The 135456-nt window shown below is 40.3% G+C and overlaps 4 protein-coding genes across 5 annotated transcripts; 2 read left to right on the top strand and 2 right to left on the bottom strand.

Moving 5' to 3' along the window:
- Window positions 1-991: 991 nt before the first annotated feature.
- Window positions 992-12471, bottom strand: cdt1 (chromatin licensing and DNA replication factor 1). Its single transcript, XM_088350703.1, has 9 exons — window positions 11997-12471; window positions 10522-10748; window positions 8564-8758; window positions 7047-7192; window positions 5357-5457; window positions 5080-5268; window positions 4832-4987; window positions 1793-1994; window positions 992-1669 (listed from the first exon to the last, which is right to left on the bottom strand). Exons 1-9 carry the CDS (start codon window positions 12387-12389, stop codon window positions 1506-1508), a joined length of 1773 nt encoding a protein of 590 aa, XP_088206829.1. The 5' UTR covers window positions 12390-12471; the 3' UTR covers window positions 992-1505.
- A 5766-nt stretch (window positions 12472-18237) lies between these two features.
- piezo1 (piezo type mechanosensitive ion channel component 1 (Er blood group)) lies at window positions 18238-95666 on the top strand. Its single transcript, XM_088352022.1, has 54 exons — window positions 18238-18418; window positions 20391-20442; window positions 23386-23481; window positions 27500-27641; window positions 28918-29131; window positions 39113-39326; window positions 40542-40713; window positions 43169-43282; window positions 44184-44256; window positions 44856-44959; window positions 46139-46218; window positions 46715-46895; window positions 48104-48209; window positions 48403-48584; window positions 48706-48854; window positions 50767-50925; window positions 52689-52786; window positions 55077-55243; window positions 56472-56648; window positions 58450-58575; window positions 58724-58924; window positions 59004-59208; window positions 59499-59603; window positions 60736-60892; window positions 61315-61558; window positions 61749-61845; window positions 63114-63279; window positions 63537-63626; window positions 63932-64014; window positions 64605-64664; window positions 64729-64829; window positions 66391-66535; window positions 66983-67039; window positions 67155-67327; window positions 68450-68559; window positions 68763-68939; window positions 71787-72045; window positions 72216-72404; window positions 73680-73832; window positions 73892-74081; window positions 76421-76538; window positions 76637-76784; window positions 79631-79783; window positions 82176-82237; window positions 82333-82491; window positions 82572-82719; window positions 85170-85358; window positions 85533-85625; window positions 89162-89334; window positions 90744-90866; window positions 90956-91035; window positions 92417-92606; window positions 94044-94185; window positions 94262-95666. The coding sequence occupies exons 1-54, from the start codon at window positions 18355-18357 to the stop codon at window positions 94382-94384; spliced, it is 7533 nt and encodes a 2510-aa protein (XP_088208148.1). The 5' UTR covers window positions 18238-18354; the 3' UTR covers window positions 94385-95666.
- Window positions 95667-98405: 2739 nt separating this feature from the next.
- Window positions 98406-103061, bottom strand: LOC148354298 (uncharacterized). Its single transcript, XM_088351260.1, has 2 exons — window positions 102337-103061; window positions 98406-99425 (listed from the first exon to the last, which is right to left on the bottom strand). The coding sequence occupies exons 1-2, from the start codon at window positions 102854-102856 to the stop codon at window positions 98827-98829; spliced, it is 1119 nt and encodes a 372-aa protein (XP_088207386.1). The 5' UTR covers window positions 102857-103061; the 3' UTR covers window positions 98406-98826.
- A 2251-nt stretch (window positions 103062-105312) lies between these two features.
- On the top strand, window positions 105313-135253 carry zswim8 (zinc finger, SWIM-type containing 8). 2 transcript variants are annotated; one of them, XM_088351357.1, is made up of 26 exons: window positions 105313-106035; window positions 107978-108131; window positions 108541-108635; window positions 108736-108908; window positions 108993-109100; window positions 111817-111898; window positions 112006-112126; window positions 112296-112497; window positions 113785-113960; window positions 114512-115724; window positions 117955-118086; window positions 118154-118333; window positions 119348-119531; window positions 121104-121202; window positions 121619-121743; window positions 122554-122803; window positions 123513-123662; window positions 125448-125670; window positions 127041-127330; window positions 127409-127632; window positions 129364-129855; window positions 131112-131280; window positions 131369-131533; window positions 131603-131722; window positions 132753-132931; window positions 134871-135253. In XM_088351357.1, the coding sequence occupies exons 1-26, from the start codon at window positions 105861-105863 to the stop codon at window positions 135099-135101; spliced, it is 5712 nt and encodes a 1903-aa protein (XP_088207483.1). In that variant the 5' UTR covers window positions 105313-105860; the 3' UTR covers window positions 135102-135253. The 2 variants fall into 2 exon arrangements, with proteins under 2 accessions (XP_088207483.1, XP_088207482.1); XM_088351356.1 differs by having other exon boundaries at window positions 123513-123677.
- The last annotated feature ends 203 nt before the right edge of the window (window positions 135254-135456 follow it).

Raw genomic sequence — 135456 nt, 5'->3', positions numbered from 1 at the left:
AGAAATTTGGAAGAATCTAGAAAATATTTAATTACACTGATCATGACATACGGCGAGGTGGTTGGGGCATGGTTTAATGAACACCAGGAAGCCATGAAGGAGTGCCAAAGAGCTACATGCAGCTCCAGAACCGCTTGTACACGAAATAAAATGTTTGTCAATTTTCTTAGTATTTATTGGGGGTGTCTTGACACCAAACACAACTTAAAACCCTCCCAGAAGCCAAAAGTACAAATGTCTGAATGTTCTCGAAAATCAGTTCAGCCGTTTCGGAGCCTATAAGCCACATACGAACACAAATCGTGGTTTGTATAAAATTTAGAAGATTTGATTGGATCGATGGATAGATTTAGATTAGGGTCCTTCTTTCAAACATCTAAAAGTGCTTGAGTACGGTTAAAAAGGGCTCAGTCAACCAATAAAACATATGTCTTTCATAAGGGCACAGAGGGATTTGCATAAATAATTTATAGACTATTTCCCCCCCCCAAATTTGGAAGAATATAGAAAATATTTAATAACACTGATCATGACGAACGGCGAGGTGGTTGGGGCATGGTTTGTTGAAAACCAAGAAGCCACAAAGGAGTGCCAAAGAGCCACATGCAGCTCCAGAGACGCTTGTACGCGAAAGAAGATTTTTGTCAATTTCCTTGGTATTTATTGGGGGTGTCTTGACACCAAACACAACTTAAAACCCTCCCAGAAGCTAAAAGTAAAAATGTCTAAATTTTCACAGAAATCACTTCAGCCAATTCGGAGCCTATAAGCCACATACGAACACAAATCGTGGTTTGTATAAAATTTACAAGACATGATTGGATCGATGGATTAAATTTAGATTAAGGTCCTATTTCCAAACATCTAAAAGTACTTGAATTCTGTCCTTCGCATGTTCTCACTTTCCGGCAGACATTTTCAATTGTTGGAACAGGATTCAAAAATGATTCATAGGATCATTTTCTTAAAATTTAAGGACAGAAAAAATATATCCATTTGTATTCAGATTTATTTTGGTACAAAACAGAGGCAAACATGTTTCCAACTGGATCATGATAGGAAAGTAACACAAACTTCACTTATGTGTTCTCAAGTTACAAGCAAACCGAGCAGTTCAGCGTTTAACCGAAGCAGCATTAACAAAAAAATAAAAAGGTCCCGTGTAATATTGAGAGATAATCCCAGGGACCATTTTAAAAAATGTAAAAAAAATGAACTTCTATGAAGGTGGCTCATAATTCAACATCAAGAAAACCACAGAAACCAGCGTGGTGAATGCTGCACATAAAGACATTTTCCCGGTTTCTTTAACCAGTGTTTGTTAATGCTTGCACCTCAAACAATAAATATGTCCAAGTTTCATAAAAATGCACACCGTACTAGAAAATTTAAGGGGGGGGAACTTGGCTTTTGGGTTGTACATCGTCCTATTACACATGCCCAACATTTTAGCACAAAGGCCAACAAGTTAACGTTGCAGGGCCTAAGTCAACTCTACAAACTACTTAAAGTTTCTCCTCGTCTTTAATCCTGCAGTTCAATTTGTCAACAATTACACCGAGGTCAGTCGTCTTGTTTAATTTGATGTAAAAGTCCTTTCTGATTGCATGGATGGAAAGCCAGTCGGGGACGAGCTCCGCCAACAGTCGGACATGTTTCTCCATTTCACCTAAATAAACACATCAAACATGGTTCAAATGTTAGACTCACGTGATATAGCAGGGGGACAATATCATTTTTTCACAACTAAAAATGAATTTGATTAGCATTTGTCGCCTTGCTATCGACAAACCTGAAGTGAGCGCCGATCTGTAGCTGCCGATCATCCGGTTACAAATGACTTCCATATTTAAAGCATGCTTTTTTTCAGACACAAAAACATTCCGAAGAATCCTCGCCAGCTCCCCGAGCCGAGACATCATTAGGAGGCGCTCTTCTTGAGAAGAATTGCGGGTCATAACCGCTTGCAGTTTCTGGGCTTCTTTTGCTCGAATCTAGAATGGAAACAATCAGAAGCACTTAAAGGATTAGCAAATACTGTATATAAATAGATCCCTTTCAATTTTGGATTCAGAGTTTTAAGAAACAAAACATTTTCAACTAAAAAAATGGACAAAAAGTGCATTTTCAATTTCGGCCGTAAAATAAAAAAGGAAAAAAAATCTGCCATGAAAAGGATGCGATCATGCAAAAATCACTGACACCCTAAAAAAAATGTAATAACAATGATAATAAAGTTCTATTCTATTCTTTTCACGTCCAAGGGACAACTCGGATGAGCCGATTAACCAGATAGGCATGTAATAAGCCAGAGCGTTTTAATTGTATGTTGAGGGCTACAAATGTGCTCAGCGATATCCTAAGTTTCTCTTGCTAACCCAGGGATCTTGCAAACCCCTTCTCAATTTAATAACCTAGAGCAGTGTTTTTCAACTCTTTTTGAACCAAGGTACACTTTTATTTATGGAAAAGTTCCGAGGCACACCGTCCGTCGAAAATGTTTGAAAATGAAGTTATGTCAAATATTTCACTGTACTACCTCATAAGCAGATGTTTAGTACATAAAAAGAAGAAAATACTTAAAATAAGAATGATGTTCTTTACTTATGTTTTTATTTTTTAGAGTGCAATCTTAAACCGCTTTGTTAAACAAATTAAGTTATTAAATGTACTGTGCTACCTCAAGAGCATACAATTAGTATATAAAAAGTATATAAAAATCTACTGCCACCTTCTGATATGGATGACTATTACAGTTCCTCGTCTGAAGATAGCAAAAAATACTGAATAATGGCCTGATTTTTTTTAAAGATAAAATTGGGCAAATTTCAGCGGCACACTAGACAAGGTGTCACGACACACTAGTGTACCCCGGCACACTGGTTGAAAAACACTGACCTAGAGCATATGATTCAAACTCACAGCCTGCGGGCCAAATAGCACCCAGCGTACAACTTAATCCGTCTCACGGAATCATTTTATGTACGTCTACTACAATGGCCCGGCTCTATGAAACACGAATAACTTAACTACAAATCCCACAATGCAGTGCTTCTGCTGTTGCCTCAAGACTTTCGGAAAAGGTTCCCGCATCAATCGAGTTCGTTTTAAAAGTGGCTGCACTTGTTAAGCTACAGCTATCTACTGACACGTCGGACAGTTGAAAAACAAGACCGACAAGGGAAATTGATAGTAAGTCTTTAGTGTCAGGAAGTGGAGATGAGACAAACATCTATCTATCTATACAGATGTAACGGAAGGCTAAACGGAAAAAAGCAGGGTGACGTTTCTTTTGATTATGCGGATGGTGAACCTTCACAAAGGGCAAGAGAAAAGTTGATTCTGAAAACAGAGCCTTTCAAAACCGATGGGAGGCCAAATATACAGGGATCAGAATGGAGATTTTCATTTTCAGCTGAAATAGCCAGGGTCCAGGGGCCGCAGGCCCCGGCCAGGTCCAGGGCGGAGCCTGGTGGGGGGCTCAGGGGGGCAAACCCACCCGAAGCCAACGGCATTTATCTTATTTGCTATGTGAAAATTGCACTAGAATGAATTAAATCCAACAAAACAGAAACCATGTATTTTTTTCAGTTTTAAGATGTTTAAAACAATTGGGGGATTACAATGTTACAACCATCACCATTGTTGTTGTGTTTTGATGATGAAGATGGACCTTGTATTTAGCTACTAATCAACAATATATATGAAAATATATACATTAATAACCATTCATCATTAATTTGAAAATAGAATGCACAAACTGAACATGCTTAAAGAAAATACATGTCAGTCGGTGACAGTCTTCTCCAGCCATGACCACTTAAATTTATTCTTGATTCCTTTATCAATCTCGGAGACAAAAGCCTCGTCTTCTTTTCTTAGTATTTTCATATTTACTTTTTCAAACACTCATTTCACCGTTTGAAAAGACCGGAAGGAGCGCCATGTTTGAGAAAGCCAATGCTCTGAACAAAAGCTCCGCTGATTGGTTATCAGCGAACCTATCGACCAATGGTAGGAGTCGATCTATTTGTTGTGTGTTATAGATCTAATGCGCTGCGCTTATTTTTGCCGATTTTTCTCGCGATCTCTAACTGCTAACTTGGGGTGATGAAACAGTCACGTATCATACCTCACCCCCCAAAATATTTTCTCATCGAATTTAGACGATTTACGGGAATGACCTTTGGGGTTCAAAAACAGCGGAAATCCGCGGATCCGCGGAAAATTCTGATCCCTAAATATATGTTAACTGACATTGCCGGTAAACCCGTGTCTTCTTTGTGGGGATAATGTGGCTAATGAGCTAATAAAGGAACGCCACTACGAGACAAAACATCAGATAAAGCTGAAAAACTTGAATGCGGAGCAAAAGATACAGAAAGAGTTAAAGACAAATATAAGGATCCAGAATATGGTCTTCACCAAAGTAAAATCCCAAAGTGAAAAGCACAAGTTTTATTTATATTTCCATTTTTTTCATATTTTGAAATTGTATACTTTTGACAAGAGACATTTCTAAGGACAGCAAAGTTTTTCAAGTCATTTAATGTTTAAGTTTGTTCTGGAATATTATTTTTTATATATTTAGTTTTAGTGTATTCAATAGATTTTATCATATTCGGCCCGCGAGCTAAATTTTGGTTTTAAGTTTTGGCGCTCTGTGCAATTGAGTTTGTCACCCCTGACCGAGAGGTAGGCTTCAAAATCCTACCAATAGATGGGAGTGTTGTAAACAGTATTTTTAGTAATGAACTGAATGAAAACACGATGAAAGAAACTGGAAACAGTAGGCCAAGTGTGCAAACAAGAACAAGTCAGGAAAACGTACCCTGTCCAACAAAGACTTTGAAACTCCATTGAGGGTATTTGGAACGCGACTTGGAATTGATGTTTGAGAGGATATTTGATTTTCTGAGGAGATCTCTTGACTGGATGTATTTTTATTATCGACCTTCTGAGCCAGAGAAATCAGAGCCTTCTCCATCTGCAAAAAAAAAAAAAAAGGCACAACTAATTTACTTCGAAACTTGTATCAGTCTTGATGGAATGCAAATAAGAAAACTCATTTTCCAGGACCTTAGGTGTGATGAGAGAGGTGGCCTTTTCCATGACCTCCTGAGCAGTAGTCAGTTTGTCTATTTGAGGAGGTTGTGGTAGTAAGCTTGCTTTAACGGGTGGTACGGAGTCCACATTAAAGTTGGGGTGCCAACGGGTCAATTTGTCCTCCGGTACGCACACATTAGGCATTAGCGAGGAGAGGAATACCTGCAAACCGGGAGAATTGAGTGAAGAAACAACACATAAAAGGGGAGAATTTTCATTATTTTGGCACCACATAAAATTCTAAACTGACCTTGTGGTGCTGTTTAACAATAGAAACAAGGTTGCGATGAAAGATTTGTCGCCTCTCCAAAAGATTTGAGGCTGAGAAGACCACTCGATCTTCTTTTTGACCTATAAATGATAAACATTCCGTAAACTTATTATCAACGTTGTAAAGCAGTGTTGTGAATAATGTCTGCCCGGACGCCAAAACGTGCATCTTTTACGTCTGGCGTACAATTTACACAGTCTCTCCCCGGGTGGCCGACAACTTTTTTAAGAAAAAAAAAAAAATTATTTTTTTTTATATCAAATCAAACGTACTTTATTCCGATTTCGAAATCTTTGTTCGGTTTGGAAATTTCAGTTTGTTTGGCAATTTGCATACTCGGCAGGCAATCAGAAGCCTGCATCAAATAACTTCGTGCTCCCGAGCGTTATAAGATCGTGCATTTGCATATCATTTTCCAAAGTAGACGCACAGAGAACACAAGAAAAATCGATAAGTGGTTAGGAATCAAGCCAAAACCTCAGCCCCAGAAGAAATATTCAAAAGAAGCTGACAAAATGTATGACGATACAAAACGTAAAAGTACATTAAAAGCATCATGGAAAGAGGAGTTTACGTGGCTTGTAGCAGACGACGCAACGCAACTATTGCATGAATGAAGATGAGTCAATACAGGTACATACTGATGGCAGATGGAAAACAGCGATGTCATATAAATGCAATCAATGTTATAAGTAGATGTGTAATAAACTTAATTTTAAAGTGTTGTTCTGTTATATATTCTAATTATCAATCCTTAATACTTTGCAACAATGTTTTTTTTTTGCGATGAGTTGTCTTGTGTTTCAAGTTGTGAAAAATGGGACAGGCAACTTTTCAGAGTTGTCTACCCTGGTGTCCGCTAACGTTTTGTCATGAGTTTCAGACACTGCGTATGGTGAGGATTATTAAAACAATATTACGAGCATTTGTAGTCTACCAGAGGGGTTACGAACATGATTTTCAAGACCAGAGTCAGTTCCAAACTACTGTTGCTCACAGCAATTCTATTAGTCGGATAATTGAAATGTGTCCTGTAACATTTTGTCATGAGTTTTAGACAATGTCATGACACAATATATGGTCACTGTTGAGACAATTTATGATGAAAACCCACAGAACAAACTGTGAAGACCAACACCCATAAAAGAACCCAGAGCAATTCGAGAGGATGAAAGGTATAGATGGGCGCAGCTATGGACACATAGCACAAGCACTAGCTTTTCTCGGTAATCTCATCGTTTGCAGTATTGTGACGTTTCAAAAACAAAAAGTTTGCTCGCTGCTTGTTTTAAAACCATCATTAAGGACAAAAATAACGGTCAAAATGAGATTCAACACTCTGCCTGGGAAGGCAAATTTTAGGCGGTATATTATATTGATGTGGGACAAAGGCTTTGGTCACATTATTTTAGAAATTTTATCAAATCATTAAACTTCTCACAGTGAAATGAAATGTGCTTAAGAATTAGCTTTTATCTGGAGACCAGGTTTGGCATTTTTGTTGAATTTTGTCTTAAAATCGATGGTGTCCCTCTCATTTTTTTTGTTTGCTTTTATGTCTAAAAAAGGTTCCCAACCACTGCTCTAGTATTATAACAATTTAGCAAGTGAACCTATTCCTATTCTTTAAACATACCATATGGAAAAGTATATGAAAGGAGTTACGAACCACCACGGAGGACAGGTTCAACAGTGAGCTGATAGCTGCCCTTTTTAATGGAGTTGTTGTATGTGGGGATGTTCCTTTCCTGTCTGAAAATGTAAGCCTCGGGATATACCGTCTTCATCTGGCCAATGTGATTTTCTTCAAATCGTCTGCAACAGAAAAAAAAAGAGGACTGTGTGAAAACTCTCAATACAATTTTCAGAGTACCAAGAAAAGTCTGCAAGATTCAGTTAACACCTGAACACATTTTACATATTCCAAACAATGAGTTCACAGTTAACCCACTTTGATTCTATAGTTTGGATAGAATGATACAGTTGTATGTTTCAAAAATGATACCGGAGCTGTATATCATCGCAAAGTGAAAACATTTGTAGAATAATATTAACTGTACTTTGTGTTTTTTAAACCAAAAACCAGCATGTCCTGAAAAATATCTTATTGACATCTGCATTGAAAGGCAGATGTTATTTGTAGAAAAAACACTGTTATTGTGCATTCCTGTATATATGTCAAGTACCGTAAATTCCGGACTATAAGAAGAACCTGATTATAAGCCGCACCCACCGCATTTCGGGAGGAAAACCGACTTAGTACATACACAAGCCGTACCGGTATATTAGCCGCATGCGCCCACATTAAATAACGGATATCTTTTGACTGACCTATTCTGTTGACTGACCTATTCTGTTGACTGGGAGATCTTGTATAAGTTTATTAATATATATTTATTATCAATCATCCATTATTTATTATTGGTCAATTCATGATACATTTCAAAGCCAATAGGCCGAGACACTTGCTCCAAGTCAAGGAACTGAGTCAAGATCCTAGCCAAAGGGCCAAGAAACTATCAGTGCTATTGCATCATTGCCGGGTTACTGCAATACCGGGCTGATACGCGGAGTGAACAGAGCAAGCTACTTATCATTTGATGCAGACCTGCAGAGTCGGGGTACCCGTTGAAAGTAATCCAAGGAAAAAAAGTGTATTTCCAAAGGTAAGGGTGGGAAAAATATATATCCACTATTGTCTCCTGCGTTCACAAACACTCACCTTTACCCGTCCCCAGTTCCCATCAGCCCGCATTTGCTCCGCCCCTTCTTATTCGCCCGTGAAAATCAGCATAAGTGTCTCAAATAAATACCAGGTACCAACACGCTACTATCAACACGCACGCAACGTATCAGACGTATCTGTTCAAGAAGCATACCGTAATTGTTAAATTCACGGTACACTGTCCTCATCTTCCACTCTTAAACTGTCGCTACAAAAGGTGTCTCCTCGCCATCTGAAAGAACCTTTGTGAAACAGACAGTTTTTGCATAATCTAAGGAGTTGAAGTCTCCCTCGTCATGAGCGGCAGTTAGAAAAATTACATATATTGGCCGCTTCACCGGATAAGCCGCAGGGCTGAACATTTGGGAAAAAAGTAGCGGCTTATAGTCCGGAATTTACGGTATAACATTTGAATGATAAATTGTAATCAAGGTAGATGTGGAAAACTCGTAGTCACCTACCTGCGCATCATATCCTGGACTCCCCTTTTAATCTTTGAGAACGTAGCCGTCTCCAAACGGTTAAAAAGTATTGCGACCACCGTTTCCATGCTCCTGAACATCTCAGCCAGGATCTTGTACTGGTAAGGCAGGGAGAGCCCTGGTGGGGTGTCCTGAGCTAGGTTGTGATACTTCTGGTATGCTGGTTGTGGAATACTGAGTGGAGAAGGAAAAACATTGTAGCTTTTGTTGGATAGTGAAATGCGTCACTGGCCATGTTAGGTATAGTCATATTGTGTGATTCGTTATTTATTACCTCTTCACGATTTCAGTCATTTAAATGAAAATGAAATGATCTGCATTAATATAGCGCTTTTCAAGTCAAGACTTCCCAAAGCGCTTTACAGTGTGTTTCACATTTCCCAATAGCGGCCGTGCAGCCATGTAAGGCGCTAACCTGCTTATTGGGGGCATTAGGGGTTCAGTGTCTTACCCAAGGACACTTCGACATGTAACACGGAGGAGCCGGGATTCGAACTGCGATCTCTTGATCCCAAGACGAGCGCTCTACCTCCTGAGCTACTATCTATCTATATCTATCTATCTACCCTGGTGATATCCCTCAAGAGAGGTGACCGACAGCAAGACAAACACACACAAAAATAAAGAATTAAAAAGGAAAAAAGTAGCAAAAAAACACACACAATTTTTTTTGGACCATGGCCAACCCAAATGCCCAAACAAGTTAAGCACCTCAGCACCCAAGTCGGTCATGCTTTCGTCCCTCCAGATGAAACGGGACACAAGAAAGTGGCCATGTCACTCGGGTCAGGGCGACACAACACACTCTTCTGTTCAACAGCAGGGCCCGACAGCTTTCACTGGTTTACACCTGCCGTATCATAGAACGCATCCAAACATCCCACTATCCTTTCACAACACCTCTCAACTCATTCCTATCACCAACAAGAGCTCAAGCTTCCATTGTATTTATACCTTTTTCCTGCAGTGCGCTCATAACACTATCCATCCACGTTAATTGCGGCCTTCCTCTTGGTCTCCTTCAATTTACTTCTGCTCTGGAGATCCTCTTCAACTTTCGCTTCTCATCCATCCTCTCCGTGTGTCCAAACCAACAGAGTATTCTCTTATCCACACGCTTGCTCAGTTCCACTACTACTGCAGTTCAGTCTCTCACAATTTCATTTCTCTATCCAATCTTGTCACTCCTAACATACTCCTCAAACACTTCATCTCAAAAACATTTCATTTCCTTCTCAAATCTGCATTCAGGCTCAAAGTCTCTGCACCATACAACACAGTCAGCACAATCACACTCTCATACAGCCCCCTTTTAACACCCATACTCTTGTTGCTCATCACTCTCCTCAGAGCACCCAAAAGTTTTTCATTCATGCAGACATTATTCCTCAACGTTTCCATCATTTCAGTCGGGTTTATTGTGTAGATAGAGCCTTGCATGATATATCAAACTTGTTATAACCGATCAAAACAAGAGGGTTGTTGTGCACCGGAAATTTCCACCACCACTGTACTTTGAGTTTCGTTTTTCTCAAAGTTTATTTAAACTTATGGTCCGCCCTGGAGGTATAACTTGTGAACCTCTACAGCCATTTTAATGTAGCGCATTTGGAATATTCTTTAATAGAAACTTTGAAGGCACTGCTCATCCCGCCAACTTTTATCACTTACAACCTGGATATAAAAAATGTGCTGAGGAAGAAAAGGAATTTATTTTATACTCTGCATCTTGGGCTTAAAACTGATGGAGCTCTGAACTTTGTAGAGATCCAAGAACTAGCTTCCTTAACCATTGGCACCTCTTAGATTGACCATGGGAATCAAGGTGCATCATGATAAGGATTAGGAGTGGTGAGAAAAATCTAGCTGTGCATCATTGAGCTGATTGGAACAGAGGCACAGATTCCTAATACAAAAGAGTAAACGTGCAATCCCACCTTTCTGGAGCTTGAACTGGTAACCTTTCATCCTCTGGGGCGGTTAGCTTTGCCCTTTTAACTTTAGCTGCAAGCTCTTTCGCCTTCGTCACAGCCGACTTCGACACAGCAATCGAGGATGAAACCGGTAATGGAGAAACTAAGGCAGCATTTCCTAAGTCATTGGCTTGCTTCTTGATCCTCTGAAGAAGAGACTTGTGGTCTGTAATATTTACTTTGCGTTGAGCCTGAAAGACGGAATACGTGTTAAAAAGCGTGTTGTAGCTGTAAATAAGAATGGTTACAGAAAGCCTTCGATTCAAAGATTGTTTAGTGGGTATTTATGAGGGTTTTTTGTTGTATTGCAGCCTGTACAGAATATTCTGGCATCTGAAACACTCGGTGCACAAAAAATTAGAATATTGTGATCAAGTTCTTTATTTTCTGCAATATGTTTAAAAAATGTCATATACTCTGGATTCATTATCAACAAACTAAGATATTGCATTTTAATATAGCTGATTGCAGCTTGCAGACCAATACTCTATTTTTTCTCACAGCGTTCTAAGATTTTAAGATAAAATCTTGGAGTTTTCGCTATAATCTGGAATATTAAATCACAATGGCTTTAGCTTGATCATAGCATTTGTGAGGACATCACACTTTTGAAGTGATCATATATGATGATTGGGGACATAACGATGATTGCCCGATATTGGTGGGGACCCGCCTCCTTCATCCATGCCTAAACTACGCCCTTGATTAGATCAATAAAAGGATGCACTACCTAAGTTGATTTCCATGAATACAAAATGTATTACGGAAATGATAGGATTATAAAGGAATAATCTTATTTTCTGAGACAGTCCTGTATGTTTTCCAATCTCACAGATGTTTTACAGTATTTAATCCCGGTTTAAAATCCAGGCAAACCTCAGAAATACCATCTCATGTGATTAAATTAACACATCAAGACATGTTTTACATTTGGAGCCAGTAAAATCACCTCGAATTATCACTGATATGGGTTTCTTTATAGCCGAGTGATAATTTTTTGAGAGATTAAAATGATGATGAATGGAAACGATACTACATTTTAAAATAATAAACAATCCTCACAGCCTTATGATTATAAAAGTCACAAGGAAAGGTAACAGGTATAATATTTTCTGGTATTTTGTTGTGGTTGATCACAAACATTTTGCTTTCCCTTATTTTAAGAGGGGAATTAAAGTCAGCTTTTTTGACAAGTCTGCAGCAAAACAGAGAAATGAAATTGGGTTTCTCTCAGCCCTCGGTGTCTAGAAAATTAAAAAAAAGGACAAAAACACTATGCTAGGACACATACGACAAGGCATTTCGAACCTTGTAAACAAAAAGTTCTGAGTTGTACATTCAATGGATTTCAAACGATCTCTCTGGACTAGCTCAATGCAATTTAAAAAAATGATGTGTTATTTTATTTGTTAAATCCTGCATTTCACAAAACCACATACCTTGTCATTTTTAGTCCCCTTTGTCGTTCTTGCTTGAACCTCGATTTTATCGAGAGAGCAATCTTCCACTTGACGCCTTTTCTTTGCAGTGCGATGTTCAATGGAAGCCAACACATTATGCGCCTTAAATTCTGCAGAGGTCCGATTTGAGATCGCAGGAGTTGAGTCATTTGAGCAAGTTGCAGAGCCTCCCTCAGATAAATTCGCAGCAGCGTCGACAATTCGCACAAACTCATCGTGGACCGGGTTTGATATCGTGAAAACATCTTTGTCTGAAGAGACTTGTCCCGATCGTACCGCGCTGCTTCTAGATAAAGAGCCTTTGCGTTTTTCCGATTCAGAAGTTGCATTTTTTCTCTGAGAGTAGTAATCTGTTACCAAACCCTGAGACATTGTTCGGAGACTTGTGTTGCTTTCAGACGCACGCTAAATGCTTCTGGTGCGTACACAGGAAGAGGTCTTTCCCGCGGAATAAAATAAACCACGCCTATATTTGGTGACGTCAGACGAAAAACCGGAAGTATCCGTATTATTATTTTCAAACAATTGATTTGAAGTTTCTGAATGGACCATCATTTTGACGTATTGATGCGGGAGAACAATTTTATTCTATTGTTTTACAATTTTGAGGTTGCAATATTGTGTTTGTTCGTCAATTTTAACATTCTTATTTTGGGGTGAAAGTGACGTGAAATGTGAAATGATACGCTGCCTTCTTGCACAAGTCGGGGGGGAATCGTTTTTTTTTTTTTTTTTTTTTTGACGTTATATATATTTTTTTCATTCCATTTTTCTCTACAATTGTTTCAAGAATGTATGAATTGACGATACAAATTAAAAAAAAACAAGAAGAAAGAAGTCCTGATCGGAAAAGCCAGAATTTATCTACAGTGGGACCTCGCTACTTCGCGGTTCCACGTTTGCGGGTTCAGAGCTTTGCGGGTCTAAAAAATAATAATAATAAAATAAAATAATAATTATGATTATTTTTTTTAAGCATTTTTGAAGGGGCGTTGCTGCTTTGTGGTTCCACATTCGCGGGTTCAGAGCTTCGCAGGTCTAAAAAAAAAAAATAATAAAATAAAATAATGAAAAAAGCAAAAATTTAAGCATTTTTGAAGGGGCGTCGCTACTTCGCGGATTTTCACTTTTTGCGGGTGGGTTTGGTCCCCATTAACCGCGATAACCGAGGGATTACTGTATATCCAGGGTGTACAAAAATGTATACTGCACACCTTTAAGTAGCTGATAACTCAATTAAATACCCTCCTACTGTGTTTTAATACTTCCAGTAACGTTTTAGAATGATTTTCATTTGTTCAATTTCAAGTCTGGTTGCTATCATTTGGTTTATTGGGTAAAGAATTACGTTATCATCTACTAAAATGTACATGCATCATTTTGGGAAAACCCGTATATAATATACATGTGAATTTCCCTGCGGGGATGAATAAAGTATCTATCTATCTATCTATCTATCTATCTATCTATTGAAGGATTTTATACACTTGACTATAAAGGTTTGAATACAAATTACATTTAATGCAAAAGATATTCACTGACTGGGCTGTAGTACAAGGTTAAGGCAGGCTGGTGGAAGATGTTGTTTACAGGAATGGCAGGAACGGGACGTACTACTGATAAGATAATCAGCACACCCAGATGCTGTTGACGCAGAAAGGCCCTGATGAAGCAGAAAGGCTCGGTGTTGTTCTGAGGACCCCAGACATCGGGACGCTAGTCTATGAGATGGTGAAGCCCAGGGGGCTTCCTTGGCACGCCCATGGGAGGAGCCAGCACACCATTATGCGGGGAGAAGATGGCCAATAGGGGAAAGCTAAAGGACTTCATAAGAGGCTTCCCACAGACGCCAACGTCGCTAATTCGGCCGTTTTCGATTGAGTACCCTTAGTTAAATTGTTAGGGAAAATTAAACCTGCCCCCGTGTGGAAATGTCGTATTCCTGTTCATTTTTCCCTCAAGAAACGAGCGCGCATAAATTGTTGGGTAAATGTAGGTTGTGTTTGGTTAATGGAGTCAGATAACTAATTCGAACAATTTGGTAAACGGTACATTGTGATATTTAATTCCAACAATTTACTGGACTGAAGGATTATTTGTTTGTTTGTTTGTTTATTTGTTTGTTTGTCAAGGAGGAGCTTAGTCTGTTTGTTGCTATCGATGCATGACGTTGTAAGCCTGAGGACTGCACTTGTCAAGTTCTTGTTCATAGGATATTTTTATTCTTTTATTAACAAACAGGAACTTGCTAATGAAACATGACAAAAAGCCAAATGGTATAGTCATATTTTGAGAATAAATAAACCAAGAGATGTTCAAAACATCAAAATGAGACCATGATTATAAAGTTGTGACCGCCTTCATATTTTTAATATATTTCCAACTCTGGAAATAGGTTGAAACCACAAACATTTTTTTAAAGGAATTTCATAAAACAAGCAGATAATTGTTTTTTTGTGTGTGTGTGTTTTACAAAAAAACATAATATTCATAATAACATATGAAATGCACCAATAATGTATTTGTTAAGAGTATGGGAAAGGGTATGAGTTAACTATTTTGAAAGAAAAAGCAGAATAAAATCAGATTTTATGGTTTATATTGCCAAGGTAGCAATACAAATGTGTTATATTATTAAAGCATCCATTACCCATCCATTATCTGCACCGTTTATCCTCAATAGGGTCGCGGGGGTGCTGGAGCCCATCCCAGCTATCTTCGAGCAGTGGGCAGGGGACACCCTGAACTGGTTGCCAGCCAGTCGCAGGGCAAACAGAGACAGACAACTCACTTGCTCATTCACACCTAAGGACAATTTAGACCGGCCAATTAACCTGACATGCATGTTTTTGGGATGTGCGAGGAAACCGGAGTGCCCGGAGAAAACTAACGCAAGCACGTGGAGAACATGCAAACTCCGCACAGGATGATTCGATCCCATGACCTCAGAACTGTGCCACAGACGCGCTAACCTTTCAGCAGTGCCGCCATCATTAAAGCATGTATATTACTGTCAGAGCTAGAACAGAGGGTAGACCCAAACGCGCAACGTTTCACAACAAGCTTTAATGCGGAAGCGGAGAAGTCTGGCGCAGGTAAACAAATGCCAGCGATTCGGCAATCACTGGGCAGGAAAAGCAGGAAGCCCACGAGATCGGAGCATGGTCAGAATGCGGAAACGAGTGGAGTAGCCGGGACGGGCGATCGGAGCATGGTCGATATGCCAAAATGGGCCAAGTAGCCAGAGCGGGCGATCGGAGCGTGGTCGAAGGACAGAACGGGTCAAGCAGCCGGAGACAATCGGGAAGTCAGGGACAGACGAGCAGGATACAGGTGAGGACGGGACAGACGGGTTCGATACCGGATACAGGATACGGGATAACGGGGCTTGGATCAGGGATTGATACAAGATACAGTATACCGGACAGACGGGATCGATAACGAGCAGTATACCGGACAGCATACAGGATACAAGGCTTAGATCAGGGATCAATACAGGATACGGAACTCACGGGAGTCAAAATGCTTGCCTTGCAAGTGCGGAGGTTCGTTGACGGACCGACGAGGAGTGAATGAGAGTACTGAGCTTATATAGGAGGGGAACTAATCAGGAAACGAGCAGCAGCTGGAGCCAAACGAGTGGGCACAGGTGAGGACAATGGGCAAATCATGACAATTACATTTAACTAACAACCAACAAAAATATTATGTTTTCAGAGGAACTTTGAAAAATTATAAATACAAATTGCAAAAACAATGGAATAGAATAGAATAGAATAGAATAGAATAGAATAGCCTTTATTCTCATTGATTACAACATAGTCTACATTGTTTACGAGATTAGACGTGGATAAATATGTAAAAGACTTAGAGAATCTAAAAAATATATTGATTGATATGTTTATTTTTCTTCTGTTCATTCAATTACAAGGTTAAATTACTCCAAAATCAACCACCTTATATACAATCCAAACAAAAACACAGCGAAAAAGCAAGAACTTTTTTTAGTTCTACCTCTTTGACAGTCCAAACACTTTTCACCATAACATATTTAGGAAACCAAATAATCATAATAGTGTATTAAATCAATACAGAATTAAAATCTTATCATTATTGTTAAAAGAAATAGTTTCATTGTCACTCGATGCAATTGATGAGAAAAGATGAATAGAGTCAACGGATAGCGTAATATGAATTCAGATTTAAAACAATGTAGAGCTATGTTTCACCATAATTACATTTTTATTTTATTTTTTTGCTCATTTTAGGACAAATTTATCTTTACAAGGTAGTGCTTGTAGAAGTGTATCAGAAAAATAGAAGGAAGTGCAATGATATGAGCAGAACGATTGTGCAAAAAAAAAAGAATAAAGAAACAAAACATGATTATCCATTTCCCTTTTTCTTAAAAACAGACAATCCGTTGAAAACAATAACACTAATTCATTGTTATTTAAATATGACTATTTATGGTTTATTTTTATATTATGAGTACTGATGTGGTTGTCAAGGCCAGTGTTCTTCAACCAGTGTGCCGGGCACTCTATTGTGCCGTGAGACCTTGTCTAGTGTACCGCTGGAATTTGCCAAATTTTATCTTTCAAAAAAATCAGGCCATTATTCTGTATTTTTGCTATCTTCAGACGAGGAACTGTAATAGTCATCCATATCAGTAGGTGGCAGTAGATTTTGATATACTTTTACATATAAATTATCTGCTCATCAGGTAATTTGTTTAACAAAGCAGTTTAAGATTGCAATATAAAAAATAAAAACATGAATAAAGCACATCATTCTTTTTTATTTTAAGTCTTATTTTGTTCTTTTTATATACTAGTTATCTGCTTATGAGGTAGTACAGTGAAATATTTGACATAACTTCATTTTCAAACATTTTAACTTAAAAAAAAAAAATGTATCTAAATAGTGGCAGCACGGCGGCGCAGTGGTTAGCTCGTGTGCGGCACAGTTCTACGGTCTTGGGAACCTCCTGTGTGGGTTCAAATCCAGCTACCAGACTTCCTGTGCGGAGTTTGTTTGTTCTCCCCGTGCTTGCGTGGGTTTCCTCCGGGCACTCCGGTTTCCTCCCACATTCCAAAGACATGCTTTTCAGGTGGATTGGCCGGTCCAAATTGTCCCTAGGTGTGAATGAGAGAGTTGTCTTTCCCTGTGTGCCCTGCGATTGGCTGGCAACCAGTTCAGGATGTCCTGATATAAGGATATAACTGCCTGATGATTGCTGGGATGGGCTCCAGCACCCCCGCGACCCTACTGAGTATAGGCGGTGCAGCTGATGAGATGAGATGAGATATATATATAAATAGGGGCAGCACGGCGGCGCAGTGGTTAGCGCGTGTGCGGCACAGTTCTACGGTCTTGGGAACCTCCTGTGTGGGTTCAAATCCAGCTACCGGACTTTCTGTGCAGAGTTTGTAAGTTCTCCCCGTGCTTGCGTGGGTTTCCTCCGGGCACTCCGGTTTCCTCCCACATTCCAAAGACATGCTTTTCAGGTGGATTGGCCTGTCCAAATTGTCCCTAGGTGTGAATGAGCGAGAGAGTTGTCTGTCCCTGTGTGCCCTGCGATTGGCTGGCAACCAGTTCAGGATGTCCCCTGCCCACTGCCTGATGATTGCTGGGATGGGCTCCAGCACCCCAGCGACCCTACTGAGGATAAGCGGTGCAGCTAATGAGATGAGATAATGAGATATATATAAATCAAAGAGTACCTTGGTTCAAAAAGGGTTGAAAAACACTGGTCAAAATGATTTTTCTTTTTGTAGGCATCACAGATTTACAACAGGCGGCGCTATGGAGCGCTACTGACCGGGAAAAAATGAAAACTATTTGCAACAACAGGTGGGGCATTCATTCATTCATCGTTTGTTGTGACAGCAGTCGTGTTAAGGATTATCTTTGTAATTGGAGGCATTTCGAAATGAAAGTCCAAAGGGGGAAAAAGGTTACCACCAAACCTAGCATGCAAAATCCTCTTCAGAGGGAAGGTGACCAGCAGGCAGGCTGCAACTATGAATTATTCCTCTATGCATGTCCTTCAGACACTCGCTTGCACATGAATCATTTTTTCCATCCACATTACTCGAAGTGGGCTTCCCTCCAACGGAAGACACGCAATTCAACTTTTTTCCTTGCAGAAGCTGCGGAATGAGTCGCCTTCCTTTTGCTTCCACGAGGGGTGGAAGACTAACAAACCCGTTTTAACTTCAACAATGCGTTAAAGCGACTTTCGAAACCACACGATTTCGGAGTACTTTTGCCTTCATCAAGATTGAGAGGAAAAAAAATGCCTTGAAACATCGTTTTTCGTTAGAGTTCGGATATGGAGCTCCAATTGATTGTTTGGCTGATTTACTGCTTCTTTTTGCCGGTCGTTTTATTAACAGGTAAGGTTTGATATTTTAACTCACGAAAGGAAAAAAACAATCGAACTATTGTTCTACTTTCGGGAACTTTACAGGATCGGGAAACGAAACTGACGTCATGTCGAATAACATATTTTGTTTTCTACGCGTTTCCGAAAGTTCTAACAGCGTTACCTCGTGTTTCCAGTTCCTGTTGTTTTCAACAAATTTATCGAAGTTTATTTTATGCTTCTGCAGAAACTCAAGCAGGAGAAAAAGCTATATAGTATACTGTACATAATACATGTGGGATTTCGCCCCCGCATACGTCTTTTTCCGTATTATTTTCCACACAATTTGACAGGAGGTGCACTGGAATGAAATGGCAACAATATCTCCTCTTTTTTACTTATTTTATTAAAGCACATGACAGAAAAGTATTAGAAAACAAAGGGCGTGTGCTATTCTTGCTGTTTGCAGTAATTGTGCTCCTAGAATAAATAAACTAGGTTATCTCCGGGTAATCTTGCAAAAGAGGTGGGGCTCCAGTGGGTGCGCAGATAATAACAAATACTGAATACTGGGGGTCACCAAATTTTTAAGCTAAGATCTACTTTTTTTTGCTAAAGATGAGCGTGAAAAGCTACTATTTTGCATTTCTAAAAGACAATGTATCGTGTACTGTATGCTGTTACTACAGTATGTTATTACCAGGTTATAATCAGTAGAAGTTAGATGGTAAATGGTCTGCATATATATAGCGCTTTTCAAGTCAATGACGACCTCCGAAAGCGCTTTACAATGTGCTTCACACTATCCCCCCCCCCCACACACACACTCACACACCAATAGGGAGTCAGCCATGCAAGGCACCTACCTCCTTATTGGGGGAATTAGGGATTCAGTGTCTTGCCCATGGACACTTCGACATATAACACAGAGGAGCTGGGAATCGAACCTCCGACCTCTTGATCCTAAGAAGAGCACTCTACCGGTTACAATACGTTCACTCAACCACTATAACATCTGCCTGGTATAAGGACATTGAGTAATTAGAATATAAAAATTATGGGGTACCTATGAAAATAACTTTGGAAGAATTGGTCATGTATTTGAATAAGCTGTTTTAGGGGTGGACCCAAATGAAGGGAATTAGAGACAGAGGCAGAGGTGTTCAAAACAAGGATGGTATTTTAAAACAAAAACAGGCACAAATTAATAAACAAGAGGTCATAAAATAAATAGCATGTCCATACAAAATCTAACCTGACAACATTCAAACCGGAAACAAAGACCAAATCGGAATGCAAATGCAAAGAACAAAAGTAACAAACAAGCAAAAGGTCACAAAACAAATAACATGTCCAAACAAAATCAAACAGACAATATCCGCACCTGAAATGAAGACCAAACCGGAAACGCAATTGCAAGGAACAAGGTAACAAACAAGCAAAGGGTCACAAAACAAATTCAAACAAAGTGAAACAGACAACATCCGAACCAGAAATGAAGACCAAACTGGAAATGCAAATGCAAAGAACAAGGTAACAAACAAGCAAAAGGTCACAAGACAAATAAGCTTTCTAAACAAAGTCAAACCGACAATATCCAAACCAGAAATGAAGACCAAACTGGAAATGCAAATGCAAAAAACAAGGTAACAAACAAGCAAAAGGTCTCAAAACAAATAAGCTTTCTAAACAAAGTCAAACAGACAATATCCAAACCAGAAATGAAGACCAAACCGGAAACGCAATTGCAAGGAACAAAGTAACAAACAAGCGAAGGGTCACAAAACAAATAACATGTCCAAACAAAATCAAACCTGACAATATTGGAAATAGAAACAAAGACCAAACCAAAAAATGACAAATCTAGGAGCAAAGTATCAAACAAACAATTAGTCACAAAACAAATAACGTGTCCAAACAAAATAAAACCTGACAATATCCAAACCAGAAACAAAGACAGAAATTAAAATGCGATGACCCGACCCTGTGTGCTCTCCTAACAGTCATTATAAAGGGTCCGGTAATTAAGGACAAGTGTGTGGAGACCGGGCTTAGGTGTGTGTTGTTCCACATCCGGTTAGCGCCCTCTGGCGGAAGGTGGTTTGCCAGATCCTTACACTGATCCTGTCCATTATTGCTCCAGTCAATAAACAATCAAATTTCTAAGAAAATGTATTTGTTTTGTGACCCTTTGCTTGTTTGTTACTTTGTTCCTTGCATTTGCATTCCGATTCGGACTTTGTTTCCAGTTTAAATGTTGTCAGGTTAGATTTTCCATGGACATGCTATTCATTTTGTGACCCTTTGTTTATTAATTTGTGCCTGTTTTTTATATTTCTCTTCCGATTTCTTTCTTTCTCTTTCTTTCCCCCTCCCTCAGAATTTGTCTTTTTATCTCTCATTCTCTCTCTCTCTCTCTCTCTCGCCCTTTCTCTTTCCTTGTTCCACACTCTCTCTTTTTCTCATTTGCAGTGAGCGATTTGAATATTTGACACGTACCTGACAGGAAGACTCCTGATAAGAATAAACTTCAGTTTTGAAGCCGGACACCACATAGAAGTCTTATTTCGTGATAAGACTGTGTTCAAAGAGCCTATTCCTTGCAAATCAGATGAAAGTTGTTCATAAAGATTCTTTTTTCCCAACATTTTGCCGAAAGTGTGAGAAATATCTGGAGTGTTCGTGAACAAGGGGGTTGCTGGTGAGACCTAACTATGCAAACATATACATACTGTATCTGGCTAGTTTTGGCAGGATTAAATTCAATTTTCAACATAACGCTGAATCCTATTTTATGCAAGAGTATGTTAAACGAACCATGTAATGGTTATTTTAGTATTTATTTTAGATAAACTTATATTTCTATTTTCGGAGTTTTACTCTGTGATTGAGCGAGGTGGGCTGGCTTTTGCTTAGGTTGTAGAAAACTGGATATTTCTCACAGGTAATTTTAGGATTGTTCAGTCAGGGAAAGCTCTTTATTTAAAAGAAGAAGAAAAAAACCTCAGAAAATGATTCTACTGGAAGATTTAAAGGGCAACAAGCTTTCCATTAGGAATGGATCCTGAAATGAGAACTTTGCTGTGGAGTCTTCCTGCTTAACCACTGTCAGGACCAGAACGGAAACAGGACCCAGTTGCGTTACGTTTTTCACAGTTTTATTGGAAGAAAGGAAAGGGTTGCACCCACGATCTGGTGATCGTTGGGCGCAAGAAGCAGGCCGCTCTGAATGCGGAAGTGGGACTTCCGTGGCGAGCGATGGTGGTGCCGGGGACAGAAAAACAGGTCGATAGCCGGGACTGGAGAGCAAAAATGTGGTCAAGATCAAAAAACGAGTCGAAGCCAGGAAACAGACGGGAGCAAAAACAGGTGGGAGTCAGAGTCGAAAAAGCTGGCTTAGAGTACACTGAGTTTCACAGACGGACTGACAACAGGTGACAGAAAGGAGTGGGTTTAAATGGGGACAGGGAGCCAATCAGAGTTTGTCCCCTTAGTGGGAGGTGGCTATACATATATATATATATATATATATATATATATATATATGTATATATGTAGTTAGAGTCTCTCTAATATCGGTTTCCAGTTTCGTTCCCGTCTATTTTTGTCCTGTTTATTATTCTCTCCAGTTTTCGTTCCCGTCTAGTTAATCCTGTTTTATTTCGATTTCCTGTTTCATTATCAATCCTGTCTGTCCCGTCCTGTCCGATATTGACCCCCATCTGTCCAATATAAACTCGGGCAATTGCTATTGATCTCGTCGGCCTCTGGCTTTCACGCCAGACTGCTGCCTAACGTGCATGTCTCCCCATTTCCCGTAAAATAAAAGGCTTGTGTGAGAAACGTCACGCGTTTGGGTCCTGATCCTGGTCTGGTTCATGATAGTTTTAACGAACTGTGCTATCAAGAATTAGCTACGGTTCTTTCCGATACTTTTAAAACGTTATACTGTTCATAAGTGTGAGTATACTTTTTCCATTCACTGCCAGCCCATTTAACACATTGCCAGCCTACTTAAATTAAAAAACAAAAGAACAGTCGTTGATAGCCGCTAATGGCCTTGAATTGAAATTAGACCTTTGACATCTGTAGCCGTCTGATAAGTTTTTTTTTTTTTAATACTGTACCACTTTAAGGAGGTTGCATAGGTTGCTAGTTTGTTATTTAGACTAATATACCTCACTGTTGTTTATATTCTGTCATGATTACTGATGTGACTCAGCTGTGCCAGCTCATTTGGCGCCACCCGCCACGGGTTCTGATTGGCTCCCTGTCACTATTCGAACTCAGTCCTGGTAATCCCCTGTTGTCAGTCCGTCTGCGAACTTCAGTGTATACTTGGCAAGCCTTTTTCGACCCTGACTCCCACCTGTCCCGTTTTTTGCTCCCATCTGTCTCCGGCTACGACCCGTTTCTGACCCCGACCACGTTTTTGCTATCCTATCCCGGCTATCGACCTGGTTTTCCGTCCCTGACACCGCCATTGCTCGCTACGGAAGACCCACTCCTGTGTTCGGATCACAAACTGAGTACGAGAGCGACTTGCTTCCCGCGCCTAGCGAACGCCGGATCGTGGGTGCAGCCCTTCCTCTTTCCTTTAATTAAACTTGTTAGAAACATAACGCAATTGGGTCCTGTTTCCATTCTGGTCCTGACATAATCAACATTATGCGCTGTATACATCATTATTACTATCGGCCAATTATGTTGCTGTTCTTTGATATCCACACTCTTTCAGGCAGATATGCTTTTTACAGACTAAGAGATTTGATAAGAAGAAAAGGGTCCAGAGAGGGCTTTAAGAACAGATTAAGAATTTGGCATTGGGAGGGATTTTCAAAATCCATTGATCTTTTCTTTCTTTTGAGTGTCTATTAACTTATCACCGCCATTGGCAGTGAACGACTTGATTATATCTTGTAGGCTGTCCCGTTTCCTATTCGCCGCTATGGTATTTTCATCGGAGTGATGTTATCAACTGGTTTGTGTTTTTTGCAGCATGTCTTCTTCGCTTCAACATACTGTCCCTGATTTACTTGGTGTACCTCTTGTTGCTGCCGTGGTTTCTGTCTCCAAACAAGCACACTATCAGAGGTAGGATCAAGTTCATGACTAAATTGTTATACCAAAATATCAAGTAACATTTTAAATGTCAAGCGTACCACCAGCGCCATGTCCTTAGCTATGACTAAGTCTGTGAATAGCTCCCCCCAGTACCCCCTTGAGCAGGGGTGTCAAACTCATTTCAACTCGGGGGCCACACGATAGAACAAACATTCTATCGGGGGCCGGACTAGTAGATTAAAGAGAAAGAAAAGAGGGATAAAGAAATAAGAGAAAGAGGGAGGGAAAAGGAGAGAGGGTGTAACAAAGAAAGAGAGAGAGGGAGAGAGCGTGAGAAACAAAAGATAAAAAGTCGTGAAAGAGGGGGAAAAGAAAGGGAGAGGAAGAAAGAAATTTAAAGAGACAGAAGGAGAGAAAAGAGAAAAGGAAGCGCAAAGGGTAAGAAGAGAGAAAAGGAAAAAAGTAAGTTAGGGCAAGAGAGGTTAAGAAAGAGAAAGAGACAAAGAGCAACAAAGGAAGAGAAAAAGAGAGACACAGAGAGTGAAAAAACAGAGACAGAGTGGGAGAAAAGGGGTGGAAAAGAGAGGGAGAGAGAGAGAGAGAGAGAGAGAAATAAATAAATACAAGTATAGTGTCTTTGTTCGTAACACCTGGCTTTGGCAACATCAAGTTGACATATTTTAACCTGCAGCTTGTTTTTCTCTTGCGCTTCTCTGAGTGTTGTCTCGCGGGCCAGATTCAATCCCTTTGCGGGCCTGATCTGGCCCGCGGGCCGCCTGTTTGACACCTGTGCTTTTGAGGATAAGCGAATGGACCAGGGGTGCTCATTACATGTATCGCGATCTACCAGTGGATTACTGAGATAGTACTGGTAGATCGCAGTAAAGAAATGAGTGCATTAAATTTGTTGTGACAAGCTGCAATCTAGCAGTCAAATGCAGCATTTCAGCATAGACATCAATGTTGATTAGCAGCAGTAGCAAATTGGAGAACTCCAAATTTTGTCAATGTAAGGTATAGTTTATTACAATTGTTTGTTTGATTTATTTTTTTTGCTTAGGAATATGTATTGATTTAGAGTCTGAATGAAATGTAATGTTTTCAAATAAACTAAGACAAAATACTTTAGTTTACTATTTAGGATGTTAGGAATTAAATATTAAAAATGTACCGTTTACCAAATTGTTTAAATTCGTTATCTGACTCCATTAACCAAACACAACCTGCATTCTCCTAACAATGCACGCTCGTTTCTTGATGGGGAAAATATGGACGAGAGGCCGGCATTTCCACACGGGGGCGGATTTAATTTTTTAACAATTTAGCTAAGTGAACTCCACTGAATTAGCCGAATTAGTGTCGCTTGAGTCTGTATCAAGCCTCCTCTCTCGATCTTCTTTTTTTTCTCTGCCCACGTTTCTTTCCGCATGCTGGTCTGCCGGCTCCTCCCATGGGCGTGCCAATGAAAGCCCCCATGTGGGGTCCACCCCCTCGCCTCGATGTCTGGAGAAACTCAAAACAACACCAACATTTATCAAAACAATGCCTGACTTCCTTCGTCAGAGCCCTGTTATCAAAATTCCCCAGCCAAAACATTATGAATTTGGATCATCGTGACCTGTCATTGAACTTCAGCCTAACCGGTGAAAATTTTCATTGAACTCAATAAATATAACTTGTATTTAATCGTATAAAATCCTTTATAGTAAAATGTATGAAGAATTAAGAAGGATAAGAATTTTGAATATTCACCAGAAAATTAAGTATACGTCTGGATCAAGTACAGGGTATTTTTTTCCCGATTTATCAAACTGCACTATTGCAGTACAGTGAAACTTATTTCTTGCAAGAATATCTCATCTCATTAGCCGTACCGCTTATCCTCATTAGGGTCGCGGGGGGCCTGGAGCCCATCCCAGCCATCTCCGGGCAGTGGGCAGGGGACACTCTGAACTGGTTGCCAGCCAATCGCAGGGCACACAGGGACAGACAACTCGCTCGCTCATTCACACCTAGGGACAATTTGGACCGGCCAATTCACCTGAAATGCATGTTTTTGGAATGTGGGAGGAAACCGGAGTGCCCGGAGGAAACCCACGCAAGCACGGGGAGAACATACAAACTCCGCACAGGAAGTCTGGAGCTGGATTTGAACCCACGACAGGTTCCCATGACATGAACTGTACCGCACAAGCGCTAACCACTGTGCTGCCGTGCTGCCCGCAAGGTGTTTACTATTGTATTATAGATTTTAATTTTGACTATATGTATTTGATTAATTTTGGCGTGCATGTGAAATATTAGGAGAGTTCAATTCTACTAATCCAGACATTAAAAAAAATGCTACACTGCTCTTGAATCTCCGTTTTCTTTGTGGTGGGTAGATCATTTTGACAGGGTCATTTTGTAAGTAGCATGCTGAAAAATTGTGAGCACCCCTGAGTCGGACAATAAATGGAAAGGGCCCCACCCAAAACCAGCTCAAAGTAGGAACCCGAAAACTTCCTTGAGTCTTTTGTCTCACTCTCTTTTTGTTCTCCTTATTTTCCAGGTCACACGGGCCATTTCATCAGAGCAATATTCTGTACCAGTCTACTTTTTATATTTGCTCACGTCTGCTTCCAAACAGTACTGTACACATATCCTCCCCTTGATATATCTATTGATGACAACTGTTCACACGTTGAAATCCTTACAAGATACGTTGGACTTTCCAGGTATGTCAGCTTTATCTATACGCAGGGTTGGGTAGGGTTACATTAACTTGATTACTTTCAATTACTTTTGGATTACTCCAATACCAAATATGCTAATAAAAGACAAAAGAAACTAAATATGAATAAAATGATGACTCACAACACGTGGTAAGCTATCTCCCCTGGCTTTGATCTCTTTGATCTCCGGCAAAACTAACATAAAATGCGACAAAAACAAAATGAAAATAAATCCAAACAGCTTGCCAACATCATTTTTGCCGTTCCATGTATTCCGTTACTCCCCAAGCCTGTGCAAAATTCAGTTCAGTCCTTGTATGAAGTAATCCAAAAGTAATCAATTTAAAGTAACCCTACCCAACCCTGTCTATACGGTGTTGTCCCAACAGCTTTTTCTAAAAACCGTTCCCACGTGTGAGTTCTAATTTGATGAATTAGTGACCAATATAGTGTTTCAATTGTCTAATTTTAAAATAATTGAGCAAATATACTATTTTTAGGGTCCTAAGAGTGAGAATGTTGGATATACTTCATTATTTATTACCTAGTATTTCAATTGCCTTTGAGTAAAGACTGGCTACTATACAGTATTTGAAGTGATCTTGGAAGAAGAAAAACACTCAAATGACCAAAATAAAGAAACATAGACCTAGCCAGCTTTTTAATTATTTGTACATGCAATTATCTATTTGATATGCTTGTCATGATTACTGATGTGACTCAGCTGTCCCCTTTTGTTAGTCCGTCTGCGAATCTCTGTGAACACTAGGCAAGCCTTTTGACTCCCACCTGTTTTTTGCTCCCGTCTGTCCCCCGGCTTCCACCCGTTTTTGATCTTGACCACGTCTACTCTCCCGTCCCGGCTTTCGACCTCTTTTTGTCCCTGACCACGTCTTCTCTCCTATTCTGGCTTACTACTCGCTTACAACCCCGACCACGTTTTTGCTCTCCTGTCCCGGCTACTGACACGTTTTTTTCAGTCCCCACTTCCGCTTTCGGATCACAATCCGAGTATCCAAGCGACCTGCTTCCGCGTCCAGCAATCACCGGATCGTGGGCGCAACCCTTTCTCTTTCTTCCAATAACACTTGTGAAAAATGCAACGCAAGTGGGTCCTGTTAACGTTCTGGTCTTGACAATGCTATCATTTTGGAGACTCAAATTGGACCACATTAATACTTTTTTGGGACAATTTGGTATTTTATTTCTCCCAAAATGTAAAACACTCAATATATTATTTGTTTTGCTTACTGTAGTCTTGGAATTGTCTTCAGGTCCTAGTAAGAATACCAATAGATATGAATAGATAATTGTGCTTTTTTTCCCCCCCCCAGGCTTCCACTGGACGATCCCTGGACAGTATTGCGCCTTCTGTGTCCCGACGTGGTATTGTGTGGGATTTCTTTGCTAACCATCATTCTTTGCAGAAGATTGGTCACAAACCGAGAAACAGTGGCAGCAGCAAATATTACAACGGTAAGTTGTCTGTAATTATGTTTCACATCCATATTTTTTTACGTTTTTATTTGCTTAGAATGCAGGGAACCATACAGGTATCCTGACAGTATGGACAACGCATTTGTTGTGGATCGTTTTAGGTGTTTTGGAGTACAGTCAGATAGTATTTGTCTGTTTGGAGCACTTCAGACCAATGTTCCCTCTAATCTTCCACGGGTCTGAGCGTTCACACAAAGTCGGTGAGCAACGCTTGAAACAACAGTGAGCCACCATAATCCCAAGTGTGGCAAAATAATTAATTATCAAACATGTCCAAAAATTGACATCAAGTTACATTTTGCTGAGTTTCCGGCAATGCAAAATAATTTTTCTCCTTTGAATGAATTGACTCATATACTATTGCAAAGGTCGTATGGCCTACAAACGTCGTTTGTTCTTACAATCCTTTCACAAGATATCTATTTCTTTTTATTTCCTGATATATTTTGTCGCATAATATTGACATTTTTGGGGGCTTATTTAGTCGGTTGTAAGATACAGAACTGTACTTAATCACATTTTTTAGTGGAAGTACAATCTTGGCAACAAGATTCACTTGATATAATTGGAAATTATTTAAATGCAACACAAACTTTTTATTCTTTTTTCTGTGTTTTTTTTATTCTTTTTTAAAAATTCCTTTAAAAAAATCTCATTGTGTTTATTTTTTCCGAGCTGTTACTTTTTGTTCTCTATCTACTTTTTTCTTTACTTTTTCCTGGCTTTTTTCTAAATTTTTCCTTCTTTTTTTCTCTTCCTTTTGTTTCTTTTTTTCTCAGCTTTTCACTACTTTTTCATTTTGGTATTTTTTTCTTTTTTGTTCTATTCCCCCCTTCCTTTAAGTCATTTTGTGCATCATTTTACTTAATATTTGGTCATGTTGGGATTAAAGAAGCAACAACAACCTGAAGAGCCGTTTAGGACCCGAAAGAGCCGGTTCCTTTTAGTGAGCCGAGCCGAAGAAGCCGGTTCTCGACATACTCTACTAACTTTACTCAGCCCTCATTTTTGTGCGCTGGCTAGATTTTCTTGTGCGCTGAGAATGTGCGAGAAGTGCGCAATTGCGCACGCGCGCAGCTTAGAGAGAACACTGCTTCAGACTTACTCTCCAAATTGAGAGCTGATAGCTAGATGCGCTGTCCAAAGATGTACCCAGTTGAAATCTACATAGGTTGAAATATGAGGCCGGAGGTCTGAAAGGAGCCCATGACTTACTAAACCTACTGATTTGCTTATATACATTTTTTTAACACAGATGGAAGAAGAAGAAACTGATGATGATGATGATGACGTAAAAGAGCAAGAATCAGAGAATGAGGATGTGGAAGAATCCTTTCCTGGTGACACCATACAAGTGTTTTCAACTGCAACCTTAGCCAAGCAGTTGGCTGAACGTCTAAAGGCTATTTTCCACAAAGTTCTACTGGATCTTGGAAGGATTTTTGCCGTTACCCTGCTTGCTTTGGCTGGTAGGACCTGCACAAGCTTACACACCCACACAACATGTAAAATGGGTTTAAATCAGTTGATGCTTATCCAATCATAGACCTACAGTTTGCCTAATTCACACTGATTGCTTACTGTCAAGAACCGGAACAGGATAAGGACCCAGATGCGTGACGTTTCTCGCACAAGCTTTTATTTTACGGGAAATGGGGGCAGTCATGCACGTTAAGAAGCAGTCTTGCGTGGAATGACAGGAAGCCTGAGGCCGACCAGATCAATACCAATTGCTTGCGCAGGTATCGGACGGATGGGGTCGATACCGGACAGGACTGGACAGACAGGATTTATATCAAAATTAAACAGGACAAACTAAACGGGAACGAAACTGGAAACCGATATTAAACAGGACAAAATAAACGGAACCAATACCGGACAGGAAATACCAACAGGAAACAGGACCGAGTCAAAATCCACGTCTTGCGGGGCAGAGGTTCGTTGACGGACTGACAAAGGAAGAATGAGAGCACTGAGTTTAAATAGACGGAAAGCCAATCTGTCAATGAGGCGCAGCTTGCGCCACACGGGCGGGGCCAATTGGGCGCCATGGCAACCATGACAGCTTACATGAACCTCCGTTTAGAATCTTGAATTATTAGAATTTCATTTTTGTTATTGATAATAACGCAGTGAAGATTGTTTACAACGATATTAGATATGGCACTTCGAGATAAACATGTGATAAAAGTCAGATGAGAAAATGAAGATGAAACCAGATTTTAGGATTCATAGGCAACCTTTAGAGACCGACCTAAATTGTAAGCGCATCAGAATAATAGTCCAATGAAAAATAGCGCAATGATGATAGCAGTAACATATTTTCTAAATAATTAGAGAAATAAAATGTGAATAAAGATTTTCCGTCCAAGAACTGTCACGGTTGCCATGGCAGCTAATTGGCCCCCGCCGTGTGGCGCCAGCTTCTGTCACGGTTGCCAGGGCACCCAATTGGCCCCGCCCTTGGACACCAGCTGAAGCTCGATGACAGATTGCTCCCTGTGACTACTTAAACGCTGTCCTGTGAGTCGCCTTTTGTTGGAGCGTCTGCGAAACTCTGTTTTGACATGTCAAGCCCTGAGAATCTCCTTTTAGCCTGTGTTTTTGCTCTTGTTTTGCCAAGCCCTGTGAATCTCCGTTTTTTCCTGTGTTTTTGCTCCTGTTTTGCTCTCGCCACGATCTGTTTGATTTTGACCACTTCCGCGTTTCGAGCAATCTACTCCCCGCGACCATCGATCTCCGGATCGAGTGTGCGCTCCTTTCTCTTCTCCCCAATAAACTGTGAGTAACGTTACACAAGTGGGTTCTGTTTCCTGTTTCCTGTCCTGGTTCTGGCAAGGACAAGATATGTATGTATTTTCACAGTGTTTAGGGTGGTGATGGCCCTGGAGAAAACTGTCTCTGAGTCTGTTAGTCTTGTTTTAAGGAATCTGTAGCCTCTGCCAGAGGGCATCCGGTCAAAGAGGTGGCGGCTTGGAGTGAGAGAAGTCCTTGATAATGTTGTTGACTCTACTGCTGTATCGCAAGCCAATAATGTTTTCCAGACTGGGGAGAAAGCAGCAGCTGATTTTCAGGGCTGTGTTGATGACTTTGTAACGTTTCTCCCAGCATACTGCACTGTGATGTCGTATGCCCAATAGCTCTCCACTGTGGCTCTTGAAGGATTTTATACATTTTACTATAAAGGATTTTATACGATTCAGATTCAGATTCAGATCTACTTTATTGTCATTCTAGTACACGTGTATACAGAACGAAATGTCGATACATCTGACCCCCACAGTTTCCTTGAATGTACAGATATAAATAAAAGTTGTATTGTATTATGGCTACGTATAGTATTTTACCATAGTGCTGATAGTGCAAGAGGAGTAGCTAACCAGATGTGCAAAATGGGCAGTCAGGTTAACAAGTCAGGTAAACAGTAACATTAACACTGTAACAATAACGCTGTAAGTACAATAGTGCAGAGAGCAAATGTGCAAGGAGTGCAAGGAGTGGCAAGCTATAAAGAACTGCCAGTAGTGCAAAAAGTCAGATTAGCAGCCGTTTAGATTTAGGGTAACTATATGTTAGATTGACCATTTAACAGTCTAATGGCCAGGGGGACTAGACTACTGCGGAACCTGGTGGTCCTGCACCGCACACTGCAGTATGTAGATGTAATGTAGATTTTCACCGGGTAGGCTGAAGTTCAATGACAGGTCACGCTGATCCGAATGCGGAATGTTTTGGCTGGGGAATTTTGATAACAGGACTCTGACGGGGGGACGGCAGGCGATGTTTGGAGAACAAGGCCCCGATGACGTAGAAACGCTCTGCTGTTTTGAGTTTCTCATGACATCGAGGCGAGAGGGCTTTCCTGGCACGCCCATGGGAGGAGCCGGCACACCAGCTTGCGGGAAAAAACATGGGCAGAGGGAGAGAAAAGAAAGAAGATCGAGAGAGAGGAGGCTTGATGGAGACTCAAGCGACACTAATTCGGCTAATTCGGCCATATATTCGATGGAGTTCACTTAGCTAAATTGTTTAAGAAATTAGATCTGCCCCCGAGTGGAAATGCCGGTCTCTTGTTCATTTTTCCATCAAGAAACGAGCGCGCATTGATAGGAGAATGCAGTTTGTGTTTGGTTAATGGAGTCAGATAACTAAATCGAACAATTTGGTAAACGGTACATTTTAATATTTAGTTCCTAACACTCTGTAGAAGGACAGAAGACAAAGGAGAACCTTGAAATAAAGTAAAAAAAAAACAGCATCAGTCATTGGTTTATGATGGTTGCCAGAATTTTGCCTAAGTACTTTTATAGGGAGTACCGTTTTTCTTCATATTGATCGAAATACAAACTATGTTGTGTTTGTTAGAATCTATGGTAGTCAGCTAGCTTCTCAAGGCTTATCCTCATTTGATCAATCGCCATTCAAAATATTTTCAGCCGAATTAAATATGTTTAAATACAGCCAGGGTTGGGTAGGGTTACTTTAACTTGATTACTTTCAATTACTTTTGGATTACTCCAATACCAAATATGCTAATAAAAGACAAAAGAAACTAAATATGAATAAAATGACTCAATTTTGTGCAGGCTTGGGGAGTTGGGGAGTAACGGAATACATGGATTTATTTTCATTTTGTTTCTGTCGCATTTTATGTTAGTTTTGCCGGAGATCAAAGAGATCAGAGCCAGAAGAGAAAGCTTACCACGTGTTGTGAGTCATAATTTTATTCATATTTACATATTTATAGAGCGCACCTGATTATAAGCCGCACCCACCACATTTTAAGAGGATAACCGCTTTTGTTCTTACACAAGCCGCACCTGTACATAAGCCGCATGCGCCCAAATATGTAACACAATCACAAATTTGACCCTAACCCGACTTTGAGTCCCGCGATTGTAACTGAAAATAAATTATACAGTCCAAAACCACAGCCGGCAAACTGAACGGAAAATGATACCGGTAGTTAAGGTTTGATGCAGACTTGCAGAGTCCGGGTCCCGTTGAAAATAATCCAAGGAAAAAAAAAGTACATTTCCAAAGGTAAGGGTGGGAAAAATATATATCCACTATTGTCCGCTGCGTCCACAAACACATCTCACCTCTACTCCACTTCCCATCAGCCCCCGTGGTTTTCGCCCCTTCTTTTTGATTCGTCCGTGGAAAACATATCAGAATAAGTCTCTAAAATAAATACATTACAAAAATATACAGTTGCAAATAGATATTATACATGGTTACACATATTTACAAAGAAGACAGTACACGGAGAGAGATTTCAAAGCTTGAATAATAATATTATAACTTTCATCCTAAACCGTGCCTGTGAAGGGTAGCAAAACGCTACTAGGAACACGCTCGCAACATAGGTAATAGGTCTTTTATAAAAATATACGGTACTTGTAGAAACCAAAAAATAAACCAGCCTCATCTTCCTCCTTGTAACTGACGTTGTCAAAGTTGTCTTCCCCAGTGTGGGAAAGAGACTTATTCATGCAGACGTCGTCTCACGCACCCTTATTCAAAAACACGCTAGCAACACGCTCGCAAAGTAAAGTTTACGTGCAATAGCTCTGTTTCCTTCTTAATCGGACTGCTCGATTGCTTTTAGCTTGAAAGCTGCGCCATATACCTTTCTTAATGCAATTTACATAGTGAGGATTTGTCTACCCTAATTCATATTGTGCACAAGCTAAGAAGTTGCAGTCTTCCTCGGCGCATATATTCCACCGGTCTAAATCTTACCTTTTTTACTCGAGCACCGCTGGCGGCCGTTAGAAAAATTACATAAATTGGCCGCATCACCGAATAAGCCGCAGGGTTGAACGTTTGGGAAAAAAAGTAGCGGCTTATAGTCCGGAATTTACGGTAGTTTCTTTTGTCTTTTATTAGCATATTTGGTATTGGAGTAATCCAAAAGTAATTGAAAGTAATCAAGTTAAAGTAATCCAACCCTGAATACAGCACAGAATATTTACCAAAATTGCCTATCAGGGTCATGTGAGCTTTTCAGTTTTCAGGAAACAGACATGCAGTGTCATGCAAAAATACCAACTTTTTGAGGAATCTTTGCAAATGTGAATCCAGGAACCCACTGCATAGCAGTGAGTGAGATGTTTCTCTGTCATCTGGGAAATGAGAGAGGTGTTGTTGCTAGGTAAATCCACGTGTATGTGTTATGGTCCAATCATTGAATGAGGCTGTTGACCTTGGGCTGGGCTGTGAAAGTATAGTCAGACATAAAACTGGACTGTGATACAGAAAATGGTGGGGACCAATGCTTTATGACATACAAGGACTGAAATAAAATGTTCAAAATCTTCAGGACTGCCTGGGAAATGCACACCCTTGTACTAGTATTATCAAAAGTTTCAGTTTTAAATCTGCTTTAATTCAATAGTTCGACTCAGATAGAAAACTCTAAATTTTGAAATCAATGATTATCAAATGTTCCAGAAAAATAGTTGTTGTAAGTCAGGTGGTGGTGTTGCCCTTTTCGTAAGAAAGAAATTGAATGATCAATTGATATGGGACAAAAACAAAGGATCATGTGTTTGATTGTACGGTGTACTGTACTGTGTTCTAACTGAAATTGTGGAAAAAACATTCAATTCACTTGTATCGTGCGTCTATAGACTGAGACTCCGGTAAAAACAGGGGTTGGGGACTATGCGCTACAATAACAGCCGAATCATTGACACACACTGCTCACTCGATATAGAGTTTCTAGCAGTATCGTGTAGACCCTTCTATCTACCGAGAGAGCTAACTGTGGTCATTGTGCTTGCTGTTTACGTTCCACCGGATGCTAACGTTCCACCGGATGCTAACGTTAGCATAGCGCTAAATCTCCTGCCCGCTGCTATCAATAAATAGCAGCTTGCTCACCCCGACGGAGCTTTTATCGTCGCCGGCGACTTTAATCGGGCATGTTTGAGGACTGTACTTCCCAAATCCATTCAACACGTGGACTGAGCAATTAGGGGAAAAACATCTAGTTGGATCCGCCCGTCTCTGTCTGTCCCTCACCCCCTCATACACCCCCCTCCGGAGGAAAACAAAGCCTATACAACAAAGACAGTTAAAACATCTTCTTTGTTCCTTTATCTCTTTGTTTTCTTTATCCTCACTGTAAAATGTGGAACTGGAGTGCCACGTCCAATTTCGTTGTCACAATATATCCCATGTTGTAACAATAACAATAAAAGTATATTCTATTCTTCTATTCTATTCTATAATAATAATAATAATTTCCTTGTATTGTCATTCTGTGTAACAATGTACACAGAACGAAATGTCGATTGCACCTGACCCGTTGTAGCGAGCCGATGCAGCCGCAGCCAACAGAGGGCGCCGCCGACCACTTTTTAAGTCACCGAGTGTTGAAATAGAAGTGCTTCTTGATAATATTGAGATTATGTATCCAAACAACACTCCTAAGGATATTTGTACGTTAAGGGATTTCAATATAGAAGTATACAGATTTTTGGGAGGGATACTATGTACAGTGTGTGATTATAAGCAGTGATTACTACAAGAATCACAAAGTTGGGGATTACCACTTGTGAGGCCCCTTCTCAAGGTTTCCTACTATTTCCCAAAAACTGAGGTTTTTGAGTTTTTCCTTGCCCGCATGTTGGTTGAAGATCAGGGGATTGTGTAATTGTAACCTGTGCTGTCCTTTGACGTCACGTCCAGAACAAAGGGTAGACCCAATCACGTAACGTTTCTCACAAGTTTATTGAGATCAAGAGGAAAAGGCAGCGCCCGCGATCTGGTGCTCGATGGACGCGGGAAGCAAGCCGCTCACAGAATCGGAACGTGTGGATCTTCCAGAGCGGGAGATCGTAGTGTCATAGAGGGAAAAACAGGTTGATAGCCGCGACAGGAGGGGAAAACGTGGTCGGGATCAAAAACGGGTCGTGATCCGGGACGGGAAAGCAAAATGTGGTCAAAAAACAGGTCGTAGCCGGAGACAAATGGGGAAATCAGGAACGGATGGGTGGAAAAACTGATGCAAAAAGTGGGACCGACGGGAGTCAGCGTCAAAGTTCTTGCCTTGTAGAAACAGAGGTTTGCTGACGACCTTACCACCGGGGAGTGACAGGACTGGGCTTAAAAAAGGACAGGGAACCAATCAGGTAGCCCGCAGCGGCTGGTGCTAAATGAGCGGGCACAGGTGATACTAATCAGTAATCATGACATTTGAGGCATTTTGTGATTAAGGGCTATACAAATAAACCTGACTTGACTTAATTTCCCTTTTGTGGGGTAAGGCTCTTGTCTTTATTTTGAATTTATATTTTCCCTGCGAGGAAAAATGGAATGCGGGAGGGACTTCAAAGCCTTAGCTTCAGGCTACTACCTTTGGGCCATGGGTCGACAGCCAGCGGATCAGCGCTACCTAGTGGCACCCTGGTGCTTTTTCAAAATTGGAAAGTTATATAGTTTCTAGGACAGACATGATTCAAACATTCTTAACACTTTCCTATGAATATTGTATGTGTTGCCTTTCTTATAGAAAGCTTATAAAAAGGTTTTTAATATTTTGAAGCTTCCAACATGTTGTTCTTTTTTTATCAAATATGGCTCTTTCACCATATTAGGTTGCCAATCCCTGCTTTAGGCACAATTATCTATTATATTAGTGTATTGTAAAACTATTTTTTTTTTCATTTTCTTTTGGTAATTAGTGGTTGATGTCGGGGGGGTTTTGTGCTGTGCCTAAAAAACAGAAAAAAACATAAGAGTTATAAATAATGTTAAGTTGGAAGTCTTTAAATCAACATTTACAATTTTAATTTAAAAAAAGTACAATATAGAGGACTAAAACTTCCAAAATTAAAAACGGGTTAAATAAATAAATGATTACAAATGGAATAATATATAAAATTGTCATGATTACCGTTGTGAATCACCTGTACCCGCTCAGTTGGCGCCAACCGCCACTATTTGAACCCAGTCCTGTCAATCCCTGGTTGTCAGTCCGTTTGCGAACCTCTGTTTATACAAGGCAAGCCTTTTTCGACCCTGACTCCCGCCTGTCCCGTTTTTGCTCCCGTTTGTCTCCGGCTACTACCTGTTTTGATCCCGACCACGTCTGCTCTCCTGTCCCGGCTTACGACCCATTTTTTATCCCGGCAACGTCTACTCTCCCGTCCTGGCTTACGACTCGTTTCCGACCCTGACTTGCTCTCCCAGTCCCGGCTACCGACCAGTTTTTCTTTCCCTGACACCGCCATCGCTCGCTACGGAAGATCCACTTCCGTGTTTGGATCACAGTCCGAGTGCGAGAACAACTTGCGTCCTGCAGCCCTTCCTCTTTCCTTCAATAAAACTTGTGGTAAACGTTTCACAATTGGGTCCTGTTTCCGTTCTGGTCCTGACATGAAATAATTATTCCGATATTAAATAATTCAATTCAAAATAAAAACAACACAGGATTGTCTCAAACAAGTTAGAATATTGTGATAAAGTTATTTATTTTATGTCACGCAATTAAAAAAACAAACATCTCTTAAATTTTGGAATGATCACATTTCAACTGAAATATTGCAAGTCTTTTATTGTTTTAATCTTGCTGTTTATGTCATGAACCAAAATAGGATTCTCACACAAGCTTTTATTTTACGGGAAATGGGGAGTCATGCACGTTAGGCAGCCGGTCTGGCGTGGAAAGACTGGAAGCCAGAGACCGACGAGATCGATAACAATGGTCCGACCCAATATCGGACAGATGGGGTCGATACAGGACGGGACGGACAGGATTGATATTGAAACAGGATATCGAAATCAAACAGGGCAAAATAGACTGGAACGAAACTGGAAATAAAATAAACGGGAACATACCGGCCAGGAAATACCAACAGGAAACAGGACAGAGTCAGAACCCACGTCTTGCGCGGCAGAGGTTCGTTGACGGACTGACAAACGGAGAGTGAGAATACTGAACTTAAATAGAAGGAAAGCCAATCTGTCAACGAGCCGCAGCTGGCGCCACACGGGCGGGCCAATTGGGCGCCATGGCAACCGTGTCAGTTTATGGTGAAAACTCAAAGACATATCTCACCTCAAAATATTAGAACATTGATAAAAAAGTATACTAGTAGGCTTGAAGCCCAAATCAGCAGTATTAAAATAAATGGCTTGCAATAGTTCAGTTGATATGTAATGAAACCAGAATGGACGACATCTTTTATTTTTAATTGCATTAGAGAAAAGGAAAAACATTATTACCATATTCTGATTTTCTGAGACAGTCTTATATATACTGTGTTTTCTGAACTATAAGGTGTCAGGACCAGAACGGAAACAGGACCCACTCACGTAATGTTTCTCACAAGTACTATTAGAAGAAAGGGAGGGGGTTGCACCCAAGATCCGGGGATTGCTGGACGCGGGAAGCAGGTCACTCTGAACGCGAAAGTGGGACATCCGTGGCGAGCGATGGCGGTGTCGAGAACAGAAAAAAACGGGTCAGTAGCTGGGACAGAAGAGCAAAACGTGGTCGGGATCGGAAACAAGTCGAAAACCAGGAGAGAAGAGTAGACGCGGTCGAGATAAAAAACGGATCGTTATACGGGGCGGGAGAACGGACGTGGTCGAGATCAAAACAGGTCGTAATTCGGGACAGGAGAGCAGACATGGTCGAGATCAAAACAGATCGTAGTGGGAGACAAACAGGAGCAAAAAAAACGGAACAGGCGAAAAAGGGCTTGCCGTGTAAACACAGATTCGCAGACGGACCGACAAAAGGGGACTGACAGGACAGAGTTTAACTAGTGACAGGGAGCCAATCTGTCAACAAGCTGCAGCTGGCGCCACACAGGCGGGGCCCAGTTGGGCGCCATGGCAACCGTGACATAAGGTGCATCTAAAACCCCCAGACATTTTAAACAGCGCCTTAAAATCTAGTGTGCTTATACCGGAAAATACTGTGGATACAATTTGAAATTCATAGTTACCATTAAACGATACTGCATCAGTGTTCTCGTTTGCCCGCGTCCCTGCGTCCTAGACGCATTATTTTTGCTGAGGACGCATCGTGTCAAATCAACATGCGTCCCCGGGACGCAACTCTTTTGACACGAAATTGTCATTATCATTTTTTAACAAAGATTTACCGCACTCCAAACTTTTCGGCAGGCAGATCCGCCATTGTTGTTTTGGTCTCGCGGTTCAAGTTTTCGTCTGCACGCTGATCTCCAGTTCGAGTTGTGTAGTGAAAGTCCGTTTCTTTTTAGAGAACCGGCTATTTCGGCTCAACTCATTAAAGAGAGCCGGCTCTCAAACGGCTCACTTGCTTTGATGCATTATATTACGAATGATTATGTACCCACCACTTTTCAGAGGTAAAATAAACACTGCTGCATATGGTATCTTTTCTGCCTTTGAGAAATTTAGAGTGGTCTTGGAGTCATTACTAATGGTATATATTTTCTTCTTTCTAGGAATCACATTACCATCTGCTTTCTCAGCCGTCTACTTCCTGCTTTTCATTGGTGTGAGCACATGGTGGGCCTGTCACATTCCAATAAGTCATCTGGGTTTCAACACTCTATATGTAATGGTGGGCTTCTTCACTGCCGGCCATATCGTTTGTCTCTACATATACCAATCTCTCCCGGCTCAGATTCTTTTTCCACCTCACGGTCAATGGGCGAGGTAAGATTACTCGCTGACAGTCATAACATTTAACACAGAGATGCCTTCATTATCTGTTATGACAATTTCTCACCCGACTACTGAACTTCACATCTGTGTATCATTATGGATCCTCTCCAGACATATTCTTTTTCAGTTAATACAAAATGGTACAGTAATTGACTGTTCAGTTCCCCCACCTGATACCGAATTTCGATTGAGGCAGAATTTAAAAAGAAATCCAGCATTCAAAACAGTTCAATCCCAAACTGATTGATTTATTTATTTAAGTACAGTACAGTGGAACCTCGGTTCTCGACCATAATCCGTTCCAGAACCCTGTTAGAAAACCGATTTGGTCGATCACGGAAAATCGTTTTTCCCATTTAAAGTAATGTACTGTAAACTCGTTTTAATGCCTTCCAACACCCTAAATGTTTACCAAGAATGTAAACATGAAGCTAACCCAGGCTAATCGTACGTTCGCGTTAGCGTAATCTTCCGTACGAAAGATTACGCTAACAGGAACGTGTAAAAATAAAAAAAAGGATTATGAATAGGATTTCTTACCTTTGTGGTGGACGGTGGGGAAAAAAAAATCATCAAAAGTTTTTCAACCTCTTCCAAAACTTGCGGCAGTTGCTTGCTTATAGCGCTAACTTCCTTTGCCGCATCACTCGATTTCACAGCCTCCTCATTCTTTACTATCGTACTGATAGTAGATTTAGCCATGCTGTATTCACTAGCAAGATCGGAAATTCGTACACCTCTTTCATATTTAGCTATTATGTCTTTCTTAAAGGCAATAGTTGGACGAACAACTTGTTTTTTTTTTCACCTGTCCTGCTAGCACTGACCTTTTTCAAAGGCATAATTAGGGGCTAAAACACCCGTACGCCGCTCCGCATCGCACCCTAGCGTACCGGCGTTCGAACTCCGATTTTTTGACCCAACAGCGAAGCAAGAATTTCTCGAAATTTTTGGTCAAACACCGATTCGTCTGAACTGAGAGGCGTTCGAAAACCGAGGTTCCACTGTATTTGAAACCAGTTGAAAACATAAACGGGTCCATGTTTGGGGGTACTTTGCAGATTTATGCATATTGCGTAGGGTACTGGTCACCATTAACTGCGATAAACGGGGGTTTACAGAGATACATCTCTCGGAGGACGAATTAATGCAAACATATGAAGTTGGACTCAAAATTCGAAATGTCTGCTTATTTTTCCTATCAAGGCTCTTTGGTCTGAAAGACATTATCAAATCTGGAAACTGTTCAGCACCGTACGACTTCAACCTAAATACAGAATACGACTGGCAAGTTTATGTCAACCCGGGAATACTCTTCCTTCTCTACATCATGTCAGCGATGGTACTGAAAACAGGAGGTCATGGAGCACTTGATAAGGTATATATTTTTCAGTTTTATTTTGAAAAGCTCTTGAAATGCAGGTTAAAACAATACACAAGTTTTTCATGTTGTGAATCACCTGTTCCCGCTCCTTTGGCGCCGACTGCCTCGGACTCTGATTGGCTCCCTATCCCAATCTAAACCCACTCCTATCTGTCCCCTTTTGTTAGTCCGTCTGCAAACCTCAGTTAACACTAGGCAAGCCTTTTTCGACCCTGATCCCCCCTTTTTTTGGTCCTGTCTGTCCCCCGGCTTCGACCCGTTTTTGATCCTGACCACGTCTACTCTCCCGTCCTGGCTTTCAATCTCTTTTTGTCCTCGACCACGTCTACTTTCATTTCCTGGCTTCCGACTCGTTTCCGACCACGTTTTTTGCTCTCCTGTCCCGGCTACTGACCTGTTTTCCGTTCCCGACACCGCCATCGCTCACCACGGAAGATCCATTTCCGCGTTCAGAGCGACCTGCTTCCCGCGTCCAGCAATCACCGGATCGTGGGCGCAACCCTTTCTCTTTCTTCCAATAAAACTTGTGAAAAACGCAACGCAAGTGGGTCCTGTCTCCGTTCTCGTCCTGACAAAGTTAAAAGCTTGACGATACTAGAAATGTCATTTTAAATTGGCACTTTAATTTGTGGCTATGCACACACTATGATTTATTTTGAAAAATACTGGACTGTCTCAGAAAATTAGAATATTGTGATAAAGTTCTTTATTTTCTGTAATGCAATTAAAAAAACAAAAATGTCATACATTCTGGATTCATTACACATCAACTGAACTATTTCAAGCCTTTTATTATTTTAACATTGCTGAATTTGGCTTACAGCTTAAGAAAACTCAAAAATCCTATTTCAAAATATTAGAATATCATGAAAAAGTATACAAGTAGGCTATTCAACTAATCACCTGAATCATCTAATTAACTCGAAACACCTTGCGAGGGTTTCCTGAGCCTTAAAAACACTCAGCTTGGTTCAGTAAACTAAATCACTGCTGATCTGACTGCTGTCCAGAGGACCATCATTGATACCCTCCATCAGGAGGGTAAGACACAAAAATAAATTTCTCAAAGAGCAGGCTGTTCACAGAGTGCAGTTTCAAAGCATATCCACAAAAAGTCTGTTGGAAGGGAAAAATGTGGCCGGAAACGCTGCACAACCAAGAGAGATGATCGCAGCCTTAACAAAATTGTGAAGAAGAGCCGCTTCCAGAATTTGAGGGAGCTTCAAAAACAGTGGGCTGAAGCTGGAGTCCAGGTATCAAAAGCCACAGTACACAGACGTGTCCGGGAAATGGGCTACAATAGCCGTATTCCCATGGTCAAGCCACTTCTGAACTCAAGACAACGGAAGAAGCGTCTGACTTGGGCTATGGAGAAGAAGCACTGGACAGTTGCAGAGTGGTCCAAAGTCCTCTTTTCAGACGAAAGCAAGTTTTGCATTTCATTTGGAAGTCAAGGCGCCAGAGTCTGGAGAAAGGCTGGAGAAGAGCAAAATCCAAGTTGCTTGAAATCCAGTGTGAAGTTCCCACAGTCAGCAATGGTTTGTGGAGCCATGTCAGCTGCTGGTGTTGGTCCACTGTGTTTCATCAAGTCCAGAGTAAATGCAACTGTGTACCAAGAGATTTTAGAGCACGACATGCTTCCATCTGCTGAAAAGCTCTATGGAGATGAGGATTTCATTTTCCAGCATGATCTGGCACCTGCCCACAGTGCCAAAACCACCAGTAACTGGTGCACTGACCATGGCATCACTGTCCTTGATTGGCCTGCTAATTCCCCTGACCTGAACCCCATCGAGAATTTGTGGGGTATAGTTAAGAAGAAGATGAAAGACACCAGACCTACAAATGCAAATGAGCTGAAGGCCGCTATCGAAGCATCCTGGGCATCAATAACACCTCAGCAATGCCACAGGCTGATGGCCTCCATGCCACGCCGGATTGATGCAGTAATCCGTGCAAAAGGATTCCCAACCAAGTACTGAGTGCATCAATGGACATTTTCAAATGTTTGATTTAGTTTTGCTGTTATAAAATTATTTTTTTTACTTGGTCTGAGGAAGTATTCTAATATTTTGAGATAGGATTTTTGAGTTTTTTTCAGCTGTAAGCCAAAATCAGCAATATTCAAATCATAAAAGGCTTGAAATAGTTCAGTTGATGTGTAATGAATCCAGAATGTATGACATTTTTGTTTTTTTAATTGCATTACAGAAAATAAAGAACTTTATCACAATATTCTAATTTTCTGAGACAGTCCAGTATATAAGATTGAATCAACCTTGATATAAATAAGTGATCAATGCATTTACTTCTTAATCTTCATAACTTTAACCGTTCTTTTTACATTTGTTTGTTTTTCCTTGCAATAATTCCCTTATTCTTTTGTTGAGTTCCCAAAATTAACGACAATCTTTTGGCTTGGTGTTTATGATAACATTTTTCTCTTTAGGACGAAGAAAATAAGCAGCAGCAACTGTTAAAATTTGCAAATGAGCAAGAAGAGCAGACTGATGACCTGAGTTCAAGGTTTCGAAAGAGGGATGAATGTGAAGAAGACACGGAGGTATATACAGGCCTGCATTTACACAAGTTATTTTTAAATACATATTATGATAGAAACCGGCGGCAGGGAGGATGGGTGGTTAACACGCAGCCCCACGGTGCAGAGGTTCAGGGTTCAAGTCTAGCTACCGCAGCCTCCCTATGTGGAGTTTGCATGTTCTCCCCGTGCATGTGTGGGGTTCCTCCTATAGTCCTAGAAACATGCATATCAGGTTAATTGGCCGGTCCAAATTGTCTCTAGGTGTAAACGAGAGGCTGGGATGGGCTCCAGCACCCCCGTGACCCTACTGAGGATAAGTGGTGCAGATCATGGATGGATGGATGGATGGATTATAATGATACAAATATGACATGTATATAAAATTTCCTTTTTTTCCTTTTTATTCAGGGATATGGTGAAAAACATTAATATAGAGTTTTTCCTTGCCCTCATGTAGGTTTTAGACCAGGGGATGGTCTAATAATAGTCTGTGTTTTGCAATAATCTCTGTTCTGTGCAGTCCTTTGAGACTCTTTGTGATTAAGAGCCGAACAAATAAACTTGACTTGACTTGGCGTGTTGCTTTGTCAATTATAAAATGATGTTGAATAGTTAGAGGTATTTTTTATATTCTTAGAGTTATAGCAATTTAAATGTTGTGAGAAAAATGTGTTTCAGAGGAAGCGCTACCTTAGGCAAAAGATTAGAGCCCCAAATACTTCCAGGATATACACTGGATGTGATGTGAAGCTTTATGAAATATTTAACATTCTGACCACGTTTGATCTCTTAACAGATAAAATGATGGAAATAAACACATCAAATACAGAAGTAATGTCATTTTTCAGGTTGAATTTATACTTCCAATACTAATGGAGGGGTGTACATAAGGTAAATATGTTATCTATTTTCTATTTCTCAGCTCATGCTTTTGTGCGTGAAACCGGAGCACAACCATCAAGAAAACATGACTGAGGAAAGGCCTACACAATTTGGTATGTCATTGAGAATTTTTAAAGCATGTGGAAATGAAAAAGGGGTTAGGTCAGGGATGTGAAACAGGCGGCTTGTGAGCCGGATCAGGCCCGCTAAGGGATTGAATCCGGCCCGTGAGACAATGCTCAGAGAAGAGCAAGAGAAAGACAAGCTGCTGGTTGAAAAGTGTCCACTTGATGTCGCCAAAGCCATAGTATGGATTCTATGCTGTTATCAACTATTAATACTTACTTTTCAAGGTTTCTTGAGTTTCCTCATGCTGAGGTTTTTGAGTTTTTCCTTGCCTTCATGTAGGTTTCAGATCAGGGGATGGTGTAATAAAAGTCAGTAGTTTGAAATAGTCTGTGGTCTTTGCAGCCCTTTGAGACACTTTGTGATTAAGGGCTATACAAATAAAGATGACTTGACTTGACTTTCCTCATGTTGAGGATTTGAGTTTTTCCTTGCCCTCATGTAGGTTCTAGATCAGGGGATGGCGTAATAAGAGTCTGTAATGGTCTGTTGTCTGGACCTTTGAAACTTTTCGTAATCAAGGTCTATACAAATAAAGATGACTCGACTTACTTTGAATTGTTTAATTGGTCTTTTTCTTTTACAGGTTTTGGTCACAAAACCGATGGTAAACAGACAGAAAGCTTATTCTTATTGCTGGGAAAGGTGATCATGCAGCAGAGTTATGTCTGTGCTCTGATAGCGATGATGGTAAGTACTGTATAAACAAAAATGCATGTGTAAAATTTATTTATCTGAATATTTCATTGCATAAACAATAAACATTGGAAAATATGAACACACTTTCAAGTTTTGCCATTGATGTGACAGATAACCTTTAGAACTCAGGTGAAAAAAAAGTCTAGTATTTTATAGGAGAAATTGAAGAATGGGTTATACCTTATATATATATATATATATATATATATATATATACTGTTTTTTGGTAATAATTGATAACGCATTCAAGCATCAGTAACTTTTGAAATGATAATCCTTAAGTTTATAAATCTCAGGGAAAAGTAGTTTAAAAATTACTTCTGAACATTGCTGGGCGGTGGTTTTTCGACTTTGATTACGCTTTGAACTGTCAGGACCAGAACGGCGACAGGACCCACTTGCGTTGCGTTTCTCACAAGTTTTATTGGAAGAAAGAGAAAGGGCTGCGCCCACGATCCAGTGATTGCTGGATGCGGGAAGCAGGTCGCTCTGAACGCGGAAGTGAATCATCCGTCAGGAACGGAAAAACGGGTCAGTAGCTGGGACAGGAGAGCAAAAACGTGGTCGGGGTCGGAAGAGAGTCGTAAACCAGGAAAGGAGAGTAGACGTGGTCGGTGACAAAAGAGGTCGAAAGCCGGGATGGGAGAGTAGATGTTGTCAGGATCAAAAACAGGAGCAAAAAACGGGACAGGTGGAAGTCAGGGTCGAAAAAGACTTGCCTAGTGTTAACTGAGGTTCGCAGACAGACTGACAAAAAGAGACAGACAGGCGAGGGTACAAGTACTGATCGGGAGCCAATCAGAGTCCGAGGCAGTTGGCGCCAAAGGAGCTGGCACAGGTAATTCACATCGGTAATCATGACACAAATGTTGATAGTTGATACCGTGAGTGTAATGAATTCTTTACACACAAATGGCTGATTACCTAAAAGTTCTTTACACCCCCAAAAATATTATGTTTCCTTATGCGAAATTATTGAATTAATGGCGATTATTCATCACTATACATTCTAATTCCTTGTTTTTGATTATAAATCGATATACCGGTAGTACCAGTTGTGCCTCAATTTAAGTCAAGAAAAATCACTGTACCAGATACATGTAATCTTCTCTGTGTAAACTGCAGTACTTATGTCAACAATAAAATTGTCTTTTGTTTCTTGCTATTCAGGTTTGGAGCATCACATACCACAGCTGGCTGACATTTGTTCTACTGCTTTGGGCGTGCCTCATCTGGATTCTTCGTGCTAGGTAAAACATACACAAGAAATGAATAAGATGGATAGATAGATAGATAGATACTTTATTCATCCTCGTAGGGAAATTCACACTTCCAGCAGTATCCTTGTGTTGAAAAATAAAATAATGATAAAATAAAATAAATAGAATACAGAAATAGCCAATATAACAAGTTGTTATAGAGTATCTAAATAGTGCTACATAAAATACACACTATAATAGAAATAGGGTAATATGCAAATGTGGGGGTGGGGTTTAAAGTGGGCCTCTACTCCCCCGGGTGGAGTTAAAGAGCCTCATGGCATGGGGAATGAAAACTTGAAATTTTGCTGTTCTGTCCATTAGTTTTGGCTTAAACAGAAGGGGGCGAATTACTTATTTCCGCAAAAATAGAGTTTTTCTGTTCTTATTTCCTGTTTATTTCTAAAAAATGCAGACTTGAAAAATGCTTCATTTTCTTCAATGTCATTTCAAACACTGATCTCCTTTTTTGTGTTTCTTTTCTTAGACGACATGCAGCCATGCTGTCCTCCCCGTTTATCTTGGTCTACGGCCTAGTACTATGTTGTCTGCAGTATTTATGGGCCATGGATCTTGAGCCGGAACTCCCTACCTCTGTGGGAACCATGAGCCTCAGACAACTAGGACTTGATAAAGCCCGCCACCCCTTTCTGCGACTGGGAGCTATGGTATATTTAACACCAAAAATCTAAATACTAAGCACGCATATACGTAGTACAATTTAAATGTTTCTTGCATACATATGACATATATATTATTTTAATGCAGTGTGGACTGTACAATTCAGATTCTTAGCAAATGCCCTTATGTAGGTTTTAGGTCAGGGGATGGGATAGTAGTCTGTAGTTTGCAATAGTCTATGGTCTGTGCAGCTCTTTGAGACTCCTTGTGATTAAGGATTATACAAATAAAAATGACTTGACTTTCCTCATGCTGAGGTGTAGTTTTTCCTTGCCCTCATGTAGGTTTTACATCAGGGGATGGTGTAATAAGAGTCTGTAATAGTCTGTGGTCTGGACTTTTGAGACTTTTTGTGATTAAGGGCTATACAAATAAACATGACTTGATTTTGTCACGGACCAGGAACGGAAACAGGACCCAATTGTGTTCGTTTTACTCAGCTTCATTTAGAAGGAGTAAAGGGCTTGCACCCACGATCCGGTGATCGTCGGTCACGGGTAGCAGATTGCTGGGAACGCGGAAGTGGCACTTCCGTGTCAATCGAAGGTAATGTCGAGAGCAAGAAAAAACAGGTCCATGGCCGGGACGGAGGAGCAAAAACGTAAACAGGTTCAGAAAAAAGGTCGGCAACGGGAATCAGGCGGAAACAGGGCAGAATAGAGTCAGGAGTCAAAAGAGCTTGCCTTGCGTGTTGCGAAGGTTTGCAGACGATCTGACGAATGTTGACAGGAAGGCGGGGGTTTAAAAAGAGTGCAATAGCCAATCAGGGTCCGCCGCTGTTGGCGCCAACGGAGCAGACTCAGGTGCCCCGCATCAGTAATCATGACAGACTTGACTTTCTTAATGCTGAGGTTTTGAGTTTTTCCTTGCCCTCATGTATGTTTTAGATCAGGGGATGGTATAATAATAGTCCGTAATCGTCTGTGGTCAAATGTTATGCTATTGTTTTGAACTCCCTTAGCTGTGTAAAGTTTTCGCTCACAAGCCCCCAATTTTTCCTGTTTTACTACACAATTAAATCATATGAAGATGCATAATACACCAATTGTCTCAAATATGTCCCACGTTGACAACTATGTCTGTCAGGCCCCGTTTCACAACACTAAAATACAACCACTTCATTCGAACATTAATGCAGTTTTAAAATGTATTCTGACAGATATCGTGTGGTATGTTATTCTTCACTTTTTTCCAGCTCCTTTTCACCTCAACTTTCTGGCTTTTAGTGCGTCAGTCCGTTAAGGAGAAATTCATCAAGAAAAAGACAAGGGCTGCAACACTAGAAGAAGTCTCTTCAACAGGTTGATAATCTTTTATATTTGATAGTCAGTTTCACTGAGAAAATGAATCATCGTTCCCGTTAACAGTTTGAACATCTCTTGAAATGACGGCATGAAAAATCCCAATGCCTAATTTCAGTAATATCACCCTGAATGCAAATTCATTTTTTAGTCTAATGTCAACTCTATCTTCTCGTGTACCTGTCTTAATTAGAGATGGATTCTACGAATAAATCTCGGCTTAAGGTCCTTGGAGGCATCGTGCTGAGTTTCTATGCCAAATATTGGATCTACGTCTGTGGTGGAATGTTCCTCATGGTCTCTTTTGTGGGAAAACTTGTCGGATACAAGATCATCTACATGCTGCTTTTCCTGCTCTGCCTCTGTATATATCAGGTCTGAATAGGTTTATTCCTGTGTATGTGTGTGTACTTTTATTGAAATGGACATGTACGGGTCTGGTTAACTTGTGGCGTACCTTTTTAAATCCAAATTTCCCATCACGTTTACTTTTAAGGTACACTATTCAATCTGGAGACGTCTGTTGAAGATTTTCTGGTGGCTTGTTGTAGCCTACACAATGTTGGTGTTGATCTCCATCTACACGTACCAGTTTGAGGACTTCCCTGATTATTGGAGGAATTTTACTGGACTCACAGAACAACAGTATGATCTTGCTTGCTCTGTCACTTGTTACTTATGTGTTAAAGGTGTGTTGCGGACTTCAAAATAGTTGTGTTTACATTTTTGGGGAGAGATTTACAACAGTATAGCAAAAATGAAAAACAAAAATGGAATTTGAATATTGAACACTTTAGGAATATAACACTGACCTCTTAAAGGTGGTGTCCTCAAAATATTCTACTTGCTGACGCCATCTTCTGGTTGAAATCATCTTTCTGTCAAGGTCCTTTTTTGCGCTTGCAAGTAATTCATAGTTGGCTCCATTAAACTCTTCATATTTCACCCTTTTAGGGATTTGGGTTGGAATTTGGACTGTATTTCGAACAGTCTTTTTCTTACTTTCACCATTTTCACCCGAGCATAAAAGAAAACCTCCAGCATTTGCGTTAAATGCCTTTCCTCTCCCCAACTCCCTCTCTCCTTTCCTCCATCGTAAAAGTAATATGAAAGCCGATAGGTGTGATGGTAAAGAAATATATATAAAGGCTCTTAGAACTCAGTTGGGCATTGTTAACACACACTTAATAGAGAAAATATCGGGGGACGGGAACCTATGGCTCGCGAGCCATGTATGGCTCTTTCTATAAGTACCTATGGCTCAGAGGCAAAATTAATTGCATGCAAATTTTCTCCATCTTGTTCAAAAACTGAGCTAATAATCCTGTTCATATACACGCAAAGCCAAACCAAGGCTGATTTATAAAGCAGCACTTTTCAGAATGTATAGGGCACGTTTTCACTACGATTTACAGTCAAGGTGTCACACACAAAAAAAACTCGTTTTGGCTGTACAACGCTAAAAAATCCTTTATATAAAAGCTCACTATATTATCAGTTTAAGTGAATAAGTGTTCAGTGTTCAGATACTTTTTGATGAATCCACGGAACAAATTGTAAATACGCCAAAACACCGGAAGAGAATTTAAAGTGATTTGATTGGGTGAGTGGGAGGGATGGGTGGAGCTATGCAAGAAGTGCAAGCACTCCCTCCCATCTCTCGCCCTACTCCGTCTGCGCCAAAGGTAAGCACATCAAGCTCCCTGTTCTCAGAATGTTGTGATGTTTTTACAAAATAATTTGTGTAGCATTTTCATATTTCTACTTTTGACAGGAGATATATTAGGGAGAGCAAAATCTTTTGAGATATTTCAGTTTTTTTTAATATATACATTGACATAGGAGCAAAGGAATTTGAATGTTATTTTAATGTTAAGTTGTTTAAGTTAAGTTCTAAGTTGTATAATTTAACAAGATATTTTTATTTAGAGCAAAATAATAAATACTGTATAAGTGATTTAAGGTTTAAATTTAATATTCTTGTCTGTTTTTATTCATATTTATGTTCCAAAAACCTTCAGTTTAAGTGTGTTCAATAAATGTTTATCCTGGTTGGCCCGCGACCTTAAGTGTGTTTTGAATTTCGGCCCCTTGTGCAATTGAGTTTGACATCCCTGGGTTAGAGTGTAAAAAGGGTCAAGTGTGAAGCACATTGTAAAGCGCTTTAGGAGGTCTTCATTGACTTGAAAAGTGCTATTTAAATGCAGACCACAAATGCAAATGCAGACCACCACCATAAAAAAGGCTGGGCTTGGCACTGATACCAGGTATCAGTGATCACCTCCCCTTTATTAACAGACATGAAACAAATCAACTCAAAAAACAAACAAAACAAAAAGAGAAGGTTAAAGATATTTCTACAAAAGATTCTGTGATCTGTGCAAAGAGCCCTGACTATTTTCTTGCATTTTTCCGCTCTTATTTTCATTTCATTTCGAGCTGTGAACAAATCGACAACCTCCGGAATGCACCTTTAATACATATTTAACTACATTACCCTGCTAACTAATATGAGAGTCAAATAAATATCATCTCAAGTGCTCCCCTGTGTCCTCAGGCTTGCCGCAATTGGTCTGGAGACGTTTGCTCTCTCTGAGCTTTTTACCAATATTCTGATCCCTGGATTCTTCCTGTTGGCCTGTATTTTGCAGCTTCACTATTTCCACAAACCCTTTATGAGAATCACCGATCCTGAACATGTGACACCAATTCACCGGTAACCAACTTTTTTATATTCATATTTATAAGAAATAATCCGTAAAAATGTTGGGTGAATTTCATTTTTTTACAGATTTTAATGTGTTTCGACTCACAAATATGATTTAAAATGTCATGAACCAGAACAGGATCAGGACCCAAACGTGTGACGTTTCTCACACAAGCCTTTTATTTTACGGGAAATGGGGAGTCATGCACGTTAGGCAGGGGTCTGGCGGGAAATAATAGAAAGTCAGAGGCCGACAAGATCGATACCAATTGCCCGAGTAGATATCGGACAGATAATAATAATAATAATAATAATAATTTCCTTGTATTGTCATTCTGTGTAACAATGTACACAGAACGAAATGTCGATTGCACCTGACCCGTTGTAGCGAGCCGATGCAGCCGCAGCCAACAGAGGGCGCCGCCGACCACTTTTTAAGTCTTAGGAATGACTCGGCCGGGGCGCGAACCACCGACCTCCCAGTCTCAAAGCGGGCGCCTTACCATCAGATGGGGTCGATACCGGACAGAGCGGGACAGACAGGATTGATAATGAAACAGGATATTGAAATAAAACAGGACAAACTAGACGGGAACGGAAACTGGAGAGAATAATAAACAGGACAAAAATAGACGGGAACGAAACTGGAAACCAGTATTAAACAGGACAAAAATAAACAGGAACAATACCGGACAGAAAATGCCAAAACCCATGTCTTGCGGGGCAGAGGTTCGTTGATGGACTGACTAACAAAGAGTGAGAGCACTGAGCTTACTAGACGGAAAAGCCAATCTGTCAATGAGCCGCAGCTGGCGCCACACGGGCGGGGCAAATTGGGCGCCATAGCAACCGTGACATAAAAACAACCTCTTGTAAACAATTAAGGACTACTCGTACTTTACTTACTTTACTTGAATTATTTGACAAAAATGTATCCATATGGATACAGAATTCTTAATCCCTCCTTGTTATTAATGAGTGAGCTTCCATTTTGTGATCAAAATGAAGAATTCCATGGTTTAATTGATGGGATTAAGTCAGTGACAAAGTAAATCACGTCAATTTATTGTCATGATTACTGATGTGACTCAGCTGTGCCCGCTCTTTTGGCGCCAACTGCCGTGGGTTCTGATTGGCTCCCTGTCAGTATTTGAACCCAGTCCTGTCTGTCCCCTGTGGTCAGTCCGTCTGCAAACCTCTGTTGATACAAGGCTAGCCTTTTTTGAGCCTAGCTACGACCTATTTTGATCCCGACTACATCTGCTCTCCTGTCCCGACTTACGACCCGTTTTTGAACCTGACCACGTCGGCTCTCCCGTCCCGGCTTACGACCCCTTTTTGTTCCCGACTATGTCTACCCTCCCGTTCTGGCTTATGACTCGTTTCCGACCATGTCTTGCTCTCCCAGTCCCGGCTACCGACCAGTTTTCCGCCCCTGACACCGCCGTCGCTTGCTACGGAAGATCCACTTCCGTGTTCGAATCCCAGTCCGAATCCGAGAGTGACTTGCTTCCCGCGCCCAGCGAACACTGGATCGTGGGCGCAGCCCTTCCTCTCTCTTTCAATAAAACCTGTGGTAAACTTCACGCAAGTGGGTCCTACTTCCGTTCTGGTCCTGACATTTATATTGTTTTAATATTTACTTAGTTTTATCTGAATGAAGGAGAGTTTGAGGATGCAAATGGGAATTGAATACTTTTTAAAGGTATATTGTGAGATCATTGAGAATGCTGTCCCCCTATAATACTTGGATTTTTTTTCACTGTTTCTAGGAAAAACAGCTGTGAGCAGAGTTATTCAACTAATGTTGAAATGACTTCTGACCCAGAAGACGTCTTTACCAATATTGGTGATGAATCTGATGATAAAGGTACAAATATATTACAATGCCTTCTCTTTTTCCTAGCAACTTGGGGTACTATCTCGTTGGGAGTACTGCTACATTAGAGCATGCACTTATGTAGAGAGAAAAACGTTTGACTAGTAGCGGTGAAAAATACGACACAGAGGAAAATAAACATAAAAAAATGATATTTCCTCCTGCAAGTGGGAGGCATTTTCTCACAATTGCACAATTCCTTGTAAAATATTGCTGTTTTCCCCAAGGCTACTTGTGGCAAGTTTCATGAGTTTGTTCGGATTGTTTTCTTGACAAAGATTGTGTTCCCACAGCAACCAGTGTCATAAACCGGAACAGGATCAGGACCCAAATGCGTGACGTTTCTCACACAAGCCTTTAATTTTACGAGAAATGGGGAGTCATGCACGTTAGGCAGCAGTCTGGCATGGAATGATAGGAAGCCAGAGGCCGATGAGATTGATACCAATTGCCCGAGCAGAAATCGGACAGATGGGGTCGATACCGGACAGAACGGGACAGACATAACAGGATATTGAAAATAAACAGGACAAACTAGATGGGAACTAAACTGGAAACCGATATTAAACAACGGGACAGACAGGATTGATATCAAAACAGGATATCAAAAATAAACAGGACAAACAAGACGGGAACGAAACAGGAAATCGATATTAAACAGGACAAAATAAACGGGGACAATACCAGACAGGAAATACCAACAGGAAACAGGACGAAGTCAAAACCCATGTCTTGCGGGGCAGAGGTTCGTTGACAGACTGACAAAGGAAGAGTGAGAGCACTGAGCTTAAATAGACTGAAAGCCAATCTGTCAACGAACCACAGTTGGCGCCACACGGGCGGGACCAATTGGGCACCATGGCAACCGTGACAACCAGCTTTTTGGAAAAAAGCTAGTGTCATTTATAATCTTCTAAGAAAACGCAAGGTGAATCCAGTTAACCCGTTATGACTGAAACCTAAAAAGAATACAATTTTATAATTTTTGCCAGTAGGTCGAGCTATCAGTACAATGACGTATGACTTGGTTGATGTTTCCTGGCTAGTTACTGATCGTTTGTGGGATTTATTTAGCAGATTGAAACATCTGGGCCAAGTTAAAGGGACAGTATGCATTATTTAGCGCCTCATAGTGGTAAAAAACTTAATCCTTTAAAAAAACGAAGCAATATTAATTCAGAAAATAAGCCAAAATACATGAACTATCATATAAACATGCATTTTTTAAATACTTATAGATCAGAAATGTGCATTTCTTTGACATAACCGGTGTAATTGGCGACCATCTTGCTGCTATGGATACCCCAAAAACCCTATCTCTTGCAAAAAGCGGGCAAAAAAAGAAGAAAGAATATTGTGGTTTGGTCATGAAGGGTTTCTGTATTGTCTGTTCTTCCCTATGCTCTTTAGCACTCGTTTTAAGTTGCACGACACAATACAGCGGCATCTAGGGGTCAAATAATACAAATTGTTCCTTCAATTTAGTTCTCGGGGAAAAATTCCAGGATTCTATTTCGTTTTTGTACTCTAAAGATCCCTAGGGAGATTTTTTTTTTGTAGTTTTGCATGTCAAATATATTTTTTGCTGGTCCCCAAAATTCGGTAAATTTGGTGAGTTTTGCGGGAGGTTGGGTCCCCCCAAAAAAGCCAATCAATGTGAGAAAAAATGTAATAATACAAAATAATGTGATCATAACAATTCATCCTTGTGGCGATCCCTCATGAATTGTTCTGCTTGTATTCTTTTTATATTATAAATAAATAAATATAATATTAAATCTATTCATTTATCCGTCTACCTTGGTTATATCCCTCAAGAGGGGTGACCGACAGCAAGACAAACACATACAAAAACAAATAAAATAAAATAAAAATAAAATAAAAAGAAAATTAAAAAAAGGTCTAAATCTAGTGGAAGCTAGAGCTCTTGTTGGTGATAGGAAGGAGTGGAGAGGTGTGGTGAAAGGACAGTGTGATATTTGGATGAGTTCTATGATACGGCAGGGGTAAACCAGCTGTTGAACCAAAGAGTGTGTTGTGTCACCCTGACCCGAGTGACATGGCCGCTTTCTTGTGTCCCGTTTCATCTAGAGGGACGAAAGCATGAACAACTTGTTTGGGTGTTTGGGCATTTGGGTTGGCCATGGTTCAAAAAAATTTGTGTGTGTTTTTACACAATATTATATAATATAATAAATAAACATGACTTTTATGTGTCCATTACTGAGACTGTTTTTTTTTTTTCAAACAAGACTTTCCTTCTTTTTCCTTGTCTTTTCAGGAGAATTCATGCCCAGTAAATGGGGTTTGGTGATCGACAGGTTGCTGGTTCTGTTCGAAAAGTTCTCAGAAATTCTCAACAAAGGTCAGGTCTTTCTTTGGACTCTCTTGGAGTTTCACATCATAAAGATAGTGGCATTCTACTCCGTGTGGGTCGCACTTGAAGAGGTAAATGCAGAAAACTTTTGGGGGGGGGAACTCAAAATACTTGACAGTGAACCCTCGCTTTACCGCAGTTCACTTTTTCGCGGTTTCTCTACTTCTCTGATTTGCATGGTGCATTGTGTTCTGCATTGCGATTGGCTTAAAATGGTCTCAGCTTTTTATCTACCTGCGGGTCATTAATGTTACGGTTTAATATATACAAATACATAAAACTGCTTTAAAAATGTGCATGATATCGATGTAGGAGAGGAGAGTAGACGTGGTCGAGATAAAAAACGGATAGTTATTCGGGACGGGAGAACAGACGTGGTCGAGATCAAAACAGGTCGTAGCAGGAGACATACAGGAGCAAAATACTGGCAAAAAAGGGCTTGCCGAGTAAAACAGAGATTTGCCGACGGACCGACAAAAGGGGACTGACAGGACAGAGTTTAAATACTGACAGGGAGCCAATCTGTCAACAAGCTGCAGCTGGCGCCAATTGGGCGCCATGGCAACCGTGACACTTGTAGCATATTTTAGTTTTGTTTTAGCACCGAAGAGAATTTATGCCCTAGTAATATTATAATATAAAGTTTGCTCGTTTTTATAAAACTATTTTGCCACTGCAAAACAGTCTTTCTCAAGAAAACTACGGTAGTTTTTGTAACGTAAACATGCATGAAGTTTCATTAAACAACATAATAGTTTTATGAATTGCGCAAATTGTGCGATTTTACTAACGTACCCTCTACTGGCTAAATAAAATATCAATTGTTTTTCCCTCTTTATTTTTCATCCTTAATATTCAAACTTTTTTAATTTTTTTGAAGTGTTTCGGGTTTCAATGTGCCAGATCCCCGACAAAATAGTACTCTGAGTTTCAGGGCCCTTTATAGCTTCTTGCAGCTACAAGCCCACTCGCTAATTCCACAAATGGCTTTGATTTGAACTCGATGGATGAATGCTAATTTTATCACTACACCTAATAGTGAGGAATGGTCTATTATCCTGCCAGAGGAGGCTGTGTTCTCGGAATAATCACGTTATGTTGAATCAGTCAGTCCACATTGAAATGTTTACGGAAAGACCTTCAAGGCCTTGTTGTTAATTTGAGTTGATTACAGCTCGTCGATTGACTTTTGCAAAGAAAGTTGTGTTCAAAACAAAAACATTCTCGTGTCAGTGAAAAAATTAGCATGTGTTTTCAAATGTTTCTAATCTAAAATGTTATTTTTTATGCTTATTGCAGCCTTCTGTGTTCAACCTGGTCCTTGTGACACTATGGTCATTGGCAATGCCATTCATTGGCTTCAGACCAATAGCCTCTACTCTGTCAACAATCTGGGTGTGTTTGATTATCACGTGTAAAATGCTATACCAGCTTAGCGTGGTCGACCCAGTTAAGTTCTCCAACAACTGCAGCCTGGTAAGACTTTAAATAACTCCTCTTACGCAAACAATCATTAATTCTACTGTCAACATCAATTTTGTTTATTTGCAGAGTTGTGAACAATTTATTTTATATTATCGATACAATTTATCAGGTCATGGTATAGATATTTCACCAAACTAGCGGTTAACCACTAGTAACTCGCATGGGAAGTAAGCTAAGAGTCACATTCATTTTTGTTAGCACAAACTGTGATACAAAATTGTAAGTTTTACAAACAAAAGCTATATACAAAGCCATGCCTGAAACAATATTGTTGAAATGCAGTAGAACAGTAATTTGAACTAGCATTAGAATCAGAAATGGAATCGTCTTTTTTTCATCAATGTCAACGGTGTGAAACATTGTATGCAACAAGAGGGCACTCCAGGGTTAAACATCTCATCTCAATAGCTGCACCGCTTACCCTCAGTAGGGTCGCGGGGGTGCTGTAGCCCATCCCAGCAATCATCGGGCAGTGAGCAGGGGACACCCTGAACTGGTTGCCAGCCAATCGCAGGGCACACAGGGACAGACAACTCGCTCACTCATTCACAGCTAGGGACAATTTGGACCGGCCAATCCACCTGAAATGCATGTCTTTGGAATGTGGGAGGAAACCGGAGTGCCCGGAGGAAACCCACGCAAGCACGGGGAGAACATGCAAACTCCGCACAGGATTTGCTGGATTTGAACCCACACATGAGGTTCCCAAGACCTTAGAACTGTGCCGCACACGCGCTAACCACTGCACTGCCATGCTGCCCAGGGTTAAACATGTAATATAAAAACTTTGAAGAGGAAAACTGATAAAAGACTATCAGGATGAAAAGGAGGATAAAATAGTTAGATCTTGCTATTATGACTGATCACACTGGTGAAGGGAAACAGGCTTTTTCTTTAAATCAACATCCGAGTTGCGGGACTAGATGGATAAAAACAAGCACTGGAGGGAGGTTTTCACAACAATAAAACAAATAAACCAGGTCAAAGCTGTGATGGTTTTGCAAGACATTTTTCAAAACTGCTTCATTTAGATACTAAAGAAGCAAAACACAGAATTTAGAGGAAAATTCCCAAGGCACTGGCTTCACTCCAATCTGTCGTCCAGACTAAAACCAGTAGATGGTTTGATAAGACTCTAGACCTCTCTCTAAACAGTAAATCTGAACACAACTTAGACCAATGTAGAGATACGACTGGATAAATGATATATTGTGGCGAAAAAGTGAAAAAAAAACAAGTACTACATATGTGAATAAGTACAGTGATCATTTTATGTGTGTTAATTATCAATAAGTGATAAACTTGATTCAAATATTGATGTGATGATTGAAAAGAATAAAAAAGATATAAAAGTCAAGTCAAGTCATGTTTATTTGCATAGCCCTTAATCACAAAGAATAATAAAGGGCTGCACAGACCACAGATTATTGCAAACCACATACTATTATGACTTCATCCCCTGATCTAAAACCTACATGAGGGCAAATAATACACAGATAAGGAAAGGAAACCGTACACAATTTTGACTATATGCAGTGATATATTTTAATATTTTAACACTGGTAAAATGTACCCTTGTAGAATTCATTTTTAGTATATTATGATAGTAGATAACAAAAAATATGTAAAAGAATCAGGCCAACGTAGTCAGTGGCAATATTGCTGTCAGTTATGAACAGTCTTTGAACGCCACATGTCGCTTAAGTTAAAGGTAGACCAGTTCATCTCAATTTCTGTATCACAGTTCAACTGAATAGTAAACTTTTTTTTGCTCCTTCTCTTTGTGTAACAGCCACTTCTGAATGAAACCAACCTTTTGCCTAACGAATTAATGAATTCAACTTTGTATAAGTCACCGGTGGACCCAGCCAAGTGGTTTGGCATCAGAAAGGAGGCCACCGTCCTGGAATACAGCAAGGTATAATTAGTAAAAATTTTGGCTAGAGTAAGCCTTGGCACACATTGCCAAAAGTCACTGAAGAGTAACATGTAACATATGCTAAAATTCAAGGGTCTTATACAGATAAGGCCTAAACAAAACAAAATCATTTCTTTTTTTCTGGCAGAAACATTTAGTGGTGCTGCTGTTGTTGGTGTTTGAAGCCACAGTATATCGACACCAGGCCCACCATTATAAGCAGCTGCAACAATCTCCCTCAAGAATACCAGCTTTGTTCCCAGAAGTCACAAAGAACATTTTAGACCAAGGTCTTCTTGTCTGCTTCAAGTACCTTCTCAACTACTTCTTCTACAAGTTTGGATTAGAGGTGAATTTTGACTCATAGATAAATGATCAATGACTGTATTTTTCAAGCCTTAATGATTATATGCATGGTCTGTTTGAAGATCTGCTTCTTGATGACTGTGAATGTGATCGGTCAGCGGATGAACTTCCTGGTGATTATTCATGGTTGTTGGTTGGTGGCCATTTTGGTGAGGCGACGGCGGGAAGCTATTGCAAGGATATGGCCGAAATATTGTCTCTTTCTGGCCGTCTTCATGATCTATCAATATATACTATGTGTGGGAATCCCACCTGCTCTGTGTAAAGGTAAGTCATTCTTGAGTTGATACTAAGGTTGGGCAAACTTGCCTAACCAATACCGGTATTTTTTTGTTTAATTCGAACCCTATTTCCCACCTTCCTCCTGCTCTGTCATCTTGTCAATATTGGTAAAGAAATTCAAGTTGTATTTTCAATTTTCAACTAAATGTTTGAAATTGTCTGCTATTTTTGTTCACCCTGTTTTATTGTTTTTTTTTTTTTAATTGCCTTATGTGGTGGAAAGAATTTACGATAATTGGCAAATGTTATGTATTTTATCTGTCTTTGGTTTATAGATTACCCATGGCGGTGGAATACCCAACTTTTAATGAACTCTGCTCTTATCAAATGGCTTTATTTGCCAGACTTCTACACTGTGCCGAACTCCAAAAACCTCATAGGTTGGTTCATGTTGACTTGGTTGTGTTCAATGTGGGAAGTTTTTCATTTATTCCCCTCATTATACTTCACTGAGAGAAAATCTGAACATTTGAATAAAACAGTCAAGGCTCAATCCCATTACTTTCCCTTCCCCTGCATTTTTCTTATTATTGTAGCAATGCACGTCTACATTTAGTCAAAGTCTTCCCCATTGTTGAACAAAGAATAGGGGAAGGAGTGATTAAAAGGGAAAAGTTTCCTTTCAACAAGATGGGTCAGGAGTGCCCTACCTTCACCAAAGTCATGCCTTCTCGACTTTACCCGCTTGCTGTAACAAAACTAAAATATGCTACAAGTGTCACGGTTGCCATGGCGCCCAATTGGCCCCGCCCGGGTGGCGCCAGCTGCAGCTTGTTGACAGATTGGCTCCCTGTCAGTATTTAAACTCGGTCCTGTCAGTCCCATTTTGTCGGTCTGTCTGCGAAACTCAGTTTTTACTTGTCCTTCTTTAGTACCATTCTTCTCCCGCTACGATCTGTTTGATCTCGACCACGTCTGTTCTCCCGCCCCGAATAACGATCCGTTTTTTCATCTCGACCACGTCTACGCTCCTCTCCTGGCTTTTGACTTGTTTCCGATCCCGATCACGTTTTTGCTCTTCTATCCCGGTTACTGACCCATTTTTTCCGTTCCCGACACCGCCATCGCTAGCCACGAAAGTCCCAGTTCCGCTTCTGAGCAACTTACTCCCCCCGACCAGCCATCTCCGGATCGTATGTGCGCTCCTTTCCCTTCTTCCCAATAAAACTGTGAGAAACGTGACGTGGGTGGGTCCTGTTTCCGTTCTGGTCCTGACAGTAACCACTTCCAAGGTACTGTTTTGAGTTGATTAAACGAAAAAAGAAAAGGTGAACAGTATTGAACAGGCGCAGCTCGAAGTGATAACATGGTAAGCAGGAAATTTGTTCTTTAATCCTTGAGAAGGCATTTTTTCCCTCAGCAAATAAGTGGAAGGGGGAGGAGAAAGATGTGGGTAGGTCGAAGGGGAAGTAATGGGATTGGGGGGCCTAAGTTTAGCTCTGGATGTTTTAATTCTCTCACTGTGTCACATTGTACAAACATTCATCTTAATATGTTATGTCTCTTCCACAGTGGATTTTATGCTCCTGATTTGTGCGTCCCAGCAGTGGAACGTTTTTAAGTGTGAGCAGTCAGAGGAGTGGGTCGCTCTGGCTGGAGACAATACAGACAAACCTGATCCGATGGAAGGTCGACTCTTTAACCCTGCACCCAATTTTGTTAATTGCAGGTATATTCAGTGTTCTACAACTTGATTCCTGATCCGTTATTGATCTGAAATGAAATGATCTGCATTTCTATAGCGCTTTTCAAGTCAATGACTTCCCAAAGCGCTTTACATTGTGCTTCACATTTCCCAATAGCGGCCGTGATCTGTGCAGCCATGTAAGGCGCTAACCTGCTTATTGGGGGTATTGGGGGTTCAGTGTCTTACCCAAGGACACTTCGGCATGTAACACGGACAAGCCGGGACTCGAACTGCGATCCCTTAATCCTAAAACGATCGCTCTACCTCCTGAGCCACTGCCGCCCCAAATTTCAGCTCAAGTAGAAAAATCAACAGTATTTTCCATAAAATGATTTCTGATTGTAGAAAGTATAATCTTGATCTTCAATTTTCCACAAGATTAACATGTCCCTCTCTTGTTTTAGGAGTTACCTGGACATGGCTAAGGTTTTGGTTTTTCGCCACTTATACTGGCTTGTACTCTCCGTGGTCTTCATAACTGGAGCTACACGTGTCTCTGTGTTCGGATTGGGATATCTTCTCGCTTGTTTTTTTTTTTTATTGTTTGGAACCCAACTGTTGGTCAAACCCTCCAGGACACGCCTGGCCATGTGGGACTGTCTCATCATTTATAATGTGGCAGTCATTATTTCCAAAAATATTCTGTCAGTAAGTATGAGATCAATTGTTAAAATTAGATTTCTACTTTTTCCATTTTATTTTATGGTTCATGCTAGGATGTCATACACCAAGCTTTATTCAGTTCACATCTGCACATTTTACACCAGTTTCAATTGAAGATGCTCTAAATCACGTACAATTTAATTTCATGCAACTAGTGTGTCTCTGTATGTTTCAGATCCTGGCATGTGTCTTTGTTCTTGAAATGCAAAAGGGCTTTTGTTGGATGATACAACTGTTCAGTTTAGTTTGCACAGTCAAAGGATACTATGATCGTAAGTATTGTTATTTGTAACCATGCATGAGAGTAAAGGGTAACAGATACTACTGTATTATATATACTCATTTACATTGTATGAACCTAAGTGATGTTTAGAAATTGAGAGGATTTCTGTCAAAATATACTAATTAGATAGATAGATAGATACTTTATTCATCCCCGTAGGAAAATTCACACTTCCAGCAGTATCCTTTTGTTGTCTATTAACAGATTAACAGGATGGCCTCGGGGTGCTGTGTTGTAGTTTAATTGTAGTTTAATTAATGGTTATACAATAAACTTGTGACAATGGATGATTATGAATGATGAGAATTTGCTAAGCGTATTAACTTTATTATATTTTTCTTAAGTCTACAAACGAAAACAAATTAAAACATTTCCTGCTCTATTTTTCAGATTCAGATTCAGATTCAGATCTACTTTATTGTCATTCTAGTACACGTGTATACAGAACGAAATGTCGATACATCTGACCCGCACAGTTTCCTTGAATGTACAGATATAAATAAAATGTTGTATTGAGTTGTAGTATTGAGTGCTAATAATATACTAAATAATTATGGCTATGTATAGTATTTTACAGTAGCGCAAATAGTGCAAGAGGAGTAGCCAACCAGATGTGCAAAATGGGCAGTCAGGTAAACAAGTCAGGTAAACAGAACAATAACACTGTAACAATAACGCTGTAAGTACAATAGTGCAGAGAAACAGATGTGCAAGGAGTGGCTAGCTATAAAGAACTGCCAGTAGTGCAAAAAGTCAAACAGAACCCACAGATGTACAGATTAGCAGCAGTTTAGATTTACTATGTGTTTGAGTGACCATTTAACAGTCTAATGGCCAGGGGGACAAGACTATTGTGGAACCTAGTAGTCCTGCACCGCACACTGCAGTACCTCTTCCCAGAGGCTAGCAGAGTGAACAGTCCATGATGGGGGTGAGAGGGGTACTCACCTTTAATGGTTTTAAGAAGTAAGAGCAAATGTTCTTAGTAGAGTTGCAGGTGTGGTGTCCCTGGTGTCAGGGATCAAATAACAAGCGAGTAATAAGCTGCTGGTATGTTGGTTAATTTGTTTCATGACTCAAAAGAAAAAATAACACCTATGTTCTAAATATTCAGCTGGTGTATTTCATTACAAACCAGATTGGCTTATTTTGACCCAATTTGTTTTATAGTGTCTTTTAAACCCAATGTACCCATTATTTTCAAATGAAATGCAGTATTTTCTAAATTAAGCATGTGTGTGGCTATTTTCTTCGCAGCAAACGTCGTCAGTGACAAGAACTGCAGTCTCCCAATAGAGGAAGCCGGAATCATTTGGGACAGTATTTGCTTTCTTTTCCTGTTGCTGCAGAGAAGAGTTTTCCTCAGTTTCTATTTCATTCACATCGTAGCAGAATCGCAGGCATTTCGCAAACAGGCCTCAAGGTAATATTCCGAAACACAAAAATACATTTACATAATAGTGCTAAACTGAAACATGATGAATGGTTGGTTTACTTATTTCTGATTACAACATTATATTGGCATTTTAGATTTAATTTAGAAAGATTGTTGTCTCAGTTCCTAAGGTCCGTGTGAATATTTTCTTTAATAATCGTTTGTTTGTGAATTACTCATTGTAGTGTCATTGATGTATTTTGCAAGTTTTGTTTCTCTTTTTTAATTGTTTTGCATCTTTACAGGGGTTTTGAGCTCTTTAAAGCAACTATAATGAAAAATATAAAATCACACCAACAAGCTGAAATGAAATCCTTATCCCAGCTCAAGAGATCGTAAGTGTTCAACAGATCAGTATTGATATTTTTTTTCAGATACATCTATGATAGCTAGAGCTTTATTTCCCTTGATAAATGTTGTATTTCGTGACCTGATTTTTCTTAATTTTTTAATTCGAATGAGGGAAGGAAAAAACAACAGTTGTCTTTTGGTGGAAGCACTCCACAATTTTACACTTTAATTGGTAAAAGTGATAAAAGATTGCAAGCCTCAACAATTGAACCTAAGTTACCTTTCTGAAGCGTATGCTATTCCATTTGCAATGCTAATTTTATGTTTTTATTTTCTTAATGTCTGTTAGAATGCACAGAATTCGCTCCAAACAACAGAAGTACAAGGATGGACACAAAGTTATTGAACAAGAAGAACCAAGTCAACAAGCAGGTATGAACCATGAATGCAAATCTATCTATCTACCCTGGTGATATCCCTCAAGAGGGGTGACTGACAGCAAGACAAACACATACACAAAAACAAAGAAAAGAAAAAAGTAGCAAAAAACACAAAAGAACTTGACCATGGCCAACCCAAATTCCCAAACACCCAAACAAGATAAGCACCTCGGGACCCAAGTTGGTCATGCATTTCGTCCCTCCAGATGAAACGGGACACAAGAAAGCGGCCATGTCACTCGGGTCAGGGTGACACAACACACTCTTCTGTTCAACAGCAGGGCCCGACAGCTTTCACTGGTTTACCCCTGCCGCATCATACAGGTCCCCTGCCCCTTAGAACGCGTCCAAACATCCCACTATCCTTTCACAACACCTCTCCACTCTTTCCTATCACTAACAAGAGCTTTAGCTTCCACTACATTTAGACCTCCTTCCTCCAGTGCATTCATAACACCCATCCATCCATGTCAATCATGGTCTTTCTCTTGGTCTCCTTCCATTTAATAGAATAATGATGGTGAAGATGTGTATTACTTCTTCAAGCTTGTTTTCCCTTTTTTTTTTACATGTGTTTCCCAGAAAAAAAGACCGACAGAAAGAAAGAAGGCTGGTCCCAGCCGTGGCTCAACCACGCTACAGGTATAACAAGCCTTATACATTAATTCATTTAAAAAAGAACTATAATAGAATTCCTATTCCACAGTGCTGCATTCCGGATGGTACTATCTCTTTGAATCAGACAGCGAGGATGAACTTGAACTGTCGTCAGAGGAACAGAAACCACAAAAACAAACTGCTTATCAGGTTAGGGAAATGCTTTGCCCTTTGTGATTGGATGGAAGGAAAATTAAAAAAATGAACAGAAGCATCCCACTCTGGCAAAAAAAACAAAACCAAAATAAACAAAAACCAATATAATATACCATTAACTCTGTAGTATTTTGTGTTCCCAGATTTAAAGTCAGACTGAGTAGGACAAGGGAGTGAACGGTACACGTGCTGAGAAATGGGTTAAAAATCGAACTTCAAAAATCCATATTTCACTTCATGTACATTTGAGGAATGTTTTACACTGTTTTTGGGAGATCTGAGCATGCCAACAGTGCCTCCCAAATTTTCCCCCTGTTAGTGGTTCTAAATATGGCAGTTGTTTTTTCCTAAATTAAGTTTTAAACATCCAAATTTTCACCATGCCATAGGAGCATTCAGTTTGAGGAGTTGGCTAGTGTGATATCACAACTTTCCTTCCAGTTCAGCCGTTATTGTCATTTATATATTTTTACAAAATTTTGCATTCATAGTTACTCACTTTTTTCACATAAATACCTATTTTATAAATGCCATAGAGTTGATAAACTAACATCTGTCAAAAAAGAGCAATGCAGAGAAAGAAAAGCCGCAAGGCCCTTGTTTAATCCAGTACAATAAAAACAAAAGACAATCGAGCTTGAATTACGCATGCGGAAGGAGCGGCATCTTGCACTCACACTTTCTTAATGATTTGCTGCTTCTCCCAGCATTTTGTTAACAAATTTGCGTTTATTTGACATTCATGAGGCTTACCAAGAGAAGGAAGCAAAATGATGGGGTTTTGGTCACTTGAGTCTCTGTCTGTAGTTTGCAATGTTTTCTAACACTTTTTGGATGCACTCATTTACAGCGGCATCTTGTGGTTGAATAGTGGTGTCCCTTTAACTCATTAATTGCCGTAACGTTTAAAAACATTTTCGGAAGCATTGTCCCTGGGTGCCATTTTTTTTTATAAAACTACCTTATCAAGTATCAAGCTGTTGGGAATTTTTTCAGTTAACATCTGTCACGGGACCGGACCAGATCGGAGGCAGGAAGGGTGAACTCATTCGCGTTAACGATCAGTTACTTTTATTAAGGAAATAAAAGTCGTCCAACACTCAGGGACAAAAACAAAAACAGGCTTACAGGTGAACAGGAACTCAGACTAGGAATACTCACAAAACAGGCTTTTACTCAGAACGGGCAAGTACAGGTTTCCTCAAGTCAAACAGAACAGAATAATGCAAAGTAATGCAATGAACCCGCAACCGGCAACCCCCAAAACCCGCCCTTAAGAAGCACACATGCAAATTAGAAAATCTGCTACAGCCGGTGCCAAGGGGGCGGGGCCAGCCGGTCGCCACGGCGACCATGCTGGACATGACAACATCAGTACCTTTTGTGATAAGCGGGGTTTATTTAACCCCATTCGCATCAGCCATCCTGTCTTCTTTTCGTTTAAAGGAAAATTGTACAGAAATAGTTTGGTTTGGACACAGGAGTGACATTTGTTTGGATCTGATAACGTAATGACCCATCCCAATTGATTTTATGAAGTTTTTTTCTCTCTTAGTTGGCTTATCAGGCGTGGGCGACCAATGTGAAAAGAGCTCTCAAAGAACACCACAGAAACCGAAGACCAAAGAAAAGATTTGAAATAGCTGAGGATGAAAGTGCCACTCAACATACTTCACAAGAGGAAGTGGGCTCATTGACAGGTATATATTTTGCAAAACATGTATTACCTTGTTAAGGCAGTATTGAACTTAAATTCGTAGACTTTCAAAATGAAAATATAGTATTTGATTGAAAAACACAAGTCTCTGGCTGCAAGTCTCTGCCAAATATCGGTCAAATGCCCATTATAACCTTTATGCACCTCTGAATTGAAAATGTGGTTGGAAATAAATAAAGGAGTGTAATTTATTTTAAAGGACTGTGTATGGATGATATAATGGTATTCATTTCATGGAATTCTAAGCAAAATGTTGGTATTTATTGATATATGTTTAAACATATAAGAGATTTTGGGGGGTGGCACTCTAAATGTTAGTGGTATTGTTATCTGTTTTTTGTGTTTGTATTGATTGTTCAGAAAGTTCAGTTTTAGTCTTGATATAAAAACAAGTTTAATTAGTGCTTTCACAATGGTTTATTTTGTGCAGGCTCCGAGGACGATGATTTGTTTGAAGATCCTCAACTAAATGAAGCTGACGTGTCTGGTAAATTAATTTGCCTTTCCTCTCCAAATTCATCGTACTTATAACTTTCCTTGATTTAAGTAAACATTTCAGAATTGAGCTTTTCTTTCTGGTCTTGTCCTCTTATCTCACACAGGTCGAGGAGAGATTGTTCAGAGGATCTTGGATTTGCTACGTTTGTTATGGGCTATAATCCTAGCAATAATGGATGGATTGACCCAGTGGCTGAACTTGTTGACTAAACAGTATAGGCAAACATCCGAGGTTCTTCGCACTGAGCGCTACTTCTTCATACACAAGATACAGCAAGTAAATACAGTTTTTAAATCATGCCTCCCAAAGCATATACCGTATTTTCCGCACTATAAGGCGCACCGTGTTATAAGGCGCACCTTCAATGAATGATATATTTTAAAACTTTTTCCATACATAAGGCGCACCGCATTATAAGGCGCTATAAGTGCATGCTGGTTTAAGATCAAGTAATGTGCAATTTTGTAATTGTAATCCTGTGCAGTCCTTCGAGACATTTTTGGGATTAAGGGCTATATAAATAAATGTGACTTGACTTGACTTGGCTACAGTAGAGGCTGTAGTTACGTTATGCAACCATTAGATGGTGCCGCGCTAAAGGTAATGTCAGCAAAACAGTCAAATAGGTCAGTCAAACTTTATTAATAGATAACAAACACGCTTTCCACAACTCCATTCACTCCCAAAATGAATAAACAGCTGTTTTATTATTTTCTATGAGGTAAAGCATCTTCGTGACACATCTTTAACATCTTTGAACAACAGCAAGGCATAACATTTTACTTTTCCTCCATTTAGTCTACACGCAAAAAAACGTCTGATACTGTTATGGTAGATTAAACGTTGCAATCGCAATATAGTGACACTCGTAATGTGCGAAAACAATAACAAGTGCAAAACAATAACAATAAAGCAATAACATAATAACTGTAAAATGTAAAACGTAAACAGCTTATCCTCATGCTTCCTCCACTTCCGCACCATCGATTCATTAATGTTAAACTCTCTTGCTGCTGCTCTATTTCCGTGTTCTACTGCGTGACTGATCGCCTTGAGTTTAAACTCTGCGTTGTAAGCGTGTCTCTTAACAGGAGCCATTTCAGGGTCTTTATACAAACGCACAAATAAAAGAGAATCGTTGTTTAATATTTCCCAGTATGCACAGCGCACTTCTTCTTCTACGCGAAAAATGGAGTCGGTGGCTGCTTCTCTTAGTTGCGAGACCTTGCAATTCAATATTGATCTGTATATAAGGCGCACCGGATTATAAGGCGCATAGTCAGCTTTTGAAAAAAAAAAAAAAAATCAGATTTAAAGTGCGCCTTAGAGTGCGGAAAATACGGTACTCTAATCAAGTACCCCTAAAATACCTTATTTAATCCCTGAAATGTCCCCCAGCCTCCTCACACACCATTAGGCTCATCGGCTGACCAATCTCAAGGTAGTGAGACCCCCTCACTGGAAACCTTTTTGAAACAAACTGAGACAGAATGCTCATCTCAATACAGGTTAGTGTGGCAAAGGCAAAGGAATGATAATTTAATTGTCCAAGGCCACTACAAGGCCTAAAGACACAAAAAGCTGAATTTGGTCAGACAATTTTGAATTCTAGATGTTCTGGCTTCCACCAAATAATAGGTCATATTTTATTTCAATGAGTGTTTATTTGCCTGTAACTGTTATGTACTGTTTGTACGTTTGATTTGATTAGCCTCGTCGAGGAGACTCAGATTGTAGAAGACCTTTCTCCTCCTGAACCAAATCACAACAATACTGCAAACCTCTTGAGTCCTCTAATCCCTCTTGGCAGCGATGAACTGATAAATGATACCCAATATCTTCAACAGCAGAGACACTCGAGAACAGCCAGCGAAGTTCTTGGAGACAGGTGACATGATCATTGATGCTCAGCCAATGTAGGTTCATGAGTCTAAAAATATCATTGGGATAGGATTGAGATAACGACGTTGATTTTAAGAATATTTCACGAAAGTTTGATGGATTTGAGGAATGAAACGTATCAGGTCTATCACCTTCCTTCTTTAAAATAAACACACAATGATAGACAGGAGACATCCATTTTAGGTTTGGAGAAGATAATAAACTCAAGTCCTGAATCTCATCCTTGTGTCATTTCAAACCCTCCCTCTTTGTTGTAAGAAGGATTTAGACACAGACGCAAGGGAGTTGTATCTCACACTTCAAGGGGACACACTTGTAAATGAGAAGTGTAAACAGGCACATCCCTAAATGCCAGCATGAGGTTAGAATTTAAAATATATTTTAGCTTATCACTTAAGTCCTGTATATAGAAGATCTCCAAGCTCTGGGAAAGGGTCCTCAAATCAGAAATTAAGAAATTTGCTTCAGTAATCGAAGTTCAACAGGTCAAAAATGTCAATTTCTCAGTCTTAGAAAAACCTTTCTACCTTGAAAGGATCATCCCATCTTCTGTTGTTCTTATTATTGTCATGGTTGCCATGGCGCCCAATTGGCCGCGCCCATGTGTGTCACGGTCGCCGTGGTGCCCAATTGGCCAATTTCGGGTTCCAGTTTAGTTTCCGTCTGTTTTTGTCCTGTTTATTATTTTCTCCAGTATTTGTTCCCGTCTAGTTTCTCCTGTTAATTTTCGATATCCTGATCCGTTATCTATCCTGTCTGTCACTTCCTGTCCGGTATCGACCCCATCTGTCCGATATCAACTCGGACAATTGGAATCGGTCTCGTCGGTCTCTGGCTTCCGGTCTTTCCACGCCAGACCGGCTACCTAATGTGCGTGACTCCCCATTTCCTGTAAAATAAAGGCTTGTGTGAGAACGTCACGTGATTGGGTCCTGTATCTGTTCTGGTTCTGACAATTATAGGATATTGGTTACTCTTCAGACATTTTTATCTTCCACTCTAACGGTATTCTGGGCTGCAATGATTTTGAAGACTCTTCATAGTTGACTTTCTCAACTTTCTCACATTTCCGATTGACTTATTTGTATTTCTTAGTAATGGTTGAAAGTAGAGTTGTGTGCGGTTATCTTGCCGTTACCATTTCTGCAAGAGATTTTGCAGGTTCCAATATTGAGGCTCTGTATCTTAGAAGTGCCATGTTCTTATTCTGGGCATTTTTTTCTTCGTTGTTTTACAATCGGGCACTGAAAAAGCTGCGGTCAATCATGGACAATTCATCACATCCACTACACAGCATTATATCCAGACAGAAGAGCAGCTTTAGCGACAGACTGCTGTCACTGTCTTGTACCACGGACAGACTGAAGAGATCTTTTCTTCCTCATGCCATGAGGCTCTTTAACTCCACCCGGCGGAGTAAAGGCGCACATTAAACCACACCCCCTTATTCCAGTGTGTATTTTATGTAGCACTATTTAAATACTCTATACAACACGCTACAGTGGGTATTAGCACGTCACATTGGGTATTTGTATATTGTTTTCCTTTTGCTTTATTGTATTGTTCTCAGTGAAGGGATGCTGATGGAAATGTGAATTTCCCTGCGGGGATGAATAAAGTATCTATCTATCTAGACATCTATCTATCTATCTATCTATCTATCTATCTATCTATCTATCTATCTATCTATCTATCTATCTATCTATCTATCTATCTATCTATCTATCTATCTATCTATCTATCTATCTATCTATCTATCTATCTATCTATCTATTCCCCTCTCTCTGCTTTCCAATTTGACTGCAGATAGGCTATGCTAGAAGTCAGACGGTCAAAGTCAGATTCCTGAAAATTGTTGGAATTCTCGATCTAGCAAGGTCCATTGTCGCCGTAAACGATTTGTGGTATTCCGTGCCTTGCAAAGATTGATTTTTTTTTAGCCCCATGACACAATCAACTGACATTTTGGACAGTAGGAAATGGACAAAAAGTCAACAGCTGTTGAGTAGTTCTTTCATTTAAGATGATAAATTCCTAACCCTTCTTTCCGCTAGGGTTCATCAGGAATTTCTGTTCTGCATGTTTTTTGCGTCACAAAGAGTAACTCATTTCTCAATGTCTGCAACTGATTGCAGGGCCAATAGACAGCTGATCTGGCCATTCTTTTGTGTTTCTCAATGCTTAACTATCCGTCATGCCGGCTTACCAGTATTTATTATCCCAGTAAGTGTCTAGTTACTACTCTCTTCCGTTAAAGTACCAGTCCATCCAGACCACTTAAATTTCCTCTTAAGTTGTATGTTTTACTTTCCCCTCTTGACCAATACCCTTTTGGCTGCATCTTGACTTTTGGAAAACAGGGATCTTTCCTTTTGGCATCTTCACTTTGCTTTGATTTCTTAGGGTTAGGGTTAGGATAATCATTAAGAAACGAGTTCCCAATCAGATTTACATAATCTATTACCTCAGTCTTTTTCCTTTTTGTTTTTTTTGTTTTTGTATACGTTTTGTCTTGCTGTCTGTCACCCTTCTTGAGGGATATGACTGAGGTAGATAGATAGATGGATAGATAGATAGATTACCTCAGTCTCTGTGAAACTTTGTTTTTTCACTGTGTTGGCTGGCCCTTGAGAAAGCATCTACCACACAAGGGATTTATTTACCTGGCATGTAGATCGAGTTTTGTAAATTGTAACTTTATACTGAGTCATTGAATACACGGTGTCACCTAACTGAAGTTTTTCTTGACGTCTAGAGACCAAAATTTAAAGTTTATTAAATAGTTGAATCAATGACGCCAACCTATTTGTGACAGTCTAATTTCTGTCCCTAGGACCTTTTTTGTCGAAGAACTGGAAGAGAGCACGACATTCTACAACAACCAAAATCGCTTGTTGAAGCTCTTGTTTGCCACACACAGTCTGCTGGCAGCTAACTCTGAGCTAGTTTGTTACTTTATTATATTGTTAAATAATGTGGTCAGCGCCTCGGTAATATCACTGGTATTACCAATTATGGTCTTCCTATGGGCTATGTTGAGTTCTCCGAGACCAACAAAAACATTTTGGATGACTGCCATTGTCTACACAGAGGTAGGTAATGTCCTCAAAAATATGTCTGTATGTCTAGAATTCTTTTATAGTAGATTTAACTTAGAATAATCATTAAAAATGGCATGGTGGGAAAGTCTGTCCTCATCGCATCATTTTTTGAGTGTCATGCTGTATGTGTTACTCAAAACAATTTATATGCTTCTCTACAGGTGATGGTTGTAGTGAAATACCTTTTTCAGTTTGGATTTTTTCCATGGAACAGTGTTTATGAGATGAAGATAAACGAAGATAAGCCTTTCTTTGTTCCTCGCATCCTGGGTCTGGAGAAGACAGATAACTACATAAGATATGATCTTCTTCAACTACTGGCTCTTTTCTTTCATAGATCGTTGCTCATGGTGAGTTCTTTAGTATAACGCAGACCTGTTCTTTAGAAAGTCAAGCTTTCTTTAAAACAGGGAAGGTAATCATGAATCATATAATTTAAATAACACTAATCATAGTTCATTGATGGCCTGGCTGGCAACCAGTTCAGGGTGTCTCCTTCCCACTGTCAGAAGATAGCTGGAATGGGCTCCAGCACCCCCGCGACCCTACTTAGGATAAGCTTACACATAATATGTATTATCTGCACACAATTATCCCGGTTAATGGATAATTCATTGATGTGGCTTACAAATTTACTGGTTTAAGGGCGACATTAGCTCAGAAGGTAGAGCTATCGTCTTGGGATCAAGAGGTCACAGGTTTGATTCTCGGTTCCTTCGTGGTACATGTCGAAGTATCCTTGGGCAAGACACTGAATCCCTAATGCCGCTGATAGCAGGTAGTTGCCTTACATGGGTGACGGTGTTATTGGTTAATTAGTGTGTAAAAGGGAATAGTGTAAAGCACATTGTAAAGCGTTTTGGGAGGTCTTCATTGACTTGAAAAGCGCTATATAAAGGCAGACCATTTACATTTACTGGTCTGGGTTACAGCAACAAATGAGGGATTACAGTACAATGTAAAATGCAAGATCAAAGTTTATTATAGCTGCATGCTAATTTTGTTATGGTCGCTGTGGCGACCGGTCTGCCCCGCCCCCTGGGCACCAGCTGAAGCAGATCAGCTAATTTCATGGCTGCTATTTAAGGTTGGGTGGTGGGTATTGCGGGTGTTGGCTCATTACACCTTTTCTGTTCTGTTATGCCTTGTCCTGTTTAGTTTAAGTCGGAGGAAACCTGTACCTGACCATTCTGATTGTAAGAATGTTTTTGTTCTGTTTTGTCCCGGAGTTTTTGGACAACTTTTATTTTGGTAAATAAAAGCTTTGATCCTACGCAATTGAGTTCTCCCTTCCTGCCTCCTGCCTCCGTTCTGGTCCGGTCATACCCTTCCCCCTTCGTGACAAATTTAAACTTAATAGTTAATCAAAGTGAATGTTCATCCCATAATCACATTTTAATTTCATACTTAGCTCACCACAGACAAACCAAAGATTTATAATAAAGACTTAATCAATGTTAAAGGTTTTATGAGGTTATACAGCTACATACTTTTCAGAGTTTTGTTTGCACGTGGAATGGTTACAATATTGAAAGCTCATGTGGTTTTGCATTCCATGCTAAGAAGTGCTTTTACATTAGCAATTACAAATTTTACTTTATTCCTAATACTGTATTTGTCTACAGCGTTATGGCTTGTGGGACCACAAAGACCCTTTTGTTGAACAAAGTAACTCCTCAGGCAAAGACAAGAACGGAAAGGGACAAAACAATGACAGATTGAGCTCAGCATCTACTACAGAAAACCTAAATATCAATGACCAGGGAGAACATCAAAAGGTAAGAAATAAAACTATAGGTCATCTGAATGGCTTTTCTACTACTAGTTTGCTCTACAGGTTTTACCAGCTGACTCACGAGCATCCGTGGAAAGACAAGAAAGTATATCAGAGTCGAATAATTCCAGGAGTGTAAAAGAAGATGGACTAAACGGAAGCAAAGAAGAGGTCTTTGAGGAAATCACAAAGAAAAGGAGTGGCCTCCACTTACGCAAGAAACACAAAGAGCCTAAAAAACAGACATCTACAGGTTTGTACAATAAGGAATGTACAGTTTAATGTTGAAGGCACCAAAAATTGACATACCGTAAATTCTGGACTATAGAGCGCACCTGATTATAAGCCGCACCCACCACATTTTAAGGGGAAAACCGATTTCGTACATACACAAGCTGCACCTGTATATAAGCCGCATGCGCCCAAATTTAAACATGTAACACAGACACAAAATCAACCCAAACCCGACTTCAAGTCCCGCGATTGAAACTAAATGTCCTTCAATAAAGTCCACAGTCTAAAAATCACAGCCGGCAAAATGAACAGAAAATGATACCGGTACTTAAGGTTTGATGCAGACCTGCAGAGTCCGGGTCCCGTTGAAAGTAATCCAAGGAAAAAAGTGTATATTTCTAAAGGTAAGGGTGGGAAAAATATATCAGATGAACACATTTACTCACGCAACTCCTTCCTTGTCTGTCCCTCACCTTTAGCGGTCCCCACTTAAACTCGGCACCCCGCGTTTGTTCCGCCCCTCATTTTTGTTCACCCGTGCAAAACATATCAGAATAAGTGTCTTAAATAAATACAAATGAATACATTACAAAAATATACAGTTGCAAATACATATTATACATGGGTTACACATATTTATAAAGAAAGACTGTACACCGAGAGAGTTTTCAAAGCTTTAATAATAATAATATAGCTTTGACAGGGCAGTTAATGGTAGCAACACTTGAGCGCCGCTAGCGGCCATTAGAAAAATTACATAAATTGGCCACATCACTGAATAGGACGCAGGGTTGAAAGTTAGGGAAAAAAGTAGCGGCTTATATTCCGGAATTTACGGTACTTGCCATCATTGTTTATAGTTTGGTCACGCATCTAAGGTCTTATAGTTCCTACTCACCCGCTCACTTGATAGACTTTAGTCCATCTTGGGCTGTTTGGATAGAATAAGCCCAGGGTCATGCTTTTGTATTGCAGTGGTTAGGACATCCGTCTAAGATGAGAAAGGAACCCGGTTCGAGACTGGGTGGAAACATGTGTTGGCCTGGAGAGGGATTGGTGCCACCAGGCTGTGCTTGTTTTTCTTTTATTGACCATAGTTTGTGTACTGTTACCCAATGCTAAATATACTGCATTCTGGGTATCTTAGATATCACTTGTGAGGCCCCTTCTCAAGGTTTCCTATTTTCCTCATGCTAAGGTTTTGAGTTTTTCCTTTCCCGCATGTTGGTTTAAGATCAGGGGATGGTGTAATTGTAACCTAGTGGTTAAGGGATCCAACCAACCCACGAACCAGGCCCAAAGTCATTTTTGCAGCTTCATCCTGGCCACTCAGTATAGAATTTATGATTTATTTTCCTCGCAATGTCACAAGCCGGAAACGGAGACAGGACCCAATAGCGTTCACTTTTACTCAATTTTATTGAGAAAGAGAGCAGTGCTTGCTTCCACGATACGATGATCGTCGGACACGGGTAGCTGATGGCTGGAACGCGGAAGTGGCACTTCCGTGTCGAGCGAGGATAGTCGTAAGCAGCGGGAAAACAGGTCGATGGCCGGGAAGGAGGAGCAAGGGCAGTAACGAGTCCAGAAAAGAGTTCGGCAACAGGTATCAGGCAGGTAACAGGGCAAAACAGGTCGATGGCCGGGACGGAAGAGCAGGGCAGAAACGGGTCCAGAAACAGGTCAGGTAACAGGTATCAGGCAGGAGAAAACAGGGCAGGAGATTGTTGGAAGGTACAGAGCTTGCCTAGCTGAAAGCGTAGGTTCTCAGGACGGTCTGACAGCTTCATCTTGGAAGCCGGGGTTTAAAAGGAGTCAGGGAACCAATCAGCGCTCAGGGCTGTGGCGGCAGTAGCTCAGGAGGTAGAGCAATCGTTTTAGGATTAAGGGATCCCAGTTCGAATCCCGGCTTGTCCGTGTTACATGCCGAAGTGTCCTTGGGTAAGACATTGAACCCCCAATTACCCCCAATAAGCAGGTTAGCGCCTTACATGGCTGCACAGATCACGGCCGCTTTTGGGAAATGTGAAGCACAATGTAAAGCGCTTTGGGAAGTCATTGACTTGAAAAGCGCTATATAAAAAATGCAGATCAGATCAGACCAACAGGGCATTCGCAGGAGCCCTGAATCAGCAATCATGACAAATTAAATGTGACTTAAATTAACTTGATTTGCCCAAGACACACCATAGGAAATGGTTCCCCTACGACCCTAGTGGTTAAGGGATCCAACCAACCCACGGACCAGGCCCAAAGTCATTTTTGCAGCTTCATCCTGGTCACTCAGTGTGGAATCTGTGATTTATTTTCCTCGTGCTGGTTTATTTTTTTGCTTTATACATTGTAACTATTTTTCAGAAAATGCAGATTCCAGCAAAGACCTTCCAACAAGAAAGAAGAAAGTCAAAAGGAAAGGAGTAACCAACATTAAAATGCGAATTGCCCGACACAAAACAAAACAAGGATTTATCCTGGGGTTGGTTTACTCTTTATAACGACTGTTGATATTTATAAACTAAAGCAATCTCATCACTGCGATGATTACTTTATTTAATGATCCGCCCGTCTTGACAGGATTCAGCAACTTTACAAGCCGGTTCAGAGTTTCTTCTTTAATACACTCAAAGGGGATTATCGTGTCGCGACCGATGTCTATGCACTCATGTTCCTGACTGATGTTATCGACTTCATCGTCATTGTCTTTGGATTTTGGGCCTTTGGAGTGAGTATAATGTAATCATACAGTACAGTGGAACCTCGGTTCTCGACCATAATCCGTTCCAGAACCCTGTTCGAAAACCGATTTGTTCGATCACCGAAATCATTTTTCCCATTAAAAATAATGTAAATTGTTTTAATCCGTTCCAACACCCTGAATGTTTACCTTGAATGTTTAACATAAAGCTAACCCAGGCTAATCGTACGTTCGCGTTATCGTAATCTTCCGTACGAAAGATTACGCTAACATGAACGTGTAAAAATAAAAAAAAAAAGATAAAGAAAATAATTATGAATAGGATTTCTTACCTTTGTGGTGGTCAGCAGAAGGCGCAGGTGGACGGTGGGGAGAGGAAAATCATCAAAAGTTTTTAAACCTCTTCCAAAACTTGCGGCCGTTGCTTGCTTATAGAACTCACTCCCTTAGCCACATCACTAGATTTCACAGCCTCCTTATTCTTTAGTATCGTACTGATCGTAGATTTAGCCATGCTGTATTCCCTAGCAAGATCAGACACTCGCACACCTCCTTCATATTTTGCTATTATTTCTTTCTTAAATGCAATAGTTGTACGCACTACTTTTCTTTTTTCACCTGTAGCAACTTTGCTGCTTGCACGGACTTTCTTCTGAGGCATAATAAGGGGCTAAAACACCCGTACGCCGCTCAGCGTCGCCCCTAGCGTACCGGCGTTCGAACTCCCGATTTTTTGACCGAACAGCGAAGCAAGAATTTCTCGAAATTTTTGGTCGGACTCCGATTTGTTCGAACTGAGAGGCGTTTGAAAACCGAGGTTCCACTGTATATTTAATTGGAGCAACCCCAGCCAAAGTGGTTTTGCACTATATTTAGGCACGCTAATTATTGGGTCAATGTGAACACACTCGTAATTACCGTATATGCATATCTACTTTCTGTACTATGATTTTTTTTGGTCTCACTTAACGATCTCTTGTTATTACAGTTATTCTTGTCACTAACAAAATAAGATTTTATTGGTTGGTATCTATCTCTTGAAGCTGTATATCCTCTGTTATCAGTATCGTGCATCCTTAACTAACTTGTCTTACGTTAACGTAAGAAAATTCTATCATTTGTACTTCATTGCTCAAGAACAAAAAATTATCTGTAGTTATTACTCAACATAAGAAACACGAGTTAATGAAAGAAGTAAAAATGTTGAAAAGATTGTGCTTCTTCTGACCGAGAACAAGCACAATTTACTCAATCATCCATCCATTATCTGCACCGCTTATCCTCAGTAGGGTTGCGGGGGTGCTGGAGCCCATCCAAGCCATCTTCGGGCAGTGGGCAGGGGAGACCCTGAATTGGTTGCCAGACAACTCATTTGCTCAATTTGGACCAGCCAATTAACCTGACATGCATGTTTTTGGAATGTGGGAGGAAACCGGAGTGCCCGGAGGAAACCCATGCAGGCACGAGGTGGACATGCAAACTCCGCACAGGAAGGTTCAAGCTCATGACCTCAGACTGTGCCGCACGCGCGCTAACCACTGCGCTGCTGTGCTGCCATTAACTCAATCTGTCACGGCTGCAACTCGTTGACTGATGTCAGTGCTCTCACTCAACCTTTGTCAGTCCGTCAACAAACCTCTGCATCCGCAAGACGTGGGTTTTGACTCTGTCCGGTTGCCCGCTTGTGTTTCCTGTTCGGTATCGTTCCCGTCTATTTTGTCCTGTTTAATATCGATCTCCAGTTTCGTTCCTGGCTATTTTGTTCTGCTTGTTATCGATCCCCAGTGTCTGGTAGCGTTCTCGTCTAGTTTGTCCTGTTTAATTTCGTTCTCCAGTGTCTGGTATCGTTTCCTTGTCATGCTTGTTATCGGATTCCAGTCTCCAGTCCTGATATCAATCCTGTCTGTCCCGTCCTGTCTATCGACCCCATCTATCCGACATCTGCTCATGCAATTGGTATCGATCTCGTCGGCCTCTGGCTTCCTGTCATTCCACACCAGACTGCTGCCTTACGTCTTCCGCCCAACGATCGCCGAATCACTGGCATTTTGGGTTAACGTGCATGACTGCCCCATTTCCCGTAAAATAAAGCTTGTATGAGAATCGTCACGCATCTGTTTCGGTTCTTGACACAATCGAGTAATTTCAAATTGTTTTTCTATTGTAAATCCATAAACTGGATAAATGTATTCACACATCCAAAAACGGTGCATTTGATAATGCATAATACTGTTCAATAAAAACCTGCGAGAGTTTTGCTAGTGCGTCAAACAGTCAAAACCAGGCATGGGTAAACTATGGCCCATGTTTTGTTTTGGTGCCACTCTAGTCTGTTTGGGTCCCCCACATGAAAATATATTTTACACAAAGTCATTTACAATTACATTTTTTTGTATTTTGCATTTTTTAAAAAAGTTTTCCTGCTAGGCAGCACGGCGGCGCAGTGGTTAGCGCGTGTGCGGCACAGTTCTAAGATCTTGGGAACCTCCTGTCTGGGTTCAAATCTAGCTACCGGACTTCCTGTGCGGAGTTTGTATATTCTCCCCGTGCTTGCGTGGGTTTCCTCCGGGCACTCCGGTTTCCTCCCACATTCCAAAGACATGCATTTCAGGTGGATTGGCCGATCCAAATTGTCCCTAGGTGTGAATGAGCGAGTTGTCTGTCCCTGTGTGCCCTGCGATTGGCTGGCAACCAGTTCAGGGTGTCCCCTGCCCACTGCCCGAAGATTGCTGGGATGGGCTCCAGTACCCCCGCGACCCTACTGAGGATAAGCGGTGCAGCTAATGAGATGGGATGAGATGAGATTTTCCCTGCTAGTACTTAATAGCACGATAGCACATTACTTAATTACTTTGTTTTATATGTTACCTTAGAAACATAGCGCAGCAGCTGATATCGCCTCCACCTTGTCAGAGGATCAAGTTCCTGAAGCATTTCTGGTGATGCTTCTCATCCAGTTTACCACCATGATCATCGACAGAGCTTTGTATCTGCGGAAGGCCGTTCTGGGAAAACTCATTTTTCAGGTGCATTTAACACTTTATACACATCACTAAATGCCCCGTGGTAGTTTTCTCAATTCAGTATAACAGTTCATGTGTCAAACATTTTCCTGGCATTTCGAATTTTGTTTTGTAATTCCTTATTTACTATGATTCCAGTATAAGTTTAAGCAAATCTATAGCCTGATTAGTCAAAACAAAGACTGTATTTTCGGAACTATAAGGCGCCCCTAAAAAACAAAGAATTGCCAGAAATTCAAAGGTGCGCCTTGTAATCTGGTGCACCTTGCAGATGGGAAATACAGTAAATAAAATTGGAAATGCGTCATTACAATAAAATCTAATCGTTAAGGTAAGTAAAGTAAGGTGCGTCTTATAAATTGAAATATTTTGCAAGGGGTCTCCGTTTATGGTGGGTCGTACAGTATATACCTGCACGTCTTACAGTCCAGAAAATAAAGAATGTTTGAGCCAGCGATGAATTTTCCCTACAATTTGAAATTTCAATGGTGAATCTTCAGAAAAAGGTGTAAATTGATGCAAATCGTAATCTTCTTCACGGTGGTCTTTACAGGCAAACATTAAGAATAATTAATATAAAGAATATAAACAATATGTTAAAAACTGAATAAAAAATAATATTGAGCAATGCAAAACTGTGAAAAACTTGGATTTCAGGGATTTAATTTGATGCTTTCTCAATTACTCCATCTACAGTGGCTTGCAAAACTATTTGGCTCCCTTGAACTTTGTGACTTTTTTGCCACATTTCAGACTTCAAACATAAACATATACAACTGTAATTTCTTGTGAAGCATTAACAATAAGTGGGACATAATCATGAAGTGGAACACACTTTATTGGATATTTTAAACTTTTTTAACAAATAAAAAAGGAAAAAGTGGGTGTGCAAAATTATTCAGCCCCTTTATTTTCAGTGCAGGAAACTGTCGCGAAGTTCAGTGAGGATCTCTGAATGATTCAATGTTGATCTAAATGACTAACGATGTGTGTAATTAAGTCTCTGTATAAATGCACTTGCACTGTGATAGTCTCAGAGGTCTGTTTAAAGCGCAGAGAGCATCATGAAGAACGAGGAACACACCGGGGAGGTCCGAGATAATGTTGTGGAAAAGTTTCAAGCAGGATTTGGAGACAAAAATATTTCCCAAGCTTTAAACATCCCAAGGAGCACTTTGCAAGCAATAATATTGCCAAGATTGGACTGTCCCCCTAAACCTTCAGCTCATACAAGGAGAAAACTGATCAGAGATGCAGCCAAGAGGCCCACGATTACTCTGGATGAACTGCAGAGGTCTACAGCTGAGGTGGGAGAATATGTCCATAGGACAAATATCAGTCGTATACTGCACAAATCTGGCCTTTATGGAAGAGTGGCAAGAAGGAAGCCATTTCTTAAAGATATCCATAAAAAGTGCTGTTAAAAGTTGTCCACAAGCCACCTGGGAGACACGCCAAACATGTGGAAGAAGGTGCTGTGGTCAGATGAGACCAAAATCAAACTTTTTGGCAACAATGCAAGACGTTATGTTTGGCGTTAAAGCAGCACAGCTCATCACCCTCAACACACCATCCCCGCAGTCAAACATGGTGGTGGCAGCATCATGGTTTGGGGCCTGCTTTTCTTCAGCAGGGGCAGGGAAGATGGTTAAAATTGATGGGAAGATGGATGGAGCCAAATACAGGACACGATGGAGTCCGCAAAAGACCTGAGACTGGGACAGAGATTTGTCTTCCAACAAGACAATGATCCAAAACATATGGCAAAAGCTTTAATGGAATGGTTCACCAAAACACATCAAGGTGTTAGAATGGCCAAGTCAAAGTCCAGACCTCAATCCTATTGAGAATCCGTGGAAAGAACTGAAAACTGCTGTTCACAAACGCTTTCTATCCAACCTCACTGAGGTCGAGCGGTTTTGCAAGGGGGAATGGGCAAAAATATCAGTTTCTCGATGTCCAAAACCGATAGAGACATACCCCAAGCGACTTGCAGCTGTAATCGCAGCAAAAGGTGGCGCTTCAAAGTATAAACTCAATGGGGCTGAATAATTTTGCATAACCACATTTTCGTTTTTTATTTGTTAAAAAAGTTTCAAATATCAAATAAAGTGTGTTCCACTTCATGATTGTGTCCCACTCATTGTTGATGCTTCACAAGAAATTACAGTTTTTTATCTTTATGTTTGAAGTCTGAACTGTGGCAAAAAAAATAGTTTCGGAAGCCACTGTATTTACTGAACCAGGTATAAATAACACATATTACATAGAACCCACATATTAATTGAGTGATACAAGCAGTAAACTAAAACAAAAATAGCCAGTGGCCCCCTTTCAAGAAATGCATTGTACAAAAATGTTAATAATTTTTTCTTCTTCTTCTCTTTTATTCAAGGTTGTTCTTGTATTTGGAATACACTTGTGGATGTTCTTCATCCTGCCTGCTGTCACTGAAAGGTGCATTTTGGTGCAAAAACCAAATGTTTTGATCGCAAAAATGAAAATACTTTTTCTTTTGAATCGCCATAACTGCCTTTACCCATTTCTTTTAGGAGATTCAATCAGAACTTTGTGGCTCAGTTGTGGTACTTTGTCAAGTGTATTTACTTTGCCCTGTCGGCGTATCAGATACGCTGCGGGTACCCGACTCGTATACTTGGAAATTTCCTCACCAAAAACTACAGATACCTCAACTTGTTTCTCTTCCAAGGGTATGAACAAAACGCAAAATATAAATCTTCCCCTTTTCAAGTACTGCCTGTTTATTGTGTGTGTCTGTTTGTTTGCGTAGATTTCGTCTGGTTCCTTTCCTTGTGGAACTGCGAGCAGTAATGGATTGGGTTTGGACTGATACTACACTGTCTCTGTCCGACTGGATGTGTGTGGAGGACATTTATGCAAATATTTTTATTATCAAATGTAGCCGCGAGACTGAGAAGGTAAGTTCTTCATGAATTAAGATGTCCTAAAATAAAAAAATGTGTTGTCATGATTACTCATGTGACTCGGCTCTGCCCGCTCATTTGGCGCCACCTGCCGCGGGTTCTGATTGGCTCCTAATCACTATTTGAACTCAGTCCTGTCAATCCCCTTTTGTCAGTCCGTCTGCAAACCTCAGTGATCACTAGGCAAGCCTTTTTTCGACCTTGACTCCCACCTGTCCCGTTTTTTGCTCCTGTCTGTCCGCCGACTTCGACCCGTCTTGATCCTGACTACGTCTGCTCTCCCGTCCCGGTTTACGACCTCTTTTTGTCCCCGACTACGTCTACGCTCCCGTTCTGGTTTACGACTCGCTTCCGGCTCCGACCACGCCTTGCTCTCCCAGTCCCGACCGTTTTTTTTCTGTCCCTGACACCGCCATCGCTCGCTACGGAAGATCCACTTCCGTGTTCGGATCACAATCCGAGTACGAGACCTACTTGCTTCCCGTGTCCAGCGAACACCGGATCGTGGGCGCAGCCCTTTCTCTTTCCTTTAGTAAAACTTGTGAGAAACGTAACGCAACTAGGTCCTGTTTCCGTTCTGGTCCTGACAGAATTTGTAATATTAAATGAACGTTCCTTTTATTTTTGCACAGAAAACTAGAAATAAATTATTTTAATATTCTGTTTCCCAATAAATTTATCACTTGAAATGTACTTTTATATTTCATATTGCATATTTTTTTAGATTACTTTTCAGTTGTAATATTTATAGTGCTGCCTGTGTTGGATGCAGGATCACTGAGCGCATTTTTATTTTCGGTTTGGGCGGCTGAAGCGCATCATTGAGGCCCACTTTAAACTAACTGCACTTTAAACTAACTGTTTTGGCCGTGATCCCTTATCGCTGGTGAAATATTGCTGAGAGCTGGGCCAAGGGAGCAAATTTGTGTCACGCATGGCGTCTCTTATTTCCATTATTCCCGCTTAAACTGGTGGCAATCGTTCAACTGAGACCCCTTATCCCCAATGCTATATTGCTTTGAGCTGAGACCAGCAGAAGGCCCTTTTGTTGGGAGGCATGCTGTTCTGGCCTGCCTAAGTTGTGGCCGCAATCTATTATCCCCGGTCGCCTAATGCTAAGAGTGGGGGCTGGCAGAGCACATTTTCTTTTCTGTTTGGGCAGCTGAAGTGTGCCAATATGTCCCGCCTAATTTGAGCTGCAATGTTTTAGCTGTGATCCATTATCCCTGGTTGGCTGCTGCTTAGTACTGGGGTGGAAAGAGCAAATTTGTGTTAAGCTTGGCGGCTGTGTTTTTTTTTTAATTTTTTAATGAGTTTTCTTTGCCTAAAAGGCGACCCTGATCCATTATCCTGATCGACGAATGCTTCGAGCGGGGCCAAGGGAGTGTATGTTAAAAATGGGGGAAAAGAGGCTATTTTGCAGATTTTTGCATATTGTAGGGGGTTCTGGGCCCCATTAACTGTTGTAAATGATGGATTACAGTACTTTAAAGTATAGCTATGGTTTCCTAAATACAGTTATGAACCTATATATTTTATTCAAATGTAACCCATTACTTAAATAAATAAAATCAATAATATTTATGCGCTCAGACGCCAAGTGTTATCTCATTTGAAAAACAATTTCCTTTATAACGTACAACACAAATCTGAAATGGTTAAAATAAGTAATGTTTACATATTTAAAAGGACTTTAATAAAAAAATATTTCATTTTAAAATGTATATTGATTGGTTTAACTGTCAGGACCAGAACGGAAACAGGACCCAATAGCGTAGCGTTTACCACAAGTTTTATTGAAGGAAAGAGGAAGGGCTGCACCCACGATCCGGTGTTCACTGGACGGGATCCGAAGACGGAAGCGAGCGATGGCGGTGTCAGGGACGGAAAATACTGGTCGGTAGCCGGGACTGGGAGAGCAAGGCGTGGTCAGCGTCGGAAACGAGTCGTAAGCCAGATCGGGAGAGTAGACATAGTCGGGGACAAAAGAGGTCGTAAGCCGGGACGGGGGAGCAGACGTGGTCAGGATCAAAACAGGTCATAGCCGGAGACAGACAGTAGCAAAAACGGGACAGGTGGGAATCAGGGTCGAAAAAGGCTTGCCTAGTATACATTGAGGTTCACAGACGGACTGACAACAGCGAATTGACAGGACTGGGTTCAAATAGTGACAGGGAGCCAATCAGAACCTGCGGCGGTTGGCGCCAAATGAGCGATCACAGCTGAGTCACATCAGTAATCATGACATTAACTCTAAAACAGAGGACAAAACCTAATATGTTTTTGGTTTGAATTGACCAGAGCAGATCCTCCTTTAAAACTAAAAAAACAAACTATTCTTAGATTTTATTATAATGAATTTTATTTTTCAGCAGTGTGTTTTACTGCACTAAATTGAATTTCAAATCGCATCCATATCCTAACATGTATTTTTCCCTCCTAAGAGATATCCACAGCCTAAAGGACAAAAGAAAAAGAAGATGGTGAAATATGGAATGGGTGGACTCATCATCCTCTTCCTCATCTGCATTATATGGTTTCCACTACTCTTTATTTCATTAGTCAGATCTGTAGTGGGTGTCGTAAACCAGCCCATCGATGTCACTGTCACTGTAAAGCTAGGAGGATATGAGGTAATCGACATTTCTTACTGCTCATACCTTTTTTGCAATGTTGTGCATGAAAGAAATAAGCAAAATTCCAGTCGTTGCTTGGGCCCTTAACAAAGGGAGTGCAACATGACAAACTTGTTCTTTCATTGTTTGAATACCGTTGACATTTCTTGTTTTATGTACTTTTTATTATAGCCTCTCTTCACCATGAGTGTCCAGCAGCAGTCTATACAACCTTTTACGGAGTTGGAATATGAAAAACTGAGTAAAAAGTTTGGAAACAATGCGGTGAGTCATGATTTATACAGTGGAACCTTGGTTCTCGACCATAATCCGTTCCAGAACCCTGTTCGAAAACCGATTTGGTGGATCACCGAAAATCGTTTTTGCCATTAAAAGTAATGTAAAATCATTTTAATCCGTTCCAAATCCTTGAAGGCTTACCATGAACGTAAACATGAAGCTGACCCAGGCTAATCGTACGTTCGCGTTAGCGTAATCTTCCGTACGAAAGATTACGCTAACATGAACGTGTAAAAATAAAAAAATCAGGTTGTTTACACGTCATTTAGCAGCGAGGTCTCCACAACAAGTGGTGAGCGGTTAAAGGATAAAGAAAAGATTTATGAATAGGATTTCTTACCTTTGTGGTGGTCTGCAGAAGCCATGCTCTATTCCCTCGAAAGAAGGGAAACTCGCACATCTTCTTCATATTTTGCTATTATTTCTTTTTTAAATGCAATAGTTGTACGCACTACTCTTCTTTTTTCACCTGTAGCAACTTTGCTGCTTGCTTCCTCCGAGGCATAATTAGGGGTTAAAACACTCCGTTCAACGATATTAAAAACGAAAGCAAAAAGAAGTGCGCGGTCACGTGACAACAGTTCTTCACAAGGGGTGGGGGCAGTCTACACCCGTACGCCGCTCAGCATCGCCCCTAGCGTACCGGCGTTCGAACTCCGATTTTTTGAACGAAAAGCGAAGCAAGAATTTCTCGAAATTTTGGGTCAAGAACCGATTTGTTCGAACTGAGAGGCATTCGAAAACCGAGGTTCCACTGTACATGCTTAATTTGCAGGGTTGGCTAGGGTTATTTTAAATGGATTACTTTCAATGACTTTTGGATTACTCCAATACCAAATATGCTAATAAAAGACATAAGAAACTAAATATGAATAAAAGTATGACTCACAACACGTGGTAAGCTTTCTCTCCTGGCTTTGATCTCCGGCAAAACTAACGTAAAATGCGACAGAAACAAAATGAAAATAAATCCAAACAGCCTGCCAACATAATTTTTGCCGTTCTATGTGTTCCGTTACTCCCCAACCCTGCACAAAATTGAGTCATTTTATTCATATTTAGTTCCTTTTGTCTTTTATTAGCATATTTGGTATTGGAGTAATCCAAAAGTAATTGAAAGTAATCAAGGTAAAGTAACCCTACCCAACCCTGTTAATTTGTCCATTACTGATTTTTCGTTAAACTGTTATGTTTATAATTCGTTGACATGTTTAATCAGTTTAAAAAAACAATATGGGGTAAGTTGAAGTTGACTCCACCCACCGTGATGTTAGGATTGTTTTCCTATGTTAACACATCCACAGTTCAAAGAGTATAGCTGTATGGATACATATGCCTTAAAAAAATGTCAATTATTTCAGATTTTAAGCCCATCCCCGCAATATCCTTAAAAAACATTAATACAGTTATCTTAATTTCATGCAAACGAAAATGAATAATTGTCATTTACCTAAGAAATCCTGCTAGAAGTTGCCTGAATGTTATGACATGGCGTCATGAACCGGAACATGAGTAGAACCCAAATGCGGTACGTTTCTCACACAAGCTTTTATTTTACGGGAAATGGGGCAGTCATGCACGTTAACGCAGTGATTCGGTGATCGTTGGGCGCAAGACGTAAGGCAGCAGTCTGGCGTGGAATGACAGAAAGCCAGCGAGATCAATACCAATTGCACGAGCAGATATCGGACGGATGGGTTCGATACCGGACAGGACGGGACAGACAGGATTGATATCAAAACAGGATATCGAAATTAAACAAGACAAACTAGACAGGAACGAAACAGGTGATCGATATCAAACAGGACAAAAATAGACAGGAACTTTACCGGACTGGAAACCAGCATGAAACCGGACAGAACCCATGTCTTGTGGGTGCAGAGGTTCGTTGATAGACTGACAAAGGGTGAATGAGAGCACTGAGCTTAAGTAGACGGAAAGCCAATCTGTCAACAAGCCGCAGCTGGCGCCACACGGGCGGGGCCAATTGGGCACCATGGCAACCGTGACACATGGTGTGTTTATTTATGGCATAGGTTGGAACTGTGCCATTAAACAAAAATATAATGATAATTACATCACACACTGATGATGAAGTGGCCATTCTCCTTGTAAAAGTTGCACGTTTAATTCTAATTTAAGCCTACTGTCTTTCAATATGAAAATGAGGATTAATTCTAATTAATATCGGTTCATTGAGAATATTCTCTAAAATTATTTAACTCCCCTGAAAGGAAAATGTATACAACTATTAGCTAGACAGAAATATCTAAACAGGGTTACTTGAAAAGTCTTAAAAGGCATCAAATTCATTCTTCTAAAAATAAAGCATTCATTGGCAATGAAAGGTCTTAAATTTCATTTCTGAAAGTTTTAAAAGTGTGAAGACGTTAATAATAGGATTTATATTTGTTTGAAATCAAACGATTTAGTAAAAAAATTAATTTCTCATGCATTATGATAAAAGTACTTCATGAATGTATCAGACAAGTTCTTTGGAATTATTAGTTATCTAACTGTAGTGACTGAGGATCCATAATGTAACGCGGATATTCTTTTGTTTATTTTTTTCCATGGCTTAAACTTTGGAGAGCGATGTTTTTCAGATGGAAAGTTTTTCAACTGGACCAAAATGCAATTTCATTCATTCATTCTTTTATTATCTGCACCGCTTATCCTCAGTAGGGTCGTGGTGTCACGACCAGAACGGAACCAGGACCCAATTGGGTAACGTTTACCACCAGTTTTATTGAAAGAAAGAGGTAGGGTTGCGCCCACGATCCGGTGTTCGCCGGACGCGGGAAACAAGTCGTTTTTGCACTCGGTTTGTGATCCGAATACGGAAGTGGATCTTCAGTAGCGAGTGATGGCGGTGTCAGGGACAGGAAAACAGGTCGTAGCCGGGACAGGTAGAGCAAAAACGTGGTCGGGGTCGGAAACGAGTCGTAAGCCAGGACGGGAGAGTAGACGTAGTTGGGATCAAAAATGGGTCGTAAGCCGGGTCGAGGGGAGCAGACGTGGTCGGGATCAAAACAGGTCGTAGACGGAGACAATCGGGAGCAAAAATGGGACAGATAGGATTCAGGGTCAAAAAAGGCTTGCCTTGTATCAACAGAGGTTCGCAGACGGACTGACAACAGGAGAGTGACAGGACTAGGTTTAAATAGGGACAAGGAGCCAATCAGAGCCCACAGCGGTTGTTGCCAATGCAGGTGATTCACATCGGTAATCATAACACGCGGGGCAAAATTCGATTTAAAATGTAATTTCTTTTTTGAATAACAACAAAATGTTTCTTTAAAATTGCCTCTAATTACTGTGGGTTTTTTGGTCTTGTTTGTTTCAATTGTGTTTTTTATTTGTCGACTTTGTCTTTGATTTTAAAAGGTATTGGAAAAAGTCTTAAAATGTCTTGAATTTAACTTGCCCTAAGCTGTAGGAACCCCGCTAAAGAACATTCGTCATATTCAGTATAGAGTATTTTTTTTCGTTATTCACTTTGAAATTGTTTTTTCTTGTAGGTAGCGATGCAGTTTATTTCACTTTACGGTTATGAGGATGTTGTGACAGCCATGATTGAGGGCAGTTCAGGCTCAGTCTGGAGGATAAGTCCCCCCAGCAGACAAGACGTCATCAAAGAACTGCTGGGAAGCCCTGCTGACCTAACATTGCGTCTATCGTGGAATTTCCAAAGGTAAAGTGTTTTTTATTTATAAAAACAGTAGTTTTAATGCATTTTAGATACACTGCAGTCTAAAAATGGGTCAAAAATAACCCAAGTTTGGGTCAAATGTAGACAAATACTTGATTTGACCCAACATTCTGTAATGTTTTGCAGAAACAACCCAGCACAGTTAGATGCATGGTTTTGTACAATCTTTTTTTGTCTCATGGTTTTATTGTTATTGTTTAAAGTACACAACAAAATAGACTTGTGTATTTAAAATAGCTCCAAGAACAGTTGTATTTTGTTTAAAACAATTTTCTGAAAAGGGTTGTATGTTGTTTAGAACACCCTTAATAAATGTATATATAATTTTTCTAAAATTTGGTGATTTTGTTGAAAATCCAAAACGTTGTCCCCAAAAATACAATATTAATGTAAACAACCTGCTTCAAATGTATACATTACATTTAGTAACAAACGACACCCCCAAAGAAATTTGTGCAAAATAGAGGACTTTTGTTTTAAAACAAACCCCTCAAAAGTGGTTCAAAACAGTCAAGCTCATTTTGTTTAGAACAACACAAACAATTGGCGTCAGGACCAGAATGGTTACAGGACCCAATTGCGTGACGTTTACCACCATTTTTATTAAAAGAGAGAGGAAGGGCTGCGCCCACGATCCGGTGTTCGCTGGGCGTGGGAAGCAAGTCGCTCTCGTACTCGGATTGTGATCCGAACACGGAAGTGGATCTTCTGGCGGTGTCAGGGACGGAAAATTGGTTGGTAGCTGGGACTGGGAGAGCAAGACGTGGTCGGGTCAGAAACGAGTCGTAAGCCAGAATGGGAGAGCAGACGTTGTCGGGACAAAAAGAGGTCGTTAGCCGGGATGGGAGAGCAAACGCGGTCAGGATCAAAACAGGTCGTAGCCGGAGACAGACGGGAGCAAAAACGGGACAGGCGGGAGTCAGGGTCGAAAAAGACTTGCCTAGTATACACTGAGGTTCGCAGACGGACTGACAACAGGGAACAGACAAGAGTGGGTTCAAATAGTGACAGGGAGCCGATCAGGACCCGCGGCGGTTGGCGCCAAATGAGTGGGCACAGGTGAGTCACATCAGTAATCATGACAATTTAAGAGAAAGCACCCCCAAAGATCGTGTAATTTTAAAGAAATTTGTGAAAAATAGAGTTCTTTTGTTTTAAAACATACACCTCAAAAGTGGTTCAAAACAGTCAAGCTCGTTTTGTTTAAAACAACACAAACAATTGGTTGATTTTGTGTAAAACAACCCAAAAAATGGATCAAATTGAACCAAGTAACTGGTTGCTGCCAAGTGTTTTTAGAATATAATCATGTAATTCCATTAGTACCTTAAAAAAATATAATTTCAGCCGTTTTTTTTCCCCCAATTCATCTTTAAATTCTCAATTAATAGGGACCTGGGAAAAGGAGGAACTGTGGAGCACACGTTCGACAAACATTCAATCGACCTGGAACCTGGAAACCCTGTGAGGGCCGATCTCGCTTCTCTCCTTTTGGGCAACAGCACAAAGCCAGTGTAGGTTTTGCTTTTTACTATGATGATCATAACTGTATAAATGTTAATTTTACCGCATCTGTCCACATTTTATTTTGTGTGATTTCTAGGCATGTTCCGAATATGTTCCCAAATTATATCCGAGCCCCTAACGGGGCAGAAGCCAAACCAGCAGCTCAACTATATGAAGGTGAGAAAAATATGAAGTATTGTTGATAGATAAACTTACTTTTTAAACAATTGAGTTACCCGTGTATTTATAAATTCACAAAACACGAGAATTTTGTTGTTCTGAGTTTTATTATTTTTGCTGAGTGGTCTGGACCAAGGTGGCACGGGGGCTAGGTGGTTAGCGAGCAGCCCCGCGGTGCAGAGGTTAACGGCAGCTGGCATCAGTTTGTATGGTATTGTTCTATGATTCGGCATTGCCCCATATGAGTCGCTCACAAGAGGACAGGTGCATTCTCACCCAAAAGGTCACTATTGCATTAGCTCGGGAGGTAGAGCGCACGTCTTGGGATCAAGAGGTCGCAGATTCGATTCCTGGCTCCTCTGTGTTATATGTTGAAGTGTACTTAGGCAAGACACTGAATCCCTAATGCCCCCAATAAGCAGGTAGGCGCCTTGCATGGCTGACTCTCTATTGGTGTGTGGTATGTGTGTGAATGGGTAAGTGTGAAGCACATTGTAAAGCGCTTTGGGAGGTCTTCATTGACTTGAAAGCGCTATGTAAATGGAGACCATTTACCATTAGTGCAAGGATCACAAATCAATTATGGCCATTTATTATGGGCCATGCAAAAAAATAAGGTAGTTTCCTCGTAATAAATTGTAATGAGTAGAACTTTCTTGACCCAAAACTTATATGGGGAGATTTGAAATGAATACATTCGTGATTTAGCGGCACGGCGGCTGGGTGGTTGGAGCGCAGTCCCACGCTGCAGAGGTTCAGGGTTCAAGTCCAGCTACCGCCCTCCTCGTGTGGGGTTTGCATGTTCTCCCCATGCCTGCATGGGCTTCCAGGTACTCCAGTTAATTGGCTGGTCCAAATCTGGCCCTAGGTGTGAATGAGCGAGTGAGTTGTATGTCTGTGTGTGCCCTGTGACTGGCTGGAAACCAGTATAGGGAGTCCCCTGCCCACTGCCCGAGAAAAGCTGAGATGGGCTCCCCGCGATCCTACTGAGGATAAAAGGACCATATAATGGATGGAGGATTTGAACCAAGCAAGCCAAAATGGAAGATGACTTACTAGATGTCCTAAGACCCACTAGCTCTGTGGACTTAGGGTTGGGCGCCCACACCAAGATTGAGAGGTTACCGGTTCAAGCCATGGTTCAAGTCCTACCTAAGACTAACAACATTTGGGCCCATTGCCTCCCTGCTTGGAGGTCGGCATTAGGGGTTGGAATTTGGGGGTTTGGTCACCTAATGACTCGTAAAAATTGGGGGGAAAAACAACCTCCTAAGACTCCAGATTCTTGTTCAATGATTATTCTACTTGTTTATTTGCCATTTATCTAGTCTCCCTGCAGACAAAAAAAGACTAATTGAACAATGTTTGTTTCTATTAGAAAAAGAAGAAAGCTACCAGAACATAACGCTCTCCCTGATGAGTGACAATTCACTCAACGGCAGTGTAAAGCAGGAGTGGTGGAACATTGCCATTGTGGGCTGTGAGCCTTCCTCTTGCGGCGTTCTCTCTATGGTTATATTCAACGACAAAGTCAGTCCACCCAGTCTTGGCTTCCTGGCAGGATATGGGTAAGAAAACCTTTTTTTTTGATAGAATGTTTTCATTTCGGTTTGGGAAGAAAAATAAATATAAAACAATTGTCTCCAAAAGAACAACTGTGATGATTTTACATCAAAGGTGAGGCGAGCCGTTTGAAGCTGGCTGTCACTCGGGGGTGGGTTTGTCAACGAAATAGCTGCTTTTTTTCATTTAGCACACGAGAGGAACAGTAATGAAGAATGGCGTCAAAATACGAACAAGACTATTTCTCCAAACTTCATGCGACCCTCTGGTCCTCATGTTTTTGACACCGCCTAACTGGATTTTGGCTAATGTTTACATGCTAAAGTTTTAGAACTAACTTACTCCAGTTGAGTGGTTTTAATCCGGTAACACATACTTTTTGTGTAACACTCAGTCCGTTCTTCCTTGAAGTCCATTGGGTGGCGCTAGTTTATGTGTGGCAAGATTTTCGTGTACTATTATAATAAATTTTATTTAGGTGATTATGCAAGTGAAACTGACTCATTTATTGTATGAGACGCCTGCCTCATCATCACTTCCTTTCTCCCGTTTTCTAGTCACTATTAACTCTCATGTACATTAGAAGCTAAAATGCTAAAATACCCCAAAAATGTGAAAAGTACTTAAAAAAAAGAGCAAGAGAGACTGTTCATTGTAGCTGTTAGAAGCTATCTATCATTCTTAAAAACCTTACTCACCTTATGTTGTTTATGTTTTATTCTTCTGTATCACTTTATTGTCCGACAGTTTTTGTCACGGTTGCCATGGCGCCCAATTGGCCCCGCGCACGTGGCACCAGCTTTGGCTCGTTGACAGATTGGCTTTCCTTCTATTTAAGCTCAGTGCTCTCACTCTTCCTTTGTCAGTCCGGCAACCAACCTCTGCCCCGTAAGACGTGGGTTCTGACTCGGTCCTGTTTCCCTGTTGGTATTTCCTGTCCGGTATTGTTCCCGTTTATTTTGTCCTGTTTAAAATCGGTTTCCAGTTTCGTTCCCGTCTATTTCTTGCCCTTTTAATTATTCTCTCCCATTTTCGTTCCTGTTTAGTTTGTCCTGTTTAATTTTGATATCCTGTTTCAATATCTATCCTGTCTGTCCCGTCCTGTCCGGTATCGACCCCATATGTCCAATATCTGCTCGGGCAATTGGTATCGATCTCGTCGGTCTCTGGCTTCCTGTCTTTCCACGCCAGACCGCTGCCTAACGTGCATGACTCCCCATTTCCTGTAAAATAAAAGCTTGTGTGAGAAACATCACGCATTTGGGTTCTTTTCAGTCAAGTGCTTTGCGTTTTCAGCCCAAATTTTCCGTTTAGTGCATCTTTACAATTTAATGAGTCTGTCTATACAATAATTTACTACACTGTAACATGTTGTGATGATTCTTTAGATATTGTATGTATTTATTTTTTGGTTTACTCTTCTTTGTTGTTCTCTTTCTTAGGATCATGGGTTTATACGTGTCTGTGGTCTTGGTCATTGGAAAATTTGTACGAGGTTTCTTCAGTGAGATCTCTCACTCCATCATGTTCGAAGAGCTTCCTTGTGTCGACCGTATACTGAAGCTTTGTATGGATATATTCCTGGTCGGTATTCAGTCTTTTACGATTTACCGTCAAAATATCGTTAATCTTTAGCTAACTAAAAAAAGTTGTATTTCAGGTGCGTGAGACTGCAGAGCTGGAACTGGAAGAGGAGCTTTATTCAAAACTCATTTTCCTTTATCGATCACCGGAAACCATGATTAAATGGACTCGAGAAATCCACAACCGAGAAAGACACTGACGAACCCGCTTGAGGTTTTTGACTGAGATATTTGTGTAAATGTTCTTCTGAGGACAACTAAAAAGATGGAACAATATAATTTAAAAGCCAATGTTTGCTCAAAACCTACGTTTTGCACAAAGTGGTTTCACATAGTGTCTACTCTAAATTTCTGCTCTTAACATTGATATATACATTCACTGCTAAGTGAAAAGATTCCCTCGATTATGTGAAATTAGTATTAAACTGTTGCCGGTAGTACTGGCACTTCAGGAGTGGAGACATTGGATCGAAGGAGATAAGGAAGGATTCATGCACTTGCCTACAATCCAAAAGGCTAAACTCTTCTTTGCAATCACCTTAGCCAAACGCTATGTCCCATCCTCAAGAGACTACAGAGGAACCTTATACCAAACCGGTATTGACACAGTAAAGACAAACATGGACGCATTAGAAAAAACACACAGATTCCTTGTGAGGGCTATGAAGGATATTTGTGCATTTTTGAGGTTCTACTTAGGGGACACTGGCTTGACACAATAGCGTAAAGCAGACCTTTTTCATTGTCAATATTTCTGGAGGCCCTACAAGGGCAGACGGGGGATTTCATAGAAGTTCAGTTGTAACTTCTGCTGGTGTCCCTAGGCATCAGTCTTTATCTTCATAGTCATGGACAGGTTTTTTTAGATGACTAATGCTGTAGCTCAACCCAAATTACCATTGTCTCTCCATAGTGTGGACCTGTTACAGAAACGCTCTGTCTTAATGGAATCCCGAAGAACATTCTCCAAGAAACTGGAACCCCTATTCAAGATTCTGTCAAGTGCTGATTATTATGGTCCCTGATTACCGAGTGATCTACGCATTGCTTCATTAGCTGGTAGAATCGAGTATCTTGACACCGCTGATGGTTTTTCCCACCATGGCTGTTGAATGGCGATCCACTTACACCGTCTGGGAACTCTTGGTTTCCAGGAACTGAGACTGGGACAACTCGAAGCACTTTGAACTGGAGGAAAGCCAGCTGGTTTCTAGGCCCTGAATCTGTCTCTTCTCATTTTTTACCAAGCAGCACATCTGTCGAAACCAGGTGAACTGCCAAGGGGCTTCCGTTGAGGGGAGAGTACTGTTGTGCCTGGGCTTTTTCAGAGCCTTTTGTTGCTCTTTGTTGGGCTCGCTTGTTCATTTTTGTTGAAGTTTTTATTGAGATCAAGTTGTGTCCTTCCTTACGTTTTTGCAAGTGCACTTGGCTGCTCTTTGACTTTCACCAACCTCATTTTTTTCTTGCTTTTATTTAATAAATCCATTTTGATTAAGTATTTTTGTTATCTTTTCCTTGGTGTGTCTTTTTTATATCATCCCATTCGTATTTTTCTCTGGTATTATGCTTTACACATGGCGTACGACATAGTAGTTTCGGTGGATGGTGACTTCAGAAACTGCATTCCATATACCATTGCAAGAACGATTGGAATTTACTACAGTGATACCTTGGTACTCAACCACAATCCATTCAGGATATGTTTTCCAACTGCAAATTGTTTGAGTAACAACTTACCATCTAAGAAATTGTATTTTAAAAATTTCTAGGCATTCAAAACACCCAAAAATAAACGCATAGGTATGGTCTTGCCATCTGTGGCGACATAGCACATTTTAAAGTGATTACATCATATTGTTGGGGACAAAACAATGAATGGTCGGTATTGGTGGGGCCACATGCCCTCTGTCCATGCTAAATGTAAGCACTTGCACTAAATACTCATAAAAGATGCACCTAAACAACGATAATTTATTATGTAAAGAGTTAACATAATAAAGATAAAAATCTGAAACAAAATTCGACCATTAACTGTACCTTTTGATAAACAGTGCTTCTTCAGCTTGATTGTTGATCTCACTGTTTTCTTCCTTTACTTCAATCATTAACATTTATGAGAACCATTATCAGCAGCAAGAAAATAAACTAAATCACAATAAATTTCAAAGACGTGTTGTTGGACTGATAATCTCTCGAAATGATGCTACCCGGGTAGCCAAGATGGCCGCTAGTGTGACTAATCCACACGTTTGAATGTGTTGAGTTCTGATTTGAATACTGAAGCAAACCTTACCTAAATCATTTGGTCGAATACCGATTTGTTCAAATACATTGTGGTTCGAGTACCACAATATCTATTTGTGATAGACAATTGTAATATTAATTTGACAACATTATCACACATTTACACCAAGTTTTGTTGATATTAACACAGCATATAAACAAAAGTCTCCACTTTTGGACACCTAACATCAGACCACTGCCAATGTTAGATGGCTTTAGCATAAAATGAGCGCACACCTTTAGCACTGTGGTCTTGTTAGGTCTTTATTGAAATGTTTCCACTGCCGTCAGTTGCAATTATATTTTAATGACAATTTTGATTGGTTTCTATTAAGCCTGCAGTCACTTTCAATGGCAAGGTGGAATGTACTAGTATTTATTAGTGCACAATAGCTTTAATATTGACTGAATGTTTCCAATTGTATCCCCACTGTTTTCAATCAAATCATTTTAATTATTAAAAAGGTAGAAGTGTGAAAATAAAACACTCTCCAAAGACTTCGGGACCAAACTTTCGTATCATTCACAATATATTCTAAGATACAATGATCCATTACACCCAAACCGGTTTCCTTGAGGGCCACACACAGAAAGATTCAAAGGGCTAAAGGAGTTGGGGAAAGGGCCAGTTATTTCTCCAAGTGTAATTTATCAGCACACTAAACTCTTTCTGCTTGGTTTTTTTGACACAAACTGAATTTTTTTTTTCTTAAAAGTTAGTTTAGAATTAAAAACAATGATAGATTTTAGAAAATAAATCTTTGAGTGATCAATTGTTAGTGTCTCATCTCATCTCATTAGCCGTACTGCTTATCCTCATTAGGGTCGCGGGGGTGCTGGAGCCCATCCCAGCCATCTCCGGGCAGTGGACACCCTGAACTGGTTGCCAGCCAATCGCAGGGCACATGGGGACAGACAACTCACTCGCTCATTCACACCTAGGGACAATTTTGACCGGCCAATTCACCTGAAATGCATGTTTTTTGGAATGTGGGAGGAAACCGGAGTGCACTGGGAGAACATACAAACTCCGCACAGGAAGTCCGGGGCTGGATTTGAACCCACGCAGGAGGTTCCCATGACATGAACTGTGCCGCACAAGCGCTAACCACTGCGCCGCCGTGCTGCTTCAATTGTTAGTGTATTTGCTTGTTATTGTAGTTAACGGGGACCAGGTCACTGCTTACAGCAATAGTTAATTGTGGATAATGGATCACGGCCCTATGGGCGCTATTTATTTTAGGACGGGGGGGGGGAAGACGATCACAATGGCACTTTTTAGAAAAATGCGTTCTGCCAGCCCCTTGCTCTCAGCAATAGTCGGGGATAATGGATTATGGCGATAACCATGCATTTCACTTTCCGTCGGGCCAGAATGGCATGTTTCCGGACAAATGTGCCTTTTCCCCATCCCTGCTAGCAACCATATGCAATTGGGGAGTATGGTTCGCAGCTACACGAGTGCAGTTCATTTTAGTCGGAAATGAAGCAAACAGCGGGCAGCACGGCGGCGCAATGGTTAGCGCGTGTGCGGCACAGTTCTGGCCGTTAATTAGCCGGTCCAAATTGTCCCTAGGTGTGAATGAGCGAGCGAATTGTCTGTCCCTGTGTGCCCTGCGACTGGCTGGCAACCAGTTCAGGGTGTGACCTGCCCACTGCCCGAAGATAGCTGGAATGGGCTCCAGCACCCCGGTGACCCTACTGAGGATAAGCAGTGGAGATAATGGATGGATGGATGAAGCAAACAGCAAAATAAGAGGAACCAGGCCCCACAAAAGTGTGCTCTTCAGGTCCCCGCCTGCAGCAATATGTGATCGGGGATAATGAATCGCAAAATATCTTTTAACCCTATGATGCACTGAGGCCGCGAAATATGAAGAGTGAAGAAGCACTGGATTATGAAAAAAATGATAGATCAAAGCTGTGAAGTCTATGATACACATTTTTAAGAGCAATTTTATTTGTATTATATGCTGAGGGCCTCTGAAAAATGCTTGTTGGGACACAAATAACCTGGGGCGTAGTTTGAAACCCTACTCCAATGAAATTTTCAAATTATACATAAAAAAAAATAGCTAAACATCATTGAAACCTAAATATCAATTATCAAAACAGAAAATGCAGGGAAACAAATATTTTTTATCATACAATTTCAGTGTGCATAGTGTCCCGTAATGTTTTAAAGACAATACGTTTAGCTAGCGTTTTCTCTGGAATCAACATCAGTGACATTTTTTAACAAAAAACAAGGTACCACAGCTTGCAGGAAAACTGCAAAATTCCACAAAAATCCGTTAATAATTTGACATTACTGGCCCACTCTCAACCTCCAAAACCCTAGGTCCTACTCCAGACCAAATTACGTCACAAAATCCTCATCGTTTGGTTCTGATTTGATGTTATCCGGGTGAGGAAGAGGAAAGTTAGGTGTTGAAGTTCTCCTGGTACAGACGTACCATTCCTTAATGTTTGAAAATTCGGGTATTGCCGGGTTGACCGACAGTTGAGTCCTACGTGTCTGTTGTTTTTGTTGCTGAGCAAGGTCTCTCTTTAGTCCTGAAAGGGATAGATCCAAAGGCATCGCCAACGAAGGCGAACCCGTCTGAAGCTTGTGATTCAATTTCTCGGACGAGGCGTCGTCGAAGTCAAAATGCGTGTTTTTATTGCTGAATGGCGGCGACGAACGGTTAATTTTAAGGTCAAGTGGTTCGAGGAGAGGCTGAGGTCGTTGGTGTTGATGGATTGAGTCAAATAGGTCGAAGGGATCCGAGGTAGGCGATGATTTGATGTGGATTTTCATGTGCTTGCGTAAAGAGCTTGGATGGGTGTAGGACTTTGTACATCCCAGAGCTTTGCAGTCATAAGGTTTTGAAGAACTGTGGACTTGGGAATGCTTCTTGCGGTCGCTGCTGTTGGCAAAACGCCTCTCGCAAAACTCGCACTGGAACGGTTTCTCACCTGCAACATAAGAAACCAAACTTGGTAACATTATATTTACAGATCATCTGATAGAGCAGATGATATAAATTTGATCTGTTCTGAAACGGCTAAGTAGGTGGTGTTCCAATAACAAAATATGTCACTGCCTGTATATAATCATTATTGTATGGTTTATTATTTCATACACTCTTCTGACTCCCACTAGTGAATCCTAAAGCCATTGTCTTGTAGCTTGTTGCTGGAATATTCTGTAATAAAGCTTCTGAGATATTGCTCATCGTAGCTTCTATGTCCATCTCACAACCTGATAATAGAACGAACATGCGTAGGAAGAAAATTCATTTATTCTTTCGTGTCGATTTGATCAATAGAACGCTTCACGGGTCATAATTTGATTTGAGTCATCCTGATGAAAGTTTTCAGAAGATTACTGAGAACACTTGCTATAACGTAGTTCACTTTTCAGGGTATCGCCTACTTCATAGATTTGCATGGTGTCATTGAGTTCTGTATTCAGTAACATTGTGATTTAATGACGTGTACTTGTGTAAATCACATTTCCCAACTAATGTTATATACTTACAGATTCCTTTTGCAATTTCAATTTAATTGCATAACACATAAAACAATTTTCACACGATATTGTAAATATCTGAGACAGTATTGTAGTCCAGTGGTCCCCAACCTTTTTTCTACCACGGACGAGTTTTATTTTTGACAATATACTCGCGGCCCAGCCCAAACATGACATTAGTAATGAGAACAATAACAATAATTCCTAATCCAATGTGAAATCACTACAGCACAAGGGATGCATATGACATAGGAAAAGGCATCAGATACCTAATCAGACGATTTTTACTTATGGCACCAGAGAAGAATGCTCCAACATTCTCTAGTCGCCCTAAAAGATATAAATAAACGCAAAAAATCCCGACAAGGGAAACAACTCTTTGTTGTATCTGATGAGGAATCGGACTTTGGAGGACATTAAATAAATACATTGTAAATTTGATTTGGGTATTGTGATTATAGTTTACGTTGTCAAGAAGCAATGCCCCACACATTCACCATCGTAATAGCGTGATTATAAAGTAGTGTGAGGATGGCATCTACAGTCCTTTCCTAGTGAGCTAGTGTTTAGATTCAGTGCTCTCACCACTGCGATCCGGGTTGCAGGGTCTGATGCTATGCAAATGCAATCTGCGAAGTTTTCAATCACTGCTCAAATACGGTAATATACCACCATAAATCTACAATGGTAGAAAAAAGATGCTTAAAAAAAGCCAACTTTTCTTTCTTTCAGACTGGCCCGGTACATGTCCGCGGCCAGGGGTTGCTGACCACTGCTGTCGTCGGAGGAACTTCTTTTAAAAAATTATGATTATAAATGTGAATGTAACACAGGGAAATAAATCATAATCAATTAATTTGACGCTTGTGGCTCTAAATACAATAGATTCTAGAAATTAATAAACAGTTGGAAGAGCTTTCGTGATGTGAACAGACATCAACATGCTTTTTCGACTACTTGTCAAACATTTGTCCAAATATTCAAGCTTTGAACACCTTTTACCTGGCCAAATTCAAGCACCTTTCCAAGGACTTTCAAAGCCAATTTGCTAAATTACTCCAGTACCATTAAAAGAAGAAATCCGGTGTGAATCACGTATTTTGCAGAGCCACTAATATATCTGCAATTCACATTTGTGATTTTAATCTTGCATATGTACTTATCAAGCTGTGTTTGTTAGATTTTGTGGAAATCGCAAATATATTTGTGGATCTGAACAATATGCATGTAAATATTTTACAATTTCCAATGGAGAAACACAACATTTATTTATTTGCATGGCCTATTATAAACGTCCATAATTGATACATAATCCTGGCTCTCATACACATTTTATAGGGCCCTGTTTAGGTGTAACATGCACCTGTCCTCTTGGCCACGACCCGTAGGGGGCGATGATGCTTCATATGACAATGTAATGTAAATCTGCATTTATATGGCGCTTTTCAATCCAATGAAGACCTCCAAAAGCGCTTTACAATGTGCTTCATACTATTCCCTTTTACACACTAACTAACCGATAGCAGCGTCAGCCATGCAAGGCAACTACCTGCTATCGGGGGCATTAGGGGTTCAGTGTCTTGCCCAAGGACCCCTCAACGTATAACATGGAGGAGCTGGGAATCGAACGCTATCAGGGGTTATTCATTACCCACCTATAATGTACACAGCTGAAGCCTTGTTTGTCGCGGGGGTTACGTTACAAAAACCTAATTTGGCATATATGTGTACATATCAAACCACAATGTTATTGACACTGGCACGACCCTGCACCCATGTTGTTTTTTGTGGCTCTCTCTATTGTCCTCCTACCTTTATTAGTATTCCTTTCCCTTGGTTCCTTGCTAGTTCCTTGTCTTCTTTGTCACATCCCAAGCATCCTTCATTTGACACACAGAGTTGTGTGTAGTATCCCAATTCAAGAAGATAGAAACACTACGATTAAGGTTTTGGTTGCGCCAACAAAAGCCTAATCCCATAATTTTTACAGCCACAACTTGCAATTGAACCCACAACCTTTTGAGCTATTTCAATGTCATACAAACTTGTACCAGATGCCGTTAATCATAGGGAAAAAGACAGGCAATGACAAAGCAAAGCCACCAGAGACCGGAGTCATTTTTAGGCAGACTTGTTGAGAAACAAGGCTAAAAATGAAGCACTTTTCCATCCTTGAAAACACGACATTAAAATTCAAGCATTAGTAAAAAATTTCAAGCCTGAATATTGAGCTACAACCACAGTGAGTGCAACCCAGATCTCCCGGTTGCAGCTAGGACACATTGGGAATGCGATTTATGTTTTAAAGCCCGATGTTTTCGCGTGAATCAAATAGAACATATTCGTTTATCCTACCAGTGTGCGTGCGAGTATGGATCTTGAGGTTCTCCGATCGTGCAAACATCTTTCCGCAGCTGGGAAACGCACACAGAAAGGGTTTCTCCCCGGTGTGCACACGAATATGGTTGATAAGTTTATATTTGGCTTTAAACGCTTTCCCTTCTCGTGTGCAATCGTTCCACATGCACACATGACTGATGCTGTCGAGCCCCGATGCTACATGCTCGGCGGTGACGTGGTCTACCAAATCGTGCATGGAGCTAAAACTTTGGTTGCAGACAAACGGAGCCGTCCTCTCGAACCTCGATCTTGACGACAGTCGGCCCGTCCACTTGCAAACCAGCTCCGATTTAACGATCGGGGTCTTAATATTCGATAAACACTCCTTTCCTTCGATGGAAAAGATGTCGTTGGAGGTGGATATGTTCACAGATCTCCTTTGAGGTAGCGAGATGATGCTTGAAGCTCCAGAGTTGTTGTTACCCAGCGGGGCTACAAGGCCATTGTGTCTGGTAACCACAGCTACCCGCTTCATCTTACTCTCGTTTAACAGATCCAAACGGCGAAGATCCGATTTCCGAATGTGATCGATCCCAGCGAACGGCGTTCTTCAATCCGAACTGGGTTTTTTTTCGGATTCGATGACGAAATCCGGAGTCAACCCTCCATGGTTTATTTACTGTGTAAATGAAGGTGAATGGAAGGGAAGGAACAGCCGCCTGCAGGCCGCGATCCAACACTGTGAGGAGGCGTCCTTTGCGTGGCCACCCTCTGCTAAAATCATAATACTAATATTAGTGTTTAAAAAACACGGTTTATTTTCATTAATAAATCACAAGACGCATAAAATGATTTAAAAAATAATTCCCGAAATCAGTGTTTTTTTAATCTTAAGTGGGACACTGTGTGTTATTTACAGGGTTGGGTAGGGTTACTTTAACTTGATTACTTTCAATTACTTTTGGATTACTCCAATACTAAATATGCTAATAAAAGACAAAATAAACTAAATATGAATAAAATGACTCAATTTTGTGCAGGCTTGGGGAGTAACGGAATACATGGAACGGCAAAAATGATGTTGGCAAGCTGTTTGGATTTATTTTCATTTTGTTTCTGTTGCATTTGATGTTAGTTTTGCCGGAGATCAAAGAGATCAAAGCCAGGAGAGAAAGCTTACCACGTGTTGTGAGTCATAATTGCATTCATATTTAGTTTATTTTGTCTTTAATTAGCATATTTGGGATTGGAGTAATCCAAAAGTAATTGAAAGTAATCAAGTTAAAGTAACCCTACCCAACCCTGGTTATTTAGCTCCGCCAAGTAGTAAAAACAGGACCCTAAGCAAAATTAGATTTGGGGCCCCATATTACTTAAAAAATTGCGTACCTACTGTAACAAATTCAATGTTCTACTCCAGGGTTGCACACTTGTTTGTAGTCGGGGGCCGCATGTGATATATTATACTTCCTTTTAAATACATTAGTTTTATCAAATTGGTTTTGAAACGACCACAATTGGCAAAATAGTATATCAGGTTCCTGTTTGTTTAGTTATGACGTATTCCTGTATCTTTTTTAAGGCTTTTTTTGTGTTTCTGAAGTCAGATTTTATTGAAGTTCTGTAGTTTTTTGAGGTGTTACCGTAGTTTTATTTTTGTACTATTTTTGTAGTATTTCTGCAGTATTTTATGTAGTATTTCCATAGTAGTATTTCTTTAGTATTTCTGTAGTACTTTTGTTGTATTTCAAAGGTAGATTTTTTTTGTATATCTGTCGTATTTTCGTAGTATTTTTTTTGTTATTACAGTAGTTTAATGATGATAGTATTTTCGTAGTATTACTGTAGTATACTTTTTTTTAGTATTTGTGTACTATCTCTGTTGTATTTTGTAGTATTTCCACGTAAGAATGTTTGTTGTATATCTGTAGTGTTTTTGTAGTAAAGTGTTACTGTAGTTTTAATTTTGTAGTATTTTTGTGATATTTACATAGGAGATCTTTTGTAGTAGCGCTCTAGGTGTAATTTGCAGTATTTCTGTTGTAAACATCTTGTAGTAGTATTTTTATAGTAATTTTTCTGTAGTAGTTTTTTATACTATAGTATTGTGTATTTATATTTTTTTATTTCAGTAGAAGTATAACTGATGTATTTCCAAAGCAGTAATTTAGTAGAATTTTTGTAGATTTTTTTGTAGTATTTCAATAGTAGTATTTTCGGAGTGAATGATTCTGCAGTAGTATTTTATAATATAGTATACCTGTAGTAGTATTTTTGTAGTCATTCTATACTATTTTTTTTATTTTTAGAATGGCAGCAAAATAATATATATGGTCCCTGTTATCAAGCACTTTATTTGATATCTAGTTTTGTAGTTATTGTGTAGTATTTTTGGTGTATTTCTGTAGAAGTATTTTTGAGAGGACACACAAAGTGACAATGGGGACAATGTCGGCACCAAAAAAGTTACCCACTCTTGGGGGGGCTCCTACTCCTAGTATTTGCGGGGCCCTAAGCAGCCGCTTAGCTCGATTATGTTTTTGGCCCTGAAATGGAAAAAAATGGAAATGTTAAAATATTTGAGTAATTTTGGAGAATACTCCATAAACTTGATCATTTCTTAAGGGTCTTCACAGTGTTTTTCCGATGTGTTTTAAAAAATCTATAAAAATATACCTTATTTTTTAACATTTTCAAAACACAAATAGAATAAACAAATAGTACACAGACCAAATGTTTATCTAACTCCTGACCCATTTATATATTATCTTTTTTTAAATTTAATTATTTTTTTCAATTTTGCGTTTGCACAAAATTTACTCTCAAGTTTGGTCTTTGTGGGGTTGCCGTAGTTCACAATCCAAGATTGACAAAGAATCTGAGCATGCGCGTCACAAATTGTTTATCCACGGATCGTGTCTTGCTGTGTGTCATACAAAAATATTTCGTACGGTGGCGGTAATGAGAAAAAGAAGGCGAGGAAGAAGACGAGGGAGGAAAAAACAGAAGAAAAGAGAAGAAAAATATACATTATTGACGATCATCTGGTGGAAAAGCCTAGCATATTTTTCTTGCTAAAGGATATCTGGATGGATTAGCAATATGGAGTTATTTTCAAAAGATGAACGTATTCTTTCAAATGAGGAATGAAGAACGAAAAGGTTTTATCGTAATGGTCTGAATCTACCAGCACTAAATCCCTAAAGGGTACACAAACAACTTGCTAATGAACAATAACAACGCGTAGAATCTCATTCGATGCACCGATTTTAAGGTGTTCTTTGATGACTATCGTAATAACAAAGTTACTGCTTTGATCTGAATCCAGTCCGACTAATATTTTTTGTACCATAGATGTTCGTTATATTGTGCTACAGCTGTATTTTTCCGTTTGGAGAGCGCCGTCTTAAACTGTATATTGAAATCGCCCCTCCCCCTCCTCCAATTTTTGCAAAGTAAACAACAACAAACCAAACAATTACATCGGAAACAGTGGAAATCAAAGAGCCATGGGCATATGAAAAGTCAAATCTGACGTCATGGAGCTGATGTTTGCCGAGTGGGAGGATGGGGAGAGGTTCTCATTTGAAGATTCTGATCGCTTTGAGGAGGACTCTTTGTGCTCCTTCATTTCTGAAGTTGAGAGCCTCTGTCAAAACTGGAGGGGATGGAGGAAACAATCTGCTGGACCGACATCTTCTGTGAAGACAAAAGGTTGGTGCCCAAACTTGTTTTTTCATTAAAACATTTGTTCTTGGACAGGGGAATTTTTTTCAAGATATCGGTTAACTGATTCAGTGCCATAACGTGCACTTTTTTCAGAAGCATTGTCCCTAAATGCCAAAACGTATAAAACAACTATTTTAAAGGCTTTGGTATTACTGCTCAGTAAGTGGAACGTCTCTGGGAATGATTTGATAAATCACCCCTAAATTGCAGGAGCAGCAATGATCAGTTCTTTGTCCACACATCAAGGATACCCCACTTCTTCGTGTTGCTTTGCTTCCTCTACTCAATCCAGCGATTAAGAGTGCGTGGGCGCCCCCTGAGTAGGCAAAATCGTATGAATGCGTCACCAGGAACATCGGGTGCTGAAAAGTTCTTGCAAAGTTCATGCATCTTTCATGCATAAGTTTAGTGTTCTTGCAAAAACATGTAATTTTGCAGGAAATTTACCTTGTGTTTATGGAAAGTATTGTTTAGCTATTGGAGGTATCACAAATGCAAAAACAAAAGCACCAGCGTCAACGTTAAGCTTGAAATGCATCCTTTTTTCAGGAGATAGAAAGATTTTTTTTATAATTAAAGATAAGGGTTCAAACTTTCTTTTGATATGTCATATGCCTGTACAGCTACAAAACTGAGTTTTCGGTAGGCCTTCAAAAATATGGCAAAAAATGGCCAACACCCGCACTTCCCATTTGAGAGAAACGTCTGGCACTGAATAAGTTAATTTTGATCATGAATTAGCATTGCTTTATTCATGTTTTTTGTGTTTGTTGCATATCCATCCCTTCCAAAGGTTTTACTTCAACATACATTGTCTAATCACACTGAGACACCACTAAGATACAGAAAATCCAACAGGAGGGTGTCAAAATTCAAAGTTATACTATTAGATTTAGAATTGTCTTTCTAGTAATTGATTAACCAACATAGTGACAATTTTTTCCCATGAAATTAAACGTGACACTCCAGGATAAACATGTAATAAACAGCGTTTGTGCGGGTGCTTGAAATCCTTGAAAATGCTTGAATTTTAGTGTTGTCTTTTAAAGGATTGAAAAGTGTTGGAATCGTGGGCGAAGTACTTGTAAATGCTTGAAAGTTTGGCCATGTTTCTCAACATGTCTGCTTGAAAATGACACAGACACTCCTCTCTGGCATCAGTTGTATGGCATTGTTCTATGAATCGCCATCGCCCCACATGGGTTGCTCACAAGAGGATAGGTGCATTCTCACCTAAAGGGTCACTATTAAATGTGTATTAGTGCAAGGATCACGAATCAATTATGGCCATTTATTATGGGCCATGCAAAAAATAAGGAAGTTTCCCAGTGGTAAATTGTAATGAGTAGAACTTCCTTTACCAAAAACTTATATGGGGAGATTTCTCTAATAAACCAATACATTCATGATTTAGCGGCTTGTTGTTCAGTGCGCAGCCCCACGGTCCAGAGGTTCAGGGTTCAAGTACAGCTACCGCAGCCTCCCCGTAAGGAGTTTGCATGTTCTCCTTGTGCTTGCGTGGGTTTCCTCCCACATCCTAAAAACATACATGTCAGGTCAAATGGCCAGTTCAAATTGTCCCTAGGTGCGACTGAGCGAATGAGTTGTCTGTCTCTGTGTGCCCTGCGACTGGCTGGCAACCAGTTCTGGGTGTCCCCTGCCCACTGCCCGAAGATACTGAGGATAGGCGGTGCAGATAATGGATTGATGGATGGATTCGTGATTTACTCAAGAGTCTTGATAAATGCACACACAAGATTAAAAATCACATGTTAATCACTGATATATTTGTGGATCGGCAAATATATGCAAACTTTGGGAATAAATAAAACAAGTCAGGAAATAGGCAAATACTGTAGCTTTTAACAACGATTGTATAGAAAATATTTACTAATTTGACTAATCTCATGTTTGATTATTTCTCCAGATTGTCAGGTAATTTCCTTGGTGGAGTTGTCAGCCAAACAAGTAGCATTTCACATCCCATTCGAGGTTGTGGAGAAGGTTTATCCCCCTGTGCCAGAGCAACTCCAACTGCGGATTGCATTCTGGAGCTTTCCTGAAAACGAGGAAGATATCAGGTGAGGTCATTAGTGAATTGTTGCAAAGTTCTCTTAACGCCCAAATGCTGAAGACCAGTTTTACCTCATTTATGTTTTCTGTAACACAATAAAAATGAGAAGAAACTCAAGGTCTGCTGCTTTTATCAAGGATATGTCACCATGGTTAAATCTGGTAAAAGAGACTTTTACTTTCTCGTGTTAAATTCTCAAGTCTAGTTGAAGTGAGACCAAGCGTGGTCCTAGATGGCATCCTTACTTCATGTTCCTTAGAATGGGAGATACAGTATGTTCTTTTTGACTGCCCATACAACAATAGATCAATCCAAACACAGTCTGTATTAGGGCTCCCAGTTAAAATTCTGCCTCATCACCAAGTTGGTGCTTCAATTACATTTAAATTTCTTTTTTGTGTGTTTTCTGCTTATAGGTTGTATTCTTGCCTGGCTAATGGAAGTCCTGATGAGTTTCACCGTGGTGAGCAGTATCAACGAATCAGAGCTGTGAAAGACCCTCTGCAAATTGGTGTGTTCAATTGCCAGACTTTATCAACATTCACAGAAAACTGTGCAGTGGGTTTTAGATGTTTCTGTCCTACAATACTACCTTTGTCTTATTTTTTTAGGTTTTCATCTAAGTGCAACTGTTGTGCCCAACCCTTCCGCACAGTCTAAGGGAACCTGCAATGTGGCAGTAATGTTTGATCGCTGCCGCATTACCTCCTGCAGTTGTACCTGTGGTGCTGGGGCAAAATGGTGTTCCCATGTGGTTGCACTGTGTCTCTTCAGGATCCACAATGTAAGTTGAATAGAAGAAAATTGAAACCAGTTTTCCTCGTATGCTGGGTTTCATGAGTTTTCTTGTTTGTGTTTTTGTATCTAGGCTTCAGCGGTCTGTCTGAGGGCCCCAGTGTCAGAGTCTCTGTCCAGACTTCAGAGGGATCAGCTCCAGAAATTTGCTCAGTATCTAATCAGTGAGCTTCCTCAACAGGTACATATAAATGAATATAATAATAATGAAAATAATATAGTAAAAACAATACTACTACTACTAATAATAATCAGGATTTCTAAGGGTGTAGAGCAAATAAGCCCAGCACAAAATTCACTTCCAAGTAACTCAGAACTTTGGAATGGATAGAACGACTGCGTCCCCTTTTGGACAGTTCCTGAACGTACCAATTCACCATGTACCATAAGGAAATCTGAAAAACATAAAGTTTTGAATGTAATTAAAACATCCATGGCCATGTATTGATAAAATTTTTTCACCATACGTAATAATGTCGATGGGAGGGGCATTCTTAAATGCAGAACATTACTCAAATTTCTCACTTAGTTGGCTTTCTAACAAGTTTTGCAACTTCAATGACCTGATACTGTGAGTATCAGATATATAAGCCCACACCCATAGAGGCATGATCAGATATCTAAGACCACACCCATAGAGACATGATGTGGTCCAATATAAAGAGGAACTGATCGATAGTTAGCTCTTTTATTAACTGCCCCGAATGTCGGGTGCTTGATGTGGTTGTGCAGGCCTGCATTGCGGCCTTAAGTTCAGCACATGGGCCAAACGTTGCGGCCAACCGAAGCACGAAACCAAATCTCTCCGCAACAACACGCAAGAGGACGGTTTCAAATTCAACACCATGTTGCGCCGGTTCTTGGAATGAGCATTTTTTTTTTTTGTACAAGGAAATCTCCCCAAATCGACATGCATCATAGCAGGAAACTTTCTAGGTTAGCGCCTTACATGGCTGCAAGGCCGCTATTGGGAAATGTGGAGCACATTGCAAAGCGCTTTGGGAAGTCATTGACTTGAAAAGCGCTATATAAATGCAGATCATTTCATTTCATTTTTGTGCTAGTAACTTTCAGCGGTCGAAAAGTCCTATAATCTCCGGCGTCCCTCCCCCCCTCCTTTTTCCTATCATTAATTCTCTGTTAAAAAATTGTATGTTATTTCCATCGGCCTGGTTCATTGATTCAATTTTCTTGGGATTTGAATTTATATCAGAACTCAAAAGAACTCAAGTAATAACAATTTAATTTTTATCAGTGTATGAAATTCTAGCATCCTTCAAAAAAATAGATTTATGGTGGAGGCAAGTTCGTTTATTAATTGCAGTAAAGAGTAATTTGTTTCGATCCTAACGATATTCAAAATTTAAGCGAGAAAAATAACTACAAGGGTGATCAAGATCCTTGAAAATGCTTGGTTTTAAATGTTGTGTTTTCAAAGATTGAATAGTACTTGAATTTTGGGTGACGTGCTTGTCAATGCTTCAAATTGTTGCCCTGTTTTTCAACCATTCTGTTTGAAAATGTCTCCGACACTGCTCTGGTGGCTTTGCTTTACCATGTATTTCTCTTTGCCTTGGGATTAACGGCAGTGCGCATTAGTTTGTACGGCATTGTCATATAAATAGTCATCTCCCCCTACATGTCGCGCCCAAGAGAACAGGTGCATGCTAAACCTAAACAGGGAACCATGTTTGTGTTTTAGTGCAAGGATTACGAATTTATTATGGGCCATGCAAAAAATGAAGGCATTGTTTCCCTTTGGTATGTAATGTTAAGAAATTCCTGCGACTGAAAATGTACATATTACTTTTAATTTTACCCAACACCTATTTAAGGAGAAATTTGTCTCAAAAACAAATATATTTGCGATTTACTCAAGATCTAAAAATCATATGTTTTGATAAATACACATGCAAGATTAAAAATTGCATATGTAAATTGCAGATATATTTGCGGCTCTGCAAAATACTATGATAATAATATGATTCACACAGGGTTTTTTTCTTTTAATTTTACTGCAGACATAGGAAAATTTGCCTTAAAAATACTTCAAAGGGTTTGAATTTGGCCATGAAAAAGGAGTACGAACCCTGAACAATAATGATAAGAATATTTTTTACACAAGCTTGGGATGGAGGTATATTTAGAGAAAAATTATTATGTACCTGTAAAATGAGTTTGTGTCTGTTTAAGTAGTCAAGTCATGTTTAATTGTACAGCCCTTAATCACAAATAGTCTCAAAGGGCTGTACAGACCACAGAATATTGCAAACCATTGACTATTATGACACCATCCCCTGATCTAAAACCTACACGAGGGCAGATAATACACAGATATTGTCAAAATAAAATATAGGTTATTCATATGCTATAGAATAGAAGTGTGTTTTAAGCTTAGATTTAAACATTTCCATTGAGGTTGCAGATCGAATCTCAGGGCAGAGCATTCCACAGCACCGGTGCCCGAATGGAGAACGCTCTCGAACCTGCGGATCTCTTCTTGGCTCTTGGGATCATTAGTAGACGAGCATTTTCAGAGCGAAGGCTCCGGACTTTAAGGGGAAATTAAATCTGAAAGATATGAGGGAGCAAGTCCATGCATGATTTTGTATACTACCAACAGAACCTTAAAATCACATCTTAAGCTAACAGGGAGCCAATACAGGTTAGCTAAAATCAGGGTAATATGATCAAATTTTCTTGTCTTAGTTAAAAGCCTCGCTGCAGCATTTTGTACCTGCTGAAGGCTCTTGATTTTGGACTTCGGGAGACCGGAGAGTAGTAATAATTCACCACCCTACTAAGATTTATCAAGTTACTCATCTTGTGTTTTGTTTTCACAGAAAGAGAATTTTCCCCACCAAACTCACACGTAATATACTGGCTTCTCTTTACAGATTTTACCAACAGCCCAACGACTACTTGATGAGCTCTTATCGTCTCAGTCTGCTGCCATCAACACTTTATGTGGAGCTCCAGGTAAATGACTTTCTCAGCTTTTCACCATGTATACTTACAAGCTATTGGAGAGGAATATATGGGGACAATCTGCATAAAAAAGTTTTCTTATCTTTGTGTCTTTATAGATCCGACAGCTGGACCATCAGCTTCTGATCAGAGCACTTGGTATTTGGATGAGTCAACTCTCAGTGACAACATCAAAAAGACACTGCATAAGTTCTGCGGGCCTTCACCTGTCGTCTTCAGGTTTTTTATTTAAAACACAAGCCTATCAAATTTAATACAAGTGTTAAATATCGCAGATTCATTTCAAGATTACATATAACTGTAAAAAATGATTATCAGACTTTGCAACACCATGCAGAACTTTGACAACCTCTGTTCATTGTGTTTGTGTTCATGTTTCTGTCCACAGTGACGTAAATTCAATGTCTCTGTCGTCCACTGAGCCACCAGCCGCTGCTGAATGGGCCTGTCTGTTGAGACCATTAAGAGGCCGCGAGCCAGAAGGCATTTGGAACCTTCTCTCGATTGTGAGGGAGATGTTCAAGAGACGAGACAGCAACGCTGCACCGCTTCTGGAGATAGTGACTGAGCAGTGCCTGATTTATGAACAGGTAATTCATTGATTTGTATTGCTGTTGGTCGGGACAGAAATTTTGACAGTCTTGCGTCTGCTCGTTACTTTTCAATAAGAAGGACCAGTGCTTGAGTGCCTAGATAACTGCAATTTTAATCCATCCTTTGTGGTTGCTCAGGCTTGAACTTCTCCATATCTCCCCACCGCACTTTCTTCCCTATTATTACCATCTTTGCCTTCCTTTAGACTTTCTGCTAAAACTAGTTTTTACCGCAGGGTGTCTGGGCTCTCCCTTAAACATGGGGTGAGAAGCTCATTCATCAGGGAGGGACTAGAGTAAGCGTTTACTGCTTATTCCTGGGAGAACCCAATAGTGGTAGCATGGGCCTTCAGTTTTGATGCCTCCTGGGCATCTCCCTGGAGAGTTGTTTCAACAAGTCTAATCAGTAGGAGGACCTGGAAACGACGGGGAGCACACTGGAAAGTTTGGGTCCCTTGGATGAGCGAGATAAGAGGCTGGATGCTGCTGCCCTACAGATGTGACAGCCCAAGAAATATAAAATTATATATTTTGGAGCATTTACCGAATGTAGACTAGCTTTTTTGCAGAGGTCACACCAACAATACATGTTTAATAAAAATGTAATTGTACTGTTAATTACGTACTCAGGTGCTGTTTATTTTAGGCGGAAAAGAACAGATCCAGCTCCCAGCAATATTTGACTGGGATAATGATCGCGGCCAAAACACTGCCGATCATTTTAGGCGAGACACTTTGGCATGCTTCAGCAGCCCGATCCCCCTAAAAATGCACTGCTTTGGCCACTGAATTTAGTAATAGTAGACTAGAGATAATGGATCGTGGCTACAACCATGCGTTTCATTTTAGGAATGTGCATTTGCCAGGCCCTGCTTGCAGCAATATGGGATTGGGGATTATGGATTACGGCCTCATGAGTGCTATTCATTTTAGGGGGAAGCACAGTAACACCAAAAAAAGAGCCGCCAGGGCTGAAAAAAGTGCGCTCTGCTGGTCACTACTAACAACAATATGCAATTGGGGATAATAATTGGCGGGGACATGAGTGCATTTCACTTTTTGTCGGACAAAATGGTAACAGAGCTTCCACTAGCCACAACGAAAATGCGCTTTGCCCATCCTTGTTTGTTGTAATGAGCATTCCGGGATAATGGATCAGAGAATATTTCGAGGCCGCAAAGTATAAAGCACAAAGTGGCGAGGGTTACGGTGTTTTCACCATGAAAAAATGTCAGCTTGGAACTCCTGTTTAACTGTTCACACTTTATTTTATGTTTGTTTTAGATAATCAGCTGGTGGTATAGTGTTCGGACGTCTCCATCCCACAGTAGTGCCAGTGGACACATTGGACGGAGCAACGGGCAGTCGGAGGTAGCAGCTCATGCCTGTGCCAGCATGTGCGATGAGATTGTGATATTATGGAAACTGGCAGTGCTTGACCCCACTATGAGCACCTGCAGGTTTGGATCTTAACCTTCCTTTTTTAAATAGATGTTAAGATTTGTTCTCCTCCTTAAAGTCACAAGAATCCATTGAAATTCAAATTAGGGCCTTATAAAAGACTGGACAAGTCAGTATTGTTACAAATGTGTAAATCTGGGCTCACCAACATAGCGCTTGCAGGCACCTGATAGTTCCCTAAGAACAGCTGAGTAGCCCGTGGACCAGTTCTGAAAATTACTCATTGGTGATGGGTCATTGTGATCTGGGATATTTGACTCATAACAGGTATGATGCATCAGTAATGTAAATGTTTAAATTCATAATCAATTCATGCAAAATTATTTACAAAATCTGCTTATTATCTATATATGTAAATCACTCAGTGCTGTTATCCAAGGAAGATGTTTTAGATGTTGACTGAGCCTATTTTGACCCTACTTCTAATAATTACAACCTGGCTCTCAGTTTCAAAAAGGTTGGTGACCCCTAGTGTAAATACTTTATGGTGTATGTAAATCCTTGGGCCGATGAATACATCAATCGTAATATTTTTAATCATCCCTCTTAGGCGTCTGGAACTGGCAAGTCACTTGAAGCACTGGCACCTTAAAGTCATCGAGATAGTGAAGCGTGGGCAACATCACAAATCCTTGGACAAGCTTTTCCAGGGCTTTAAACCTGCTGTAGAGTCATGCTATTTCAACTGGCAAATGGCATACCCATTGGAAGGAATCACATCCTGTAATGCCGAAAAGAAGAATGCCATCTTCTGGCCAAAAGGAACGCAGCAACAGAAAGGAGTAAGAACGTGTACAGGATGTGTTGGGGAACCGACTGAAACAGGACATGCAGAATGTAAAGCAAGAGGAGGTAATCAGTCATTTCAAGAAGAGCTGGTGGTGAGGCCAAAGGAGACGATGGCAAACAAAAAGAAGAATTTTCCTATGAATGGTGGTGGAACTATGTTGGTTCGTCTGGGAGGGTGTCTTTCACTCTCTTTAGATGATGGAGGAGGAAAGTGCTTTTACAAAGGACCGGCTAGTACCTCTGGGACTAAGCTCAAACTGATGAAGGGCTTTGGGAAGGGAGGAGGCTTTGGAGGAAATAAAAATGCTAATTCCAAACGAAGAACAAGCAGTGAGGACAGCTCTCTGGAGCCAGATTTTGCTGAACTTGGCCTGGATGAGGGGTATAGTCTTGCTCTGGGGGCTGAAGCAAGCAATACATTTGAATTTACTCCCCCAGGATCAGATATGTATTTATCCTCTGGTGCAATGGATCAAGAATCAAGAAATAATGCATGTGAAAGTACCAAGGACAAAATTCTTGACTGCCAACATGGTAACATAACTTCAGACGGTGCTCATGCATTAAATCCTGCTTTAGCCGACATACCCTTTAAAGATACAGACATGGCTGAGGGTGATGTTTTCAGTAGGTTCGAGGATCAAGATGTGAACGCTGAAGAGAGCCAAGATTTGGACTCTGTTACCTGTGACCAGCCATGCAATAACTCCTTTTTTCCAAAGTCTCCTCAAGGCCCTGTGCAGGAAATGTGTGCTGGAGCAGCGGCAGAAAACAGGGCACCCACGGTGTGCTCAAATGCTCAACAAGAAGCAGCACAGGGAAATGGACAAGAGGGTTGTGAAGATGACTACCAGGTTTACTACATGAGCCCCACTTCGGAAGAGGGAGCGGATCGACAACGGGTTTACAACCACGATGAAGAGTCAGACATCTTTGCAGGGATCAAACCATTAGAGCAAGAGGGACGTATGGAGGTGAGTGAAGCTGTATTTTAATAATAAGGATGGTTATGCATTTTACTTTCATATGGATGCTATCAATTTTCATCTCATTACTGTCGGAATCTTTAGTTTAAAATTCCCATAAGGTAAGTTAAACAAACTTAAGGACCTCAAAGACAAAAGACAGTAAATTAAAAAAGGTAATTTTTAGAATCCACGCTTTTTTTTTTGCATTATTTCTTTTCATGGCTGTTGAAACAAACTTCACAAAATAAACAAATCAACCAGAAATAACAAATGGTATGACGGGTTGAAGCCAATTGCTTATAGGAGAAATAACAAATTTTCAAGTAAGAAATAATAATCTATCACTTTAACTGGTTAACATGTTTTACAATTGGTAAAATGGCGGCGCCCTCTGTTGGCTGCGGCTGCATCGGCTCGCTACAACGGGTCAGGTGTATCGACATTTCGTTCTGTGTACATTGTTACAAAGAATGACAATACAAAGGAAATTATTATTATTATTATTATTATTAATCCAACAGTCATTTGTTAGTCAATTTGGAAATGATCACAATGGGTTCACTTCCAATAGACATTTTACCTTTTCAGATTTTTTTTTTTGTTTGTTTTGTCTTATCATCCTTCTCCCTACTCTCTAGCAACAATACAGTCCATAAAACCTGGGACAAACAGACATTTTCAGATATAAATTTATAAGATCGGACTTGATAACCGAACAAGCGAGCCGCGAGGGCTTCCCACTTTCACCTCGTGCTTTTTTTGCAGCTCAGCTAGCGATAACATCAGCTCTGTTGTTGTGGCCATAGTGTTGCTGACAGCCAAGACTGGGTTTAACCAACATTTAGTTCCTGCTATACGGGACATGACCTCTTCAGCATGCATTTTGAGTGATGTATCCTTAGATTTGGCCCAGGTCCAGTGTTCCCACTTTTTGCCTGCTTGGATGTTTAGCTCAACATTGTACGACACACAAATCTGCTACACACACGACACACTCATTTGGTGAAACGCTCCAATCCCATCAAAGTCTAACCCCGCAGAAAACTTTGCCAGGATCCTCTGTAGATTTCAGTTCTGCCTTCAACTCCTCACAAAGCACCTACTGATCTAGAAACAACGCCATCTCAATATCCCCCCTCAACTGGTCACAACTTCCTCACCAACAGACTGCAGGCAGAGAGGGTGGGCTCAGCGATATCCCCGTTACTTACTATCAAACATGGTGTTCCACAGGGATGCGTCCTGAGCCCTTTCCTGTGTACACTCTATACAAACGACTGCTGCAGCATTTCGCAAGCTCCCCCCTACCTGCACTCTTCTCTGGCAGTCTATCCGTCTTGGACTACCATAACACAAACAAAAAATTCATAGAGTCATACACATCCGCTTATGTTGAAATCAATGTCGATAAAACAAAAGAGATTTAGTTAAACCCCCTAACCCCAACACCCCATCATCATAAACACACAAACAATTGAAACAGTGGACACCTTCAAATACTTGCGATTATCAATAGACGACAAACTCACCTTTCATCAGCATACCAAAGACATTCAAAAAAGGGGTAACCAAGACTGTCATCTGTAAATTCAAAGGATGAATGTTGCACTTCACCTCCCTTTACTACTGTACCGAAGCATTGTTCAACCCATACTCCTGTACTTCTCTACGAGTTTTTTCACAATGCTCTCTGTCACGAACTGGACCAAATTCACACATATCTTTTACACATCAGCTAAATTCATTGGCCAACCCATACCCAGTCTTTCAGACCTAAATAACAGGTCCATAATCCAACTGGCAAACACAATACTCCAGGTCATCACTCACCCACTACACCAATACTTCATCCCACTAGTATCAGTGCGTACAATAAGATTCAGAAGGGCCCACCTTGGGCAAAGCCTGATCCCCGCTGCCATCACCCTTTTAAATATCCAGCCCCACAGACGCATCCAATCAGTACGCCCTTATTGTCCCACTGTCATATGTGTTTGTAATTCTGCTGTTTTTAATGTACTGTAATGCATGTTGTTTCTGGTACAGTAGGTGGAAGTGAATATCCCCAAGAGGACCAATAAATTCTACATAGAGAACAATCATTTAAAAACAAAGCTCGTGGGACCTGATGCCATTTTTCTTATGGGGCTTGAATTATTGTTTTTATAAAAAAGGCAGACTGCATACTGCACACGAGATTCATTGAATAGCATGAACCCATAAATTGTTGTTTCAGGTGCTTTTTGCATGTGCCGAGGCTCTTTATGCTCATGGATACCATAATGAAGCATGTCGACTGGCTGTTGATCTAGCAAATGAACTAATGGCGAACCCTCCAGACCTAAAAGTGGAACAACCACAGACCAAGGTAAGTTTACTATAAACGTTTTTGTATTTGTTAGTCGATTATGGACTCATTGTTGTATATTATTTAGGGCAAGAAGAATAAAGTGTCAACAGGCCGTCAGACACAAATCGCCACAAATACGTTGTCAAAAGCTGCCTTCCTCATCACTGTCCTCAGCGATAGACCGGAGCTCCATAACTTGGCTTTCAACACTGGGATGTTCTCCCTGGAACTTCAGAGACCACCTGCTTCTACAAAAGCTTTAGAGGTTCCTCCATCAATAGTTTTATAAAACTACTAATTGTTTTAAAGCCACAGTTTGTATTATATAGCGACCCCTACCGTTATAGAAATAGTTTATTTAAATAAAACAGTACTGATTGAAATAATAAGCGAAAGCATGTGTAATATCTTATTAACATGATTTTTTTTTTAGAATACTCATACATTTAGAAATGTGTGCTAAAATAACACCTTAAGACGCCCTTTGAAGAAGCTGACATGTCCGACCGCCATCTTACTACTACGGAAGCCCAAATGACAGTTTTGCGATCGTAGCCTGTAGCACTTAACAGCCTCTCAACTTCCAAAGCTAAACCCTGCTTGTGATGGTCATCGAGTCTCTTGATTTAAACCTCTTTCCCTTTTTTCCCCCCATCTTTCCTTCTCTGCACTCATGTTAGCCACATGGCTGCAGGCTATAGCTCCAAGCTACCCGCAGTTGATATTCTTAGTCACTCTGTTTAAATAAAGCTTGCTTTGTCCTTTAAAGTCACTACTATTCACAGTTGGTCATGCAAGCGAACATTGCTTAACTACATGATTCAGGGAGTCTTGACAAAAACTGGTTTGCTCTTGCAAGTTTTTACTGGCCTTTTTCATAGAATCTCCTGTTAACCCCTAAAGTTAGATACTTAGCTCGGGCTACCCAGCTAGTTGCTCTTTTTAGCTGTTCCGGCTGTATCCAGCTCACTTGGTCTTTTTGTTGTCGCTCACCAGCTTTCATGTCTTTTCACTAGCGGAAATGTTTCCTTTCTAAAGCAGGACAATATGGAAATTGGCTTCGTGCTCCAATGGTGTGTCTTCTTCTAATGCAAATACTTCAGTTAAATTCAAAGCTACAACAATCTCTAGTATGGAATGTTTTAAACATTGTCACTTTAAAGTCAATCTATGCAAGCACCTGCGGTTAAAGCTAATTGGAAGCAGAGATTTACTTTCTAGATTTGAACTCATCACCTATGACAATTTCTAACACAACATGCTCTGTGTGTTTCACCAGGTGAAACTGGCTTACCAAGAGTCAGATATCGTGGCTCTGTTGAAGAAACTTCCTATCGGTCATGCGGAAATGTCACTCATCAGAGAGAGGGCTGAGCAGCTCAGAGATGGAACCTACTGTGGTTACAGACCTGTCCTTCCTCTCATGTTAGCTAGCTTCATATTTGATGTCCTCTGTGCACCAGGTAACAACCAAAACGGGTTAATTTACTTTAAGCGCTTCCTGTGGTTTTGTCATCTTTTCAGGCGTTCATTTACAAATGGATATTAAGCTAGTGGTCAGGGTTTTGTTTTGTACCTGTTTGGCCGAGTCTTGATTTGAAAGTTTTTCAGTTGCCCAAAAATTGAAGAGCATTCAGACATATTTTACTTCACCTCAGTAATCAGAGCATGGGTGCCCAGTACGTTGATTGCGATCTACCAGTCGATCGCAATGACAGTGTGGATAGATTACATAGCTTTATCGAATTAATGATCCCCTCTCTGTATATTTAATAGTCAGGAGATGGTAGGTTGACATTTTTATACTAAGTATAAAAGATGTCCCTTGATTGACATACAGGGCAGCCAGTCTGATATGTGAAAATTTCTGACACACGTTCGAGTTACCAGGCAGTCCTAAGGAGTTGCTTAATAAGCCTCCTATTTAAAAGGAGTAGAGTGGGGAAGGGCTTTCTATTTGTTAGGACATAGTTTCATCTAGCAGTCAAATCCAGTATGACAGCAGGGACGTCAAATAACAAGTCAGGCATCCAAATTTTGTTTTAAAAATCTTTAATTTATTACATATTTACGTTTTTAAAATAATATCAAGCTTTTACTTAAGATGTAAGAAGTACTGCAGCGTGGTTGAGGTATTTGGAATGCGCAAGGTTGGTGAAGGTGTAAGAAAGGTTAATGGTTGGTGGAATGACAATGTGAGAGCAGCAGTTGTGGTAAAGAGAAAGGCATTTTGAGAAATGGTTGCAGAGTGATAATCAGGAGGTATGATATTTATAGAATTAAAAGAAATTGTGTAAAGCGAGTGGTAAGAGATGCAAAAAGGGCAGCAGATGATAGACAGGGGAAGAAGAATAAAGGGGCGTTTTGGAAGTAAGTAAAAAGGATAATGAAGGGGAAGACGAGTCGGGAGGAGAGTGTGATAGATCAGAATCGCAGACTGTTGGTAGAAGGGCAAGGGTGTGTGAAAGACGGGCTAAGTATTTTAGTGAGCTGAGGAGAGGGAGGCATGTATTGCGCCTGTGGTTGGTGGATAGATACCTTTGTTTTGGTGAATTGAATGAGACAACTCAGCAGTTATGTAAATAGATAAAGGGAAGGCTGCTGGTTTGAATGGATGCATGAGGTGGTGAATCTAATTGTGTGGCTTGTAAGGTCGTTAATTATATGTTTTTTGCTTGAAGTGGTAACATAGGACTGGTGTAGTGCACGTGTGGTTCACTTGTACAAAGGTAATGGTGACAGCGTAGTAATTTGAGAGGTATAAGCTTAAGGTGAATGCAAAACCAGTTTATATGTATGATATAAATACAATATATTCTGTAATCACGGATGTCAGTTGAACTTTCATAAAAGCAAAAGGGGATTTTCATTTAAAATGTACTCATTTTCAACTGCAGATTTGGCAGAAAAAAACACACCCTTTTTTATAGTAAAATAATGAAGTAAAATATTTTGGTAGCCTGCATGTGTAGTTAAACATGGGCTCTTTAAACTGGACTAAAACATTTTTTAAAAAATAGTTTAATTCTGCGCAGTTGTTTCTTCAACTGGTTCCAGCCCACCTACCCGCAAGCACAACAGTGAGAAGACTGGCGATGAAGACCTTGGCTTTGGTGCAGCTGTTTCAGCATTAGGTAAAGACTTCATACTAGGGCTGCAGTGATGGATTTTGTTATTTTTTTTTATGATCAATCATTTCTCTGCATAAGTTCAATCACTCCAGATTTTCAATATTTTTTTTATCTCATAGGAATAAAAGGGCAATGGAAAGCTTGATTTTGTGTTTGGTAAACCATGTAAAATATTCTTAATTAGAGTACACTTCAACAACCTCAATTGGACCTCAATTTATTTTTTTAAGATTGGCACAAGTATTTCATTAAGAAAATTGGGGAAAAAAAAATCATGTAATAAAAATAAATAAAAAATCTTAACAAATTGCTTTCAAATTTCAACTGCAACAACACATAGGTATCGTAGTTATTGTTTCCTACATTTGTTTTACATTTTTACTTTCTTCTGACTGACTATAAGGTCATCTTTTATGCAGGAATGAAGACAACAGTAAGTGAAGCAGAGCATCCCTTGCTTTGTGAAGGAACAAGAAGGGTTAAGGGTGACCTTGCCCTGGCTCTCATGATCTCATATAAAGATGACCAGGACAAGCTGAAAAAGGTAAGAAGAGTCTGTCTTGTAAGAGCCTGAGCGACAAACTCACTGTGGAAGAAAATAAATAGATATTCTTGTTTTTATTTATGTGATTTTAAAGTGATAAAATGTACTGAATTCATGCAACCTGGGAAATGTTGGAGTTAGATGTAAGATCAGGGCTTAAAAAAAGCCAACCCAAACCAACCCACGGGTATTATAGCCCGAGCCCAAACGATTAAAAAAAAATTGCAAGAGAGAAGCCCAGCTCGACATAATGATTGACATTTTATGCCCCAACCCAGATCGAATGTATGGGTTCAGGCCCGAGTTCAAGATCTTCCCTCTTATTGCAATACTTTAGAATGCATTTTGCGGTTTTATGACAATTGTCTCACGAGCACCCCCTTGAGATTAACTAAATAAAAGTCCTGATTGTGCATCTTAACCCCATAACGAGTTGTTTTATCCAATTTGCTTAAAAGTTGGTCTGTTCTCTGTTCTCTCCTTATAACCAGGCCTAATTTTTGGTGGGGAAAATTCCCAATTTATTAAAGTACAATATGGCAGTGCGGGAGTTTTAAATTGCCCTTTTACATGTGCTTTGCTACAGAAGACAAAATGCTAAATTCATTCTGTGTCAAATCTCCTAATACTTCTCATGCACAATAATTTTCTTATGCATGTACAAAACCCTTTTTGTTGTAACAGAAGGTAATTAAAAACAGCATAACAGACATCCATTTAAATGTCCCCATTGTTTTTTCTACCATATGTTTATTCCTGTGACTCAATTTGTTGGGTTCATTCGTAACACTACTTTCTTCTCATGTACAGATACTTGATAAACTTTTAGACCGAGAGAGTCAGACCCACAAACCCCAGACTCTTAGCTCCTTCTACTCCAGCAAGCCTTCTGCTACCAGTCAACGTAACCTATCTAAACACGGTCCCTCGTCATCCTCTGGTATGACTTTGGTGGCCCCTTTGACAAACACCTCAACTGCCTTGGTTTTACCTTGTGAAGACATGGATGAACAGAAACCTGTGCAAAACACCACGGCAGGACAAAGCACTAATAATTGTGGTAAGCTGTATTATTATTGCTGGCCAATTTGTGGTTGTTTATCAGCAAGTAAATCTGATTTGTGGGGTCTTTAACATACTCGAAAACTGAACGCTTTTTCAGACTCCTTGTAATCCGTAAACATACAACCACGGCTCAATTTTCGGTCAGATGCTTGTTTTTTAAAAATCTGCGTCCGGCACCACAATGAGTAGCAGCCAGGTAACATGTTAGTAAATTTTGGCGGCAAGCCGGCACATCGTTCTACCACTAGCTCATTAACTAGGCACTGTCTTGGCAGGAGATGCCGCCATTGTAGATAGATAGATAGATACTTTATTCATCCCCGTAGGGAATTTCACACTTCCAGCAGTATCCTTGTGTTGAAAAATAAAACAATAAAATAGAGATATAGAATACAAAAAATACCCAATATAATGTTTTGCCATAGAGTATTTAAATAGTGCTATGGAAAATACACACTGTTATAAAAATAGGGTAATATGCAAATATGGGGGTGGGGTTTAATGTGGGCTTTTACTCCCCCGAGTGAAGTTAAAGAGCCTCATGGCATGAGGAAGAAATTGTAGTAGGTTTACGACCATTTGGTCAAAACCAATCCTGGTTGTAAATCGTGTGATTCGTAGTTAATAGTCTGGGATCGGATTTACAAAAATATATGTATATATAGTATCATCATTTTATAACTTATTTCTTTGCCATCTTTTAGTCTTGGGAGGCAATCAAACTGACTGCCCAAAAGAGTCAACAACATTCAAATTGGAAAACACAGTGCCAAGCCGCCTGGCGCTTGGGACACGCTGTGGATATAGCCAACGCTGCTGGGGATCACCTGCTCGCCAGAAGAAGAAACAGACCGGTAACACTCTCACAGGCAATTATGTTTTCCATTTCAATTATGTTTACATTTTATTTCACCTGGCATGTTTAAAACCATCACTCACTCTTTCGATCTTTGGCTCCGTAAATAGTTTTGAGATGATTCATTCCCTTGGCAATTTTGCACGTCAGAGAGAAATTTATATGGCCTGGTTAAGGTTGCTAGGACATTTGGTTATGGATGGCTCCTGGACTCCTCTGTGGTTAGGTGTTTTGGGCATGTGTCGCCAGCTGGAGACCCGACAACCTTGGAAAATATATGTCAATCAGTTGGCCTGAGAACGCCTTAAAAGACGCAAGTGGCATTAAGAACAACCGAACGTCCAAAACATTACGACATAGTGTTAATGAAAGTGATTCAGTTGCCTAGTAACGAGTGACCTGTCAAATGCGTCAACTTTTCTAAACTGTAATTAGAAGGGTGGAAGAGAGAAATGAGGATGACATCTTAAGGACTAGCCTAGTCATCCCTCAGACCGATTTCTGAAGTTGTCCTACCCTTTCAAAAGGAGGGCCAGACTTTTATGAGAGTTTTTAAGTTAGTTATGTCTGAAAATGCCAGGCATGGAGTGGTCTGCCTCTGTAATGTCTGTTGATAGTTACAGTACATTGGATATGTTTGACCGTTAGGTGGTGACATGACCTTTGTTTGAACTGTCACTTTTCTGCTTTTGTTATTTCTGTTGATAGTGCACGTAATTTAAGTTAAACCTCTAGGCGGAGACACAAAGTTTGTTTAGACATGGTGTTCAGACGAGGTGTTCCCAGGCCAGCTGAAAAAGATCAGACCAAGACAAGGTGGCTGGGGACAGGTAGGATCCCGAGGCACTTCTCAAGCCAGCTGAGAGACATGGGAAAAGGACTAAGTGGCTGGGAGCAGTTTGGATCTTGTGGATATCCTAGGCTGGCTGAGAAACATAGGAAATAGACTTAGTGGCTGCAGACAGGCAGGATCCTGAGGTATTCCCAGGCCAGCTGAGAGAAAAAGGAAAAGTACAACGTGTCTGGGGACAAGCAGCCCCTAGGCCAACTAGGAGACATAGCATGAAGAAAATGTGTCTGGTAATAGGCAAGATCCCAAGGCGTCCCAGGCAGCTGATAGACGTAGGATCAGGACAAAGCGGCTAGGAACAGGTGAGAACCGGAGGTGATTCCAGGCCAGATGAGAGACATAGAAAACCGACATAGTGGCTGAAAACAGTTGGGATCCTGAGGCAATCCTAGGCCAGCTAAGAGACTTCAAAGCAAGGTGGCTTGGAAAAGGCGAAATCCCAAAGTGTCCCCAGGCCAGCTGAGAGACTTAGGACGAAGTAGTTGGAGACAGAGAGGTCTGGGCTTCCCTATTGGAGTGGTGCCGCTGCGACCTGACCCCGGATAAGTGGTTGTCAATGTATGAATGGATTGTATCGCTTATTGGCAGAATCATGGTAGAGCTCATCCTCATTACCCTTATTCATCAACATTAAGGTTAAGCTTTTAATAAGTGTTTGGAGATTACATTCATTTAAGTAGATCCAATTAAATTGTTTGGTTTATTTTAAATCAGTCAACTAGTTAATCAGTAGGTTATTTTTAAACTGGACAAAAAAAGAGGAGTTGCGATTGTTACAGTGCATTAGAAAATGCTGACGACATATCACTAAAATAAATTAGTAACCCCTTCCAAAATGCCATTTCAATTTTGTGGCCAAAATATGTTCCTAAAAATATACTTAATGATAACTTAATCAGAAAGTAACACAAAGCATGAATTTCTTCTGTACAGGCATGGCAAGTATTGACAGCAGCGCTCCAGAGACAACCTCGGACAGTTCTCCCACCCTCAGCCGGCGACCGTTACGAGGTGGGTGGGCCGCAGCTTCATGGGGACGAGGCCAAGATAGCGACAGCATCAGTAGCTCATCTTCGGAATCCCTCGGATCTTCCTCCTCCAGTGGATCTCACCGTGCAGGAGAAGGTGCCAGGGTCAAAAGCACTGACACCAGCAGGTAATCGTGCATGTATTTACAGCTACAGTGTGTATATTATAGCGAGCCCTAGCGGTGTAAAAATACATCACACATTCAAATAGAACACTACTGATCCAAGAAACAATGGCTTGCGAAACTATTTGGCCCACTTGAACTTTGTGACCTTTTGCCACATTTCAGACTTCAAACATAAAGATATAAAACTGTAATTTCTTGTGAAGCATCAATACTAAGTGGGAGACAGTCATGAAATGGAACACACTTCTTTGGATATTTTAAACTTTTTTAACAAATAAAAACGAAAAAGTGGGTGTGCAAAATTATTCAGCCCCTTTACTTTCAGTGCAGCAAACTCTGTCCAGAAGTTCAGTGAGGATCTCTGATTGATTCAATGTTGATCTAAATGACTAACGATGATAAATGGAATCCACCTGTGGGTAATCAAGTCTCTCTATAAATGCACCTGCACTGTGATAGTCTCAGAGGTCTGTTTAAAGCGCAGAGAGCATCATGAAGAACGAGGAACACACCAGCCAGGTCCGAGATACTGTTGGGGAGAAGTTTAAAGCTGAACTAAATCACAAATCTGCTATGTTTAAAGAATCGTAGCTTTAAAGATTTGTAATTAGATTACACAACTTGAGACCCCTTTTAAGAAAGTGACCATGTTTGGCCACCATTTCACTACTATGGAAGCCTGAATGAAGACATTGCAAGGTACCTTACTTTCCACACTTGAGTGAATGGAATGGTCGCTGAGTTCTGTGATTCAGGCATATTATGCATTCTCTCCACTGTTTCCTCCTTTAGCCACTCAAGTGAGCCACTTGATTGAACGCTGCGATTCACCGCTATGGTTACTTTTATCTGCTTCGTGTAAAAATAAAGCTTACTTAGTCCTTCAGTGTCACTCGCGTTCTTACAGCTAGTCATGCAAGAGAACATCACTGAGTTATGTGATTCAGGGTCCAGATGTTTGACAAATTCCAGTTTGCTCTCGGCATTTTTTTCTGGCCTTTTAGGAGCTTCTACAAGTATCATCTAAATTTAACTACTTACACCAGCTCTGACCAACTCCAGCTTTTTGCTATTTTCTGCTGCTCCATGAGTTACCTATGTTGTCTCTCAAAGGGATTAACACACCCTGAAATTTATATTTTCTGACGCAAGTGAAAAATAGTGAAACAGGCTTCCGAAGTTTATGAAGTGGTTTCCTCTGGGCTTCCATCATGTGTCTTATTCCAATGCACAGCTGTATTCTGAGCAACTAAAAATCCTAGTGGTGAATTTTTTCACTTTACAACTTTGAAAAAACTGTAGAATTTCACGATACATGCATTGACAGTCGATTCAAAGAAAGTGAATTTAGATTCCCATTTTGTCTCTAGGTACAAAGGTCGTCGTCCAGAGTGTCACGTCCCTCATGTGCCCAACCAACCGTCAGAAGCCGCAGCTCACTTCTACTTTGAGTTAGCCAAAACTGTTCTCATCAAAGCTGGAGGAAATTCGTCCACCTCCATTTTCACCCAGCCTTCTGTTAGCGGAGCACACCTGGGACCTCACAGAAACCTTCATATTTGTGCTTTTGAGATTGGCCTGTACGCTCTTGGTCTCCACAATTTTGTCTCTCCTAACTGGTTGTCTAGAACGTATTCGTCGCAGGTGTCCTGGATTACCGGTGCGTTTTACTACATTGAAATACACACTGTCTATATTTTTAGTAGGGGTTATTTCATTGAGTATGTTATCTTCTTAGGTCAAGCAATGGAGATTGGAAGTGCCGCTCTTAACATTTTGATGGAGTGCTGGGACGGGCACCTCACACCTCCAGAAGTAGCATCATTGGCTGATCGAGCGTCACGGGCGAGAGATCTCAATATGGTCCGTGCAGCTGCAGAACTGGCTCTCAGCTGCCTGCCTCACGCACATGCTCTGAATCCAAATGAGATCCAGAGAGCCTTGGTGCAGTGCAAAGAACAGGTGATTTGTTTTCCTTATCGTTGTTCTAAGTTGAAGGTGGTTATTTTGGTTTGTTTGTCCGTTTTCGGGTCATAATGAAGGAAACTTCCTTGTGTTACGCTAAATAGTACATATGTACCTGTATATATTTTCCTACTTTGTGTAAATTTACATAATCGTGATTATTTTTTTCAAAATGCACATTTTTACCTGAAATTTAGACATTTTTCAGTTGCGCGCCGTGTTTACGGTAGCGCATTTCCTCTTCTGCTTCGTGTGTGTTTGCGCGGCGTCTCGCAGAGGAGAGCTCCGTGTTTTAACCCAGGCAACGAAACACGAGCACGCGATAAATGAACGAATTATGACGGCTCCTCGAGCGAAAACATCTAGTTCTTTCCAGCCAGCGTGGACAGACGAATGAGGCTTTGTGCAAAAAAATGACCGTGCTGTTTCGTGCATTATGCCTCGAGAGCGTTGGACCTCGCACGGCAAGAGTTAAACGTCATTACGAGACGAAACATGAATTCAAGGCGTAGACATTAAAACGCGCTGTGTCCAAGGTATGGGAAACAAAAACAGACCCTGAAAACCTTTGTCACCCCTAAAAACATCACCACTGAAGCAAGTGATCACATGGCTCACTGCATAGCAAAGCACAGGAAAGCATTTACTGATGGCTAATATTTTTAAGAAGTGCGTGTATGCGTGTGTGTGCGTGTATGCGCGTGTGCGCGTGTGTCTTTCCAAAAAATCAGGCCATTATTCAGTATTTTTGCTATCTTCAAACAAGGAACTGTAATAGTGATCCATATCAGTAGGTGGAAGTAGATTTTTATATACTTTTTATATACTAATTATCTGCTCATGAGGTAGAACAGTACATTTAATAACTTAATTTGTTTTAGAAAGCGGTTTAAGATTGTACTGTAAAAATTAAAAACATAAAGCACATCATTCTTTTTTATTTTAAGTATTATTTTCTTCTTTTTATATACTAATTATCTGCCTCTGCGGTAGTACAGTGAAATATTTGACATAACTTCATTTTCAAACATTTTTGACGGATGTGTGCCTCGGAACCTTTTTATAAATAAAAGTGTACCTTAGTTCAAAAAGGGTTGAAAAACACTGAGGTTTATACAATTAAAATGTATATCCATGTTGTATATTTGGACTGGTGTAAAATGACAGCTCTGTTGGATATTAAAAAAATGTTGTGCGAGTCATTAATCTTGGTGTGGCACACTGATTTACAAGGAAATTTGAAAGTGGCACTCCACACCGAAAAGGTTGCTGATCCCTGGTTTAACCTATCAAAATGCACTATGCAAATAAATGTTTTTGGCACCGTGAGTAAGAGAGATAGGCTTTTCGTATGCAATCCGTACCACTGGTGAAGTGCAGTTGACCGTACCGCCAAGACCTGGGTTCAATTCCCATTACTATAAATCTTCACCAGCAATGATTTTCCATGGATCAGTCGTTGTGCAAATATGGTTATGTACCGTAAAACCTTCTGTAGAAATGCACTTCTATAAATACTGTATGCTTTTTCAGTCGTATCCACTGTATTCTGTGGTATAAAAGGCACACTTTCAAATTTCTGGCCAATTTGGGGTTTTTAGGTGCGCCTTATAGTCTGGAAAATACGGTATATTTTCTATCCGTGGTCTTATTTATTGTTTCTTTTCTTTGCTTTTATGTTCTTTGTTTTGTCTTTATTGGAGTTGTATTTTGTTTTTGTTTTCCCAGGACAACGTGATGCTAGAAAAAGCCTGCATAGCGGTCGAAGAAGCAGCAAAAGGTGGAGGTGTTTATCCAGAAGTACTGTTTGAAGTGGCTCATCAGTGGTACTGGCTCTATGAGCATGCAACCTTAGGGACCTTACCCCAGCAAAGGGAGTCTTTGGGACGGTGTGGGACCAAAGCATGCGTCACTAGAAGGACCCCAGAGACCAGCTGCAGTGGTTTTGATCGTGGCACCCCTGCGGATTCTGCTGGGGGTGCAGTCACAAGTTCGGTCCCAGTCCCAGAAGCTGCGATCTCTGTTATCTCGATGGGCTCTAATATATTTGAGTCCCAAGCCATGCCGGGGCAGGTTATGGCACACGCTCATGGCCTTCACCCTTATACCACTATCCAAACACATCTGCCCCCAGTTTGTACTCCTCAATACATGGGACATCCTCTGCAGCACGCATCTAGACCGACTGTCTTTCCAGTATCCAGAGGAGCCTACCCACAGGTGAAATATTTTATTTAATATTTAAGGTTTTATTTATTAAATCTTGTGTGATTCAGTAAAAATAATAGGAATAAAGTGTCAGGCTCAATCTGATTACTTTCCCTTCCCCTTCATTTTTGCCCTTACTCTTGTAATGGATACCTTATTTAGAATAGTTGATGGTTGAATTAATAAATGTGCATTTTTCCTTTACGATGAGAAAAAAAGAGTGTTAGGCTCAATCCCATTACTCTCCCTTTATTTTACTTACTATGGCATTGGCCAACCTTTTCAAAGATAACAGATTGTAAAATTACTACCTGCATTTTTACATGTTTCTCTTTTAGTTTTTTTTTTGTGTTATGTGACTATTTGTTACCAAAAGGGGGAAAAAAGGAACCTGTTTATATCAATCCCATTACTTCCCCTTCCCCTTGATTTTGTTTATCAATTAACTTTTAACAATGGCTAAACTATTTAAGATAACTGGTTTTCTTCCCCTTTACTCTTTTTATTCTATTTTTTTACATTGGTTTATGCCATCTCTAAGCGAAAGGGAAAGAGAAAGTGTTAATCCCCAGTATTCCCTCTGCTCTTTCATTTTGCTAGCAATGGCTAACCACTTTAATATAGCAGATGATAAAATTATTAAATTGGCATTTTTACTTTTCTTTTTTTTTTGTTTAAATGGTTTTCCATCTATTATTCTAAGAAGAAAGAAAAGCTCACTTACACTTTTACCCCTTCCCCTTCGTTTTTCTCCTTATTCTGGCATTGGCTAAGTTATTTGAAATAGCTAATGGTAAATTTATTAGCTGCTCATTTTTACTCATTTTTTTTGAATAGCGTTTTGTATTTCCTACGTGTTAGACTCAGTCCCATTACTTCCCCTTCCCCTTGCTCTTACAAATTGCTTATTCATGTTAGCTGCAGGTAAAATTAACTAGGCATTTTTTACTTTTTTACACTTTTACTCCTATTTTTGTCTATTTCTTACCAACAGGAAAAAAGGAAAGTGTTAGGCTCAATCCCTCACTTACTCACTCTTTGCTCCTTGGTCTAGTTATTGCTTACGTTTTTAAGATGGGTGATGGTAAAATTACTAACTTTGCATTCTTACTTTACCCGTATTATTGTTTTTACTGTGTTCTGTGTCTTATTTCTAACCAAAAGGGGAAACGTGTTTGGTTTAATCCGATTACTCTCTCTTCCCCTTCATTTTCAAGTTATTTACTGTGCACTTGATTTTCGGTGTTTTATCTATTTTTTACCAACAGGGTATTCACCCAACCTTTATTGGAACCCAGTACCCCTTTTCAGTGGTTACCGGTCCTTCGCCTTCCATGACGGCGACTGCAGTGACATTTACTGCAATGCCCATGCCCTCTATGGCCTACCCCCACTACCATTCTGAGCCCAGTCTACCAATTAACACTAACGTCGCAGGTCAGGGCTGACTTTTGTTTTGGTTTGAGCGTATTGTATTCAAGACAATGTCTGTTTTTAACTACAGCTTTTCTGTCACATTTTGTAGTCGGTGCTATCCATGCAGGATCCACAATACAAGCCATCCAGGCTTCCTCTATTTCGTCACAGCCGAGTCCTGTCCCTAGCGCCCCCTATCCGCTGGAGGAGGAACAACACAATCAGGCAATCAGCCAACAGGGCGTGCCCTATCTCCATTCTGCCTATGGAGTTGGTGAGAATTAGCTTTTTCAAACATTGTGTATATCTACCATGTAATAATCACCGCCCCGGTTTTGTTCAGGTATGCTAGCGCTGGAGATGCTAGCAAGGAGAGCTCATAACGATCACCCACACAACTTTGTACGAAACCCTCCGTACACAGAAGACGTAAAATGGCTTCTGGGACTTGCCTCAAGACTAGGTGAGCTCATGATTGATGATGTATTTTCTGTTGTTATATTTACAGGAAAGATCTACGATTACAACCATGTCCGGGTCATAATAACTGGGTCAATTGTCTTCAAAATCAAAATTGAAGGCTTGGAAATGTCTTACATGGCTAACTATGGTTTTAATTATAGCCAGTATGGGTGAAAATCTCTCTATTAAAAGAAGTTTGATACTGTTGAATGTAAAACGATTCAAGGATGATTCAATTTGTTAGAAGAACAATTTGAAACAAAGCGAGAGGTCACAAAATACTGAGTTTTATTTTCCTTTCCCTGCAAGTCGACTTCTGGCAGCATGTGTTTGCGTTTGTTAGCTTAACTACGGCACAAGGGAACTACGTTAGCAGTTCACAAACTAGGAAAAAAATAAACAAAATCAAAGAGCACAAAAAAAGAACACTATTGTATTGCACTAACTTGCGAAGTTCTGAACTTAGTGAAGAGAGATCCTGGGAGGGAGTTCAGCCAATAGCACATCGGTATATTCATGATGCGATGGCACAAACCAATAGTATATCAGCATTTTATAGAACAATAGTTAAAATGTATTGAGGCATGTATTCATAGTGCAGTGGTTAGCACATTTACCTATCACGCAAATTGTTACTGGTTCGAGACAGATTAGAAACCTTGAGAGGGTCAGGCACAACCAGGCTGTACTTGCCCAAGACACACCACAGGAAATGGTGTCCCTACGACCCACGTGCCTAAGATCTAACCAACCTACCAACATACCAACCAACCATCTCTCTGTCATACACACAAAATCGCAATAATTTGTTGTTGATGTTGTCTTATGGCTAAAAATTCGGGAACAATGGGCAGGGAACACGTCCTATTCCACAGTGAAAGGTAGCCCAAGGAGTCTACTGTACTGTTCATATAAAACTACAAGTCCTTTTCAATTTTGTGACCGTTATTGCAAACACTGCAGTATTTAGCTATCATCTTTAGTTGTTTTATTTTTACGTTGCCTTTTTTTTCCTCATCTTTTTTGTTCAGGAGTCAACTACATGTACCAATTCTGTGTCGGAGCAGCAAAAGGTGTGCTGAGTCCGTTTGTTCTACAGGAAATCATCATGGAGGCTCTTCAGAGGCTTAATCCCGCTCATATTCATGCCCACCTTCGAACACCCGCCTTTCACCAGCTTCTTCAGCGCTGCCAGCAGTCCTACCTGCAGGTAGGACACAAACTCATTAAGTTGCTCCAATTGGCAAAAATCGTAGAAGTATGGTGAGAGATCTCCAGTGGTATCATCTGGAAATGCTTGTTTGAAAAACGTCTTATATCATGACGTGCTCGTCTGGAACGGTATCATTATTTTTGTGTGAACTTTGCAATGTTTTCATCTAGTGAGAGTCTTGACCCAGTTTCATTTACTTTCCCTGGCAAGAATGGTTTGTTCCTCCTTGAAAATAAAATGCCTCTGGCGTTCACGCTACTTGTAAACAACAGCGTTCTTATCGTTCACGGATACACTTTTTGGATTTGATTTCCTGGGAATTTGGCTCATAGGGTTACCATACTAAGTAAGTTTTGGGGTTAAAAAATGTTACATTTATTGGAGTTATTCAACTCCTGACTGACGTAAAGACGTACAGTTGGCTTGTTTCTCAAACTGCTTAATTTGATATATGGATATGTATCTTTATCTCTGATGATAAACAACAAATCACAAACTAGATGGGGGTTGGAGAGTTCCTCAAATATGACTCAAAAATCTAATTTCTTTATGTAAAGCCGCGATCCATTATTCCCAATCCCATATTGCTATGAGCGGCGACTGGCATAGCGCACCTTTGTCTGTCTTGATGGCTATTTTTGCTGTCGTGTCCACCGTTAATTGAATTGCACTCGTGGGGTCTGATCCATTATCCCTAGTCGCATATTTATGCAAGCGGGGACCATCAAAGCGCAGCTTTGTCAGGCCTGGTGACTCTTTGCCATTACTGTATTTCTGTCTAAAATGAACTGCGCTCATTCAGCTGCGATCTGTTATTCCTAATCCCATATTTCTGTGAGCGGGTACAGGCAGAGCGAATTTATGTCGGGCATGGCAGCTCTTTTTTGCAGTTATGTCCACTAAAAAGTTATCTACACTTGTGTGGCCAGGATCCATTATCCCCGATTGCATATTGCTGCGACTTTTGTCAGGCCTGGTGGCATTTTTTCTGCTGTTACTGTAGTTCCACCTAAAATCACTCGCATTTGTATGGTTGCCATTGCTGCGAGCGAGGAACAGAAGAGCTCATTTTTGCCGTGCCGGATTTGACATTTGACTTCCTGCCTTTCTCATGTAATTTTTTTGAGCTTGTTGAGATTTAACTATCAAAATGTGGCATTTACCAAATTGTTCGAATTTGTTATCTGACTCCATTAACCAAACACGACCTACATTCATCCAACAAATATGCCCGCTCGTTTCTTAAGAGAAAAAGGACCAGGAGGCGGCATTTCCACACGGGGGCGGATGGTTTATTGTTCCTAACAGCAGATCTAAGTGTAAACAGGAGACGGCCCCCATCTAAGTTGCCCGGGATCATTTATACATTTCAATAAACAAAGCAAAGACATCCTACTCTCAAGATGACGTCTCAGCTCCTCCCATGGGCGTGCCAAGCAGTTGTTTGCGCTCAACAATCTCACAACATAGCGCCTTGATGTCTGGTTCATTCTGCGTCAGCAAATCCATGAATCCTGTTATCAAAAGCACTAGACAACACAAGTACCATTTATGCATTCCACACAGCCTGCCCTGACCTTTTATTGTACATTGAACTAAAGTAAAGTCAGTGAATATCTTTATTGCATTAAACTGAATACATGTAACTTGTAGTAAATCGTATAAAATCCTTTATAGTCGAATGTATAAAATCCTCTAAGCTTTATAAAAGTTCATATCGGGCATCTGTAAGAAATGGAAAGGTGCAGAAAGCCGGTGGCAGAGTGCAGCAGAACCACAATACACAGCATCCATTCAGGATGAAGTCTGCATCAGGTGTTAGAACGAGCAACTCCCAATATCAGTTTGTTTTTACCAAAAACTGTGTTTTGACTCCAAATTGTTGTATTTTAGAAAACGCTCCAACAAAATCATTCTCTATACTTCTTCTTTGCAGTATATCCACCACAGGCTCATCCACTTAACACCGGCCGACTACGACGACTTCGTTAACATCATCCGTGGGGCCCGAAGCGCGTTCTGTTTCACGCCCGTGGGTGTCATGCAGTTAAACGACGTACTTCAGAATTTGAAGAGAGGAAAACAGACTAAAGAGCTGTGGCAACGCATTTCTTTGGAGATGGCGGCATTTTCACCCGAAACATATCGCTCCGGAGGAATCCATTGAGGATTACTTTTGCCGCTCGGCCAAGGCAGCCCACATTCCCATTCTTTGTGTGATAAAATATTCCCTCTGGCATTTTAGGTCTAGCACACAGGTTCACACAAAGTTAATGTTTTCTCTGTTTGAATGCAAATAAACATAAATGTGATATTTTATTGGTTTCCCCTTTTCTGTTAAAAAAAATAATTACCACAAAGTGTGGTGTAGTTATCTCATGTGTACTCTAGAAGTAACTGATTATTTTGCTCTATTTACAAGGTTCCTACGGATAGTTAAAATCTTTGAAAATGCTTGAATTTTAATGTTGTTTTCAAAATTTGAAAAGCGCTTGAATTGTGGGTAAAGTGAATAAATGAAA

The sequence above is a fragment of the Urocampus carinirostris genome, chromosome 13 (genome assembly GCF_059441175.1).
Source record: "Urocampus carinirostris isolate Australia breed hairy pipefish chromosome 13, RoL_Ucar_1.0, whole genome shotgun sequence".
In the NCBI taxonomy this organism is placed as follows: Eukaryota; Metazoa; Chordata; class Actinopteri; order Syngnathiformes; family Syngnathidae; genus Urocampus; species Urocampus carinirostris.
The sequence above is the reverse complement of the archived record's forward strand: the minus strand, read 5'-3'. Positions and strand labels throughout refer to the sequence as shown.

What these genes read in the sequence shown, in the direction of transcription:
- cdt1 (XM_088350703.1), bottom strand. Translation starts at nt 12,389, where the DNA reads ATGTCTCAGGGTTTGGTAACAGATTACTACTCTCAGAGAAAAAATGCA. An exon ending in AGGGGACTAAAAATGACAAG is followed by an intron (nt 10,749 to 11,996) that starts GTATGTGGTTTT and finishes TCCGTCTTTCAG; the next exon opens with GCTCAACGCAAAGTAAATAT. An exon ending in TGAACCTGTCCTCCGTGGTG is followed by an intron (nt 5,458 to 7,046) that starts GTTCGTAACTCC and finishes TATCATTTATAG; the next exon opens with GTCAAAAAGAAGATCGAGTG.
- piezo1 (XM_088352022.1), top strand. Translation starts at nt 18,355, where the DNA reads ATGGAGCTCCAATTGATTGTTTGGCTGATTTACTGCTTCTTTTTGCCG. An exon ending in AAATGAAGCTGACGTGTCTG is followed by an intron (nt 67,040 to 67,154) that starts GTAAATTAATTT and finishes TATCTCACACAG; the next exon opens with GTCGAGGAGAGATTGTTCAG. An exon ending in GAATGCTCATCTCAATACAG is followed by an intron (nt 68,560 to 68,762) that starts GTTAGTGTGGCA and finishes TGATTTGATTAG; the next exon opens with CCTCGTCGAGGAGACTCAGA.
- LOC148354298 (XM_088351260.1), bottom strand. Translation starts at nt 102,856, where the DNA reads ATGAAGCGGGTAGCTGTGGTTACCAGACACAATGGCCTTGTAGCCCCG. An exon ending in CCATACTCGCACGCACACTG is followed by an intron (nt 99,426 to 102,336) that starts GTAGGATAAACG and finishes CTTATGTTGCAG; the next exon opens with GTGAGAAACCGTTCCAGTGC.
- zswim8 (XM_088351356.1), top strand. Translation starts at nt 105,861, where the DNA reads ATGGAGCTGATGTTTGCCGAGTGGGAGGATGGGGAGAGGTTCTCATTT. An exon ending in ACAAAGCACTAATAATTGTG is followed by an intron (nt 122,804 to 123,512) that starts GTAAGCTGTATT and finishes GCCATCTTTTAG; the next exon opens with TCTTGGGAGGCAATCAAACT. An exon ending in AAAAGCACTGACACCAGCAG is followed by an intron (nt 125,671 to 127,040) that starts GTAATCGTGCAT and finishes TTTTGTCTCTAG; the next exon opens with GTACAAAGGTCGTCGTCCAG.